At 46.4% G+C, this 111,046-nt stretch overlaps 3 protein-coding genes across 3 annotated transcripts; 1 reads left to right on the forward strand and 2 right to left on the reverse strand.

Moving 5' to 3' along the window:
* The first annotated feature begins 26,589 nt into the window (after positions 1–26,589).
* On the forward strand, positions 26,590–55,438 carry LOC131088574 (ligand of Numb protein X 2-like). Its single transcript, XM_058032739.1, has 10 exons — positions 26,590–26,659; positions 39,364–39,800; positions 42,234–42,460; positions 43,724–43,920; positions 45,101–45,466; positions 47,335–47,517; positions 48,521–48,695; positions 48,855–49,065; positions 53,977–54,135; positions 55,301–55,438. The coding sequence occupies exons 2-10, from the start codon at positions 39,412–39,414 to the stop codon at positions 55,434–55,436; spliced, it is 2,043 nt and encodes a 680-aa protein (XP_057888722.1). The 5' UTR covers positions 26,590–26,659; positions 39,364–39,411; the 3' UTR covers positions 55,437–55,438.
* Positions 55,439–59,198: 3,760 nt separating this feature from the next.
* LOC131088654 (pre-mRNA 3'-end-processing factor FIP1-like) lies at positions 59,199–83,685 on the reverse strand. Its single transcript, XM_058032893.1, has 16 exons — positions 83,588–83,685; positions 82,779–82,818; positions 79,901–79,985; positions 78,669–78,775; positions 77,922–77,980; positions 76,751–76,861; positions 74,092–74,222; positions 73,276–73,400; positions 72,217–72,322; positions 70,291–70,489; positions 69,440–69,466; positions 68,846–68,903; positions 68,312–68,367; positions 67,115–67,319; positions 64,426–64,584; positions 59,199–60,295 (listed from the first exon to the last, which is right to left on the reverse strand). The coding sequence occupies exons 1-16, from the start codon at positions 83,679–83,681 to the stop codon at positions 60,163–60,165; spliced, it is 1,695 nt and encodes a 564-aa protein (XP_057888876.1). The 5' UTR covers positions 83,682–83,685; the 3' UTR covers positions 59,199–60,162.
* Positions 83,686–88,584: 4,899 nt separating this feature from the next.
* On the reverse strand, positions 88,585–106,574 carry LOC131088645 (cysteine-rich hydrophobic domain-containing protein 2-like). Its single transcript, XM_058032875.1, has 6 exons — positions 106,405–106,574; positions 100,084–100,138; positions 93,562–93,717; positions 91,957–92,013; positions 91,680–91,739; positions 88,585–90,982 (listed from the first exon to the last, which is right to left on the reverse strand). The coding sequence occupies exons 1-6, from the start codon at positions 106,572–106,574 to the stop codon at positions 90,932–90,934; spliced, it is 549 nt and encodes a 182-aa protein (XP_057888858.1). The 3' UTR covers positions 88,585–90,931.
* Between the last annotated feature and the right edge of the window lie 4,472 nt (positions 106,575–111,046).

Consider the following 111,046-nt stretch of genomic DNA (forward strand, 5'->3'; position numbering starts at 1 on the left):
CTGCTCACAGTGGATTTTGAGTGGTGAATGATACAGCCAGAAAAGCTGGACAACAAGCATTTCTGTGGGCTGAGAGGTACAAATCCTGTTTTTAAGATACACACAGGTTCTAATGCTTTCAGGATAAAGATGCAGTAGGATTCTAGAACTCTTTTTAGGAGTGATTTAGGAAAAGGTCAAACTCCTGCCCACAGCTCCAAACATTCTATTTCTAAAATGGGCCACATAAAAATTCCCTAGGCCAGACCTGCCAGTTTTCAGCATCCAGCTTCAGCCTTCAAACAGAACTGGAAGATCCTAATTTAAATCTCTTTTTTAGTGCTTCTCTGTGTATTTTGGAATGTCCTTTATGGGACACTAGGAGTTTCTCTGATCCCATGTCTTCACATTCCGTGTGTTGGGCATGTTTTCCAAGGGGCCAGGAGCACTGCAGAGTGCTTGTCCCAGCCCTGTGCTGCAGTTCCAGTGAAATTAAAATGATTTTTTACTTCCTTTGCAAAGTGTTTTGAGATCTATTGATCAAAACCCCTGTGTGCAAGCCAGGTGTCAGAGTGTTTTTAATATTCAATTGCTGCTCCCTTGTGCAGGAGAAGAGCTGATGGTTTGTTATTAATAGGGCAGGAAGTGGGGATTAAACTTTGCTCTCTAATTACAAACAAAAGCTGTAAGAGCTCTGTAGCTTCTGGATAAACCTAGGAATGAGCAACTGTTTCTAAGGCAAGTGAATCCCAGAAGTAGAAACCCAGATTGATGTCTCACAGGGAGCTGAATTAAAACAAGGTCGGGTTGGCAGGCTGCCTCCTCTTCACCTTGTGCATATTCTCCAAGGGAGGGATCTGGAATAGAACTGCTCTGATGCAGGGTTTCCTGTTGCAAATGCTCTCTGCAGCCTGGGATTTTTGTTAATATGTGCCTGAGCCACGTTTTTGAGTGCTGTAAATTGCCATAGCACCACGAGAGTTTTGGGGATCAAAAGAAATCCTGGCTTTTGTTAGCTGAGGGTTTAACCCAGACTGAAATCTGAAAATCATGCCTAGCAAAAGGCATCTCTGAGGCTGGGGAGGCAGTTCCACCCTGCAGGTGAAGCAGGGCACTCATCTCCCCAAGGCCAGGGTACAGCTGCAGTTTCAGGGAGAGCTGTGCAGGGCAGCCTTGGAATCTTCTGTGTCTCCATGAAATCACATGGAAAAAGTTTCAGAGCTGTATAAACAAAACTCTGCCTGTTCAGTGGCCTTGCTGATTTGCTTTAAACTCCTTGTGCATATTTTGCATTCACTTTCCAGGAATAGCCCAGTGAGATTCACCCTGGCCCAAGAATTCCTGGATTGGTGTCTTTGGGATATCCAATTCCCTTTTGTGCAGTGCCAGATGGCTCCAAGGGCTGTGGGAGCCCTGATCCACCTGTGGGCCACGGGACTATCACATAACAAATGTGATCCTGCAGCAACAGCCAAATGGATTATTTATAGGTGCATATAGCTTCTATATGGTACAGAAGGTCGTGGGGTCCTGCTGGTACATCCAGGGAGTGCAGCCACGCCAGGCCCAGCCCTGCAAGCTGCATTCTGATTAACAATTCTGGCTGCAAAATGCAGCCCTGTGCTAACACAGCCCTGCTGCTCCCAGTCTGGGAGCTGGTTTGGTCAGAATTCCCTGGGACTGGCTGCCCCACACTCCATTGTGTGATGTGGCCATGCCCTTGGAGCTGCACAGCTGGGAATTGGTTCTGGAGAGGCTGCACACTCACCCACCCAGCAGCAACAATGCAAGGGGATTTTTCTCTAAGTGCTCCTAATTAACAAAGCACAACCCATGTAATCATCCAGCCCTGCTCAACATCAATGGAAAAATACACAGACAAAGAATTACCTCCCCACTGCTTTTGAATGGCACAATAAAGTAAATAATCTGACCACAAGAATTCAGGGAGCAAAACAAAGCCTGAACCCAGCAGCAGCAGCAGCAGCAGCAGCATCTCCCTGCCTTTAAAGCTCAAGCAGTGTTTAAAAGATGCTCTCTGCCATGAGCAGCTCTCCAAGTGCTGCACACTTGCTGTGCCACGAGCTGGGGATGTGGCAGTGGCCTGAGGACATCCCAGCTCACCAAACATCTTCATTTATTACAACATCAGTGATGGCAGGAGCTCTGCCTGCCCAGAAATCCAGGTCTCAGAAGAGCTCGCACATAAAAATAAACAGGACTCTCTTGGGCTGTTACTTAGCAGGGCATAAAAGCAACTGAGGAGATACTGATTAAAATGGTCATGGAAAATTTGGGTCATACTATTTAAATTCAGTTTTCTGGTTATGTTCCTTCTTTGGTGTGTCTCCCTCCCTCTGCTGTTTCTGATGCTGAAGGCAGCTACATAAGCACCAGGATCTCTGAGTGCTCTTCTGACTCTTCACACCAAATTTACCTCTCAGTGTTGCAGGGAGTCCAGGTACTCCAAAAAGAGATCATCCCTACCTGCGAAGAAAAGAGCAGGAAATAAAATTAACTATAAGGAGCCTCTTGGCCCAGTTCATTATGTGAGTTTTGTGGCAGCCAAAATTTTAAAAACATAAATTCAGTACCATCATTTTTCAAGCAATAATACAGGAAAAAAGGAAAGGAAAGGAAAAGGAAAGGAAAAGGAAAAGGAAAAGGAAAAGGAAAAGGAAAAGGAAAGGAAAGGAAAGGAAAGGAAAGGAAAGGAAAGGAAAGGAAAGGAAAGGAAAGGAAAGGAAAGGAAAGGAAAGGAAAGGAAAGGAAAGGAAAGGAAAGGAAAGGAAAGGAAAGGAAAGGAAAGGAAAGGAAAGGAAAGGAAAGGAAAGGAAAGGAAAGGAAAGGAAAGGAAAGGAAAGGAAAGGAAAGGAAAGGAAAGGAAAGGAAAGGAAAGGAAAGGAAAGGAAAGGAAAGGAACTTGCCATTGTCAACCTGTTTTTCTATTAGTACTTCCGTGTGCATGAGATTTCTTGAATAAATGTTTGCCTTGAAATTCCACCCTCTTTTAATAAAAATAATTTAACCTGAATTCTAAATAGAAAAAAGGAGCTTGAACATTGTCTGGTGCTACAGCTATGCCTCCCAGATCACTGATATCTTACAAGGCCACGAGAAAAGACCTGCAGCTGCCCTGCAGAACCACACTCATTTTCAATCTTTCAGCTGAAAATGCTATGCAGATGCATGCAGTCCTTTCTTCCTGGCTAAAAGCACTCTATAGACCCCACAAATCTGAGAATTGGGAGTCTAGGATAATTAGGCTTTAAAGGAAGGGTAACAGCAAGTTAGTTTGGCATTATATTAAGTCAGTTATAAGTGGTTATTCTTGGTTCTTCATTTGTCCCTCATTTCTGTGACATCCTCTCTACATTTTCCATGGAGGATTTTCTGTGTCACTTTTCAGGTTTTTGTTGTGCCACTTGTGAGGGACAGAAGGGCTGTGTGAAGGATAGTTCTTTATACCAGACTGTAGGGCCAACATTTTCCACTAGCAAAGTCCCAAAGGATGTGCTTTGACTGCTCCCACTCAGGCATCCACACAAGCATCTGGGGATGGGATGGGATGGGATGGGATGGGATGGGATGGGATGGGATGGGATGGGATGGGATGGGATGGGATGGGATGGGATGGGATGGGATGGGAGGGAATGGCAGTTCACCAGATGTCCATGGGTGTGTAATTGATCCATGGGGACATCAGGGCAGAATTTGGCAAAATATCAGCTGGGATATCAGAGTTAAACCACAGAAAGCAAGCCTTGCTGTAAGAATTTTGCTGTAGATAGAAAACTATTAAAAAATTAATGGTAACAGAGTGGACCAAAAAGGACTGGACTGGTGTTGGCCAATTATTCAAATTGCTGAAGGGTCAGACTTACAGACTTACAACCAATCTTGTAAAATATTTTTCTGCAGGACCCTGGCAGGGATTGTCAGAACAGGTGAGGGAAACTTGCTGATGCTGTAAAGCCATTACCATGCAGTGCCCTACAGGAAGAATGGCATTCCTCTGGAGAGCTGGATCATGGTAATGGGAAGCAAGAACAAATGCCTTGGGACTGAGAACAAGAATTTCTCCTCTAATCAGTCAGGAGCAGCACAGGAAGAGAAAGGCCAGAGTATATTATACACATGTATAGATGTCATTGTGCTACAGCTCTGAAAAAGGAAATGGAATCTGAGAGTGAAATAATTGCAGCAGAGCTGGGGCTGGGAGTAGCACTCAGAGAGTGCCAGAGACCTTCCCTGCTCCTGCCCCAGCCCTGGCCACCCATGCTTGGTGTAGGACAGGAGTTACTGGGGCAGGAATGCTGTCCCAACACAGGAGGCTAAAACTGTGATTATATTTTTTATCCAAAGAGCCTGGAGTGGGTACAGATGTGGGTTTATGTCCATGTGAGATAGCACATGGAGGTAGGAGCTCAGGTGGGATTTAGGGACCTCCACCTGCTTGTTGTGCCTCACAGGCTGCTCACCTCCCTCCTGCTGACACAAACGTGCTGCAGCCACCTGGCAAGGGAGGCAGAAAATGATCCATCCAAAGAACAATACAGCAGTAATGCAAAGGTTCTTTTTCTAGATCCAGTCTCCAGACAGTCAAGCAGCCTGGGCTCCTTTGAAATCTGAGATGGCTCAGTTGATGGTGATTTGGAACTCTTGGCCAAGTCACATTTCCATTGTAGAGAGAGGGTCCCAAAGGTGCCCTCTGTGTGGAATGTATGCCCAGAAGAAACAAAGCTGCCTGCTCCACACCCTTCAAGTGCTGGGGACAGATTTGTTAGCTAAGGAACAAGACTGAGCAGGAAATCCTGAGGAAAGTGGCCATGGATTCCCCGTGGTGTGGGAATTATAAACTGGCTCCATCCGTGGCAGCAGGTGAAGTTCCAAGAAGCAGGGTCGTGGTTTGGGTGCTTGTCACAATGCTGGGCCCCAGTGACTGCAAACCTGCAATGACACCTACTGGTAACCAAAGATGTTCCTGCGTGCAACCCGAGCCTTCCTCCCAAACCCAAGGGACTGATTCCACATCCCTGAGGTTCCCCACAGTGCTGTTGTACATCCTGCCACAGGAAGCTGCACTCTGCTAAGCCACACTTTCAAACCACTCATTTTCAATTTCTGTCTCCTGGTCTGAGCTGAAAAATCCATGTTGGCATCATCAGTGAGTGCCCAGTGTGGGCACTGGGAGCCCAGTGCTCCTCTCCATCAGCCCAGCCAGGTGTGGGTGCATGGACATCTCCTGCACCACTCCTGAGTCTCCATACCAATGGTTCTGTTATCCTACAGAACAGGAGTTACCCACAAACTTCCTCCTCAGCACACCTGCTCCCTGAAAGCCTTGGAAGGTGACTCCTTTATCTGCAGCTGCCACAGATAACACCCAGAGCACCCCTGAACTGCTGACATGAAGCAAGCAGCTCTTCCAGTAAAACAGTCCTAATGCAGAGAGTAGTGGGAAACAAGGGTGCTGATCTTACACTGGAAAAGTCTCAGAGCCAGTGATAATGTTTCCCTCAAAAATCTTTTTTTCCCACCTTAAGATGAAGATTTTGACCAGATCTCTGGAGGACTGCTGGTGCACTGAGCACTTCAGCAGGCAGGAGAAGGCAGGAGATGGGGCCAGACTCTGCAAAGATTTGCACTGGACTTGCTCATTTTGAAGACATATTGTGGAAAGAAAGGGAGTGGGAAGGGAGGAACCATCTCTTTGGAAGCTGGATGGGTTTTAACCTGTATCCTGTCAGTCTGCTGGAACACTGCCAGAATGGTTTCTGCTTGGACAGGCTGCCATAAATTACAGGAGAAATCCAAGCAGAGTAATTACACTCAGGAATCCCAGCTGAGTGTTCCTTACTGAATTCCTCAGATTTGTCCCATATTTTAAATTATCTCCCTTGTATATTTCTAACATATTTCTGGGTGACACTACACCATCACAAATAATGAAGGTTCCCTAAATTATTTCTAAGACTGCAACACTTGAAATTATTCATTTGCATTAAAGAAAATCCAGGGTGAGAATGTTCTGTATTTGCTAATAGGTAAAGAGCTGGCCAGAGGGATCATCTGCTGGCACCCCTGGAGAGCACGCAGCCCAGATTAATGGCAGTACCTCTGGATCTCTCCAGAGCACACATAAATATATCTGAGGGCCAGTTTCCCAACTTCTCTCTACAACTGGGAGAAGTAAGCACTTGAAGGACACACTTTGTCTTATCCTGGACATCTGGAAATATCTCTGCCAGGGTGAGATGAATTGTCCCTCACAGAGGCACCTATTTTTCCCTTATTTGGGCACACCATATATATCAACCTTACACAATAGATATAAAACCTTGTCTAAAAGATCCTATAAGGAGAGTCTGGACAACTCTCTGGTGTGGCAAATATTTAGTGTGGAGAGATGAGCTCTGCCCTCATGCTGCAAGAGAGATTTTCTTGCCTCAGCCTTTGCTGTACATTGCATGAACTTCTACTGCAAAGACCCCAAGAGAGGCCCTGCTAGTTCCTTTTATGAAGACATTACAAATTTTTAAGTTAAATTTTCAGCAGAAATAGGTTTGATACAATCTCATTAGCCCACATATTTTACTATTTATTTTACCATTTATACTTACCATTACATCTTTGAAAAATTCAAGTGGGACAAATGACACCCACAAGGACTGGGCTCTCCCTGTGGCACAAAACCTCTGAGCAAAGGCTGGACCAAGGAGCTGTCACACATGAGGGTACAACTGCATCAGATTTCTCTTGTTTTTCTATCAAATCTCCCCATGGTTCAGAGTCTCTCTTGTTTGAGACACCAGAAGCAAAATGAGCCTGAGGTGAAATTTCCTAGAGCAGTTCCCAGGAGTTTTCCCTCACATTAAATGTTTCTGGGAGCTCTGTTACTACAGAAACTGAGGGGCAATTCCTGCCCAGCACAGAAAACCACCACAGCCTGCACAGCAGTGTTTGGGCTCTTAATTTGGGCATAAGGAGTGTTTTACTCATCCCAAACTTTCTGTGCTAAAATAACATGTAGAACACACACTCTTCTTATGTGCCTCCAGGAAACAATTCAGTTTCCAAATGGGCTGGTTTGCCATGGCTGTAACAGACAGAGCTAATACAGTATTTACTTAATCTGGCAATTTTTGAAATCTTCCTTTAATTAGAGCTAGATACAGTCTGTTCCTGAAATTCATTTATTTATACTACTCGGCGTCCCCACTGATAGAATCAAATGAAACTCTGCCTGCAAATATGTTTTTGCTCCTGCATTTAGAGCTCATGGCATTCCACAACACTTTGAGGCCAAAGTCTGCGACTTAAGAGAACCAATTCTTTGGCAGGAGTCACTTCTTGTGAAACTATTTTTGGCCCAGAACAACAAGGCTTATGTAGCTCCCCACAGTTCCCTATCACTAAAATACCACAGGCTCTTGTGGGATGAAAAGGAGTCATGGGGCTGAGCCAATGTCCTTTGGATCATTGGAAATCCAAGAGGCTGATCCTATTTAAGATTGTGTTGTATGAAAAGATGGATTTCCTTTTTCCCTCCAAATCACATCATCATTAATACTTGTCCAGCCAGGTGTTTCTCTGTGGATCAGCTCCTGGAGCACACAAGTGGAGGTGCCAGCTCCCATTTTGTGGAAGTCTGGATAACCAGAAGGTGGGAATCTCCTGAATTTATCTCATGAGTCTGTCACAAAATCTGCAGGGGAAATGAGGGAGGTTTTCATTGCATAATTCCCTGGAACGTGGCAGACACCTCCAAAGGAGCTCTCTGACAAGTTTGCTCAGAGGCAGCACTCAGAGCATCCTGAGCCACACTGTGACAGCAAACCAGGAAAGGTGGGAATGGGTTCTGGAGAACCTGAGGCTGCTTGGCAAAGGCCAGTGCCTCACATAGTGAGGGATTTTCCCCCCTCAAGCCCCAATCCTGAGCATTATCCTCGTGCTGTGGGCAGAGGGGTGCTGTCCCTGCATGCTGCCATATACAAAAATATAGTTCCTGGACTCTCCAGGGTACAAGGCTTGACACAGAAAAGCTAACATGCAAAAATCTCTTTTCCTCCCCTTTTGGAATTACTTCTACCTCTGCAAATGAAATTTCACCCACAGAGCATTGTAACATTTTACAGCCTTCTAGCAATGAAAGTAGCAACATAAAATTTGGAAAAACAGAATCAAAGCTGCTGGATGCCAGTGTGCAATTAATCCCTTTTCATTTGCTACTTCAGATTTTATTAATATTACAGAAGGGAAAAGAATGGATCAGGGCTGAATCAAATACTTCACATCAAGAAGAGTCAGGATTTCTTTTCTAAAATCTTATTATGTTCTAGCATACAATAGAAACCAAATGTCTCCATCAGGATTAGGCCATAAGCCACCCACAAAACCCAAGCAGTGCCAAATATAAACTGTCCCAATTTTGGGGGTTTTTTTCCTGTCATCAAACAAAACACCATCAGCTTGTTTACACAGAGCTTTGCAATTAAGTAAGACAAAAATTCAACAGCTGATTTGCATGACTTTCCATGCAAATGGAGCATTTATCAAGAAAGTGGGAATGGCCAGTTCTCTCACCAGGTTAAATTGCAGGGTTTGAGATGTGTAAAGAGGAACCAGAATAAAAGAGCAAGGCAGGGTGAAAGGCCAAGCATTGCCATTTTCCATGAATTAGGAACCATCAGTCACTGCAGAGTGTGGTTGCAGCACACAGGCCATGATGAACATCACTTTCAGGGAGAGCTTTTCTAAATCTATAAAGACATTTATTAAAAAGTTGACTCCTTCCCCAGCATGGAACTCCATGGAATTGATCCTGCTGCAGCCCTGGGCAAGGCCCAGTGCTTCTCTTTTTAATGTGCTGAAGGATTGGCTTGGTCCTGCCTCAGAAAGCATCAAACACAGGGGTGCTGCTCATGTAAGAAGGAATGGTGGTTAAATCCTGCAAAACTGCCATAAAAACCCATTTGACATCCAGAAACTGGATACTCCATCAAAGGTAGATCAGCCAACAGGAGAAATCACAGCTCAGGGCTGGAGTCTCTTTTTGAACATTTCCAAACATGAGGCTTTAGGATTTAGTTTATCATGGGTTTAAACTGCAGGCTGAGATCTGAGCACATTTTTCAATTACATTTGCACTTTCACAGAGTTTTGCATTCAGACCAAATGCTGGATTAGAAGTGTTTCAATGGTTTCCAGCCATCTTGTCAGACAGCCTCAGTTCTGGGTATTTGTTCTGTGCATTTTTATTTAAAACCATGACACAGAGCAAGGCTTTGTGGATCAGCCTATTAAGGGCTTATTGCTATTGTTTGGAGAGATGCTTGTTCACCCAATTAAAAAAAATCTGACATTCAGTAAATCAACATGATGTGAAGAACATTTTAGTTTCAAAAGATGAGATCATGCAACCTTAACTTTTCTGTCTGTTATTTACAGTGGGTAGGCAGAACTCTCACAGTTGTGCTTTTCAACAACCTTCATATATTTAGTCAGAAATCTCTGTTTCTGGAAGCTTTCTGTGTTGTCATGGAAATTATCATCACGTCCCTAAGACTGGGAGAGCAATTTTATGACAAATTACAGGAGATAGAGAAAGAGAAGATTTTGGCATAAGACAATACTTAGAAGGAAAAGAAATCACACAATGTTTTTGGACCCTAAAAAGGCATCCAATTAAAGATGACTCTTTAATCTCTGCCCATGCTTTATAACCACTCAAGTACAAAGTTTACCAATCTGCAGGAGGTATTTTTTACATGATTCAATGCAAACCCTCTGTATCATCCAGGGAAGATTGGCCAGGACATCTCAGGCTGCTTCCAACCTTTTTTCCTAAACATCACACCCCAAAATCTAAGAACAAACCACACCAGAACATAAGGTTCTCAGGAAGATTTCTGATAATTTTAATCTGAATCTTGCAGACTTTTTCTGCTATAGACACCCTGTGCAATCACCAGGTCTCCAAACCTTTGCAAATTGCTCCTACATAAAAATCACCCAACAGTGATTTTCAACAGCAGAGGAAACTCTTCCCAGGTAAGGAAAGGGATGTGAAAAACAATTTTAGCAGAAGAGAAAATATACTTTACCACTGTTGCTGCACTCTAAGCTCTGCAAAGTTGTCCAGGAATCTGGGAAGCAAAGAGGGAGGATCCTGAAAAACCCAACTTTGCCTTCGCCAGGCCTAGAGAGGTGAGAAAAAAAGGCTGATCACAAAAAGATTATAGCCCAGTGAATAAAGAATCCAGCTTGTGCTAAAACTTCAACCCTGCTCCCTTTCCTGGTTACCTGGACTCACTTAGAACACTAAAGAATTAAAAATTCCTGCTGCTTTCCATTTAGGGCACAACTAATTATCTATAAATAGAAATAGCAGTTAAGCAGCTGCCTAAAACCCAAAAATAACTAAAATTATTCATATAAATAGAATTGATACTTCTCATATTTTTAAAGTGAAAACAAATGGAAAAATTAAACTTGAAAAAGAGTCAAGAAAGATTTTCATGTTTTTGGCTTTTTTTCAGAGACATTGTTGATAAATTTGGTTTTCAAAAAATTTCTAAAATGAATTTAAACTCTTTTTTAATGCAACTAGCACAACACAGGAGTACATGGGATCAAAGAAAGGATATTTCAACCTGTTGCTGGCTGCATATTCTGGCACAAATTTGTGCCAGAAGGAGGGAACAGGCTGGATAGGGAAGTCCCCATCCCTAGAGGGATTTAAAAGATGTGTAAATGTGGCACTTGGGGACACAAGTTAGTGGTGGCCTTGGCACTGCTGGACTCGATGGTCTTAAGGGTCTTTTCCAACCTCAATTATTCTGAGATTCTACATCTGAGCTGCTTTTAGTCCAGTTCCTGGAAAAAAAATCTATAAAAAGACTCGATGAATCAGAGCCTGCATTTAAAAAAAGCTCTTAGTAATGAATTGAAAATATTTTCATTGTTTGTTTTTTTTTTTAGTATTGATATTCAAAACAGTAACTCACTTCAAGAATTTGGAGTTTCAAAATTTTACCTGCCTCGCGACTTTCTAATCGATAAAAGCACCCTTTTCCACCTATTTCTCACAGGAAAGGAGATTTGGCAAAGTGGGGCGGGACTGAAATAAACCCCAGCAAACCCCAGGTGCTCTGAGTTTCACTTTCAACACGATTTGAGTGCTCAAGCAGCAATTCCAGCCACCGACCAGGAGAGAGCAGGCACAGACAAAGGTTTGAGGATGCAGCCCAAAGTCGCGGCGATCTCTTGGTTTAAATGCTGAAGCTGAGAGAGGGAGTAGGGTGATTTTAAGGCCATTATTTAATGGTGTGTGTGTATGATTGAAGGTCTCCAAATGGCAAACACTGCAGCTGACATTAAAGGAGGAAGTGCTCTGCTAAGGGACAAAACCTCCTCCTTAAAAACAGATCTAATCCCTGACCTTCTTCCTGGCAGAAAATAATTTACTTCAGTCCAAACATTTATTTCAAAAGAATAAAGAAACTTCCATGTCTGAAAACCACACAGAGGAGTGTTTCAACACAGCCCACCCCAGCCATGGAGGCAGGGCTGCTGCACTGGGATTGGGATGGCTCTGGAAGTTGGAATGGTTAAAGCTCCTTTGGGATTGGGATGGAGACTGGAATGGTTAAAGGCCTGCACACAAGGGGCAGGGAAAGACAAACAAGCCTCAAAGGCACAACACACCCCCCGGACCTGATAGCATCCTCCAGCCACTTCAAAAGAGCCCAGGTCTGTTTGATATTCCCTTTTCCTCCCTGAATTTGGAAACATGTAAACAGGGAGAGCTGGGCCAGCAGCTTTGAGCTGCAGAGGGAAGTGGGAGGGGAGCAGGGCCCAGCTGGCCTGGCCTGGCTGCTGTCAGACGGGAAGGGCTCTGTGCTGCTGCCTCCTGGAGATCAAACAGCAGATACAGCCCAGCAGAATATATGGCTTTGTACCTCTGGGAGCTTCCTGGCCTGGCACGTGCTTACCCTGGAGGGTTCTGTGCCAGCTTGCTTCTCCTTTGCTTGCTGTCAGGGTTTTGTTGCAATTCCTGAGAGCTGTCCAGCTTCTCTGGGTGACCTCACTCCTGGAACTTGCTGTGCACATGGAGTCCTCAGCCTTTGGAACAAGGAGGACACTTTAAACAGCCACAGGAGAAAACCAAAAACCTGTAACCCTAAAGGATGCAAATCCAGGAAGAAAGCAAAAATAACCCAGTGTTTATTATTTTTAGGCTACTGAGAATTTTATGAAGCATCTCATAGCTGGATGTCTGACTCATGATACTTAAAAGCTTGAGGATGTCAAACCTATAATTATTTACTACTGGAAAATCAAAGAGAAATAGCAATTTTCATAAACCTCAAGCTTCAGAACAGAAGCCAATCTCTGCTTGCACCAAGAGCCTCTTTTTGAAGCAGGTTATTTTAGAAAGGCTCTTTATGGAAATTCCTCTAAAACATCCTGTCCTGACGTCTGCTGGAGAGAGCAAATGAATAAATGAGCCACTGGTCAGATGGGTCAGCACTTCCCCAAGCAGTGAGGTGCCTGCTGACCAAAAGCTGTGCTCAGCAAAATGTGAATAATTCCTCAAGGCTCACTGAAGCCACCCTGAGACTTCACCACTTTTGTTGCTACTCTGTTAGAAAATAGGAGGGAAAAAACCCACTTTGCCTGAGCTTCTGTGAGATGGTATTTCCCCTCAGAGCCCTTCACCCAGAGGAATTTCTCATCATCTCTTTCCACAGCCCTCACTGAGATTCCCAACCTGCCTACAAAGTACCATTCCCACAGAATTTTCCCAACTGTTCTTTACAAAACAAATTCCTGCTGTCCTTCCACCTTTGCCCATCAGAGCCCACCTTCTTCCTTCTTGTTTAAAACTGAGGTCACTGTGCCTATTTCCTGATGCTGACATTGCAGACTTGGGTTTTTAATTCCCACCACTGCTATCAAAACTACTCCAGGAGCCAAAAAGCTACAGAAGAAGCATCTTTGGATAGTGAAGATTTTCCCTTCCCCAAATTATTGAAATTCAGGTGGGATGAGCATCCAGCAGCGCTTGTGCAAACAGGGCTGTGCTGCAAAGCAAAGCAGGACGGAATCAAGAGATTGAAAGGTGCTGTCTGCGTGCTCTTGGAAAGGTCGTGTGAGGCTGCAGCTGGCTCTGAAAGGCTCCCCAGGACAACCCTTCCCAGCCTGGGTGGGGATGGCTTTTGTTCCGCGTTTGTCTGAACGCCTTTGGAAGCCTCTTCCATGGAGAGCCGAGCTTTCCTCCTGCTCAGCTCCTTCCTTCTCCCGCTTTCATGTTTTGTAGTTCAGAGCTGGGCTGTTCTGCTGGCCAGGGTCAGCACAAGGTCATGACTTGTGACAGGAGGTTAATGTAGTTGTTAAGTAACAACGTGAGTCTTTTCCATGGCATGAATATTCCACCCCACCCTCTCGCAGACACACACACACGCTCGCTGTCTCTCGGCTGAATACTCGGAATGGCAGGGCGGTCTTGGACACCGTGCCGAGCACTTGCACCTATTTCAATTATCACTTACCCAGTTACAGGAGGTATCTCATATGTAGACTTAATTCGTTGAAGGATTTCTGGTCTTTTCAAGAAGTCTGGCAAATGTTGTGACTGTTTTCTGATAGCTGAAAATGATAAATATTGGGTATGCTGTTGACACTACATTGTGGGCAAGGACAGGACCCAAATCTCTAAATTTGCTGCAAGTTTGCCAGATTCATTTACTTTAAAGGGGTATGCAGAGGTCACAGAAACTGAGAACAAACCCATGACTCAAGTCACTTCAAAAAATTTTTAAAATTGTATCATTTTCAACCCATATACTCAGGAAATAGCTTAGGTGATCTGGGTGAGACTTCTGGGGATGGAGATGTGAAAATCATGGAACTGTATTTCAAGATTGAGGTTTTGAAGCCAAAGCACTTTGATGTGAGGGTTGTTTTTGAGAGGATGAGGAGGAAAAGGGAGATTAAAGAAATATTTAGGAAGTGTCAAGACAAGAAACACTAAACCTTTTCCCAGCCTCATCTGACAAGCCCCTAATGAATGTATTATTGGACAATACCTTAACAGGTATTTCCCATTTCTGTTTTATGTCCTGCAGATGAACACAATTATCCAACATAACTCAGAGTAGGATACTGGATAAGCTATTAATATCCTAAGGTGGTACAAGGTTTGATAACCTCATAGGAGCATGAGAGGGCCAATGGTTATGGCTGGAGAAGAGAAATCCCTCTGTCTGCTTTGCTAATGACAGCTCTGTCTGTGTCTCTGAGTTCTGAAAGGGGTCTCATTTACCTCCCTCCCTTAATCTGGTGGGAACCTTTTGATCTCAGCTGGATCTGGCCCCTCAGTTTACAAAGCACTGTTAAAGACAGATAAGGCTCCTGAAAACAAATCATTCAAATCAGAAGACCCTAGAAAAGAAGCCAAGTGATCTCAAGTCAAAAATCTGCAGCCTTGCTAAGATTTTGAATCCAAGAAAGAAGGGGCTGAAGTGAGCTCTACTTATGTCTGACTTCAAATATGAACCAGAGCAGCAAAGCAAAGCCAACTGCTCAACTTCCCTCCTGGAAAGAGAAAATCTGAATCTATTCATTTAACAGACTCTCAGTCTGTGGTAATCACGCAGCTTCAGACTTGCACACTCTTACAGCTGTGCTGGATTTGTAAATCACCAGGTATTTCTCAGCTACCTTTCACAGTGTGACAGAGCTATCAGGGAAAGGAAGCAGATCCATTTCTCCAGAAAAGCAGATGTCAAAGCATTTTGAAATGGTTATTTCTGTCAGAATTGAGAATACAATGGGATTTGGGGCTGCAGTGTGAACTGCAAAGCTGTGATTAATAATTCATAGCCAATACCAACCAGCACAAACACCGACATTCCGAAGCGAATTCCTCTTTGATGCAACGCCTCTGGAAGGTGCTGTCCCAAGTAGTGCTGTCTCACAAGGTGACACATCCAAGCAGGGCCGTGCCAGCCACCAGAGATGCCCAGGTGTCAAGGGCAGGAAAGGAAACCCAGCTGCGTTGTTTTCCTCCCCGGCTCAGCTGTTACCCAATTGATGGGTGCGGTGCTGGAGCTGTGGAATCAGTCTCAAAGCACTGACACCTACCGAGCACTGCCTTGGTTTTGTTTCAGACCTCCAAAGGGTTATTTGAGGTCTAATACAATCATTTACTATTTTATGTGCAGCCTACTGTGTGATTTTGTCCTGTCTTCTGTGTTGCTTGCTCAGTGACAGCTTTGATGTTCTGGATGGGTCTGATGCTGTTACAGAGCCAGAGGCAGCATGTTTTACTTTAGACACTTGTCCCTGAAGAGGCAGAAAGAACAACTGCTGTGGTGTTCTGTTGGTTTCCATCAGTGCACGGCAGCTGCCCCGTTATAAAGCAGCCTACAAACATCTGTGAGGGGCCCCAGAGCAGGCAGGTGGTTCCTCTGTGCCAGAGATGGGCAGACAGCAGGGTTAAACAGGCAGGACAATGAGGGCCCCGAGGGAACAGGGGCTTTCCTTTCCTAAAAATCTGCTGAGGCTTTGGGAGATGGAGTGCTCAGAACCAGCCCTGGGGCAAACCACAGGCAGCACAATTTGTTCCCTCTCACTCACCCCAAGGGGATCTCTAATCTTGGTTTGCAGCTACTCCACTCTCCCAGCTATGCTCCATGTCCATTGTATCCAGACTCACCAAAGGGCTCAGATCCCAGCATTTCCTCTCTGAATTCCTGCTAAGAGTGGCTAAACAGGGCCTGGATTCACCTCTAGCCCAAGACAGTTTTTATTTCCCAGTCCCAGAAGAGTGATTCTTCTCTGCTATTTACTTTTGTGATTGAAAAGAAACCAAAATTCTCCTCCCCCTTAGATTTCTGTTGTAGAAATTTCCTCAAGACTCTTACTGTTTATCTGTGATCCCTGGAGTGTGATCTGGAATCCCATCAGCATTCCATGTTTAACATATGGTATCAAGTGTATCAGCACTTAAAAACAAATTATAGTATGTTTTGTCCAAGTGCTGATTGTTGGAAAAAATATTTAACTCAAGGACCTGAAAGCCAAGCAGGGAAAGAAATTATTTACAATGACAACATCACACTATGATGAAAAATATAAAATTTGGGTAGAATAGTAAAAGTTACTAAAGTATAAAAATGCCTCTGAAGGGAAGTCTGTCCATGAGCATATGGAGGTAAGAAAAACTGGGAAATGTGCTCTGGACTGACAGAAACAGGCTGGAGAGCTGTGGGACAGAGCCCAGCACAAAACGTGCCAGCAGAGGGTACTCCTACCTCACCTCTGCAGTGCTCCCAGGGGAGGGACAGCCCCGGGGACAGCAGGGGACCTTCAGGGACAAGGAAGTGACTGAAAGGATGCTCACGGCTCTCCTGACGCTAAGGAGCTTCGTTAATAATGGAGCAAGGGAAAGAACATAAATCAAACTTTGAAATTGTTGCCAAACACAATGGATGTTAACAAAAAGCTGCTCTTTAACCCTCAGGCTTCCAGGACAAGCAGAAGGTCACAGCTGTTACAAAACAGCTGGATTGATGGAATTATCCTCACAGAATTCTTATGCTTTGTAGCTAAAGTGTTACAGGCAAAGGAATAAAAGTCCAAATGCAAGTAATATTATCAGTGTATGTGCTCATAGCAATGCAAATTGGAAAAAATGGAATATAAGCTCTTTGCCTCCTATGCTTGTAGGCATTAATTGATTTGAAATAAATATGAAAGTAATGCAGGCATTAATTAATTTGAAAATAAATCCACAAATCTCTTTGCTGAAGCAGTGAAACCACTACAAAACCTGTGGTTTGAGCAGGGCTCACTCTCCATCAGATCCTGCTTCCACCACAGGGTTGAGCTGGGAGTAGCCAGGATATCCAGCAGAGAGCCCAAACCTAACCATTCCTCGGGGAAAACGGAAATTAGACAGTGAGATTTTTGGATTATAAAGGCAGCCTGAGAGCAGAGAGCAGCAAGGAAGCTCATGCCTCAGCTAGAGCATGATCTATTCCTTTAAGAGCAGCTCAAAGTTTAGCTGCAGTGCTCAGAGCAAGCTCTGATTGCTGTCCTGTGACCACACATGGCAAGGGCTCCAGGACTCTTTTTCCCTGGTGTCATCCAGGGACAGGTTTCTGACCTGCTCCTTTCCTCACACCCACACCTGCAGTGCTGTTGTAGTCAGGCAGAGACCACCCCTGTTTGCAGAGGTTCTGCTGAACTGAAAAGTCTCTGTTGGTGTCAGCATTTTTGTTTGTGCACAGACAACTAACTCTAATGAACACAGATTATTCCCCTTACTTCATTTTTTTATTATCTTATTTGAACCAAACTTTGCTTTGGATTGCAACAATGTGATAGATTCACACTGCTCTGTGCCAAGATCCATAGAAGCAACATCTCCATGCCAAGAAAAAGGAATTTTCTTGTGATGTACTTACAAAATAGCCTTTTCAGAAGTAACATTTCATAACCAATGTTTAGTAACACAAAATTATGGAGTATCAAGTTGCCTTTTACCTTGCTTTGAACCCTAAATTAACTGCTACTGTAACATCACTACTGCAGCTCAGTCATATCAGGGATAAAAATAGCATGCCTGGCTTGGACTTGGGGCCTTATCTGGCAAATTCTTCCCAAAATTCCACACATGAGCTTTCCTCCCCACTGCAGCAAATGAAGCCACTCAGGAAGCTTCCTTCTTCTAGAAAGCAAGAGAAGTGCTGAGCTAATTTCCATAATTAGCAAAAGAATAAAGGCAAAGAGAAGCAGATGTAAAGAAGAATAAAAGCAGCTCCTTGAGTTCTATTAAACACGGTTTTTTTTTGTTGTCCTGTAGTGTCTAAATACAGTTCCTAAATCAGTAACCTGAACTGGAAACTGGGAGTCTGCCAGCAGGCAAATCTGCACATTAATATCTGCAAAGTGCTTTTTGATGATTGGGAAAAGGAGATTAGGAAAGACCAAGGGTTATGAGTAAAGACAAATTTGCCAGTGGACTCCTCAGCAGAGGGGAGCTGCCATGGCTGGTGAGGAATGCAGCTGGGCCAGAAATCAAAAATGTCCTGTGACAAAAGATGTCCTGTGAGCTGCACAACCAAAAAACCAGCATCTTCAGCCACAGGAGGGAATTGCTGGATCTATGAGATGGAGTAGGCAGTTGATAATATTGAATATTGTTTGGGTGATGCATTTTTGGGGATATATTTCAGTTCCACAGCTGAAGAAATTCTTAACCAGCTAAATCCTGGTATGCAGATTAATAGTTTGGATATCCCTCACTTAAGCAGGGATGTAGAATTTGTGGATTTGGCCTTTTTTCTTGGTTGGTTGTTTTTTATTTGTTTGTGGGTTGGTTTTTTTTTTTTCAGTTTCTAGTGTATAATGAACATTACTTTGACTATTGAATCTTCTGAAAAATGTAGAAAGGGTAACACCAGAAGTGAGCAGTGATTTCTGATCTTGAATAGATTTAATGACAAATCACTTCCTGTCAGCAAACACACTGGGATAGAGCAGATGATATTCCCAGAGCAGCTGATTCCTAACACCCTTTCTCTGAGGAGGACAAACAGTGGAGCTGTTGCATCTCTTCTGAATTCAGAGCTGGGCTCCACATTTCAACCAAAAGGGGAATTTAAAGGGGGTAATGACCAAAAGAGCTGATTTAATTTATGTACTTCAGTGACTATTATATGACAGATCTGTGTTCCATTTTTATTAAATTATTAAATTTTTATTAAAATTATTATTAATTTCTTGAGTACATTTCTCATTTTACTGTGCAATAATGAGGAGGAGAGAATTGGTGTGGAGCAGGCTCTTTCCAGGTCCATCATAGGAACACCTTGGTCTAAACACAAATGAAGGCTCTGCTGGTGAAGATCTATTTAAAATATCTGCAGTCACAGACATGTTCCATTGCTGAAAGTAACTCTTTCATACCAGATCCCTTCATTTTTCCTGTAAAACTATTTTTACTTCTTTCAGTATTTTGATGATCTTACAAGTGTGGATGACTGGGCTGGAGGCAGATGTGCCTCATCCCAACCTCTTTTATTATGTTCAGACAGCAGAATCTTAACTTGGAGCCAAGCAAATTATTCCCAGGCCAACCCCACCTGACTTAGCAGCACATTTGCTAGGCTGCACGGAAGAGGTGTGTTTTTTTCTTATGCTAAGTCACCTCTGGAATGTATTTAACGAGCTCGTTCTTCCTAAGTCATGCATAGCTTGAATTCAGGGCAGGCCGCTAAAACTGGTCAGAACAGTCTCTGAAGGCTGCTCTCAGCCTTTGACAAGATGGGCCTATAAAATGCCCTCAAACAGCCCCGTGGACAAAAGCACACAACCCTGGGTTTCCGCAGATGGTCACTTGGGGGTTCAGGAGGAGAAGGGGCAGGCTGAGAATCATTGCTGGAATGTCCTGTGTCACACGCAGCACCTTTGATTGTCACCGGACTTAACACCGGCCCTTGCATCTCAATTCAGCTTAATGGGAAGCACAGAAGACTTTAATTACTGCAACCATCCATAATTATGGCCAGCAAACTCGTGTAATGCATCCTTGAAAACCATCAAAAAACCTGAGGCATCTGGTCCAGAATTTCAGGTGGCAGCTCTGCAGAATTACATTTCTCCAGAAAAGAGCCCAAAGTACAGGTTACAGGAGCAATAGGGTTTAATGACTGGGTCTGCCAGAACCCAGCTCCAAGCTGGGACAGAACTGAGCTGAAGTATTCCTATGAAAGGTTTATTCTATTTTTACAGCTGTATTATTGCTGTGACTCTTCAGATTTCTATTTTAGAGGTCACCTAGAAAAGCAGAAGTGATGTACAAGTGCAAAGATTATGTAAAGTCCTACAGCTGGGGTTGCAGTGTCTTTTCCAAGGAATCTGGGACAGCAGCACCAAAGTGGTGGCTCCTTCTCACATCAACTCCAGTGGCACTGCAGCAAGCAGAGGAAAACCAGAGCTGCAGGGATGGGATGGTGCAGTTCCTGACTGACAGCTAACAGAATGTAACCTCTGGATTTGGAAATGAAGCAGCTTGGTCAGGAATGTGAGAAATAACTCCTAGCAGAGGCCACAGTGGCATTTTCAGAGAAGTTCAATTAATTATATAACTGTACTTGAAGCAGCTGTATTGCTTCTTCCTCTGTTCTCCTCTCAGTGCAGAGTGAATTCTTGTGGATCAGCTTGTTAATAGACAATCCTATTTAGTGGTATCTGTGCTGCAAGGCAGCCTTGGCTTCCCACCCATCCAGTCTGGAATGTTTATATTTAGCCATTTTCTGGAAACAGAGCTCCAGCTGCAGCACATAGCAATTATTTGGATGGATCTTGTTTTTCCTCAGGATATGTCTATTTTTTTGGTGTAGACTGAACAGTCTTGCTGGAAATATGTCACTTTGCCTGAGCAGAGTTTTGAAGAAAAGTGTGTTTAACTAGTATGGCTCCAGATCTGTGTTACAGCTTGATGAGACTTGCAGCCATCCCACATTCCTTTGGGATGTATATTACTGCTATTAAAAATTGATTTGAAAATACCTGAGCTATTCCAGGGCAACGTTAGTAACTGGAAACTCCAGGGAGAAAAGAAATATCAAATTATTTCAATACATTTTGCCTCTCTAACAAACATCTAAACATTTCCTGATGTTGAGATGCTTCTTGACTCTATTGGAGGATGGTGTTAAACAGTGAAATAAATGGACACTGAGCCTCTCTTCTGTTCTAGAAGTCAGTGAAAATCAAGCACCAAAGGAGCAATCCCTATGGAGATATTTCCTACATGCACATTTAAATTCCTCTGGCACCTGCTGTGCTGAAGGGCTTGCAGCAAGCTGTGGATGAAGAAGTGATGAGAGGAACCTGTCAGTTTTTATGAGTTTTTTGGATCATTATCCTTTACCATTCTTTGCACAGCTGTCACAGCTCCTGGTCCCACTGCTCATGGCTGGTTTGACACTCAGGACTTGCTGCAGTCATTTCTTGAACTGTAAATGTATGGCTGGGTGAAATACCACAACAAAGAGACACCTTGAGAGATTCTGCTTTTGGAAATGGTTTGAAAGATGTTGTGGTGGCATAAACCAAGGGGATCTCTGGTTTAGTTTTCCAAATGGAGGTGTCTTCAACACATTGTATGGCCAAGCAGAAAAGTGGGACAAGCCTGGGCCAAGCATTATCCTGTGGCAGACAAGTCCAGATGAAAGGTGATCAAACCCCCAGACTCACATGTACTGAGCACTTTGCATTTATGCTGGAGAAATAAATCTTCTCTATTACCTTGCAGCAGTGACAGAGAAATCCCTGCAGGAATGCCCCATGCTCAGTGTTCCACAGCCACTGCTGCTGCCCCCCCAGGAGCAGGGCTGCAGATTCCCTGGCTCCTGCCCCTGCAGGAAGATCAGAGCTGCACAGCCCCACTTGGGAGCCTGAGGGGAAGTGTTTCCTGCCAGGGACAGGATAACACCCCTGGACACACACAGCCCTTTCCTCTGGCCCAGCTGCCCAAGAAGCCCATAAACACAGAAAATCAAGTTTGCTTTTAACCAGTTAGCAGAACAAAAGTGGCTGGAGGTCAAATTCTAAACCCTGCAGGAACACATTATTTACTACAGACTGTATCAGAGGGCAGCAGTACCTCCCAGGCACAAAGCTGTATAGATAATATTCCTGAATTGGATCAAGACTCCTCAACATCTGATATCAGTTTGTATTGTAATTACAGGTTATAAAGTAAATTGAGTACCATACTTGCTATATAGAAATAATTGCTGGAAACTCAGTACCTTATCTCTTTTCTTCAAGAAATTAATAAGGAAGGGGAGTCAGGCTTTGGGCTAAACACCACAAAGATAAGTTCACACCTGAAAAATAATAAAGGAGAATTCAGTGGGACCTAAAATTGGCTTAATGAAATATTATTTTATTTATTGCTACAGTATCGTATTTTGGTAGGTGAAGTATTCCTGAACTCTCATTGAAAATACTGCAACAGAAGCATTGTGACAAAAAAGAAATCTGAGTTGGTTACAAAGAAGCTGCAGCATTTCAACAGTAACATTTCAAAATTAAGGGACAAGTGTCAATATTATTCACAACAGCAAACCCAGGAAGTGATTATTTTAATGTTTTTCTTTTTTGTCCTTATATTATCATATCTGTTCCACTGCAAAAAGCCAGATGGGTTTTTCCCCTCTAAGAAAAGCCAGATGCCCTCTTTATATCTACCAACAGGCACTTTTCTGGAAGCAGGGAATCAGTCTGTTTACATCTAATGAAAACATCCTACAGATCCATCAAATAAACTACTCCAACACTGTTAATAACTGCTCACTGTTAATAAAACACCACCAGGACAGATAATGTAAAATAGTCCTAAATCATTACTAACACATCCAAGATTCTTGTGTTTTATTTTTTAATAATCTGTTTGCTGCCATTTATAAATTCCAAACCCTGGGACTTCAGCTACTCCCTGTAAAACACAGTGTGCAATGCACAGGTAGCACTAATTGACAGCAAACACAACAAAATACTGTGAAAGCAACAAAAAAAAATTCTAGAATCTGGCAGAATGAATCCAAACAAAATGTTTGGGACCTTGGGTTCACCAGAATGCCCTTGGTCCTCATGCACACGTGCTTCCATCACTCTGCTTTCCACAAAAGGGAGATTCCAGGGCATTTGATCATAAATTCCTGGGATGACTCTCTCTCCTTGTTTGTGGGATTTGTTTTTTAATTGTGTTTACATTCTTGTGTGTGGGTTGGGAATTTTGTTTTGTTTGTGATGAAACATCAAAGTTGAGTCCCAAATTAATGCTGTGCAGTTGGACATTTCTTGCACCTCCCCACAAGAGGACAGCCACACACACAGCTACTAAGTTTTATGCAAATTTAATGGGATTAAACTAATCTGTAAATCTTTGTGTAATATGTTTTTGCTTTCTCATCCAATTTTCCTGCTGTTATTTTTCTATTTATTTTCCTTATTGAACACCATTTTTCAGATTAAAAAAAAAAAGCTGTCTGAATCTTCTGAAATAAAAGAATTCATAATCCATAAACACACAAATTTATTCAGTTGATATTTAAATTCTCTTTGCCAGAGAGCTGCATTTTAATCCTGACACTTGCACTGCACAGGAGTGTGGACATTAATCTTTCCCACACAGAGGTTACTGTACAAATCACACACAGGAAATTATCAGCAGTGAAAGCAGATTAAACTCAACCTGAGATTGCTGGATTTTGTGATAGAGAGTCTTTGCAGCTCTCAAAAGCTACACAAGTAATTCAGCAGAAGTGCTAGTAAATAAAAACTCCTGGAGTTGTGCAGAACTTTGGCATTTCAAAATCAATAGACCAGAGTTTGTGAGAGGTGCCAGAGAAGGCACAGCTGACTGAGATTCTCACCAACACCAATTTAACCAAAGTCAACATTTGTGTGTTATCCCAGAAACTATTTCTCTCCCAGATATTGAGATGGTTTCCATGCAGAACACATCTGAGCCTCCTCTTCAGGTTTACACAACACATGAACTGCCAGCACAACAATCCAGTGGAGCAATTAATTTACACTTTGCAAACTGAATATTCAGCTGTGGCTTGGGATCCTTCTTTGCCAGGATCAGCTTCATATTTAGCCACTTTGCCCTTCTGAAATGCTTCTTTAGCATTTCTAGGGAAGAATCTCATCCATCCATTCCCCCTCTGAATTATAAAGTAGATTGGGGAACTCCATCTGGCTTTAGAAATATATCCATCTGTTTTAAATGTGTTTATATATTTAACATAAAATATATTTATAGAGATTTTCACCTGGTTTGTTTTTCAGCTGGGTCAGTTCACAGTGCAGAGCTAAGGGCTGGTGTGCCTTGCTGCCAGGGCAGGAACAGGAGCAGGTAGGAACCAGTAATACAGCAAAGTCTTTGTGTCATCAAGGCAAGCCTTATTTAAGATGTGGCTGCTTTTGCCTGGGCTAAAAAACAAATTAATTTGTGTTAGCTCTGCAGAAGAGACCTGTGTCCTCTGTGAGTCCATTTAGTAGCCATGACTCAGTGGGATTCCTTTATTACAAAACCAAAGCAGAATTCCAGCACGCTTATACAATAAACTTTCACCAGATCTTAATTATGTATGGTCACACTGTCCACCCAGAAACACCTGATAAAAATCTCCAGCGAGTGCTAACTTGACAGAATTCCTCTTTCTGAAGATTTGCATCCATTTCAGATTTCCCTGGGGTTTGTCTCCCCAATACTCATTTCCTGTCCTCACCCCTGCACAGAACAGGGAATGGTTCTGTGCTCGGGTTTAAACCTCTTCCCTTGGGAGTTCTCCAGCCCCACAGAGCTCAGCTTAAGCTTTGCCTGTTTACAGGCCAGGCTGCTCAGTGTAAATGAGCTCTGGATTAATGAGTTCAGGCTCAGGTTGGGGTGCACACCCAGCCTGTCTCTGCACCAGGTTCTGGTGCTCATGTCTGAGCTGGCAATGCACTTCCAGGTTTATTCCTGAAATCTGATGGATGTTACCCAGCCTCCAAAGCTTTGGTGCTTCAGAGGAAATCCTATCTGACATTTAAGTTCTCCTAACCAAAATCAATAGATGTGCAAAGCTGGATCATAATTCTCAGCTGAGCCCTACAAAATCACCTTACACTTCTTGTCCTGTGGAAACATGGATTTCATGTGGGTAAAGAGGGATTGTTGGTGTACCTCAATTCCATTAGATTCCCAAAAATAATGTAAATAAAATAATGAAAGCACCTTGCTGCTCTTTCAGAACATGGTGTACCTCCTACAGCCTCACCTGTGCAGTACAAAGATCCCTCACTCACTCCCAAGCACAGCTCACAGTCCCTCGTTGTCAACTTCAACAGACAAAAACAGGGAACAGAATGAATTAATGAGGTAGCAATGAACCAGAAAGATTCCATAGAAAATTTGACACAAAAGGGACAAATTGAATTTAAAAACTGATATAAAATTATAGAATGGCTTGGACTGGAAAGGACCTTAGATATCATTTAGTTCCAGTCACCAAATAAAAGATGGTCTCTCACTTATTGAAAATGAATGAATAACACAGATCCCCAGCCCTATTAAAGCAGAAAAGGTGTTTTCAGGACATGGAAAGGATTTTCTCCTCCCTCCATTTAGGTCTGTATCAGCAACTCTGTGACATCCGAAATGATCAAATGCAGACAGGCGTGTGCTAGTTCCATCTAGACTACATTACCTCAGTGTACAAAAGTTCCCTTCCTAATAAATCCTCCTCTAAACCGCTGGTTCAAAGTTCTACTTTCTTCTCTTTATTGTCACAAACGTAATCTACTTTATTACTTCATGACCCTCTTGTCTGCAGAAAGAGCAATTCCAAGGCTGTGTGTTGAACAAGAGAAAGAAATTATAATCCAGAGACTGTGATATGTTCAGTCTTGTGGGGTTGGTCTCTTTCTTTGGGAGGAATTCCAAGCTTGGATGTAGTGTTAACACAGCTTGGAAACTTTTAAACCCCATGTGTGTGGTTTGTCATTTTTCTGGTTTGAAGCAGGAAGTTGCCTTAATAGGAGCACTGGAACTGCTTGGAGTTTATAGAAATGACAGGTAAATCAGCACTCCCTGGTATCCAGGGCCATATTTTCCTCTGAGGGGAGCAGGAATGCCCTGAGAGGAGCGGGAATTGTCCCTGAGGGGAACGGGAACTGTCCCGAGGGCTGTGGGAATTGCTGGAAGGGAAGGGAAATTGACCTGAGGGAAGCAGGGATGCCCCCAGGGGATGGGGATTGCCCTGAGGGCAGCAGAGATGTCCCGAAGGGAGCTGGGATGCCCTGAGGGAAGGAGGAATGCTCTGAGGGGAGTGGGAATGCCTCGAGGGGGAATTGCGCTGAAGGCAGCGGGGGGATGCCCTGGGGGCAGCGGGCGGTTGAGGCCCGGGAGCTGCCCCAAGGGCAGCAGGACTACCTCGAGGGGAAACTGTGCTAAGGGCACTGGAAGCCAAGGCCCGGGACGTGCCCGAGGGCAGCGGGGATGCCCTGAAGGGAGTGGGCGGTCCAAGCCGGGGAGGTGCCTCGAGGGCTGCGAGGATCCCTTGAGGACGGCGGGGATGCCCTGAGGGCAACGGGCGGTCGAGGCCCGGGCCGTGCCCTGAGGGCAGCGGGGATCCCCTGAGGGCAGCGGCGGTCGAAGCCCGGGACATGCCCCGAGGGCAATAAGGATCCCCTGAGGGCAGCGGGCGGTCAAGGCCCGGGACGTGCCCGAGGGCAGAGGCGATGCCCTGAGGGCAGCGGCGATCGAGGCCCGGACTCGCCCCAGCCGCCGCGGCTGCTGTGGCGGGGCGGGCCGAGGCCGCCGGGTGTGCGCGGCCCGGGGAGGCGGCGGCGGAGGAGGCGGAGGCGGTGAGGGGAGGGCAGGGCTGGGCTGAGCCGTGCCGGGCGGGCGAGTGACACCTGGGCGGCTGCGCTGCCTCCTCCTCCTCCTCTCACGTAGGTTTCGACTTTCTTCCCCGCCCGGAAACTTGGTGGAGGCGCCGCGCTCGCCGCCGTCGCAGGCCGGCTCGGCGCTGGGCTTGCAGCGCCTCTTCCCTCCCCATCCCGGGCCTGAGCGAGCCCTTTCCTGCCCCGGCTGCCCCAGGTGAGCGGGGACGGTGTGGGGGGCGTGAGGGGGTCCCGCCGGGACTGAGGGACGTGGGAGTCCCTGAGGAGGTGCGGGGCTCCCTCCGGGCTGAGCTTCCCTGAGGGACTCGGGGGGTCCCGGCCGGCTGAGCGCTGGACTCCCTTGAGGGGTTTGAGGGGGTCCCACCGGGGCTGAAGGGATACGGAGTCCCTTAAGGGGCTCGGGGAAGTCCCACCGGAGCTGAGTGGATGCGGGGTTCCCTGAGGGTCCCTCCGGGCTGAGGTTGGGGTCGCGGAGCCCCGAAGCTCCCGTTGTCCCAGCGGAGGGCTCGGCCGTGACCGCGGCCAATGTCCCTTATCAGTGACACGGGCTCGCAGGTGAAGGCTGCCGGCCCCAGGGTTAACTCTTCACTGCTGCTGCCTGGGCAGGACACACCAAACCCCGCGGTTTTCTGCTCCTGGGGCTCGCAGGGAGGCAGCGGGGCAAAAATGTCTTTGCTAGGAGACGGAGAGCGGCAAAGTCGGCGAGTTTGCTGGTAATTAATGCAGAGGGAAAAATAAGCCTATAAATAGGAGTTGAGATAAACAAGCAAAGCACAGCAAGGTGAGATGCGGACCTTTTGGAAATACCTTAAAGGTGAGAAGTACAGGTGACGATAAAGCTTAGTTTAACCCAAAGACCAACCATCTATCTGTAAAGATTTTTATTTAAGAAGGGTTTTTTTATGAGGGGTGTAAAGCGGAGTGAGGCTGTGTGCTGCTGAAGGGCTGGTTCTGCTCTGCTCGGCTGGGTGCACTTGTTATCTCGAGGGTAATGTCAGAAGGAGAGAGATCTGATGGAGAAGGAGCAGAGCAGGCAGCAGCCAGCTGATGCCAGCGCAGGAGGTGGCAGGGACAGCGGGACTGCCCCTTTCGGTGGCACTGCAGGCTTAGTTTGCTTTAAGCCCCGCTTGAAACGGCGCTTTCAACTCCTTGAGCGGTTTTTGGGACCTACTTTACCTCAGGAGAGTAAGAAATGCAGAATGAGTGCTTCCCTGCTGCTTACCAAGCCGAAAAAGTGTCACATTTAAACTTCTGCTCCAGTTTTTTAACCAAGGCGAAAGGACCAGAACATAAAGTTTCCGTAGGAAAAGCGATTCCAGCTCAAGTGCAGATGTAAGTGGCAGGGCAGCTCTCTGCTGTGCAGTGTGTCGCAGCAGGGACACAGTGAAGATAATTGGCGGCCCAGAGAAGTTTCTGTCACTGTCACAGATGCCCGGAGTCGTCCTGTGTAATCCTTAAGGCCCTGGGGGCTCAAGCAGCCCGGGGTTTGGGTGGTGTGGAGGGCTGGAGCTCTCCCGCAGCCGCGCCAGTTGTGTGCTGTGCCTTTGAGGGACGGCGCTGACGTTTGTCCTTGATGCCGGAGCTCTTCTGGCAGCTCTCCAGCCGAGGGAGAGCAGATTGCACACATGGCTCCTTCAAAACAAAACTTCTTTCTCTGAAGTTGCACACTCCAAGTCGTCTTTCACCATTTCCCCGAGCAGATGTAGTGTGTCTGCTGCTGAAAGGGCCTAAGGCAGTGGGAATATTTATTCCCTCCCCCAAAGGGATTTGCTCCCTGGACCAGCTTGTGAAGTCAGAGCAGCCCCAGTGCTTGTGCAGGGCAAAACAAAGGGGTCATATGGCCGGGGATGGAGCAGGGAAATGATAAACAGGAGGCCAACCTTCTCTGGGGACTCCCCAGCTGGAAAAGTCAGCCCTGCTGGAAATCCACACCTTCACTCTCCCTGAGTGTTATCATGGGATTCATTTAAATAACGGGGATTCACTGGCATAAACCCCATGGGATGAACAGGAGAGGAGGAGCTGGGTGTGCAGCAAAAAGCACCATCTGTTGAATGACAAATTTCACCTTTTTAACCAAATCATTAAAAAAGAAAGAGTTAAGAAACCAACCCAACCATATGGCCTGGGGAATGAGGGCTCAGAGAGGTGGAAGGAGCAGCTCCAGAAGGGACCTGGCAGCTACGTGACCTCTGAAAAACCCCCTGAGGTTTGAAGATAGCTGATGAAACAGCTTGAGATTGATTCTGGATGAACTTAGTGCTCCCTGAATGGCAATTCCAGTAACTCTTAGAAATTTTAATTAATGGGTTTCTAAACTACAGTAGTGCAGTACTTCCCCAAATGTGGTTAATAAAAGAATTTACTCATTTATGGGATTGTAGAGTCTTAGACTTCCATACCTAAAAGAATAAATATCACTGCATAATAAACTACCTGTAGCTCACTAAACACCCCTGCTGTATTTTCTCTTCTCCTTGCACTGCCATATATCTCTTATTTTCTGCATTAAAATAAAAACTTCCTGCTGCAACAGCTCTATTGATTTCACTTTGAAAATGAAGCTGCATCATTTCATTCCGCTCGTGTGGATCTCCCCAGAGGAGTTGCAGCTGTTGCCTTACTCACAGGCCTGAATATGTTTTGCTGGTTTGATACAAAACCCTCTTGTTTGGCTTTTCCTTCTCAGTTTACTTTAGTGGTGCTGCTCGTACAGTTGTTAGGAATTGCATTTGACAGTCCCTCATCAGTTTATGCTCCCTGATTTATAGCACATAAAACGTTGCTCTTGGCTTAGACATTTCTTGACACCAATGGAGTTTGAAAATATGGAAATATCTGGCAGTTTTTCTGATATTTCAGATAAGAAATTGCCCATGAGTCAGTATGTCACAAGCCATCTAAAGGGTTAGAGGGGATTTAGATGAATGAGCAGTAAGAGTTACTGTGCTGGTCCAGGAAAAAGCACTTAAGGGTGGAAGGAGGGAAATGGAATAAAGCTGGGTTAATTTAGAGAGACAATCAGCAGCTTACAGGCAAAGGCTTTTAAATTTTTTTTAATATATATATTTATATATATTAAAACCCTAAGTTTAGAGGTTCCCTGTGCAAATTTTGTTTGGAGTCTGCAGTGTTCTTTATTTGGAATATTCTCCAAGGGTAGCACTAGAAGGGATCATGTGTTTTTTAAAAGTGTTGTCTAACTTTGCCTATTCTTTATATGTACCTTAAATCATGCAAGTTTTGTAAACAGCTGCAGCAGAGTCTCTTTAAAGCTGATTTTCTGACAGTTAAAAAGGAGTTGAGATAAAATTGCCCTGTTCCCCTGAGGGTTCCAGGGACTCACCTGTGACATCCCTGTGGCCGTTGCTAAAAGCCCAGTAAATCATAAGCAGCCCTATCTGTAAAGTTCCCAGACTTATCTAGGAGTGGGGGGTTGATAACAGAGAAATTCTTCTCACCTAATAAATGCTCTTGCAGATCCCTACACAGCAAATAAATAACAGCCAGCAGTGCCTGCCCTGGGAACTGAGAGCTGAGGATTTCCTCTTGAGCACGGTCACAACTGAGCGGGAACAAAAATTGCCGCGTGATTATTTCGAGGAGGATACATAAAAATAAACATAATGGCTCTCCTGGGCCTTTTAGTCCTTAGGCTAAAACCCAATTAATTTAATTCCCTGTGAGAGCAGCACCTGGGGCTGCTTTAGCCCAATCTCTGGGGTGAAAAGCGAGCAGAGAAAGGAGATTCCTCCCCTTCCCTCCCCACAGCTCAGGTCCCTCACAGCCGGCCCAGCAGGAATGTGGCTGCTGCGCTGATTTGGGAACAGCTCAAGGACTTTGCTTTGTTGCTTCAGCTCCCTTAGCTGATGAGGCAGCCACTCCCATTTGAAATTTATTTTTAGAACAAGGGAAAATATAATTATCAATTAATGCATATTGCAAATATGTGCCCCATACGGCAAGATAACAACGGGTTTTAAAGTACTGCTGCTGGGGCCAGGATAAGATTGAACAGAAAGAAACATCCCAAAATGCCTCTTGCAGTTCTGCTTCCCCCAGCTGTGAGGGTTGTTTGAAGTCAGTAAGAGACACCCAGAGAACCTGCATGAAATTGGATGAAAAGGCACCTTCAATTCCATGTGCGACTGTGTAAGCTCATTAGCCATTAACACAGAGGTGTTAAACAGCAGAATGTGTCTCAAGACTTCTGAAAATGAGATCTAAGACTGTTCTGTCTGTCTCTAGGGAAAGGTAATCATGATCCAGAGACCTTTATTTTTTACTTTTTTGACTTCTGCTGTTTCATTATTTACTTAGGAGCTGTCACCTGTGGTGAAGGGCATTACACTGCTGGTTGCAGCAGCTCTGCCTACCCAGAGGCACTGGCAGAGTTTAAGTTCACTTCAAACTCAGCTGCAGCTGCCCTGGGGAGCCACAGTTTGAGAAGGTTTCGTTTTGTTTAAATGAAGGTAACTTGTTTTCTTTCTTTCTTTCCCCTTTACCACGATCTGAGGGTGAGATGGAATGTAAAGGGGAATTACAGACTTAATTACCTCTTAATTCAGCTTTTTTAGTTAGTGTGAACAAGCTTGGGCTGGAAAGTGCTTTGCATAAAAAGCCCTCTCACCCCGTGAAAGGAAGTCTGAGCAGGGTGATGTGTCCTGCTGTCACCCTGCTGTCACCCCTGGCATCGGGCACAGGAGCTGTTGGGAAAGAAGAGCCAGCCAGGGGAAATGTGCTGGACCCTCAGCAATGACTCTCAGCCATCCTGCCTTGGGTTTATTTTGTGGAGCTGAGATTCCAAGTGCCAAACTCTTTAAACAGAACATCATTTAAAAAAATAGTGCTACTGAAACTGGGACTTGGACCAGGTAATGAGGAGTTCTGTGCTTCTTTATCCTGCAGCAAAGCCCTAATCTGGTGCTTGTGATGTTTAAAAACTGTGACTGTTGATAGGAAATATTTCATCTCCAGGTGCAAAACTGCTTTCATGCTGCTGGATTGCTTGTGGTAAAGTTTTGTAGAAAACAAGAGTTCCTTGTTTGTGTTTTAACCAACTTAGAAAATGAGTTATTTTGTGCTTAAGGCTGAGAGTAGCCAAGATGAATTTCTTTTAACTGAAATTAATTTTAAAGTAGCACTTTGATAGAATGTGATAAAGATTAAAGCTCTGTAGGAGTTTCTCACAAGACAGCAAGGCTTAGAGCTACAGAAATACCTTTTGTCTCCCAAAAGCAAGAGTCTCTCTCTTCCCACCTCCTCCCTTCTCACATTACATTTAAATATCTCTGATGTGACCACCCTGGTGAGATTATTCAAACAGGGGCTCTAAAAACATCCAGTTAAATAAAATACAGTGCACAGTCTGCTTCTTCCCCTGTGTCCTTTGGAAGTTCTGTGCTGAAATAGAGATCACAGATGGACAGTGGTGTGCAGTTTGCTTTCATCTCTCTGTAAAGAGGGAATTTGGAGGTACACACACAGGCAGGGATGAGCTAACAGCATCTGATACTCATTTGTAGCCATTAGACACTGGATTTTTACCTCATGCTCCCAGGAGCAAGCACAGCTCTTTAAGAAAAGTCACTGTGCTCCCAGATATTCAGATGAACCTAAATCTTAACATCACATCTCCTAATCCCTCTTTGTTTGGTTTTGAGCTGTTTGTTTGAGTTGCAGGAGAAACTTTGATTATTAATTACTGATTAAATTCTTAAATAATAGCACTGGGTTCTTTCTTTCTTTGTAGAAAGCTTCTCCCACGAACATCAAACTGATTTTTAGGGATGGAGTTGCAGATAGCTGCCAAATTGAAAATGTAGGTGAGGGTGGAGGTGGGAGTATTTAATTTCCTGGAGAGAGAAGATTACAGATACAATAGAAAAAAAATAAAGGCAATCCACCCCTGTGGCGATAAAACTTCCATAGGAATATTTGAGTCAAATTCTGCAAAGAAACAAATTGATTTAAGTGACTGAAGGATTCCTGTGAGCACAAGATGAGCAACATGCATGTTTGTGTGCAATATGCTGTAGAAAGGAGGGTGGATGTAGTGGAAGCATCTTGCAAGGGTGAGAAAGCAGGGAGAAATACATCAATAAACCAGCTTTTTCTGCAGCTCTTGTCTTCAATTTGATGGCATTTAATGTATCCGTTTTTTTCTGAGCACTATATTAAAATAGTCACTGTTGGATCCCCTTTGGAAGAAGAGTGTAGGTGGAAAGCATAATTCCTAAAGAAGGGAGGAGAGAGGAAATTTATTGGCTCTTGTTACCCAGATAATATTAACAGAATGATAACTCCAGAACCTCCTGCTCTGCAGAAAGAACTGGGATTAATTTTTGAGATTACATTTGTTTAGTTCTGCTGCTTTACCACTCTGGGTCCTGTGAGAGAGTTACTGCTCTGTGCAATCATTAACTGAGAGAGAGGCAAATGTTCTGAGCATTTGGTAGTGAGAGAAATAAATTATGAGTACCAACTTTTTAAGTTTTCATGTCAGGTTTTTATTCTGCTCAAATTAAAAGTGCTCACAATTTAAACTGTTGATTGCTAACAAGATTTTTAAACTGAGTATTACAAATCTTTCCTTGTGTTAAACTTTCAGAGACACTAACCAGACAGGTTGTTTATAAAAGTCTGGAAGATTTTTATAAAATTTAGAATTTTTAAAATCTGTCTGGAAGTGAGTTATGTTAAAAATGGAAATCCATCAATGCTGCAGAGCTGATCCTGCACAAGTTGCTCAGCAGAAAACTCCTTGGGATTGTCCTGCTCTCCTCAAGCCTTTCAGCTCATCTCTCAGGATAAGGTTTCCTGGGATGGGTTGTTATCCTGGTCTAACAGGATAAGGGTTCTGATTATAATTAATGGAAATACAATTGGCTTTCTGTTTTCTGGTGGAGAAAAGAGATACTTGCCCAGAAGCTGGGGCAGATAAAATACCAAATTGTTTAATGAGCACAGAAACACCAGGGAGTTTAAATACAACTTATTTTCACATTGATGATTAAAGAATGGGTATAAAAATGATGGGGTCAATGGAAATTTAAACTTCCATTTTTCTTGATATTGATTACAGTAAAGCAGCTTTGATTTAGAGTTCCTGAGTCAAAATGTTCACACAAGTGCTGAGCAGTCACTCTTGGGGGTGTGAAATCCTCACTCATTAGAAATCCTGTGGCTTCAAGGCAAGCTCAGTCACTGAAAGGGTTGCTTATTTAGCTGCATAAATGCAGCATTTCCAGAAGATTTTTACATTCCGTGGCTGATCTTCAGCCATATCAGAAAATAATAAAGATAGTATCAACACCTGAAACCATTCTTGGGTTTGGTGTTTTGGTTTTTTTTTTTTTTGTAAAATTGACCTCCAATATTGTTTATAAAAATCCTCTGCTATTTCAACACTTTGCTGTGCCACTGTTGTAAACTAAGGGGTTGTGAAATGCTGTGGTAACCCACTGGAAGTGTTCAGTCAGGATGGAGTGTCTGTCCTATAAACCTGTCTCATTTCATGAACCCTTCTTCACAGCAGTGATAAAATTCAGCCAAAGCCCCCCTGTTACAGAGCACATTTTCAATGCACATTTCTATCTCTGGAATGGAAAAAAATGCCATTCTGTGAAACACAAAACTTCTTAACTGAGTGAAAACTGTTTAAAGAAAGTTGAGGAAAATCTCTGCCCCTTTTTCTCGTGTTTTATTTCTAGAGGATTGGGTTTGCTCCATCAGAATCCACCTGGATCTTGCTTTTAGGTTTGTCAGTGCCCTGCTGGTGTGTGCCCTCAGCCATCTTCATCCAGATTGTGCTGGCTTGTTTTGTCCAGCCCCAAAAAAATTAATTAATTGTTTAGCCTTTAGTTGGAATGTTGCAATTCCAGTCTCCCAGGGAAATGTTGTTATAAATATAATAACTGGCATAATTATTGCAGTGAAGTGTTACATAGCAGGAGATGTGGGGCACGTGCCCCACAGTCCCCAAACCAGCTTTTATTTGGGTTTTCAGCCCAATATTTCTTTATCACCATATCAGTGCTAACCTCCAGCTGCCCCAAAGCATAAACCATGGCATTTCTAAAATATTTCCCATGACACACCTCTCTTTTTAATATTGAGAACCAATTATTTAATGATTTTTTTTGAAAATTTTTTCTTAACTTCAGCTGTTTGAGACATTCTCTAGTCACCCATATCCTTCAGGAAGAATTATTCAGGAATTCTTCAGGAAATCCAATTCTTCAGGAAGAATTTTACATATCTGTTTTGTGTCCTTGCTGCAGACTGGTTGCGTGGTTCTGTGTTTTGCAATTTGGAATGTGATCTGCTTACTCACCATATTTGTGGTTTTAGAAATCAGTTAGTTAATAGAAACAGGCTTGACTTTTTTCTCTTTTGTTTGGGTTGTTCTTTTTCCCCTGGAGTTTCCCATGTGGCCTTAGGTAGGTCCCTTGAGATCCACTTCAGAGCTATAACGAAGTGTTAAATTCCCAGGAGCTGCTGCCTCTGTGGGTCTGTCAGCCTCTGGTGATGGAATTTCTCACTTTTTAAATGGGAATAGCAGCACTGTTACCCCTCAAAGAAATGAAATTCAGGTGGATACATTATGGCCAAAATTCACTTGTACCAAATGCTGGAATTATGTCAGCAGACAGGCTTGGCTTGAACAGAACTTTAATTTGTGCTCCACACCAAGAGTGGCACAGTGAAATGTCCTGAAAGCAGAGCCAGAGCAGTGTTGGGAATGCTGGTGATAAGCTGGGAGCTGGAATGCTGCTCTTGTGGAGCCAGGTACCACAGGCACAGCTCCTGCTCACTCAGTCACAGCACAAGTGGAGGCACGGGGCTGGGAAGATTTCTTAGATAATCACCCTTTTTTTAAAAAGGCTTTTAATTTTTTTCTCCAAGCTGTGAGTCATCAGTTCTATTGCCAAGTCTGGGCTGCTGGGCAGGGAATGAGCAGTTTGCCCACCAGGAATGGTGCCTGGTGTGGTTCTTGGCAGACCCCTCCCAGAGCTATTAACAGATGTGCAGGGGGGCAGAGCTGAGGCTCTGGGCCCTGGCAGAGCTAAAACAAGAATAGGCAATGTGCTAATATTGTCAGGAATAGTCTTGCTTTGGCAGGAATACAGATTAGACTACCTGATAAGTCATCATTTGAAAAAAAAAAAAAAGTCTAGTCTTTGAGTCAGTGTTACAGTACCAGGAATCCTACTAAAAAAAAGGCAACACTGGTTGGCTTGAAAAACAATTCTTTTTTTTTTTTTTTTTTTTTTAATACAATAAAGATAAAGGTGATCCCAAAGAAGTCCTTATGGGATAAGAAATTAGGAAATATAAAGAGATTTCTAGGAAATATAAAGAGATTTCTGTTGGACTGTTTCCTTCAATTCTTTGTTAGGCATAGAGGTGGGGTGTGTTACTCTCCAAATAATTCTGACTGCAGAGGCATTTCTTGTGTTACCCTTTTAGAGCAGCAGAGTCCCTTAGAGCAGCACATGTCTGTGTCAGGCTTTAACAATTCCATGCAGTCAGTGTGGAGCAACTGGGGACCAAGCTGGATCCTGATGTGACTCCCTCATGATGCGGGTGAAAAGCCACAGGGAGATTGCAGAACTTTGGGAAAGGCAGCAGCAGGGAAGGTGCCACCCTTTGCTGAGAGTGGGGAATGATGGAACAAAAAAAGCAGAACGAGGTTGTAGGGGTTGATTGGGTTGGTCTGGCCTTTGGAGGTTAGAATGAGGAGCTGAGACTGGATTGCAAAGGATTGAATTTATATCAGACTCCCCTCCAAAGCTGGATCCTGTGGGCTCTCTGGGCCGACTTCTGAGGGTGGCTCATTGAAGCTGAGGGGAGCCAGGCCTGTTATGATGAAACACTGATTTTCTCCACACTTCAACTCTGCCTTGTTGGGCTGCAGCAATGTCTGTGCTGGATGAGATTTTAGCAATTCTTCCCCTGCAGAAGCTGTGCTGAGTGCCTGAGTCCCTGAGCAAGGGAGGCTTGTTTGAGCCTGTGCCCTCCCCGTGCTGCTCACTCAGCCCTGCCTTGCCCAAGGCTCTGGGCTGGGTTTCATCACAGAGGTTTGGGTTCCCTGCTGTCTGCAGCAGTGTCCTCATTGAAGGGACAGTGGTGGAAAAGTAAAATTCACCTGGGCACCTTGAAATGAAATCTTCACCCCTTGGTTTCAAGGATCTGGAAGTGAGACAGCAGATCAGCTTGGAGCAGCAAAATTTTGGCGACACTTTTATATTCCACAAGTTATTACTCAGAAATTACTCATCAATGGGATTCATCTTGGGTAACCTTTAAACACAGAGCAGAGAATTAATTTGATAAATAATCAGAAAAAAACCAAATAAAAGTAGTTTATCAGCACAATTACTGTGAGGTTTGTTTTTGCTAAGAAAGTGGATTTGTTTCATCACCTGCCAAAGTTTTATGCAAATAGTCCAATCCAAAGCACAAGTATTTCTGATTGGTACTGTTTGCCTTGGAAGCTCCTTGTTTCATTACCTGGTGGTGCTGAGCTGATTGATTTCAACTGAGGAGATGTTAAGTGATGGTCTGATGTTGAAATCTTCCTTTTGCACCTGTAAGGTCATTCAAGATCAGCTGAAGGCTGGCAAAAAGGCCAGGAAGGCAAACAGAAGGGCTGCCTGTTTCAGGTGGGGGCAAGCACCAAGAGCAGGCAGATTTCTGAGAGAGGAGAGCATGGGACAGCAGCTTTCATTTCCATGGTTCTGTGTGAGAGGATCCCATGGACACAGCAGCTTTCATTCCCATGGGTGCTGTGTGAGAGGATCCCATGGACACAGCAGCTTTCATTTCCATGGGTGCTGTGTGAGAGGATCCCATGGACACAGCAGCTTTCATTCCCATGGGTGCTGTGTGAGAGAAGAGCCCATGGACACAGCAGCTTTCATTTCATAGGTGCTGTGTGAGAGGATCCCATGGACACAGCAGCTTTCATTTCCACGGTGCTGTCTGAGAGAGGAGCCCATGGACACAGCAGCTTTCATTTCCATGGGTGCTGTCTGAGAGGAGCCCATGGACACAGCAGCTTTCATTTCCATGGGTGCTGTCTGAGAGGATCCCATGGACACAGCAGCTTTCATTCCCATGGGTGCTGTCTGAGCTGTGCCTTTTTTGGGAGTCAGCCATGCAGGGGTTAAGGAGGGAATGCAAACAGAGGAGTCAGGGATGTTCACCCAGCCTGAGTGCTTCCCTCAAGGGGAAGATGTTTTCTTGGCACTGCAGCAGGGGAGAGAGGAGCAAATAACTCCTGTTGTACCCACCTGGAACTGTGACAGTGATGTTTTAATCTTTTGAAGTGAACATGTTCCTGTGGCTGGGTAAAGAATTCGCCTGTGAAATGGCTGATTCTGTTGGTGATACATTCTTCCTTTAATTAAGTAGCTGACTTACCTTGACAATTAATTGGAGTGATGTATGGTTTTTATTAGAAACCCATGACTAATTTTTTCTTGCCGTTCCTGCTATCTTATTGTTCTGGTCTCCCCTCCTCCCGAGTTCTGCTTTGTGCCAGCTGTGTCCTCCAGGCACTGGTGCAGACCAGTGTTCCCTCTTGCTTACCTGTTCCAGATAAAGTCATTGTTTTCAGGTATTTTCCACATCATCTTTCAGAAATTTTCCATTTCATCACAGTTTTGTAATTTTTTTGTTTTCAGAGTCTGGGATTCTTTACTTAAAAAAACCCCACCAATCACAAACTCCTCAAAACATCACCACAACACCCCCCACCGTGTAATGTAGTTTGCTTCCTTTAATACCACACTTCCTACTTCATTAAAATAACTGCCAGGCTAAAAAAATCCTCCCTGCAGTCATCCCTGTGCCTGTAATCTGCTAGGAAACTCAAGTGAATTTTATATTTAATTACAACAGGCAAGATTCAAAATGGATGTGACTGAAGATATTTCTGTTAAAATCAGAGCAGCAGCTACAGGGACTCAGTTTGTCCCTTATCCTGCTCTCCCTGGCTGAAAGGAGCAGAGGCTCAATCCTCTCTCTAACCTTGCAACAAATGATGTGGACTATTCTTTACGTTTTTTCCATTTAGGAAGCTTTAGTCTTTTTATAGGAAATTTGTTTCCATGGGGGAACTTAGGCATGGATGAGTGGGGAACAATGCATTGTTTGTTAAAACAATTTTTTTTAAGGGAGTGGGCTTGAAAGGAAGGAAATGTGGTTTAGATTTAAGTTTCTTTTGAAATTTATTCCTCTTCTTTTGCCTCATCTCCCCACCCCCCAAAATACAGAACAATAATCCTAACAACCAGACCTGCTTTTAACCCCTTGTGTTCTCAGAGGTGTATCCATGTCCTCAGTGGCCACAGCAGGTGCCAATATTCAAATCTGAGCACCTATTGGTTTGACCACAGCATCCCAAAAACTCACTTCCTTTTCAAACCAGGACATCCCCAAACTGGCTTTTCACCACACGTCTTTAAAAGATTTGGTATAATCTGGAAAGCCAGAGGAAGTTTAAAAATCACTGTCTTGTGTATCCTTCCTTTCCCTTCCCTGTCTGGGTTGTTCTCCATCAAGAACATGCAGTTTTTGTCTCAGCTTTTCTAGTCTCTGTGTTTATTTAGTCTGCCTCTGGTGTGTGTGTGTGTGTGTGTGTGTGTGTGTGTGTGTATAAAGTTTAAGTCTGTTTATCCACGTGCTTAAACCTTGTGCTGAGTGAGGTCCTTGCATCCTGTGCTCCCTGGGCTGTTCATTCACAGGGTGGTTCTGGAAGGAAGAGCCCTGTGGGGTCAGGTTGGGGCGCAGGTTCTGGGGGAGGAAGCTCAAGGCAGGAATACAGTTTAATTTGTAATGGGCTGCATTTGAAGCAGGCAGTTGGCTGGAAATGTCTCTCTCTTTCCCCTGCAGGTCTGTGGCAGAGCTGCTGTGTGACAATCTCCTGCTGCTGCTGCTGCCATGGCTGACCCTGTCACCGAGGACGGCGTGTCCCAGGTCCCCGAGCTGTGCTGTGAGTGTGGCCAGGCCCACCCCTTGCTGGACAATCACCTGTACAACTTCCAGGACGAGGTGGACGATGAGCTCATCTGCCACATCTGCCTGCAGCCCCTGCTGCAGCCCATGGACACGCCCTGTGGGCACACCTACTGCTTCAAGTGCCTGGAGAACTTCATGCAGGAGTACAGCTTCTGCCCCATGGACCGCAAGAAGCTCTCCTTCCAGCAGTGCCACAAGTCCAGCCTGCTGGTGAGGAACCTGCTGGACAAGCTGCTTGTGCTGTGTCCTTTCAAGGCTGAGTGCCAGCAGACCATGCAGCGCTGTGAGCTGGAAGCTCACCTGCAGAACAGGTGCATTCCCCTTTCCATGCTGTTATTGCCAGGGTGCAGTGCTGCTTAGCAGAACCCTCTGTTCCCAGAGCAGCTCCCTAAACTGGGGCAAGGTGGGACACTAGAGGAGCCAGGGTGAGGCTGCAGAGGTGGGTGGGTGAGGACAGTGTAATTGTGTGTGTGCTCTGAGCTGCTCACCTTCAGCCTGTCTGCAGATGCTAAACCTGTCAAACACCCAGACATCTGTGGGTCCTGAACTGGGCTGCCAGCTCTGGAGTTGTTACAAACAAACAAGCTTATTCTTGTTTCCCTTGTGCAGAGAAGAAAGGCACAAAGTCAAGGCTCTGAAAGCAAGGGATTGTGCTGTGCTGCCAGTTTAATTGGTCCAATTAAGATGTGCAATACGTAAGGCTTTGATTCAAATAGTGCAAGTCCCTCCAAGCTGCACATTATGCACTTGCTGAAACACCTACTTATAATTCCATTATCTTCTCTCATTCTTTTACTGAGAAAGAGAAGCAAATGAAAATTACTAATTTTTTTTTCTGTTCCTCTTGTGTAGAGGAAGGGAGACTTTTTGGTGCTTCCCTGCTGGCTGGGCTGTTGGCAGGCAGGACATTGTCACTTTAAAGGGAGTGCAGGTGACAGAGCTCTTGCCATGGTGTGTGGAGAACCCTTGTTCCTACCTGGTTAATGATTGCAGGGAGGGGAGCTAAGGGCAAGCCCTGCTGCAGGTGGAACAGAGCTTCCTTGGCAAGGTGCATTTGTCAGCAATGGGAAATGCCACAGGCTTGTTTCATTCAGCTCTGTTGTAGTTTGTTGTGGCAATGACATATTTAAAAAAAGCCAACCAGGGAACAGGTACACTTAGGATACCCTTGCAGCTCCAGCCAAGGATGGACCCTTGTGATTTTCATTGTCTTCAGTCCCCATGAGCTGAGAGCTCATGTTACAGCCAGGGGAAGGGATGGAAGGTGCTTGGGTGCCCCTTTCCCTTCAGTGAAAGTTTATAATCTCCTTTTTCTTGAGCAGCCCTTTGTCCTGGCTGCTCAGGCTGGGGCCGTGGCTCACACCAGGGCTGGGCCTCCCTCTGCTCTGCAAATCTGCCCTGCTATCAGTAAACTCCTGTCACTCTGTAATCCCTCTGGCACGGCAGTTACACACAGGGGAGGGCGAGAGGCACCTCAAATGTTTACATCAGAGACCTGCCTGGAAACTGTAGCATTCTCCCATATATTCCACAGTTGTTTGTATCTTTCTTGAGGACAGAGTATTCTAAGACTCCAGGCTATTTCACCTGGGCTGTGGGTGCAAGTGGATCATCAGACTGAAAAAAAAAAAAAACCAAAAAAAAAAAAACAGATAAGAAAATTGCACTGGGATTTGGGTGTTCTCTTGTTTTAAGTGAGATTAACTGATAGGAGAAGATTTAAGGAAATAAGAAGCACATAGTAACTTATTTTCTTGGGGGATTTTCTTGCCTTTGCAAATTGAATTTGTGTTTTGATATCTTAAGAGAGGGACATGTGCACAAGAGGATCATTCAGCTTTTGTCATTAAGTTCAGGGATATTTTACTGCTTGGAGAATAAATGAGCAGGAATAAACCAGAGGAAGTAATACTGGCATGAGATTTCTTTAGCCAGAGTGTAAATAGTTCAGTTTAATTTGAAAAGTGACTCTGGTAAAAACCCAATACTACTCATGTCTCTGAAAGTTTTTGCATTTATCACCTCCTCACCTTTTTTATAAATATTTGTGATAAAAGAGCTGTTTTTCCTCACCCATTAGTGCTGAGACAGGCTGCTGATGTATCTGCATCCAATTACATCCCAGTTGTGGGACCTCTGCCCTCTGGGGAGCAGCCAGTGGGATGAGGAATTCAGCTACTCCCATTCAGGTAGAGCCATCCCCTGCATGGCCTGGGAGTGCACCAGGTCCTGGGTCAGGTCTCATTTCTCATTCCACAACAGAAAATGCCCAGTCCTCCCTTGCTGCTCTTGTGTGTAGCTGGTGTGTTAAAACAAAGCCTAATTCAAAGCTGAGCTTGAAACTTGAGCCACTTGCTTTGTATCAAGGTACAGTTCACAGTGATCTCTGCAACGTCAGAGCTCAGTATTTGCTTATATTTAAGAGGGATTGTTTTCTTTATGGATTGTTTGCCAGGTAAATATTTAGCAAAGGAGACTCCTGTTTCTATTACATTCTTATTTTTCAAATAATTTGCTTAATAATTTTAAAAGTGGTGAAATAACAAGCCACTGCACTTAAGCTGATACTTGTACAAGTAGAAACTGAAGGTCAAGGTTTCTCAGTTTTGTCATCTGAGAAACCAGGAGTGCACTGGTGAGATCTGGAAGCAGCTTCTTCCCACAGGTTTGTCAGAGCTCTCATGTGCTGGGTCACCTGCCCAGACAGAGACAGTCACTGACAGTCCCTGCCAATCTCTCTGCAGGTGTCCTGGCTTTAAGAAATACAAATCTGAGCTGCAGCGGAAAAGGAACCCCGTTTCCAAAGGGAAGGAAGAGCCCCCTGCCAAGGGGGACACAAACTCACCCAAGGATCCAGAGCTCCCAAGTGGAGGCTCCTCACTTGTGGCAGAAAGCTCTGGAGCTGCTGTGGTGTCACTGGGGACTGCAGAGCCTGGACTGGTCAATCCAGCTTTTGAGGAGACTGAAGAAGGTGAGAGTTTGGTACAGAAGTGGAACTATGTATTTACCTTTCATGATACACCAATGAGGCAATTATCTCAGGAAATTCAATTTGTAAGTGCCCCCAGCACTGTCAGACATCATCAATGCTACTCAGCCATTAGTAGTCATGTCTTCACCAGAAGAGAGATTCATTCATGTGCATCAGGGGTGGCAGAGTCTGCTCACAGGCACAGAACTGTACAAAACCATTTGGAGAAACTCTGTGAGATTGCAGGGAGTACTTGCAGTGTTCTGTGAAGAAACAAAGGCAGTCCCTGTCAATGTGAACGTGGAGCACTTAAAGCCCTTGCAGAAGCCAGATAATTAGTAACTAGGAAGTGCTCCAGGTTCTTGTTAATCTTGTTAGGAAAGTTAAATATACAGTCAGTTTCCTGGAGTGGTCAGTACCTCCCTCCTGGTGTTTTTGTAGCATAAGTTAGGTTTTGATTAACAGGCAGCTCTGGAAGCCTTGCAGATCAAATCAGCATCTCCACTTCAGTGTAGCAGCCTTGTCTCAGCTTGGTAGGAGGCAGCAGCGTGGATACCTCAGTGCCTGGTCTCAGAGTTAGGCTCAGCTTCAGCCCCTGTGCCTGGGACAGAGGTAACTCACAGGTCAGTTCAGTTCCCTGTTGGCTTTCTCCCCAGGCACACCTGGAGCAGGTTTTGCATCCCTGGTGTGACACCTGCCCTTCACCCTGTGCTGGGCCTGCCTCAGTGTCCCCGTGTTGGGGATCTCAGCCCACTTGCTAACAGCAACTTTCATCTTCAAAGTGCAGCATTGCTTCATCTCCATGCTGTGAAACACCAAACATTCCTCCTGCTCTACAGGGAGGATGGGAAAAGGGGAGCAAAGGAAATTAGAGGAAGGAAGTTGCAGAGCAGTAATTACAGCTGGGTAGTCCCTTTCCCTCATGGGCATCATGGAAACTGGAATTTATTATGTATATGCTCCTAGCAGGCCAGATATCACAGGAGAAAAACAAATCTCTAAATATAGCCAAACCATACTGAATGCCTTTTAAGAAATCCCCAGCAACAACAATAAAGAGTTAGAATTCATGAAAAGCTAGGAGAAAATAGGAAAAATTCTGGAGAAACTCTAAAGAAACAGAGGGGTTTTAAGCTTTTTATCTGACCTTAGGTCTCCTGATAGCAGCTTTCCCTCACATTGAGCACAACCTGAATCTTGGGGTGCTGTGAAAAGGAAGGTTCTGTTAATGTGTTGTTTTTTCTCTTCAATTTCCACAACCAGACCTTCCTCATAGAACCAGTCTTGTGGCTGAAACTACCACCATCGAAATCCACCGGGAGGATCCAGAGGAAGAGCTGGGGATGAGGATAGTTGGGGGTAAGGACACCCCCCTGGGGAACATCGTTGTTCAGGAGGTGCTGAGGGACTCTGTGATTGCTGCTGATGGAAGAATTGCTCCTGGAGACCACATCCTTGAGGTACAGAAACCCCCATTGCTTCCCTTGGCTGGGGGAGGAGAGTGCCTGGAGAAACTGGGAAATCTCTGCAGCTGAGGCTTTTAGAGCACTGCTCAGACCTCTGTGTCAGCAGCATTGTGTGTCTGCTGGGGCTCAGGAGCACTGCTGGCATTCCTTCCACTCAGACTCATATTTCTCTTGCATATTTGACAGCTTTTTGAAATGTAGGCCGTTTTGGACAAAGTAAAAGATTCCTACCTGATAAATTTCACACAGCAGCCCCATTTCTCTGCTCTAGTTAGGAAGTCTCATAATTGCCTGCTCCACTGTGTTGCTTAAGCTGCATATTCTCCGTGGGCAGGTCCAGGGTGAGAGCTGCTGACTGGCAGTGAGTGTCAGCTCCAAAATGAGTAAATGCAGAGCTCCGGCCCCACCTGACCCACAGCCAGGGCACTGCCCACACTGGCAGGGCTCTGCGGCCCTGGGTGACCAAGGTGACACCTTGTACACATGGTGACAACTGTTAGCACCTCCAGCCATGGCTGCCCAGTCATCTGCCAAGCCATAAATCCTCCTTGTCCCATGGGATTGGGCACCAGGAGACCTGGCAGCCCCCACACAAGTGGCTGATGAGATCTCTGAGTTGGTTTCTCAGGCAGACCAATGGAGTGACTCCTGCTGTATCCAGTTGGATTGTCCATGTCTCAGGCTCAGCAAATAGGGCAGGACCCACACTTAGGAGCCCTATTAACATCCTCAAAGACTGCACAGAATCTTATGTGAAACAGGAAAGGTAAAACGTTGCCTTCTCAGAGTTACCCTGGTAATTGCATAAAAATGGATTATTCCAGAAACCTGTAGACTATGGACCACTCAGAAGTGGAGATTTGGGTCTGCTCCATGCTGGAAATTAAGGAAAAGCAGATCTGCATTTACATGGCATGGAAGGAATGACTGAACATTTTTAGGTTTGTTAGCTGTGTGGGTTGTCCTGTCTTGTCCCTGTCCTCAGTCATTCACCAATTACAGTCTAATTCCCTCAGCTTTCCTCATTCTTTTTTAGAAGACTTTGCTCCCTAATCAGAGTCAGAGATTGCACAGGGACTTTTCCATCCTGCCCCAGCCTGGCTGTGCCCCACACTGTGGACAGTGCCTAATTATTGTGGGCTCTGATTAGTGAGTGCTTTGTTTGTCTTTGTAGGTGAATGGCGTCAACATCAGCAGCGTGACTCACTGCCAGGCTGTCTCCTTCCTGCGCCACCCAGGGCCTGTTCTGCACCTCCTGGTGCTGCAGGAGAAGGGCTTTTCCAGCAGAACTGCCCAGCAGGATCCCAGTGCCACCAGCAGGGAGGTGATCCACGTCACCCTGGTGAAGAGAGACCGATCGGAGCCCCTGGGAATCAAACTGATCAGGAAGACTGACGAGGCAGGGATCTTTATTCTGGATCTCTTAGAGGGGGGCTTGGCAGCCAAGAATGGGAAGCTGAGTCGGAATGACAGAGTCCTTTCAATAAATGGTCAGGATTTGAGGCAAGGAACTCCTGAGGCTGCTGCCCAGATCATCCAGGTGAGTTCAGACATGGAAATGGCTGTGAGTGGCTGGAGCAGGGCTCCTGTTCTGAGCCAGGGCTAGCAAGCTGCATTCCCCCAAATCTCTGTCATGGAAAGTGACTCCCCTCTGGATGTGTGGGAAGCACCACTTCCAAATGAAGATAAACACCAGGAGTGGGAATCCGTGGTGAGTCAGCCCTGACAGGTCTGAGGGGAAGCAGTGGCTCATGGCACTGGGGTTCACCTGAGGAGATTGCAGCTCCTGTGTGCTGCTTGCAGCCTCTCAGCCTTGCACAGGAAATGCTGGCATGCACTGGGTGGATTCATGCAGCAGACAGGGAGGGATCAGGGCAGCCTCTTGTGCTTCCAACAATCACACTGAAGGTGCTGGCTGGGGATGGGATGGGCTGGCAGCACAGACAGATCCCTTAGGGCTTCAAATCAGACCATTCTCCCCATTTTGCCTGTATTTGTGAAGGGAGACTGGAAATCATGGGGCACCTCAGGGTAAAAGCATTCCAGGTACCGAATGGGTAGAAGAGGGGTGGTCTTTCCCTGTGGAATGTGCTCCTGTTGCAGCATGCCAGAGGTTTTGGTGGAAGGAGTGGGCAAGGAATTCTAGTTAAAGGATTAAGGACTGCTGCATGTGCAGCAGATATCACACAGATCAGTTTAAATTCTTTATCTCCCCAGGCGAGTGCCTCCAGTTTGTTTTTATCTCCAGATCCTGACACAATGCTCCTCATCCCATTCTGTTTATATCCCAGAAAGGATGTGAGGTCAGCAGGAGGGAGAGGCAGCTCTCCTCACAGTTATCAGAGCAGTGCAGTGCCATGGGAGAAAGAGCAGAGTTCCAGCACTGAGCTCCTTTTTCATGTTTGCTTCTGTTCTGTGGCCTCTTAGAATTTGTTTGCATCCCACAAGTGCTGCTGCATTCCTGTTGCAGTGTGCACACACAACTCCCATATGAGGAACTCTTTTGATCCCACTGGAACCAGCAAGCAAAGTCCAGAACTGGCTTCATGAGGTTTGGGATTGAATCTCTTTGGAAGTGACATTTGTGTTAAACTGTGACAGCGTTCCAAACATGATCTGTTCCTCTGAGGGCTAATTGAAATCCTTGCTTGAATGTAACTTTGAAAATCCCTCTTCCAAGGCCAGGGAATTCACTCTGGCACCAGGGGAGCAGGGTGCTGTGGCAAGGAGTGAGAGCAGCAGCTGCATTTCTGCCATGCAGGGCAGGAAACAGCCGAGTGAGCACTGGGCCCTTCCCCAGTGAGTCCCTGACAATGAGGTTCTGTCAGGTGATCTGAAGGGACAAACCCAGAGAGGGCAGCAGGAACAATGGGAGCACTTCCCCTGCAGCCCTGCCAAGGCCAGACCAGCAGCTGGTGAAGTGTTTAACCAGAGGTACCCTGGGGAAAAAATGGATGGGAGATGGTGAACAATAGATGAACAAAGCTGGGAGGGAAAGAGCTTTAACAACTTCCTGTGCAAGAAAAGCATCCAGTGCTTGTGTGGTGCAGCCAGGGTTCCAGCTCTGGTCACTCTGGGGCACTACACAAGATGCTATTTTGGTTGTTTGTAGCAAAGTGCAGGAATTAATCATCCACCTTTGGCATTTGTGGGTGAGGGAGGCACGAGTGAAGCCTGCCTCTACTGTTCCTTCTGACTCATGTTTGCTAATTCCCTTTTTCTTTTTCCAATCACATTCCCTGGCTCATCACAAAAGACTTTGCATCACATTGAGGAGCTGGTGGAGGAACAGAGAACCTCAGTAGGAACTGATGCCAGCCCTTCTCTCTCCCCAAGGCAACGAGGGCTGTCCCTCATTTCTAACCCATTTCTCTCTGTTTATTTTCCACTCCTTGTTTCTCTGGGCAGACCACGGAATCCAGAGTGAACTTTGTGATCCTGAGGCAGTCTGGGCTGCAGCTGGGGGAGCCAGGGGAGGATGGCAGCACCTCCAACAGCAGCAGCAGCAGCAGCAGCAATGGGGGCAGCCCTGTGCACCACCGGAGGCGACCAGAGCAGAGCCACTACAGGAGGAAATCCACCTACCAGAAGGTGGGGCTGGGAAATGAGGCCAGGGTGCTGCTTGTTCCTGGTTTAACCAATGCATTGTGCTGTTCTGGGATGGTGTTTTATCACAGGAGGCTGATCAGCACCTCCATTTCTGCTTGGGCAGGTTTGGTACTGAAAAACCACTTTGTCACCTATAGGGAAACATAATTGGAAGGGAAAAAGGTGACAAAATTTCTTCAGTGTTGATGCAGAGCTGGTGTTTAATCATTTGGAAAGGGCAGTAAGAAATTTGCCATCCATGAGATATTTTGGGATTGGCTTCTTGACATCCCTCAAGCTCTGCACACTGAGGGTGTTGCAGTGACACCCAGCTGAGCTGGTGTGGGGCCAGAGCCCTTTATGGTCAGGAGAAGAATCCCCAGGTGCCCCCATGGTGCTGCTGAGGCTGCAGAGTGGCTCTGCCACCCCTCTGGGGGCACAGCAAACAGCAGGAGCAAGAGGACAATCAATCCCCAGTGTGCTGAACCCAGAGAGAATTCTGTGTGCAGCACTTCCAGCTGAGTGACAGACCTGCTGCAGCTGCTCAGAGTGCTGTATTTCAGTGGCCCTGGAGCTCAGGGAGTTCCTGTCCTGTGGGGCTGGAGTGTTGTTCCTGCATTTAAATCCCTGAGTAGCATTTACACCCTGTTGTACAGCCTGTGCTCTAATGTGTGCCTTCACTGCAGCCTCAACATTCAATCAGGGAGAGCTTCCCTGCTTGGCATGAGCAGCCCTGAGATGAGCTCAGAGCTTCTTCCTCAGTGCAGAATTCCCCTCCTCAGAGGGAGCATCTCCCTGCAGCAAATGGATTTGGGATCATCAGGACAGCACCGAGGCTTCACCTTAGAAATGCTGCTCTGTATTCCCACCCTGCAAGGACATGGGAAGCTGACTTTGCCCTCCAGCAACATTGCTGGAATGCTCTGAATGAAGGAGACAAATGGTGCTGGGCTTCTTCTGTTAAATGCATTAATGAAGTGCATTTTGTGCTGTCATTGCTTTGTAGGATTTGCCTCAGGGATATGTAAGTCATGAGAAGACAGTTGCAATAAAAAAGGAGCCAAAGGAATCTTTGGGAATCACAATTGGAGGTGGAAGGGATAACAAAAACAAGCTCCCTATCTATGTGACAAGTGTGCAGCCCATTGGATGCCTCTTCAGGGATGGCAGAATCAAGAGAGGTAAGGGAGGCTCTCAGACCTTTTATCCTGTGGGGTATTTTCAATGGAAGCTGGCCTTGGATGCTGAGAGAGGCTGGAAAAGGGCTCCCATGACCCCTTGAGGCTGAAATGGGCTCCAGAGCCCAGGTCTGTAACAATCCCAATTTATTTCATCAACAGGGGATGTCCTTCTGAGCATAAATGGCATCGATTTGACTCATCTGAACTACTATGAAGCTGTCTCAGCTCTGAAATCCAATGCAGCCTCCCACTCAGTCACACTGAAAGCCTTGGAAATCCTGTCCCTGAGCTGCCCAGAGCCAGCCCTGGACATCAGGGAGCAGGGGTTCAGCTGGTCTCCCCTCTGGATCACGTGGCTGGGATTGCCCAGGTATGTGTGTCAGGGACTGGATGCAGAGCTGTTAATTACAGGGTTGACTTTCACTCAAACACTAGAAATTAATTACTTTGCTGATGAACTTGGAAGCATTCCTGGTATTCCCTTTTAGCTGAAAGGCAGTGGAAAGCCTCATTTGCCAATGAGATCATAGAATAATGAGTACATAAGGAAATTCCACTGTTTTTCTGGAGTGACATCATTCCCACACTCCTGTTGGACAGTAACCATGCTTTAGAGGCCCTGAAACCCCTTTTTTAAAGAGAAATAGTCAATGTTAGATACAGTCCTTGCTAAATTACTGACTGAAATCCCTCTGGGGCTCTTTCTGCATCCCCTAACACAAGCCAAGAGACACCTGGGCTGTCTGGGAGTTTCTAATCTGATCATCTCACTTAGGGGCAGACATTCTTTCAGTCTAACTCTTCTTGGCTGTTGTAACTGTGTCATCTTCAGCATGAGGCAGAAATGATTCTGCACAGTTGAGTTTTCCTGCTGCCAAGCTTTACAGGACAGGTTTTAACCTGGTAATTTCCAGGAGAAGCTTGAATTTCCCTCTCCTTCCTGGAGGGGTGAACCTCTGGCTGCCTCCCTTTAGCAGTTACATCAAAACTGTGTGAAAAGCAGAGTCAGTTGTCATCCCAGCTGACTGCAGGAGCATCTGCAGGTGGATCAGAAAGCCAAACCTGCTGTGGGAAGCTTGGATCATTTACAGCCTTGTTCTTTGAGACACTTAAAGAAGAACCACTCACAAAGCCTCTGTTGTGTTACTTAGCAGCCTGGAAAGAAATGCTCAACAACCCAGCCCAAGGCAAGGCAGCTTTTGTGTCTCCTGTAGCTGGCCTGTGCTCAGCAGCTCCTCCATCTCCTGGCTGCTCCAGGCAGGTCTGGTGTGAGCTGGCCCTGAGCTGCACCTGAGAGCCCAGAGCAGGGCACAAACCCTCAGCTGCTGCTGCAGTGAGCTCCAGCAAGGCAGAGCCTGTCTGGGCTTCTTTCCTTCCTTGCCCAGTTTTTCTGGCTGTCAGGTGCCTTGCAGGCTCCCCATGCTCTGTGCAGGGACTGGAATCTTCTCTGCTCCTGGATCTGCTGCCTTCACTTCAGGAGTGTCCTGACATCCCCTGCATTTAATCACAGAATCACAGAATCACAGAAATTCAAGGCTGGAAGAGACCTATAAGATCATCAAGTCCAGCCCATGTTCTAACTGTTCAACTAGATCATGGCACCAAGTGCCACATCCAGTCTTTTTTTGAACTCCTCGAGGGATGATGACTCCACCACCTCCCTGGGTAGATGATTCCAGTATTTGACCACTCTTTCTGTAAAATACTTCCTCCTTAATTCTAGCCTGTATCTCCCTTGGTGCAGCTTGAGACTGTGTCCTCTTGTTCTGTCTGTTGTTGCCCGGAGAAAGAGCCCGACCCCCAGCTCACCACAGCCACCCTTCAGGAAGCTGCAGAGAGTGATGAGGTCACCCCTGAGTCTCCTTTTCTCCAGGCTGAACAACCCCAGCTCCCTCAGTCGTTCCTCACACAGCTTGTGCTCCAAGCCCCTCACCAGCCTCGTTGCTCTCCTCTGGACACGCTCAAGCATCTCAATGTCCCTCCTAAAGTGAGGGGCCCAGAACTGGATGCAATACTCCAGGTGAGGCCTCACCAGTGCCGAGTACAGGGGCAGAATGACCTCCCTGCTCCTGCTGGCCACACTGTTCCTGATCCCAGGCCAGGATGCCATTGGCCTTCTTGGCCCCCTGGGCACACTGCTGGCTCATGTTCAGCCGACTGTCACCAGCCCCCCCAGGTCCCTTTCCACCTGGGCACTGTCCAGCCACACCGGCCCCAGCTTGTATGGGTGCAGGGGTTATTGTGGCTGAGGTGCAGGACTCAGCACTTGGACTTATTGCTGCTGGGGACGGTGTGGGGACGGTAGAAAACGGATTCCTAGCAAGCAGCCCTTTCCAGCTCCTGGAGAAACGTGCCTGGTGTTTTTATTTATGTTCTGTGCTGACGCAGCCACTGCTGCTCTCGGGCTATTCATTTGCAGAAGCTGCCACAGCCATGGCTCAGAGCTGGGTTTTTGCACTTGTGTGGTACCGGTGGAAGGAAAGCATGGAGGAATCAGCGAGCTCCAGCTGGGGCTCCTGGTGTTTATGTGTGAAAAACTCCTACAAAATATGTTCTCCCTTCTTTTGACTCCTGAAGCAAGAAATTATTCCAGATTCCTTTGACTCCAGCCTGGATTCTGGCCTTGGAATGTGTCTGCAGTTCTGGCTGTGAGGGTTGGTAGGAGCACTCAGCAAGGTTATTTCACTTTGGGATCTGACAGAACCTTCCTCCTGTTTCCAGCACTAAGAAGGGCTGGAATTCCTGTGCTTCCTCCCTGCTTCTCCCACCTGCTCCCATTGAGACCTGGTGGCCTCTGGTTGGTCACCCACAGGGTTTTTGTCACCTGGGCATGTTCAGGGTGCTCTGGCACTCAGGGAGGTGCAGCTGCAGTGAGATCCCAGTGCCACCCCTGCTGTGGGGTGGTTCCATTGCAGAGCCCCTGTCCACCTAAACTGCTTTCCTTTGGACAGGAGCAAACCCCCAGAGCTGCAGGGGAATGGCCATTGCCCTGTGGCCCTGACAGACCCTGTGTGCACCACACTGGCACAGAAAACCCCAGAAATGTGCCCAGACTGGAGCCAGCACCAGCTGTTTCCCTGGGATCTGCTCCTGGTGGCTGCCCTGGCCCCAGTGTTGGTGTGTCCTGCAGGGTGAAAGCTCAAAGCTAATGGCATGTGCAATTTTGGGTTTGTTCAGCTTTTTATTCCTCAGTTATTCCTCTGCTCCAGCAGAAATATCCCTTTCCTTTTAGAGGAACCTATTTCTTTCTAGTTTGAACCCAGACTTGCTGCTGAAAGGAGTGAGTTGAAATGAGTGCTCAGGGCTAGGGAAGTGAATTTGATCCTTGCAACACTTGAGCCCCCAGTGTTTCATTCAGGCCTTGATTCTTGTACCTGTGATTTCTGTTTCTGTCAAATAGAAACCTTGGTTTCTTCCTAGCATTGTGTTAAATCCACACCACTGACAGTATAAAATACCATCTCAAAAGCTGGTTTGGACTGGGCCCATCTATCCAACACACCCTGGATCCCAAAGGTACCAGAAACAAAAGTTTAGATTGATTATCTTTTCTCTCTGAAAGAAAGCACAGTGCACTGTGTGGCTGGTGGAGAAGCATTTTCCTGCCTCCCTCTTCCCTGGGGTTCATGTGATTCCAGTCTGCCTCTTCCCACAAGAACCATGTGGAGCTCCCAGTCCCACCCCTGCAGCTGAGCAGGGCCCAGGAACTGCCAGCTCAGCAGCGTGCTTGGCACCAGAAACCCTGCACCTCAACCTTCCCTAAACTCCCCATTCTTTTCCCACAGTCATTTTTGATTGTGGTAAATTAAAAGTTTTTCCTCTAGAACCACTTTTTAATATGGAAAATGGATTCCTAGCAAGCAGCCCTTTCCAGCTCCTGGAGAAACGTGCCTGGTGTTTTTATTTATGTTCTGTGCTGACGCAGCCACTGCTGCTCTCGGGCTATTCATTTGCAGAAGCTGCCACAGCCATGGCTCAGAGCTGGGTTTTTGCACTTGTGTGGTTCCGGTGGAAGGAAAGCATGGAGGAATCAGCGAGCTCCAGCTGGGGCTCCTGGTGTTTATGTGTGAAAAACTCCTACAAAAGTCAATTACAGTTTGAAAGTACATAATTGGATCTTTCTCCTGGTGAGAAGTTAACTGGGAAGGCTTTTGAAATCTGAAACTCCTCGGCAAAGTGCTCAAGCAAAGCCCTTGAGGCAAAAACGTTTTATTAGGAAAAGTTTAGCTGCTGGAATAGCTCAGCGGGTGATGATGAGCAGCAGTTTCACAGCTCCGGTGCCAGGACACAGGAGAGCTCCTGCCACACCCTCAGTGTCACCTCGGGGCTCTGTGCCACCAGCCCGGGCAGCACTGCCACCTCACAGAGCCCCGGCTGCCCGAGGACACAAACCTCACTGGGAATCCAGAACCAGGGGCTCTCCCCAAGGAGCCCAGCACGGAATGGACATCCTGGATCTGCAGGAAAGCCCTCCCTGCTCTGGCCTGGCAGCTGCTGCACCTCACAATTGCTGCCAGTGGTGCTGAAAGCCTCCCTGTGCCAGTGCAGGGCACAGGGGGGGTAAAATCCCTCCCTTGTGCCAGTGCAGGGCACACAGGGGATAAAACCCTTCCATGTGCCAGTGCAGGGCACAGAGAGGATAAAACCCCTCCCTCATGCCAGTGCAGGGCACACAGGGGATAAAACCCCTCCCTTGTGCCAGTGCAGGGCACAGGGGGGATAAAACCCTTCCCTGTGCCAGTGCAGGGCACAGGGGGGATAAAACCCTTCCATGTGCCAGTGCAGGGCACACAGGGGATAAAACCCCTCCCTGTGCCAGTGCAGGGCACAGAGAGGATAAAACCCCTCCCTGTGCCAGTGCAGGGCACAGAGGGGATAAAACCCCTCCCTGTGCCAGTGCAGGGCACACAGGGGATAAAACCCCTCCACTCTCATCATTGCATGGGTGCAGCTGCTGCTCACTGTAATTAGGGTTTGTCTCTGGTGCTGAGTGTGTTCATTAGCAGAATTCATGAAGTTATCCAGGAGTCTTGCAGATCCCAAACCCCTTTAGAGCTGGGTGATTTCCTCCTAGCTCTTAAACCAATACTCTGCAAAGATTTCTAAAGGCCTGGCATCATCCCATTTGAGAATTAACCCTCAGACACGCCTTGCAAAGGAGTGTCCTAAATCCTAAAACTCAGGAAAATGAGGCTGTTCATAGCTGGGCTTTCTTTCCATAGAGAAAACATAAATTCCTGCTCAGGCAATTTTCCTCATAACCTCTCTGTTTTTGACACAGCTACCTTCACTTCTGTCAAGATATTGTCCTTAGTAAAGGAAACCTGGAAAGTTGGGGCTTCAGCATTGTGGGAGGCTTTGAGGAGAGTAAAGGAAACCAACCCTTCTTCATCAAAACCATCGTGCCCGGCACTCCCGCCTTCAGGGACAGGAAACTCAAGTAGGTGTGAGGTACCCGGGGACATCACCACCCCAGGGCTGCGGGTTCCACACTCTGAGCCTTCCTTGGAAGAGCTCAGCTCCAGGTTAAGGACTCTTGCAGAGTTTGGAAGTTTATATTGGTGCTAAGCTTGCAACAAACTAAGGCCTGCCTTAAGCAGGGTTTTGGTTTCTCCACAAAGGTGCAAGGAAAAGAAATTTACAGCCCTTTAAAACCTAACTGTGAAGGGTTTAATTTAGTAATTAGGTAAAGGTAAAAAAGGGGATGTTTGAGATGAATCTTGGAGGTTCCAGACTGTAAAACCTCATGGATTAGGAGAAGTATCCCAACAGAAGCAGCAAAAGCTCCCCTGTGCAGGAACCTTAACTGGGGCTTTGCTGAGGGGGTTGTGGTGAGAGATCCCAGGGGAGGAGCAGGGGGGGCTGCAGGAACCCACAGGCACCAGGGGCTGCAGGGACAGAGGGAGGGGACACGGCTGGGAGGGGACACGGCTGGGTGAGGGAGGGGACACAGCTGGGTGAGGGAGGGGACACAGCTGGGAGGGGACACGGCTGGGTGAGGGAGGGGACACGGCTGGGTGGGGACACGGCTGGGTGAGGGAGGGGACACAGCTGGGTGAGGGAGGGGACACGGCTGGGTGAGGGAGGGGACACGGCTGGGTGGGGACACGGCTGGGTGAGGGAGGGGACACGGCTGGCTGAGGGAGGGGACACAGCTGGGTGAGGGAGGGGACACAGCTGGGAGGGGACACGGCTGGGTGAGGGAGGGGACACAGCTGGGTGGGGACACAGCTGGGTGAGGGAGGGGACACAGCTGGGTGCAGGGAGCTGGGCTTTGCTCCCAGAGCTGAGGGGGAGCCCTGGGCCCAGCTGGGCTCCTGCTGGAGTGTGGGACAGGGTGTGGGGGCTCAGCCCCGTGCACCCATCAGAGGGGCTGGGTGTGCCAGCTCTGGTGGTGGCATTCAGGAGCTGCAGGACTGACCTGGGCCAGCAGGGTTTGACCAGCACAGCCTGACCCTCACTGCTGTCACCCAAACACCAGCACTGTTCCCTTTTCTCTGCCCTCTGGCTTAAGGGAAATGCTCTTTTTCAAGGAGGAGTGGATGGTGTGGGGTGGGTGCAGGGTTGGTAATGCCCCCAGTCCTGACTGGATTTGCCTTTGGCAGGTGTGGAGATGAAATCGTGGCAGTGAACGGAGTGCCAGCAATAGGAATGAGCAACTCAGAACTGATCCCAATGCTGAAGGAGCAGAGGAACAAAGTCACCCTGACCGTGGTGTCCTGGCCAGGGAGCCTGGTGTGACAGCCCCAGGCCACCCCCAACACCTGCAGGTATCCACCAGCAGCTGGCACCACCCAGGCCACACTGCCAGGGAACAGGGACTGCTCCACTCCTGCTCCTGCTGCATTGCCAGGGAAGACTCCTTGCTTCCTTTCTATGGAAAACATTTTACCAACAAATCTGGATGCTGAATTCAAAGTAAGGGTTAATCCAACAGTTGTTGAGCTTCCCAGGCTCATCAAAGCTCCTCAGGATTGGTGGAGCACAGAAAGCTCTTCCCAGCTTTCTCCACAACCTGCCCTGGAGGCTGCTGAGGCTTGCCTTGATTCCAGGGCTCTGCTTTCCACTGAGTATTTGAACAGGTTAAAACAGAGGCTTTAAAAGCAGCTACTGGATCTGGAAGGATGGGGACTCAATTGAGGCATTTCTGTCTATCAGGATTTCCAGGAGCATTTTTAGGTGTCAGTAACCCAAGGGATGATTTAACACCTGAAAACCCCACAGTGACTCAGAGCTGGTGAGCTGTGGTACCTGCTTGGGGTCCTGGCACAAATCCCAGTTCAGGACCTGCCAACTCCACTGTTTTACTGCAAAGGGACAATTTCAACAGCTTCAAGAACCACTCTCAAAGGCAGCAGCAAGAGGGGTTTCATTGGAATATGATGTTGCAAAATGTGACTTTATCAAAGGTCAAGGGTAAGATTCACTTATTGCACACAGGTTTCCCTGGTTTTAGGATTGATAAGAGCAGCTTTTCCCCAGCAGGGAATGGGCTGGTGTCAGACAGCCCTGGCCCAGCCTGATGCTGCTCTGTCTTATTTTTCTGTTCCCAGTGATGAGGGGCAGAGTTCAGGCAGGGGCAGAAGCACCTGTACTGGCAGGTGAGATTTCTCCTGCAGTTCCCTTCATGTCCCTCTTGCAGCTGGAGCAAAATATCAATTTATGGGATCAGGGGAAGCTCAAAGGATCCTTGGCTGCAGGAAAAGTCACCTCCTGAAGGAGACTGTGCCCAGCCTGGCTTCAGTTCAAACCCACTGTGCAGTTAAAATTTACAATGAAAGAACTGAAGCCCAGGCAGGGTGCTTTGACCTCTGACACTGTGAAAGTTCCTACTTGCAAACTCCACCTGAAGCAATCCCCTTTTTTAGCAGTTTAATGAGCAGCAGAGATGATGGGTTCTTCTCAAACCAGGTTGCACTGAGTGATCTTTGCTCCTGTGCTGCCTCTGCTGCACCTTTTGCAGGAGCAGCTTTGTGAGAATCCAAGGAGTCTGTCCCCTGTCCAAATGCTGCCTGGAATGAATGTTTAATTCAACTGAATGAATGTTTAATTCCTTCTAGCAGCCCTGGGCTGGCACTTTGTCATTTGCTGTCCCTGGGCCTTGTTCACACACAGTGACTTCACCTCCTGTGCTGGGAGCTGCAGGCAGGGACAGCAGGGCCTGTCCCAGAGCCCTGGGCCCTGCAGGAGCCTCAGCTCCATCTCCCAGAGCCCTGGGCCCTGCAGGAGCCTCAGCTCCATCTCCAGCAGCCCTGGGCCCTGCAGGAGCCTCAGCTCCATCTCCCAGAGCCCTGGGCCCTGCAGGAGCCCCAGCTCCATCTCCAGCAGCCCTGGGCCCTGCAGGAGCCTCAGCTCCATCTCCCAGAGCCCTGGGCCCTGCAGGAGCCTCAGCTCCATCTCCAGCAGCCCTGGGCACTGCAGGAGCCCCAGCTCCATCTCCCAGAGCCCTGGCTGGGCTGAGCACACCTCTGGGGACTCTGCCACCACAGCTGGGGCTACCTGGGCTCCAGGGCTGCTTTCCTGTTTTCTGCTGGGCAATGCTGAGAGCAAAATAATCCAAAAAGAAAACTCATCACTGACCTCGCTGGAACACAGAAACATGAAGCAATTTTTGATCTCTTTCCAATCAATGTGCAGAATCTGTGCCTGCAACAGTAAATACTGATGTGGACAGACAGAGGGTGGTTCCCAGTGCCTGCCCCACTTGTGGGGAAAGGGCAGCAGGGAAGGGCTGTGCAGCTGCTGGGCTGGCAGTGGAGGGAGGAGGAGGAGGCTGCAGAACCATTTTTACTCCATCTCCTTTCAAGGTGCCTTCAACTTCACCAAAATGTCCTCATAATTTAAATTTTGTTTCCAAAATCAGCTTGTTAATAGATGTTGAGTTTGTTTTGATGCCTTTATAATAAATTATTGTAATATTGCTGAAAAATATGCATTAAGTGTGGTTTTTACCCTTTCTTTCCATGTAGTAACTAATGCCCCCAGAACAGGTCACTCAGCAGGACTGCTGCAAAAAGTGACCCGTGGCAGGAAACTGTAATTGTCTTTGCTTCTCCCAGGACAGGAGCTGCACTATCCTGAAATGCACTGTGGGTGGGAAAAATCCCTCAAAAAACAGTAAAGCCCACATCCCAACACCACTAAACCTGCAGCAGCCCCCTACTGCCAAGTACAGATTATTTCCAACACCCCACCTTTACATTTCTCTGATAGTAAAGGCAAATATTTTATCTCCATTTAATGAAAAGAAACCAGTTTAAAACGACTTACCTCAAATTCACAGCTGCTCCTGGCCCCAAAGCCTGCCCCCTTTGTGAATATTCTGTGACCTGGGTCCAGCACATTCAAATAACCCAGGAGGAAGGGCAGCCCTGACTGAATCCATGCTGATTCCCCATGCCAGTGCCCCCAGCTCCACCCGGGGCAGGGATGCAGAGTCTGATCACCAATAACTGCAGGAGCTCTGGCAGAGGCTGTGAACAGCCCTGGAGAGGCACCAGTGACACCTGAGTGTGCAAAGAGGGACAAATGTCCTTGTGTGGGGCCACCATTCCAGTGGAGCAGCATTCCTGATCCAGGCAGGGAAAGGCAGCTCAGAGGGGCTGGGGGCACTGCCAGGCCCCTCCTGGGCTGGAAAATCCAGCAGGTCCCACCTCAGGCTGGGGCACTGCCAGGCTCCCCTGGCACTGCCCAGGGGTCAGGCTGCTGTGCTGGAAAAGCAGCAGGTCCCATCCTCACCTCATGCAGCTCCCAAGGGAGGCTGGGCAGGGCTCTGGGCCCCTCTGTGCTGAGCAGTGCCAGGGGACACAGAACCAGCACTCCTGAATCCTCCTCACCACTCTGGCCTGCATTTCTCCTCATCTCCTAAAAGCTTTTGGGCACTCCCAGCTGCAGCCCAGCCCTGAGCAGAGGCTGCCAGGAGGATTCCCTTGTTCCTGGCACAGCCAGTGCCAGGAGCTGGCAGTGCTGCAGTGGCAGAGCTGCCCAGGGGCAGTGAGAGATGTTCCCAAATCTGGGCTCACCGAGGCTGCAGAGGCAGGAGCAGCCTGACCCCAGCTGAGCCTGCCTCAGTGCACACACATTCCCAGGAGCTCAAGCACATTAAAAACTCCATGAAAACCAAACCCAGCAGAAGTCCCAGTTCTCCTCCTCCTCCCCTGGGCTCTGCAGTTCCAAACCATCACTGCACTGTTAAATGCTGAACCCAAACCCAAGGGCTCTCCTGGCACAGGTTGGGCACTTCCCAGCACACTCAAGATTTCCAAGATTACAATACCAAAAAATACAGAACATTATATTCAGAACCATATTATTTTAGGACAAATATTTCAGACAGTTTAAATAACAAGTCAAAGGAAAATGAGACATTTGTGGACTCACATGAACAGAAGGGCAGGAACCTAATGACCAGACAGACAAAAACCCCTGAAAATTATTTCCCCTGTTCTTCCCACCCAGAAACATTTCTGTTGCCCCTTCCCCAACCAATACTAAATCCAAAGAAACTTTGGAATTTGACTAAATTTATTTTGGGATTTAAGGGAAAGGAATGCATTGGACAGGAGTGTTGGTGATACCCAAATAGAAACACCAGTCCCACGAGGGCAAACTGCTAACTGGGACTTGGTGTTCTCTACTGTACTCTAGGTTATTCAGTCAACTCTTAGTAAAAAAAGGAAATAAAATAGTTAAGTCAAAAGGAATTAAAGAGAAATTCATGCTCTTGCTGTGGATCTTCATTGATTCCCCACGCAGGGGTGTAACATGACAGAACTACCTTTGCAATGGATAAAAAACCAGTTTTGGAGTCTCTGCACACGCTGTGTGAACGCCCTCAGCAGCTTCTGGAAGCTGCCACATCCAGGCAGGCCCCTGTGCCCACCTGGAGCAGATCCTGCAGCTCCTCCTGGCACACCCAGCTGGCCACGGAGAAATCAGAAGCTGATTTTGTAGCTATAAAGAAATTTATTCAGGGATGAGACTTTTCACTACTGGACACCAGGCTCTAAGCTGGCTCCTGGATCTAAGTCACGCTGTTCTTTGGACAATAAATTCAAGTTGCACTTACTGTCCTAGTTCTGAAAAAGGAATGATGATGCCAAGAAGAACCAAGAACTATGACCTAATTGCATTAGTTTCAGCTGAAGCCATCTTCCATCAGAAACCATAGGATCTGATACACCAAAGTTCTCCCTAGGGATGTGGATGAGTAGAGTAGCTCAGTGCTTTGTAACTAGTACTGCTGTATTGTCTTGTATCAAAAACAAACAAAAAAAGGAAGTTTAAGGGCACGTGCAGCCTCAGCTCCTGAAGCACTGCTGGCTGTGCCCCGGCTCGCCCAGTCAGCCTCTTCCCTTGGAAAAAAGTAAAAAATAATAATAAAAAAAAATCACCCCCCAAACAAAACATCACCAATTCCATGCTGGTTCCACAGGAGAGTTGCTGCCGAGGGCTGTGGGGGCCTGGCTCACTCCTTGGTGTCCTGCTCCTCTCCCTCCTGAGCCCCGTCCTCGCTGGCCTCCTTCTCCTCCTTGCTCCGCTTGTTCTTTTTGTGCTTGTGGCGCCGGTGGCTCTCGCCCTCCTCGCTCTCGTGCTGCTTCCTGAGAGGGAACAGGGGACAAAGTGACATCAGACACAGCCCTGCCACAGCAGGGACCAGTGCTGGGCACAGGGGCTTTGATCCCCACCCATGGGAGCCACCTCTGCAGTGCCGAGGGCACGGCGGGGATTTTCGGGATACAGCAGCACTGCCACACTGCCAGTCACACACACTGCCACTGTCACACTGCCACTGTCACACACACTGCCAGTCACAGACACTGCCACTGTCACACACTGCCACTGCCACACTGCCAGTCACAGACACTGCCACTGTCACACACTGCCACACTGCCACTGTCACACACACTGCCAGTCACAGACACTGCCACTGCCACTGTCACACACACTGCCACTGCCACACTGCCAGTCACAGACAGTGTCACACTGCCACACTGCCACACTGTCACACTGCCAGTCACAGACACTGCCACTGTCACACACACTGCCAGTCACAGACACTGCCACTGTCACACACTGCCACTGTCACACACACTGCCACTGTCACACACACTGCCACTGTCACACTGTCACACACACTGCCACTGTCACACTGCCACTGTCACACACACTGCCAGTCACAGACACTGCCACTGTCACTGTCACACACACTGCCACTGTCACACTGCCACTGTCACACACACTGCCAGTCACAGACACTGCCACTGTCACACTGCCAGTCACAGACACTGCCACTGTCACACTGCCACTGTCACAGACTGCCACTGTCACACACACTGCCACTGTCACACTGCCACTGTCACACTGCCAGTCACAGACACTGCCACTGTCACACTGCCACTGCCACACACACTGCCACTGTCACACTGCCACACACACTGCCACTGCCACACTGCCACTGTCACACACACTGCCAGTCACAGACACTGCCAGTCACAGACACTGCCACTGTCACACACACTGCCACACTGCCAGTCACAGACACTGCCACTGCCACACTGCCACTGCCAGTCACAGACACTGCCACTGTCACACTGCCACTGTCACACTGCCACTGTCACACTGCACAGCCACTCCTGGCAGTGTCCACAGGCAGCACTTTGCTATTCTTCTACTCCTGAGTGAGCCCCAGCAATTGTGACACAGCACAGAGGTGGAGTCCTAAACCCAAGATATGTTTAAGACTTTCACTCCTCTGAAGGTGTGTGGGAAATCCCTGGAGTAGAGGCAGCAAAGGGATCAGTGGAGTGAGAGAAATGTGGGTTCCCCATGGGAGGCAGATCCTGTTCCTGCTTCTGCTGACTCACAGCTGACCTGGCTCTTCACTGGCTCTTTGGAACTCCCTTATCTCTCCCAGTTTCCCAGATGTAGGTGATAGCTGGGGATGTTTACCCAGGGTTTCTGTGATGTGGGAGCAATCCCAGGCACAAGAGGCCTGAGCAGGCTGTGCATGCCCTGAGCCTGTGCCCTGCCAGCTGCTCCATGCAGCCAACACAGCCCCAGAGCAGCTCTGCTCCCACCAGGAAAAGGGCAGAGCTGGTCTGGCCCCCCCCAGGAGGAGATTTTCTGCTGCTTCTCTCACAGGTTCAAACCACAGGAGCTGACTGTGGTGTGAAGGTGGCAGAGTTAAAGCACAGCCCAGAGTACAGGAACAAGCAGATAAATTTATCCCAGGATAAACTGTGACTGTGCAGGCACAGCCCCACGAGCAGGGACAGCATCAGGTGTGCAGAGGAATTGTTAGCACAGCTGGAATTCCAGTTCAGCAGCAGACACTGAACTGGCTCAACCTGGCTGAAAAGCTCCTGGCTTCAAGTTACTTTCTGGCTGGTTTAATAAATGGTTTCACAGCCATTAAAGGCAAGAAAAATAGGGAAAAATAAAAGGCTGCTGCCTCTCCACAAAGCACCTTCAGCCACCTTGTGGCTGATGTGTCAGTGGTTTATGCTGGGACAGTGGCACTGTCCTTTGAAAGCAGCGTCAGTGATTTCCTGCAGACTGCTCAGTGTGCAGGAAGCTGGAAATGAATGAAACCCTTTCATCTGCAGTGCCTCAAACAGCCTCAAACCTCAGTGTGCCTCAAGCAGGGAATACCAGAAGGTTTGGGTTGGAGGGGACCATGGGCTGGGATTCCTACAGTGAGGTATCTACTGCAAGGTTTCAATTCTGAGGAGAGGAAGCTGAGAAATAATCCTAAAGTCAATGGCTTGTTTGTCTGATACCAGCTCAGCTTCCAGTTGCTCTGTATTAAGTTTTTATTATGGTCTTAGTCCTTCTTCCTATCATTTTGCTTCCAACCCTTTAGCAATAGGTCCTTCCTTGAAAACTTACTCATCTCCTTAAGGATAAAAACAGTCTTTTTCCTCCAGTCACTACATAGGAGTTTTTCTGATACCAGCTTCAAAATAAGGGTAATTACCTCCAGAGCTGACAGGAATTTCCCCTAAAAGCAGGGAGTTGACACATCAAGAAAATGGAACAAGAACAAGTCATTAATGAGATGTGGAGTGACACAGGACCTGAGCACAGGATCTGTCTCAGCCCAGAGGGCAGAGCTGCTGCTCTGCTGGGGACTGCTCTTCCAGGAAGATCATCTGTTGCAAATCCATTTTCTGCAGAAAAGCTGTGATTTCAGCACATGCTGCTGTGCCCCAGAACTTTCACCTTGGTGCAGACCATCACCCCCTCACTACCAGGCTCTGGGCAAGAGCTCTGCTCCTCCTGCTCCAGAAGCAATTTCTGATGGCAGGCAGAAGGAAGTTCTTCACAGAAGGAGTGAGTGGGCATTGGAATGGGCTGCCCAGGGAGGTGGTGGAGTCACTGGAGATGTTTAAGGAAAGGCTGGATGTGGCACTCAGTGCCATGGGCTGGGTGACAAGGCAGTGCTGGGTCACAGACTGGACTCGATCTTACTTTTCCAACCTGATTGATTCTGTGAGCTCTGCCCTGGTGTACAGGAGCAGGAGGACCAAAAGCTGATGCTGCTGTCATGGCCTTGCACCTCCTTTGTGTGTGCTTTCATTAACATGGCAGCTCTGCTGGGAAGCTGAGCCCACTGAGCACAAACTCGGCCCCAAGCTCTCCTTTCCCTGTCCCAGAGCTTCCTGCTGCCCACAGCTCTCAGACAGAGGGAGCAGGGATGAGCCAGGCTGCCATTCCAGCCCAGGACAGGGACTGCCCACTGACCTGTGGGAGGATTTGTGTTTGCTGCCATTTTCCCCAGAACAGGGATTGCCCACTGACCTGTGGGAGGATTTGTGTTTGCTGCCATTTTACCCAGAACTCACTCACTCACTTGTGTTTGCTGCCATTCCAGCCCAGGACAGGGACTGCCCACTGACCTGTGGGAGGATTTGTGTTTGCTGCCATTTTCCCCAGAACAGGGATTGCCCACTGACCTGTGGGAGGATTTGTGTTTGCTGCCATTTTACCCAGAACTCACTCACTCACTTGTGTTTGCTGCCATTCCAGCCCAGAACAGGGACTGTCCACTGACCTGCGGGAGGATTTGTGTTTGCTGCCATTTTCCCCAGAACAGGGACTGCCCACTGACCTGTGGGAGGATTTGTGTTTGTTGCCATTCCAGCCCAGAACAGGGACTGCCCACTGACCTGCAGGAGGATCTGTGTTTGCTGCCATTTTCCCCAGAACAGGTATTGCTCACTGACCTGCGGGAGGATTTGTGTTTGCTGCTGTTCCACCCTAGAACAGGGATTGCCCACTGACCTGTGGGAGGATTTGTGTTTGCTGCCATTCCAGCCCAGAACAGGGACTGCCCACTGACCTGCAGGAGGATCTGTGTTTGCTGCCATTTTCCCCAGAACAGGGACTGCCCACTGACCTGCAGGAGGATTTGTGTTTGCTGCCATTTTCCCCAGAACAGGGACTGCCCACTGACCTGCAGGTGCCGTTCCCCCCCAGAACAGGGACTGCCCACTGACCTGTGGGAGGATTTGTGTTTGTTGCCATTCCAGCCCAGAACAGGGACTGCCCACTGACCTGCAGCAGGATTTGTGTTTGCTGCCATTTCCACTGACCTGCGGGAGGATTTGTGTTTGCTGCCATTCCCCCCCAGAACAGGGACTGCCCACTGACCTGCGGGAGGATTTGTGTTTGCTGCCATTCCCACTGACCTGCAGGAGGATTTGTGTTTGCTGCCATTCCCACTGACCTGCGGGAGGATTTGTGTTTGCTGCCGTCGTCCTTGTCGCGGTGGCGGCGCTCGCGGTGCCGCTCCTCGCGCTCGCGGCTGCGGTCGCGGCTGCGCCGGTAATCGCGCTCGAAGTCGTAGCTGCGCTCGCGGCTGTAGTAGCGGTACCGCTCGTCGTCACTGGGGGGACAAGGGACACGTGGGCACAGGGACACGGACGAGGGACACGTGGGCACAGGGACACCGGGCAGGGATCGGGGGTGCTCCTGAACCACCGCAGCAGGAGCACACACGGGCACACGCTGCTCTCCTCCATCGCTGCCTCCCTGCTGCTGGGTCCCTCGGCACAGACATCCCCATAAGCTCCCATCCTTTGGTGTAACAATCACATGCACTCATTTTGTGAGTTGTAGTCGCTTTAGGTTTCAGAATGATAAACTTTGTCTGACTTCATACATTGCTATCTTTTGCTGCATGCTGAACAACATGTTTGATTTGCCTTCTCTTTGCTTTGGTTTTGATTTTTTCAAGATCTAGCACTAGTAGGTCAGAGGGAGCTCTGAGCCTGCAGTTACTCTGCTATTCTGGGTGATTTTTTAAAGCAAAAAGCACATCAGCATACAGGATTTTGTCTTATTTACCTTCTTATTTTAAAACAGCATTAACTGCAATAAGGTATTATAAATATTTTTATTTTCTGAGCTGCCCTTACTGGCAACCTTCTTTCAGTGAGCCCTTCCAAAGGGGCTGGCTCAGGATCTTCTTTACTCAGGTTAGTTCTCATTATTTCTTTCTCTTTATACTATCTTGTTTCTACTTAAGCTTCACAGTGTCTTTTCTCAGTTTTTCTTCACACACACATCTCTGGGTGGCAGGTATCAAATGTGACCTTCTACACATAAGCTTTAAGATCTCAGGTTCTGAACTGGCTTGATCAGGACTTTCCAATTTACACTTAAGGCACAGAACAGTAATACCTAGAGCTTCTCACAAACTTCCCCGCAAGCTCAAAACATCAAACTGTGAATGCAGCTTTGTCTGCACCCCTCTACCTGCTCAAAGCACCTCATTCAGTCCCCAGGAGTGGGCAGGGTGTACCCCAAACTGAGACACATCTAACCCAAACTGAGACACATCCCACACTCCCCTCTACATCCCCCTGGTCACCTTCTGAAAGCCAAAATCCAAAGGATTAACAGTGCCCCTGTAGGAACAATACTCAAGGCCTGGGAGAAAGGACATCACAGACATTGTTCTGACACTCCTGGAAACAGGCTGGACAAATAAATGTGCAGCATCAATCAGCTGGGAGTGCCCCAAAGGACTGCAGGGCCACTTGCCCTGCTTTGACCTGCACCAGGGTGCTACAAACCTGCCAGAAATGCCAGCAATGTGCTCTGGAGTGCTGATCCCAGGCCTTGGCTCCAGCATGGACCAGGATTTGGGGGAGTCTGAGCTCTTCCAATCTTAGCAAGTTTGTCTTCTGTTCTCTTCCTCCCCCCTCCCATCCACAGTGCCCAAAAGCTTATAAAGAAAAAAAAAAAAAAAATAGAAGCACACTGCCCTGTTTGCTCCCTCCCTGGGCTGGGAAGCTCCCCAGCAGGAAGTACCCAGTGCCAGGAATGCACATTCTGATCATGTTTTGAATGATTATTGGCATTTCTGAGCCTGGAGCCTGCAGAACACCGACACAGCTGCTGACTGAACACCAAAGGGATGGGTTTGGGAAGTGTCTGCAGCCCAGCCTCCACCTCAGATGAACACAGGGAGGCTCCAAGGCTCCTGCTCTCTCCCAAGTGCTCCCAGCACTGCTGTCAGCTGAGGCCACAGCAGCTCCCACCAAGGTGGTCTCTGCAGTCCTGCTCCCATTTCCTGGCTGACTCCCAGGGAATGGCACTCCCAGCCCCACAGGAGAGCAGAGCAGGCTGTTTCTCCTTTGATCTGACAGTGACATTTAGAAGACAAGAAGCAGCAGCTCCTGCAGCCAGTGCTTCACACTGAGCTGTGAAACACTGAGTAAACACAGAGGGGCTATTTCATTGACTGGCCTCGTGGGAGAGCAAGAGGAACTGGTTCTGCTGCATTTAAACAAAAAAACCCAGACCCAGAGACAGGAAATCAGCCAGTGGCACAGCTCCCTGTCTGTGCTGCAGTTATTGATCCAAAGGAGCTCTTCCCCAGGCATTACAGAGAATTCAGCTGGTGTCCTCTATACCTGCCCTGAGATGGCCCAAGGCTGCCAGGAGCACAGGAGGGCAGCACTAACTTGTATTCACTGGAGGTGGGGGCAGCACTCATTTGCTGTACTCAGTGGAGGTGGGGGCAGCACTCGCTGCATTCACTGCAGGTGGGGCAGCACTCACTGCAGGTGGGGCAGCACTCACTGCAGGGGGGGGCAGCACTCACTGCAGGTGGGGCAGCACTCACTGCAGGTGGGGCAGCACTCACTCACTTGTTGCACTCACTGCAGGTGGGGGCAGCACTCACTTGTACTCACTGGAGGTGCGGGCAGCACTCACTGCAGGGGGGGCAGCACTCACTCACTCACTCACTTGTTGCACTCACTGCAGGGGGGGCAGCACTCACTGCAGGGGGGGCAGCACTCACTCACTCACTCACTCACTCACTCACTCACTCACTCACTCACTCACTCACTCACTCACTCACTCACTCACTCACTCACTCACTCATCACTCACTCACTCACTCACTTGTTGTATTCACTGGTGGTTGGGGTGCGGTCCCGGTCCCGCTCTCGCTCCCTGTCCCGTTCCCGGTCTCGCTCCCGCTCCCGGTCCCGCCTGGAGCCCGAGTACTCCCAGTGGCTGCTGCTGGAGCTGCTCGTGCCCTTGTCCACCGTGGTCACCCAGGGCGTGTGGGACGTGGAGATGGGGGGGTAGCTGATGAAACCTGAATCTGCAGCCAGAGAGCAGAGCCCTCCATCACCCAGAGCACAGCCAGCACCTCCTCTGTCCCTCCCTTCCCAAAGACCCCCCTGGCAGCAGAGCTGGATCCCAGCGACCACTGCCCAGCTCCCTGCTGTCCTTCCCCTTCCTCTGCCAGCAGTTTGCTAAGAACAGGGAACTCCTCCCTGGGGAAGGCACCAGAGCAGGCATTTACAGGCAGCACTGCACAGCCTCTGTCAGCCCTGGGCTCTGGGCACCTGTACGAGGTCCCACCTCCCACCAGGTACCTTTTGCTCTAGAGTGGCACCTGGGGAGGGCCAGCAGTGAAGGATGTCACCAGAGCCACCAGCATTCTCCAGGCACAGGTGGCCAGCTGGACTGGTGAGGTCATATCCCAAAGCAGGGCCACATCTGGCAGCACTGCAGGCTCCTGTCCTTGGGAAGGGCTGGCACTGCCACTCCCCCAGCCCTGTCCTGCAGGGAGGCTCTGCAGGGCTGCTCAGCACAGCCAGGAGCCACTCCTGGGCACTGCAGGACTGGGAGAGACCTGGGGCTGCAGCAGGGAAGGGAATCTGCTGAAATCCTGGCACTGCCTCTCCCATTGCTAAAGCACAGGAGATGGTGCCTGTAGCAAGGAGAGGGTGAAGTGGGGGAGAGATTCAGAAACTCAGGGAGGAGATGCCAAGCTCAGTAGCTGTGGATGGTTGTGCTAATCCCTGAGGGTGGGGAAAAGGGAGAATATGAGTGAGGGTGAGCACATGTGTGTGCAAACAGGCAGGAGAACACACTGCTGAGGCTTCTCTGTGCTGGGGATCTGCCCTGGGTCACAAAAGTGCATCCCCACACCTGCCCAGCACTCAGAGCACACACCCAGCCTGTGCCTCTGGCTGGGACCCTCTGGGGCACAGCAAGGCCTGGAGCTGGAGCAGCCATGGTGAGGGTCAGCCCCAGGAAGGCCAGGGCAGAGAGAGCAGCAGTGGGTGTGTCCTGCCCCGTGCTCACCTGCAGAGTTGTAGCCAAAGGGAGGTGGCTGCCTGTTGTTGTAGCTGGCTGGCTGCCTTTGGGAGAGAAAAGGGGGTGAGTTACTGACATCAGGGACCCCACAGCTCTGCCTGTGCTGCAGCTTCACCCTGTTTTTCCTGGAGATCTGTGGAGCATTCTTATGGGAATCCAACTACCAGAAATGCTCAGGGGTTTTGCCACAGCTTCCAAACCTGCCATAATCCCACTGCTTGCCCTGGGAAAGCACCACTGCTCACAATCTACCTGCAGCACCTTCAGAGAAAGCATCTGCAGTAACAAATCATGCCATGAACTACTCTAGGCTTTACCTAGATTTTACTGGCTCCTTCCTGTGCCTTGAATATGCCAAATCCAGGTGAATGCACAGAGGATTCCTGGCAGACTCTGCTCTCCCCCACCCCAACTCAAGCCCAGACCATGCATCCCCAGCACTGATTTTGGACCTGTTCTCCTCCCCACCTCCATCCAGGGCAGCTGCTCCCATGCTGTGATCTTACCCAGGTGTGGTCTTACCCATCCAAGGTTGGGATGAGGAGAGCTGGTGGTGGTGCCAGAGGTGGTGGGAACAGCCCTAGACACACAAGGGTAAATCAGCACCAAGATCTTGCAGCTTCATGACTGCTGTTCACAGTTAAAAACCATTAAAGCATCTTTTTACCCTAAACAAGGCCCTATTTTAAATAGAATAATTTTCCTTCAGGATAGGATCTCCTCCCCAAATTCACACCTTAAAGCTCTCTTAGTTTTCTAGGGATATAGGAACAAAAATAAAGCAAAAACTACCTTCTATTTTGGCTTATAAATACTGAACATAAGATTCATCAAGGAGTAGCAATTAACTCTTACAGCCCTAGGGAGGAAAAGTGGTCCTTGGGATGCAGACATGTTCCATTCTGATCAGAATATAACAATCAAGTTATTCTGACCTCCAGATTTGTGTCAGAATAGAAGATAAGCAGCTCAGGTTCAATGCTCAGTTGGAGTTTATCAATCTTAAATTAGCTGAGCTCTAAACTGGTGCCATCCTATTTCATGTTACTTAGTCCAAATGCTCTGAACCTGTGTGATCAAAATTGTTGCTGTTAGTAAGAACAAGGTAACACCTACCTGGAATTGGACCTGGAGGAGGCAGGCCTGTGGAAGTAAGCAGGGAAAACAAGTGAGGACAACAAGGAAAGCCACTCTGTACTTCATGGACTCTCTGTACCTCAAGCTAAACCTCAAAGCTCAATTTTGAATAAATCTCACACAGGAGCAAACAGAGGAGGAGAAAAACTGGTGCTACTAAGCAGGAATTAGCCTATAAATGATATAATTTTCCCAAACAATCTCTTTACCTTTATAATTTAAAATGTTGCTGGGGAACTCCTTTTCTGAGTGTGAACACAAACAATTGATTTGGTTTTCAGAACAACTGAAGGAGCTGGAGAGGAGAACCTGCTGCAGGTCTCACTCCAGTGTGTCCAACTTGATTTTGCCAAGCAATTTTAACTGAGGCAGCAGGAAAAGCTACCATGGAAAAGTTACTAGGGAAAATAACCCTTGAGTGCTGCAGCAAATCCTCCTCAGGCAGGAGTCCCTGCATGGAGTGCTCCTGGTGCTGCTCCAGGAGCAGGAGAAGCCCAGAGTGTGGCCTCTCACTTCAGCCTGGTATATTTAAGCAAGAATAAAGAGAAACAGGAACCTGCTCCTTGACATTTATCACTAAAGCAAATGATCAGTAGCACTGGAAGGTTCCTTCAGGGAAACAAAGCTCAGTTTTTTCTTCAAGGACCAGCTGCCATTTTAAAGTATTCAGGGCAAATATTGAATAGGCTGATGGAGACTAAACAAAGGCTGGCCAGGGGTAGGGATCTGTTCCCTGAGTGCTCCCCCATCCCATGGCACTGAACCACTAAAGCTCTGCTTTGCCCCAAGCCTGGGACATCCCAAGTGAGGTTCCATGAGTGAGCACATACCTGGAGGATGCAGGGGAGGTGGAACAGAGGTCACTGGAGGAGGAGGGTGCAGGAAGTGAGGAGGAGGAGGCCCGGCCAGCGGGGGAGGCGGAGGCCCTGCTGGTGGAGCAAACGGCTGCTGCTGAGGAGGCTGCTGGGGCTGGGAGGGCTGCTGGGGCTGCTGGGGGGGCTGGGGCTTGCTGCCATGGTCTCCCAGCACCTTGGGGGCACAGGAACGACAAGAGAGTGTTTTAATCCCTCTGCTCCTGCAGCAGGGCCCTCACAGTGCTGGCAGCATCACCACAACAGGACTGAGGCTGTGCCTGAACAGTGACCAAAACACAGAGGCACCACAGTGACCTGAAGTGCAGCTGGCAGTGCTTGTGAGGGGAGGAACAACAAACAACCCTTTCCCAGCAAATTCTGTCTCTTAGGCAAACTCTTCTTGTTGGCAAAAGCAGGGAAACTGACTGCTAAAAAAATAAATGGACCACAAAACCATAGAAAAACCCAAGGAATTGAGCCTAGGAAGGGAAAGGTTCCATGTTTAGGTTTTTCTGGCAAGTTAGCAGAGTTGGCAGGAGGAAGGTGGTTAAGAGAAGGGGCTTGGCAGACGGTCCTCAGACCCTGCAGCTTCCTGCCTAGGAACCAAACAGAACATTATGGTCACACACTGGGCAGGCAAGCCCAGGACTGGGATTAGCTTTAAACCCAGGCTTTCATTTCTTAGAAGGGACAAGATCCAATAACACAGGCCCAGGCTCAGTCTGAGGTGTGGGCTGCACTAACTGATTTGAGACTAAATGTTACTTTAAAGTACAGAGAAACACCAGGCCCAGGTACAAACCCTTCACTGCATATTTGAAGATTCCAGCCCCAGAGTGGAAGGGAATAACCCACAGAAGATTCCCAGGTACAAACCCTTCACTGCATATTTGAAGATTCCAACCCCAGAGTGGAAGGGAATAACCCACAGAAGATTCCCAGGTACCCCTTCACTGCATATTTGAAGATTCCAGCCCCAGAGTGGAAGGGAATAACCCACAGAAGATTCCCAGGTACAAACCCTTCACTGCATATTTGAAGATTCCAGCCCCAGAGTGGAAGGGAATAACCCACAGAAGATTCCCAGGTACAAATCCTTCACTGCATATTTGAAGATTCCAACCCCAGAGTGGAAGGGAATAACCCACAGAAGATTCCCAGGTACAAACCCTTCACTGCATATTTGAAGATTCCAGCCCCAGAGTGGAAGGGAATAACCCACAGAAGATTCCCAGGTACCCCTTCACTGCATATTTGAAGATTCCAGCCCCAGAGTGGAAGGGAATAACCCACAGAAGATTCCCAGGTACAAACCCTTCACTGCATATTTGAAGATTCCAGCCCCAGAGTGGAAGGGAATAAGCCACAGAAGATTCCCAGGTACAAACCCTTCACTGCATATTTGAAGATTCCAGCGCCAGAGTGGAAGGGAATAACCCACAGAAGATTCCCAGGTACAAACCCTTCACTGCATATTTGAAGATTCCAGCCCCAGAGTGGAAGGGAATAACCCACAGAAGATTCCCAGGTACAAACCCTTCACTGCATATTTGAAGATTCCAACCCCACACTGGAAGGGAATAATCCACAGAAGAGATTCCCAGCTACACATTCCTAGGAATATTTTGGGAGGGCTGATGATGAAAGAACTCAGGCCTTACCATTCCAAAGGGAAGACTGGTCTTTAAAGGACAAATCTGACTATTGGCAAGACCAAGCTTTTAAGCCAGAAATTAACTGAGCCTGCAGAGGGAACGATCCATGCACACACCTCACGAGGGTCAATGCAGTACCTGCCACTCTGCAGGTATGAGCTGGGAGGTCAGGAGCACACAAATATCTGCCCAGGGTTCACCAGAAGTGCAGTACAATCAGCAATTTGCCAAGGCTTGCAGGTTTTACCTGGATGGGGTTCTCCTCCGAGGCGTGCTTGTCCCGGCGTCTCCCCTCCACCCTGCGGATTGTGCCTGCCTGGCCCCCGATCACATCAATGGTCCCCCCCAGCTTCCTGGGACAAAGCACAGGCACCTTGTCAGCCTCAGAGGCACCACAAGGAGCAATGTTCCCTGCTGTCAGCACATTTCTTTCATGCTTTCTTTCCCACCAGGGAAACATCTCTCAAATGGGGATGAGGAGCCAAGGAAGCCCGTTTGCATTCCTGAACAGTTTCCCTCTGAGCAGGGGTGGGTTTGGGCTCTCTGAGCATCCAGAAATGTCACCCAAAGAACCACCACAAACAGGTATAAAAACAGGGATTACACACCGGGACAGAAATGCTCCCAAAATGCTCAAATCCAACAGACTGAGCAGAGCTTTAATGCTCATCCTTGAGGCACAGAGCTGGTTCCCAGGCAAGGGGTAAAGGTGGGATGCAGGGCTGCTTTCTGCAAGGCAGGTGTGCAAAAGCTGTTTTGTGAATGAAGCAACAGAAACACCCTGAGCCCAAAGCTCTGGCTCGGCTGGTGTGTTCTTCTGAAGCTTCTGATAAAACCCCACTGATCTCCTAAGGGCCAAGTGGTTTCCCCAGCAGAGGCTGCCCCTCAGAATGACTCAGTTGTTTTACCACACATCCAGCAGCGTAGCACACAGGCTCAGGAACCAACAGCTCCTCTTATCCTCTGCCAAACTCGTAATCCACTTCCACTTGAGGAGGCAAAGATTAACATCGTGGGAGGAGGAATAAGCCAAGCAAGCACAAGCAATGTCAGCAGTGTGAGCCCTCAAAGCTGAGGAGTTTGCCTGGCTCCTTCCACTCCCAGAGATGTGTCCCATCAGCTGGGATCCAGTGCCAAGGAGGGGGGAAAAGGACAGGCAGGGGTTGCACTGCTGGAGGTGACACTGACTGAGTGACCACAGCAGCTTCCTGCCAAGCTTAAAAGCTTCTCTTTGAGGCTTGAGGAGACTCAGATGTGGCCCAGGTGGTTCTCAGGTGCCCCCATGAAACACAGGCTCCTCTCTTACCTGTTGGGAGGAGGCCCAGCTTTCATTCGTCCTCCCACCAGAGCCAAGAAGTCTGTTTTGAACTCTGTTTTGATGATGTTGCTTTCCACTTCTTTTTCAGCATTTCCTGTTCTTCCCTGCTGAACCTATGGAAGGAAATAGATAACATATGGTGTTATTCTTTCAACTGAATGGAGCACCAGAGATTAACCCTCAGCAAAAGAAAAGGAACAGTCACAGCAACCTATTCTTCAGTCAAGGCACAGCCATTTGTGTCAGTTAATGGCCATTCCAGCCTCAGCCTGCTGCCCACTGTCTCCCACCAGAAGCTCTGTTATAAGTTTATTAAACTCATATCATTGTCCATGGAGTCACTAAGTCCAAGCTGGAATGAGCAATACTTGTACTGACAATTTGGCTGAAGTTCTGATGGCCACCATGGACTCCTGCAAGGCTGATGGCCAAGGCAGTCTGCAAACACAAAATGCATCCACACCACTGCAGGAGGCTCCAGCAGTAAGCAAAACAACCCTGGGGGCTCAGTTCCCCTCCCTGCACTTCTCTCATCCAGAGGGCTTTCCAAGTCAACTGAAAATTCACTCCAGTCTTGCTGCTGTAGTGGTTCAAACTTGCCAAGCTGAAGGAACTACTCCTTCCTCACAGAAAAGATTTCCAACAGAAATTTACTCTTTAAAGATTCATTTTTGGATTTCTGCTTGCTGAAAGCTCACAGAACAGCTCAGAACTGAGGTATCTCCTGTTCTTACACCCTCATGTCTGTGACTACAAACACAATCCCAGTTTTCCTGGAGCCAGGACAGGAGTCACATCACCCACCGTGATCTTGTTCTCAGTGCTGATGGGAGGAGCAGGGTCCAGCCCCAGCTGAAGCCGCCGCTGCTTTTCACAATAAGCTTTCCATGTTTCTTCATTGAATCCATAATTAAAGTAATCAGAAAGATCAGCACCTGGCAGAGGGAGCAGGAGTTAGCACAGAGGTTCTGCACATTTGCACTCTCAAGCTGTCCTTTAACTGCTTTTATAAATGGTTAAGGCAACAAAAATTTTCCAGAGAGCCCCTGTGCCTTCCCCTGTCAGCTGTGGGTGCCCCAGAGGAGGAGACAGTGGCTGCACCTTGGGTGGGAGGGGAACGTGGCCTGAGCAGCAGGGGGACCCCCTGGGACACACAGGACAGCAGTGGGACAAACAGGACAGCAGTGGGACCCTCCTGGACACACAGGATAGCTGTGGGACACACAGGACAGCAGGGGGACCCCCTGGGACACACAGGACAGCTGTGGGATCCCCTGGGATACCCAGGACAGCAGTGGGACACACAGGACAGCAGGGGGACCCCCTGGGACACACAGGACAGCAATGGGACCCTCTTGGACACACAGGACAGCAATGGGACCCTCTTGGACACACAGGACAGCAGTGGAACCCCCTGGGATACCCAGGAGAGCAGTGGGACCCACTGGAACACACAGAACAGCAGAGGGATCCCCTGGAACACACAGGACAGCACCTCCACAGGCCATTGGGAGCTCCCTGCAATCACTTATTCACCATTTCTTCCAATTGTCCACATGAGCTGAGTGCTGGGCACAGCACAGGAATGACAGTTCCAGCCCCCACCACAAAAATGGGGTGGAGCCACAGAACCTTGTTCCTGGCAGAACTAAGCCCACACATTCCCCTCCTGACCATCACTGCCTTTGCTGTTTTGAGAGGAGATTCTGGGGCTCACCCATTTCGTGAGAGGCAGCTAAAGTGGAAGGTTTTTATTGATGCATCCCAGACTACACAAGTAATTACAGCTCAGTCACAACCCTAATTAACCATCCCAGAGTGTTATCTCCCACTGCCAGCCTCCTGTGCAATGTGCTAATTCAGCACGAGCACTTCTGAATAACAGAGGTGACCACAAACTGCTTGCCAAGAGACCTGAGGTGCAGAGGGGCAATCCCAGGTGCAGGAATTACAGGAGCACCCTCCCACCTCCCAGCACTACAAAGCACCTCCTGCCCTGCTGAGGTGTCCCTCAAACATCCCCCATGCAAAGATATTCCTACACAGAGCAACTCCAAAACAAAGAGCTGCTACAAGAGCGAGGCAAAACTCTGCCCAAGCTGAGCTTGGTTTAAGTGTGAGGTGTAAGCAGTGAGGCTTATCTCCTGGGCTGGCCACTCTTCCTGCTGTACCACCCAAACATGCAAACTGCATCCACACCGACTCAGCAACACAGCATTTACTTGTGGATTTTATCAGCTTCTAGTTCAGACCTCTATCAGCTCTTCCACACAGGATTGCTTCTTCCACTCCCTCACTCAAAGACATACCAAGCTGCTGAACAATTAACTGTAAAGGATATAAACTTGAAAGGCTGTTGAGTAATGAGCTACTTGCTATCTAAAATAAACTTACAGACCACACAGCTCTGCAGAAATCTTCCCTCTATTGCATTCCAACACTGTTTTAGGGCCAGCTGGCTCTACTCTGGTCCAGGGATGTCAGCATGGCCACAACCATGTCCACGCTTTAGCTTTGAACTTCACTGCATTCTTTCTAACTCATTTTCTTCCCATTCCCCTCTGTCTCACTTCGAATCAAGGAGAAATCCCTGCAGAAGAAAAGCTTCAGTTCCAGTCTGCCTGCACTATCTGCAGGGTGTTTCAGTGCTGGTTTGGTACCTGGCCATGCCCATGGAGCTTTCAGCACTGGAGTGCCCTTTATGTGGGCAGTAGGTACCCAGAGCACAGCACAGGCAACCTCAGGAAAGCTCTACTTACTCAGCACAGCAATATTGCTGAAAGATAAATAAAATACAGGGGCTGGCAGGGAGAATAATGATGGCTCAGAAAAGGCAAGTGGACTTTTTCTTTCAGTTGACATTTAAATCAGAGCACATTTTATGAGTAGCACAGCAAAAATCTGGATGTCTAGTTCCTTCAATTACTTCTGTATCAGAAGAAAAACAGCAGCTGATTTGTAGCATCCTACAGCTGTAAGAGGAGAAATCTCCCTCATATAAATAAGTGTGGGCAGCCCCAAATGAGGAGGGACCATAGGGACAACTCTGGGCCTGGCCTGGGGACACAGAGCAAGCTCCTGCACAGGAAAAGGAAAACAAATATCAACAGCCAAATCCTGACCCCACTCAGCTGCCTTTAAGGCCAAACATTATTGGATTGGTATCAGTGCAATGTTCTCAGGAAGCACGGAATTAATAAAATAGACCATTAAAAAAAATAGCTGTTCCCTTTAGGGAAGTTCAATTACTAGAATAAATGCAGCCCAATTTAACATAGCCATGGCTTGTTCAATCAGTAAATGCCATTGACTGTCTAGCCAGGCAGCAGAGACTGAGCAACACACATTGTTCCAGCTTCCCTGTTCCCTGGCAACAACAAATGGACAGAAATTACATGTGGAAATCAAGAGACACAACCAGAACTGCAGAAAATATTTACCACAAGGAACTGTGAGGCCTCACCTGGTTTCCTCCACGGTTTGTCTTCAAATGAATCCAAATCCACTTCTATCACAGGCAATCCATTTATATTCCCTGCGGCATCCAAGTCAATACCTTTGGGCTGCAACTTGGCTTTGGGGAGAGAGGGACTGTTACAACTTTTATTGCAATGCCTTTAATCCACTCATTTGCTCAGCAAATTATTGCAGCAAAAACAAAGCACTGCAGTGAATTAATCACCGGGTTTACAGCACGCAGGTAACCACAATCAGCTTTTTAATAAAAAGGACTCCAGTCACTCCATAAACAAACAGGGTGTGCAGCACCTGCAGCTGAACAGCAGAGAAGCAAATTCAACCCAGATTGGTACTACAGACAGAGTAAATCATTAGGACATGCATGAAATTTACCCCAAATGAAAATAAAATGAAATTCTTTTTCTCCCCAGGCAAAGTACCTATTTTCCCCTCCCAAGACAGACACAGACACATTTTCTCATAACAAGAGACTTTTTCAGGATTACTCTTTAGCAGACTAACAGGAGTTTGCAAAAATCTTTCAGGTACAGAACCTACAAAGGGAATTTGTTCTTATTTTCTCAATCAGAAGAGAATTCATTTGGATAAAGCAATTAGTCCAAGGGATAGATGAAGCCCATAAAAGGACAGTCTCACACATGTGGAAGGACAGAGTCCCAGACTCAATTTACAGTAGAAAATAAACTGAATTGGTTGTGGAAACTAAACTAAACTAGTGTGGAAAATTTCAGCAGCCAAGTAAGCACAGCTGTTACTCAAGGTCAGAGTTTGTTTCTTTTAGCATCTCACACTGCAAGTGACTCAAGACACTGAGTTCCAGTCCTTCTCCACAGCTGCAATGCTCAGCCCCAGTGCAACAATACATTTTAGAAATACTCTGGGGTTTTACTATAAAACTATCAATCAATACATTTTTTCCTAATTTAAATAGAATTATAATCACCTTGCTCAGTGATGGGTAATTAAATCACTCCATTGCCTCCTGTCCCCTCACACTATGCTAGAGGCACTGATATTTAGGAAATGCACTTCCTATTGCTGGTTTGTACTAATTCTATATTCTTTTAAACAGAGCAAAATTTGCAGCTGCTGCAGCTGTCAGTGCCAGGTAAGTGAAATACTGGGAAAGTGAAGGATAAAAATAACAGCAGTACCTGAAGCTGATGCTCCATAGCCTCTACCCGTTTTTAAGTTTAGATTCATAGGAGTTCCCCTATTGGAAAAGAATCACTACATTGGCATTTGAACAAATTACTTGGCTAAAGATTCTCATGCAGAATATATTCAAGCCCTGACACCCTTCAGGAGATGCTTTAGTTCACCTGGGTTTGCTATTCAGAGTCATCCATCAGAGTGAAACCACCTCTACAACAAGAGAAGGAAATTATCCATAAAGTGGAAAAATTAGAATATGCAGCAAAGCACAGGTAAGTCATTTGTGTAAGAGGAAGGCTGCTAGCAGCAAGCAAAATGCTCTCTCATTATTTTTATTCAATGCACATTAGGCAGAGTTGTAGAAAGTATAATTTCCTGCTTCTCAAATCCAGCCTTGTCATCTCTCAGCCATAAAAAATCAGACAGCTGGAAATTAGTAAATTCACAGTTTGTGCAAATTTTTAGCAGTACAGATTTGGTTCTGGAAGTTTTCACAGATGAGTTAAACAGAACTTCCCACTTTTGATTTTGCCCCAGGGAGCCCAGGAATTAGTAAGTTAATTTCCCAGCAGCAGCCCCATGGATTATCATTCCCTTTTTACAGATGGATTCTCCAACAAGCAATTGCAGGGCAGAGCTGTCCCTCAGCTCCTGAGCCCACTGTGGTGTTGTGGCTCTCAGCCCATCCCTTTCCATGCCCCATGCTGGGTCCCTCAGCCCCAAAGCCCATCCCCAGCAGTACCCACATGTAGGACGGCGCTCCCGTTTTGATGTTGCCGATTGTGACCTTCACATCATCGTCATCGCTGTCACTGTCACTGTCATCCTCATCATCCTCACCACTGGGGAGGGCCTGCAACAGCACAGCCACACAGCAGCTCATCAACACACACAACTTGAGAATTTTCCAGCACAGCCAAATCTCAGGAAGCTTCCTGAACAGCCTCCAACAATGGGCAACTCCCACAGAGAAACTCCCCTGTCCTTTGAAGATTTGGCCCTACATGAAATTTGGGGTGATATCTGTGAAGCCAAGGAAAGTTTAGCTCAAGGAAATTCTAAGAATTTCACCACGTCCCTCAGTTCTTTTTGAGAGTTGGGGCTTTTCTGACACACCTCCTTCACAAGGGCCAAGGTCAAAGTACACCACCACAAATGAAAACCACCAAAATACATTCACCAGGTTTCACCTAAGAACCTCAAGGCAAATATTCTCTCACCACAACTTCTGTGGTAGGGAGCTGCTGAGGAGTTTGGTTTGGCTGATTTAGCACAATCAGACCCCAAGACACTTCACTTTAGAGATTTGACCCCGGTGCAACCCCAGTGCTGGGCACAAAAGTAAAGGAATAGAAAAAGAAATCTTCCAGATATCCAGCAAGTGCAGTTTTGGGAGAAGCACAAGGTGAATTAGCACCTCACCCCACATGAGGAAGGCATCCCTCACCCTCCCTCCTTTTCCACAGCATGTGGGTCTGTCAGAACCCTGCATGAACCCTCTTGATGTGGCAGAAAACAAACCCATCAAAGAGTCCAGGAGAGGAGGGTGGGGAGAAGCAACCCTCCTCCTCCTCTTTCAGCACTGAGCCACCAGATTGTGTTGTCAGAGGTCTGAGCCTGAACCAAAACTGATTCCCAGCACCTTGGGCTTTCTATCCCAGTGTTTCCCATATTTTACAGGTCCTTGAGAAGTCACACTGAATACTGAGCTGGAACACATCGTGTTCTGCTTTTCCTACCAGACTGCAGCATCAGAGAGCCTGATCTGCCTCCTGAGAGGGTTTGAGCAGAGCCTGCACCAGGGTTCCCTCCCCACCACTGGAGGCAGGATGACAAGACAAGGCTGTTTCTGGAGCTGGCTTTGGGCACGGCTGGCAGCACAGCCCAGCAGTGCAGACACCAGGGATCTCTGCACTCCCTGCTTGTCCCCAGGAGTGCTGAGAAGCACAGACATCCCCAGGCACAGGGGGACACCTACGTGCTGGGCCATGTCTCTGTCCTCGCTGTTGACGGGCCGGCTCTCCTGGGGAGCGTCCTGCAGAGGGTGAGCAGACTCTGGGTGCCTGCAGAGGGGACAGAGGAAACAAAGTGACCATGACACACCAGAGAAAGTGAACAAGCACAGCCTAGAGAGTCACTACAATGAGCTCTAAAGCCTTTGCCCAGGTGACTTTCACACAGTGCTTTATTCTCCTTGTGTGCTTGTTCTGCTGGCATTGGCTCAACTACCTGACAAAAAAAAAAAGCATCCTCCTGGCTTGGCTTTGCTTTTGCTGGGAAGAATCAGTGTCACACATCCAGAGAGCACCTGACAGCACTCAACAGCTCAGTGGCAGCTGGCTCAGCTTGGATTTGGCACAACCACAACTGATAAGAATAAGACCATAATAAGCAAAATTTCACCTCCTCCTTAAGGATGCTAATAATTACACATGCATTTAGTCAGTAGCAAAGGCATCTGTCCCAGAGAAATTAAAGAAAGAGTGATTTTAATGTTTCTACAAATAGTTTACAGTAAGTAGTTAAAATTCCAAAAGGAAAAGTTATGGGAAAAATTATGCACCTGTTCTTCTCACTCCTTGGATTTAACTCCAGTTTAGGAGTTTGTACAAATTGTTTAAACATTGTTTACTGCACTGGCCAAGCAAGAAAGTGGAATTGATGTACACATACTAGAAAAGAGTGTGCCAGGTGTTACAGAACTGAAATACAGAGAGCTCATCTGTCTCTAATGTCACAGGTAGAGCTCAGCAGAACTTCAAAATAATTTTTGAGTTTTTTTCAAGAGAGACAATCAGATCAGCCCAAGCCAAAGAAACCCAATTCTCCACCAGTGCTTTGTGGAGCTGCTATTAATTTAAAATGCCACACTGGACAACAAACATCCACAGGATTGTTTTCAAAAATGAACAGGCAACATCTCACAGAATCCAAACACTGGTCACATTAAAGCCACTTCAGTGACATGAGACACCACACAAGAAAGGCAAAATGACACAACTCAGCTGTTACTGAGTGTAAAACAAAGAACAAACACTCTGAGCACAACTTAAGCCCCATTTTGGGGAAGTCCCATACACAAAGAAATTCATCAGGTATCAAAAAGAGGGCTGAAGGTTGGGCAGCTGACCAAGCACAGGTGCCAGGGGTGCCAAGTTCCTGATGTGACACCTGCACACACTGGCAGGTATAAAGGGCAGCCAGGATGTCAGAGGGAAAATCAGCCCCCAGGTATTTCCATGCTGCAGACACAGGCTGGGACATGAGGACCAAAGCAGGGACTGGAGAAAATATCTCTGATGGATTCAAAAACTTTTTGCCCAATCCAAGGAACTCAGCATTGACCTCCAGCCTGAATCTCCTTAAAACTCTGAGATTCTGTGTTCAGGAGGAGTGACAGGTGTTACCTTCAGCTTCAAGTCACAAGAAGCATCTGTGGGTGTGCATTAAAATGTATGAACTGGAGTTCAGAGAGACACCTGGGAATCAGGAGCCTTTCCTAACCTCTCTCCTTCCCAGGAATGAAGCAGCTGACAGGTCCCCAGCATTGGCTGGGCACAGAAAAACGTGGCAGAGATTTCACCTGCCCAGAATGCCAACAGAATGCTGGGCACTGCTGGCAGCACAGCATCCTGCTGGCCTCTGCCACATCCCTTAGGCTGGGGAGTGTCAGTGATGCTGCATCCCAAACTCTGCAGATTTCTGCTCCCTGCCTGGGACAAACACTCCAGACAATCAGCAGAGCATCCCTGGAGCTGCAGCTGCTGACAGCGGGGCTAACAAAGAGTAATTTTTCTTAAAACACCCCACAGCTCTTCTTTTAGGTAGATTCTCATTGTGCAATGAAGAAATATGGGGAAAAAAGTAAAAAGAGGGAAAAAAAAGGACATCCAGCATGGCCACTAATATTCCTTCTCCCTACATTTTGCAGTTATTGGGGACAGTTGCTAGAAATTCAGATTTTTAGTCCTGCTTGTAAAATAAAATTACATTCAGATGAACGTGACAAGGAACAGCAGATTTATGTAAAGCAGCTGTACATTTCTGTCTAAAAGTTGTTCCTCCTCACAAAACTCATTTGATGTTTTTAGGTAACAATTTACCATGTCTTTCACCACTTGCTTATTTGAACAAGCTTTCAGATTCCTTAAGCACAGAAGTAGGACAGTACCTGTAACAACCTCAGCAATCCAAACACAACCTACAATGACAACAAACCCCAAACTGAACTTTGGAAGGGGCTGAACACACACAAGCCCAGTGAAAACCAAACCTTCTGAAAAATGTTACATTTAAAATGGCAAACAGGTAAAACTGTGCTGAGACCAAGCTCTGCTGGTGCAGATGGAGAGAGAATACAACCCAGGACAGACACAGAAAGCCAAACTGATGCTTGGTTTTATCTCCAACCCACACCATTTGACAGATCTCACAGAATGTGCTGGTTTGAGCAGCTCAAGATTTTAACCCCAGCTTAAGGTTTTGACCATTCCCAGACTAAAGAACAGGCCAGTTTTACCAAGGCCAGCCTAGCACAAAGCCAGTCCTCAGGGCATCATTCTTCCCAGGCAATTGAACTGGAAAAGAGATCTGGTTTGAAACAAATTGCTGAGAGAAAAAAAGGGCTAAAAGTTAGTTCTAAATCAAACCAGTCCCCTCATCCAGTTCAGCTTCCACATCCATAAATGCCTGCCACCCCCATGGGGGCAGCTGGGGATGATCCCATGGGATGGGGAAAGGACAGGCTGCTGTTCCTGGCAACAGCACTGCTCCAAAGCCCTCACCAAGCTCTGCTCAACAAGGCTCAATCTTTACACCATGTATTGTTATAGTGAATAAACAGCCTCAGGACTCACCCAGAAATTGGTCCATCTTCTTGCTTACCAGTGGTGTCATCTGCAAAAACAACAGTAAGAACAAAGGAATTATTCAAGTGAAAGGAAAAAAGCTAAATTCAAGCACAAAAGGCATCACAGGTACAGAAATACCCAGCAGTGCCAAGGCACTGTAACCCCAACACTCTCTTTTCAACAAAGTTCAACCAGAAATGGAACAACTAAAAATCAACCCAACCCAACAAACACCATCCATCTGCAGAGGTGATGGCTCACACCAAACCAAATTCAAAATGTGTATCCTAATTCTCAGAGAACAGAGACAACTACCAGAGAGGAACTGAAGTCACCTATCAAGGTCTTTATATAGAATTTTAACGTTAAGGGAACAAGAAACATAAAAGCTTTCATGTGCAAAGCCTATGGGGAGGACAAAGACGTTTCAATAAAGTCCTGTGGTTTATACCGGCCACATCCCAGCCCCGTTAGCCATGGGTTTCACAAGGTTTGGGTGATTAGCAAACTCAAACTCTTAACAAAGCATCTCGTTAACCTCCCTGCACCAGTGTTATTGATAAAAGGACAATAACACACCGCCACCCGCCCACAAGAGCCGCTCAAGCGCTCCTGAGGGGAGGCCGGGGGCGGACGCGGGTCCCTCTCCGGGCCCGGGGGCAGAGGCCGGTCCGTCTGAGGGGGCCCAGGGAGAGATGCCCGTCCCTCCCTCCGCGGGGCCGCCCCCGGTCCCGCACGGCCCCGCAGCCGGGGGCGGCCCTGAGGCGGGGCCGGGCCCGCTGCCGGCCGGGCCCCGCGCTGCCCGCGGTACCTACCCCCGTACAGCCAGTGCTCCTCGTCCTCCTCCGCCTCCAGCGGCGCCGCGCCCGACACGGCGCTGGCGGCCGGCGGCTCCAGCTCGGTGGCCATGGCGGCCGCGGGGCTGCGGGGAGCGGCGGCGGGAGGAGGAGGAGGAGGAGCGGCGGCCCCGCTCGGCTCCCGCCGGGCCCGGGCGCGGCGCTCGGGCGGGGGTTCGGCGGCCGCGCTACGGCGCCGCCATTGCTCCTTCTATGGCGGGAGGGGGGGAAGAGACCCCCGGCGTGGGCGCGCAGGGCCCCTGAGCCGCCCGCCCCGCGCTGCCGGGCCCTAGAGTCGCCCGCGGTGTTCCGCCGGGCCCTAGAGCCGCCCAAGCGCCTGGCAGGGCCCTAGTGCCGCCGGCCGCACGGAGCCGCGCTGCCGGCCCCGCCGGGCCCTACCGCCGCCCTCAGAGCCCCGCCGGGCCCCGGCGCCGCTCGCCCGCCAAGCCCGCCCCGCCAACCCTGCGCGCGCATGCGCGGTGGGAGAGCGCGGCCCTGCCCGGGGAACGCTCCGCTGAGGGGATTGGGGGTCTCGGCCCTCGCCGCGGGTCCCGCCGCGCTGAGGCGGCGCGGAAAGGAACGCAGAGCCCGAACGGCCGCTGTGGCCCCTCCCGCTCGGAGCTGCCCGGGAAGGACGTGAGGAGTCCCGCAGGATTGCCGAGGAGGCGCCGGGAAGCACAGAACGTCTCTCCGTGTCACGGCTGTCAGCGCCGCGCTGCTCCCGAGCGGCTGCGGACACATTCGGGTCCGTCTGGGTGCGGTTTGCACCTTCCAGGTCCGGCTGTGCAGCTCCTCGGTGAATGCTGAACTTCAGGGCCTGGAGATGCAGCGCCTGAGGCTCCTTCTGCAGCTCCACCGGGGAGCTGCTGTCTGAGCATCCCCCTCCCCTCTCCCGGAGTCCTTACCTCCATCAGCATCACAGGGAAACTTAGAGCAAGCTGATTTTCAGCAGTAATTCTTACAAAAACCATGCAGAATCCTGAAGCGCAAGTTACCTTTTCCATGCACTAAACAGCTCCAGAGAAATTCCGGATTGAAGTGCTCCCCTGCAGTTCCGGTGGGGCTGAGGTGCATTCCTGCTCCTTGTGCCCTGCTGGACCCTACAGTGGGAATGCTGAATGAATACTCACCGTGGGAACTGGAACTGGACATCCAAAAATCACCGTGGGTTGATGAGACCCCTGGTTATAGTGATGAGAACCCCTGGTTGTACCAGTGAGATCTCTGGTTACACCGATGGAGCCAGGTTAACTCTGCAGAGGTGGGAAAGTGCTGCTCACCTCCAGGCCTCAGCAGTGCCTTTCCATTTTCCACTCTTTTCCATTTACAGCAAAACCCAAAATTCCTTTTGCTGCTCTGTTCAGGCACTTCACGGTCAAAAATGTCCAAGGAGGTCACTGTGGAAACTCTGGAGAACCAGTAGTTTTCAGTTACCCCTCCAGGCTTGCACACCATATAATTTACAGTAAATACACATCAGTCATCACCTTTTGATTAATATTTGCCTTTTAATTTTAAATTCTTATTTATCTGAGAGCTACTGTAATTCCTCTTTCCAATTTTATTACCTATCCCATGGGACCAGCGCTGTTGTGAAGAAGTGTTTCTTTTCTAGCCAAAATCTCAGGTTATGTTTATCACTGAATACAAAAATACAAACCTAGTTCCTGTAGAAATTTTAATTTACTGCTCAAGAAAGGCTACTATAGATAATAAGGTTTACATAAAGACTGTGAAATAAAATGTGAATATATTGGAAGGATCATTACCTAAACACATTCAGTGATTAGGGAAAATGTAGAATTCAGCAGGTTAGCCCAGACCCAAATCTGCTGTTTGCATGTTTATCAAATAACCAGATGTAAATCAACCAAGTCCAGGTAGATTCCATCTCCCAGATAAACCACAACAAGGAAATTACTGATTCAGTCAGATGTAGAAACAACAGAAATATTTAAAGCAGGTCAGGGACTAAGTAAGTAAAAGGGCATTTAGAAAATCATAAGCAAAATTCAGGCATCTATCTGGGAACTAATCTATTTAGTAAACTCATTCGTGTTAATTTTGCAGACTGAATCAGCCTGTGACAAACACTTCTCACAGGAAGACTGGGAGCACAAATACAAGGAGAATTGGAGGACTGGGAGGACACAGTAATGGAAATATTGAGAGATTCACCAGTACAAAGTGTCAGATGCTGAGTCTGGACTGATGAGTGTCTGCAGGGAACTTGTATAAACTACAAGTGGCTGAAGAGAAATAGCCCCAGATTTATCACAGAACAGCCATGGATCAGAAATGCAATACAGCCACTAAGGAGACAAATGTGACCCTTTAAATTTAATGGATCACATTCTTTTCACACAAGAGAGGGAACTATCAACACTGAAATAAATACCTGGTGCCTTCTTGGCCATGAGCCACTTACTGGAATATTGTTCCTGGTCACTCCTATTTAAGGAAAATTAATTCAAATAAATGCAAACAGGATGAACAGAAACAGAACTCTGCTTTTGAGAGGAGGCTAACATTTAATTTGGTCTTAGAAATGAAGGGTTGAAGTCTCTCCAAGCTTCACTAAAAAAATAAACTCAGCTAGAACAGTTCAAGTGATGACAGACACAGCATTATAAATACACTGGCACAGACAGCACAGCAAGCTGCTCCACCAACAGGTCTGAGACTGCCTTCCACAGAGCCAGGGCCAAATCCCAAATATCCTCAGCACAGGCCTTTGCTGCTCAGTCTGGGCAATTCCATCTCCTAAAGCTCCCAGGGGAGTAACTCCTGACTCAGCCCCTCATCCTCCTTTTGGCTGAACACCCCAGAAACATTCCCTGCTTTCTCAGCCAACATCCAGGATCAGCTCCATGCTCCAGCAGCCCTGGCTTTGCCCAGAACCACTTCCAACACAAACACTGCACGTGCCCCATTCAGGAATGTGTGCTTTCCCCTCAGGGATGAGCCAAAGGCTTTAGTTTGCAGTCCTGCTGTCACAGCTCCAAAGGCAGGCTGCTCACACACACAAAGGGCTGCTGTGCTGGGCACAAACCCCTCTGGGAGCCAGGAACTGTTCACCCTCACTCCCCATCCCTGCTCAGGCTGGCTCCCTAGCAGGTGGGAGAAAACCTTTCTGCTTTTGGAGGGGAATGCTGCAGGGATTCCTTCCTCCCTTACCAGGGAGGGTCTGTCAGCCCAGCAGAAAATAATGGAATTGTTAAAGCTGGCAAAGACTTTGGAGATCACCAAGTGCAACACCCTGATCACCACTAAACCACGTCCTCCAGGGCCACATCCACATTTTCCAACACTTCCAGGGATGGGAACTCCACCACTGACCTGGCAGGGAGGTGGAGCACCAGGAAAATCAGATTGATGATCATGCTTCACTTCTCATCTTTGGAAATCCCTCCTGTGCTTTCCAAGCCTTGTTTGAATGAGCCAAGGTCCTGGCCTGGCTGTGTCAGGTGTGTCTCATTTAGACACACCCCAGCACTGCTGCCATCCCACTAAAACACCTCTACAGAGAAAGACAGAGAATTTCAGAGGTTTTTTTCCATAAACACATTGCACTACTCAAGGTTTTCATCTTTGAATTTAATTAAAGAAAAATGTCTCAAAGTGATGAAGCATGTCTGACTTCCAGCTTCTTTCAATGGCACAAGCCAGTGCAGTAAATTATAGAAAGCAAGCTCAGTTAGAATTTTATTTTCATTTAAAATAAAAAATAGAGAGAAAACTCTCCAGACGTGAGGTCCTGTTAAAAAAGTGGCTGTTCACTTGTAAACAGAATAAAAGTGTTAAGAACACAGTTTCATACAGCTTAAACAAAACCACTTTTCAGAAGCAATACAAGTATGTTACAACACTGTAAGAACACCAAAAGCAGAAAACAAAAGAATGGCAGAAGAATCACATAACATTGCTTACTAAAGTGATAAATAATTGATGGTGAATGGTAATAGCTGGACATTTTTATTGCTCCAATGGTAGTGTGTTGACAAGAAAATGTAGTAAACTGTCAGTGGGACAATAATAAACATTAATTTATGGTTTTGCATATGGAGTTTTGTACCTATAAGAAAAGCATAGGAACTTTTTTTTTTGTATTTATCAAAACCACACCAGATTTAATAAATTTTTTTCTCTGTTTAAAAGTCACCCATTTACAACTGAACCCACACTCCCTAAAGTTGGGTGTGCATGTTTGAACACTTGTGTGTTCCACCTCTGGGAAAACACCTTTGGGCAGGTGGGGAATCACTGAGGAGGAGCTTTGATGCTCTGCCAGAGTTCTGCACTCCAGTACTCTCCAGATACTAAACTTTCTACATACAAACCCAAAGATTTCCTGGATAAAATCTAGAAACAAAATTAGTGTCAACATGTTGATGTGAAGAAATAAACACTGATTTGGTAGACAGTAGCTGCTTTTAGAAATCTACTGCAAACTCCCACTCCTGAGAGGGACCAGTGAATTCCCTTTTCTCCTTCTCTGCACAATGGTTGGAACCAGCCAAGGCACTTTCTTTACCACTTCCACTCACTCTGCTGACTTTCATCTGTTACATGGCTACAAATTCTGACAGATACCCTCCATGAACACTTCACCAACTCATGCTGATCATTTACTGTCAAAAATGAGATTTCCAGTCCTGGGAGACAGAATTACCTGTGATGTTTTGGTATTACAGGCCAGGCCAAGCAAAAAGAACCTGGGTAGAGTTCACAGCAGTACTGCCAGCTGCCCTCACCTTCCAGTGAGCTGTGAATCCTGTGTCTTTCACATGCAAATATAATACTGCTGCTGGTTTTGCATTTTAATGCAAATTTATCTACTCATTAAAACATGGAGCTTACTGTAAATGACAGGTTTGGCTCTGGTTCTTTATGTTATGGCCACATAATTAAATGTCAATTAAAACACAAAGACAAGACCCATTCATGGTTTGAAGACTGCACAAGTAATAATTAAGGACAAATTAAAATGTATAGGATTTATGTAATTAAAATGTAAACTTTACAAATTAATATCATGTGCTTAAGTGTTCAAGGCCAGTTTGGATGGAGGTCTGAGCAACCTGGGCTGGTGGAAGGAGGGGTGGAATGAGAGGAGCTTTGGGGTCCCTTCCACCCAACCCATTCTGTGGTTCCATGGGAAGTGCCTGTTCTCCCCTTTGGGCAAGTACAGGGAGAAAACAGAGTTGCATGAAGAAGAAAATCAGAACCTGCTGAGATTTCTTGAGTATTTTGCACAACAAAGTTCTGACAGAACTTTCCATTGTTCTGTTAATTACTCCAGAAACTCATTTGTCAGTAAAACCCGAAGAAAGAACTGAGTGTGCCATTTCAGTTTTGGTTTACTCTGCCTTTTCTGCCATTATTTTCTCTGCTTCCAGTTAACACTCATCCCCAAAAAACAGAAATAAATTGGAGACAACGCTTTGCTTGGTTCTGCAATGGAAATCTCAGTTGCAAGGTGTAGCTAATGATAATTCAAACAACACAGGAGGTTTTTATTCATGTTACAAATGCAATTACACATTTCGTTGTCACCAATCTACCAGTCAAACAAAGTTTCTGCATGAAATGTGCAGATTTCAAACTGAACCATCAGTCTGGGACAGGAAACAGCACAAACTTCCCTTTGAGTAACAACTTGCATAAAACTGGCCTTCTGTAAACACTGTGTACAAGAAATCTGACCTACTACAGGTATTAGGATGCAATGGTCTGACAAATACTGTATTTTAATAGCATATTGCAAACTGGAGAGATGCAAATACATTCAGAGGAAACCCCAAGTCACCCTGAAACTAAAAAGCAACTTGGGATGATGTTGCAGGGAGTCAAGATGCTGCAAAGAAATGCCTGGACACTGGTAATGAAATCCACCACAACTTGCAGATGCTCAGTTATCTGCTGGGCTTTGTTATTTCTAGTTAGGAAAGGCAAGGGACTTGCAACAATTTCCATTTGCTTTCTTTTATCAAGTGCTCTTGCTTAGATCAGCCATTAGAGGAAGTTTTTCTACAGTGACTTCCCTTCCTGAGATCAGGCAAACAGGGAAGAATCCAAAATAATACTGAATTCCACAAGGCTCTCCTGGCTCCCCAGACAGTGCCTGACTGCCCAAACATATTCAGGAGCCCTTTCAACTGCTGCACTTGCTCCCCTCGGCATGTTTGGAATCTCCACTTTGACTGAGATAAAACCTCTTTCCACTGGAAGGGACTTCATGTCACTAAACTGTGAAAATGCTGAAGTGCAACCACCCCAGTAACAAAGGTGCTGCTTCAGCTTGGATTTGGCTGTTTCTGATTTTTCTCTTCTGGAACGAAGATCTCCGATTTGAAGCTAATTTCTCCTGACTTCAAAACAAAATAGAACTTAACATCCATATATTCCTCACTTCAAAAGAGACTTTAGGGTATTTTGTTAACAACAGCTGCCATCTACCCCACAAATGCAGCTTCTGCAGAGGTGAAGATTTCAGCTTTGTATTTCAGGTGCTGCAAACACCAGCTGAAATACTTTTCAAAATAAAGACAGAAATGCTATGCATTTTTCATCCATTTACTAAACAAAGTGCAACTGAGCCCTACACATCTGACATATGTACAAACTCTTTATGGCTTTCCCATAAAACCAGTGTGGGTGGGGCTGTACAATCCCAGGGGAACGAGCACATGGAACAGATGCTGGGGATGTTGGCAATAGAATAAGAGCTATAATACATTCTGTAAACCTTGGCATACCACACTTTACATTATGCAAAGAGTCAATATTTACAAATCCATAGTGGGTAAACTAAAGAACCCCCTAAATGTAAATGATGATTTTGCAAAGTGCAGGACAAAACCAGTGCTGTTGATTGCAAGTCCTATGCAAGCAGGTTCTACTAAAATCATTACTACTGGAGTTTACCTGGACATTCCTACTGAGGGTTTCTAGGATTGCAACACTTAGGATGAAATATAGGATGACACAGCTTTAGGATGCACATTGGAGGACAGCAAAGAGAGAAATTAATAAGGCAGCATGCTCAGAACAAGTTTAAGCAGCACTGATGTTAAGATCCCTAGTGGCAACTCTATCAGTTATTGGTAATGTTAAAAATTCAGAGTGCAACATAGAAGCCTCGTTTAACATAAAAAAATGTGCAAATTGTTCTCTTCTTAACAAAAGAAAGTAACAGCAAGGAAGATTTCTACTGAAGAACATTTTTAAGTCACAGCAAAGTAGACCATCTTCTTTCCAAAATCATCTACAAGGCACTAAGGGTAGAAAATGACAGGTAACATGAAAGACCAATGTTGTTCCTCAGTCAGGTCGAAATATGGGGTATTTTGGTAAGAACTCTATTAATATTACCTGTTGAAGAAGGGAAAAAGACAAGAACAGAAGACAGTAACCAAAAAGTTCAAAGCTTCAGCACAATTTGCATGAACATTTGCTAATTCATAAGACTAAATATATCTGAGATAGTCAGTGAGGAGGGAATGTTCCCCAGGGTAACAAAGCAGAGACTGCAGTCATTCTGAAATAGAGGGATTCTGGTGCTTGGCTTTTTTTGGGGTGGATCCCTTTCCCTAAAGCTTACACAATCTTCAATGTTAAAGGGGATAGGGGATAGGGGAGTGGTAGAACCACAGAAATATTTGAAATTCTGCTTTCCTACAAGGTCTGTCTTGTTTAAAACCATGTGAAATTTAAAGCTGGCAGAAAAAAACCCCACCAAAACAAACCAAAAACAAAAACACAAAAGAAAAGGTCCAACCAAAAAAACCACATTGCTGTAAAGATGTAATATTTCTGCAAAATTATTTGAATTAAAGGGGATATGAACAGCACTGGAAAAGGAGGATAGGTGTTAAGGAGCTATGGACTGGTGCTGGTGTGGGAATCACCCCAATGCAGAAAGTCCCAGTGGGTCTCCCTCATTCCAAATTACAGACAAACTGCACATTTGGCTGGGAGAGCTTTTTGCACAGGGTCACCACTAAGTGAAGGGTTTTCTCTATTAAATCATAGTTCTGTTGAATAGCAATAAATAACAAGCAATACTCACATATTCCATCATATTGCTAGTTTCACATTTCCTTTTACTCAGCTTCCAGTGCAAACCAAGCTAAGGAAATAATTAACAAAGGATTAGCACAGCCTTGTTTGGATGGGTAATGCAACAAGCATTAGCAATACTGAATTATTAGCATCTATTATCTATCTATTTATTATTGATTAGGATTTATATATTTACAGTATAAAGTAAGGAATTAGGACAAGATTGTAACATCCTTCATTGCCCATACTCTTAAAGCTGAAAAAACCAAGCACTCTTTTCTTACCTTATGATATAGTCTGTTATTTTCCCATTCTAATAACTTCTGAATTGATCTTCTAGTCTAGAAAGGAAGTCAGAAGTGGATCAGAAATGGTTCAGCAGCTGCTCTCATCCAGCAGGATCTCACTGCTGCATTTCTGGCTAAGGTGAATTTATAATAAGTTAAGTTTTATAAAAGTAGAACAAGCCAAAGAAGAAATACATGGAAGTCTTATCACTTCACTCCCACTCCCCTTTTTTCAAAAAAGGAAAACACTCATGGGTTTTTTGTTAACTTGGAATCACTGGAAAAATTTCTAAGATCAAGTGCAACTTAGGCCTGTGGCTTTTCCAGAGTTCATTTACTTAGTAAGAATCCTTTTGAATTTGGTGTTTTTACCTCCCACAGGCAACAGAACAAAGTCTCCTGGCCAAATCCTGCACTCACTGCAGGTGTTCTGCTGAAAACACACATTTCCATACATTTGATTTCCAGATTTTGCTAAGGGAATTGTGATGTGGATCTTGGAAGAAACTCTCACCACAAAACTCCAGCTCAAAACAAATTATTTTCAACTCTTGGCTACCAAATGTGTCCTTCATGTCCTGCTCTTTCCACGAGTGTGGAGAGGAGATAATTTCTCAAGTTCCAGTGATTTTGAAGGTCACACAAAGACAGCTGGGATGATCCTGCATGGTATACATTTAATTTTAATCACTGCATGGTTGTTATCACCCTCACACCCCTATGCAAGTGCCATCATTTCCCCTACCTGGTGCATATTCTCTGCAGACTTGAGAATTTCATATAATTAATGGGCATTTATTTAGATTTTCACTGGTACAGGGATATTAAAAATGGCTTTAAAACTGCAAATACTCCTTTTGTATCTCTCAGGCATAAACCTCTGCAATAATTTAGTTAAAATGAACTAAAACAAGTCCTGTAACTTTTTAGTGATGCAGCTTCAGTGATGAGCACTTCAGTAAGTTACCACATTAATGCATTTCCAATATTTACTGCTGTGATAAATCAATTCTAAACATAAACCACAGAGGCAATTGACTAAAGTGCTTTCCAAAATTGTTACTTTAGGACTGATTACAGGAGTGGTCAACTCTGTTAGGGGGGAAGTCTAGAAAATAAATTTGTTCTTGTTCCTAACAGAAACACCACAGTAAAATACAGCAAATAAAGCACAACTCTGAAATGCTATGGTGCCTATTGCATACAAAAAAGTGATTTTTAAATTTGAAAAATATTTATTTGGGAGGTGGAGGGAGTGGGGATGGAGGTGTGAAGAGGAGAAGTGATTTTTCAGTCTCATTCTGCCACTCTTTGAAGGTCATGAAAGTTCAGTTCTACACTCAATTCTCAGACCTTGAAAAATCCTGGAAATTTAGAGTATCATATATTCCATTCTGTTTGAACTGAGAGGAGATCAGCTATTCTTAAAACTGGTAATTTGGTGTAATTTCATTTTTTTTCTATTTTCTAAGATGGAAACCAGAATAACCTTTTGAATGTGAGACCAAACCAGGGTTTTAAAATGGGGAAGACATTATGAAAAGTTACTTAACCCTACCAATAATTTAAAAATCCATAAGATGTGATGAAAGATGGACTCACTCTTTTGTTAAGACAGACCACAGGCCAGAGGCTGCAGCCCAGGGTGCAGCAGCAGCACAGGCAGCCACAGAGCAGCCACTTCACATTGACAGGGAGGTTCTTCCTCAGGCAGGCGTTCACTCGGCTGATGCTGGTCTTGAATTCCTCAGGGGCCACCTGCAACAGAGGGCTCAGCTTCAGGGAGAGCAGCACAGGTGAATTTTCTCACTAATTGCCTCTACAGGTTCAAATGAAAAGGAAATGACACAATCTTCTAAAGCACTGGTCACCCAGTGAGCATGAAAAGTCATTTTCCTGCCACAAGTTCATTTCTGGTGTGTGCACTGCACAGACCTGAGTTCAAAAGCCAAACATCTTTTAGATGAGCAGCTCATCTGTATTTATTGCACCAGAAATTAATAAATGGGCCTGAAAACACAATGGGCCCAGACAAAATCAGAAGTGGGACACAGCTGGGCAGTACATGCACTGGCTGCACTGAGCAAAACCATGGAACAATGATAGATGTCTGCTTTCCAAGGGAGTGTGGGAGCACTGGAGCAAAACCAGGTACCACAGAAAGGGAGAAGATTGTCCAAATTAGTGTCACACCAACCTAAGCCTACACTGGGCCTGGGTGAAGGCTCTGTCCACAAATCACTTCCTGAAGGGGCCCATAATGAAGCCACAACTTCCCTCATGGCTGGTTCCTAAAATAGGGAAGCCTGGGAAGGAATCCACTGGATTGTATTGGAGGCAGAGCAATGCACCTTGTACAGGGTTAGGAATAAAACCTGCTTACTGAAAGCTAGGTATAAAATACTAATACCTAATACTAGGTACACTTATACCTAATACTAGGTATAAAATACTAATTTTATACCAATACAGGTATAAAATTCTAATTCCTGAATTTCAAAAAGTTTTTGAAATTCAGGAATAAGTATTTTACACCTGTATTGCCACTGCAGAGTCACAGTGGAATCACACATTTTGTATCAGAAAGAAGCTCTTTTCTCCAATAACTGCATTTCTCACCTACTCTTTTCTCCAATAACTCACATTTCTCACCCCAAATCCCTCACCTCCCTACAGAACCCAAGTCACTCCATCTGACAAGCCAAACATGGATTTGAGGCAGTGACTCCAAGATGACACCCTTGACTCTAATGCTGTCCAGCATCAAATACACAAAGCAGAATAACCCAGGACCAATGAGACCTGACCAGGCAGGCACAACTCAGAACAATTAAAACCCCATTTTTCCTACCTCCCTGCCATGTGCATGCAAATCCCCAGTGTGAGCCTGCACACAAAGCTGTGCCCCACAACCCCCAGCCAGGGCAGCCCAGCTCTGCTCATCTGGCTCTGCAAACAAGGGCAGCAACACCAACAAAAGTTCATTTAATGACAAAGATCCTTTTCAGCAGGGGCAAAGCCACGGGGCAGGAAATGGAGAGGACCTGATGCTGCTGCTCTGCCTTTTGAGATGAATTCTTTAAAGCATTGGGAGTAAATAAATACAACATCTGTTTCCTGGCCATTCAGGTCACCAGGCACTACAGAGTCAGGGGGCAGCTGGCCTTGCACAGCAGCCAGGCCTACAGTTAAAAACATGAGAACTTCATTTGTGATTATTTTACAGCAGGAATTAATAAATACATAGAAAGTAATTATTTTGTCCCCCTCCCACATTAAATAGACTGTTTTGTTTTACATCTACAAATGGAGCAACTTAAAAAAAAATGTCTGTTTTACAAGAGGCAGTTTAGGGGGAAAAAAAATAAAAGAAAATGGTCAAAGAAATCCCCTGAGATCCTTTGTACTGAGACATCTGCAATGAAAAAAATCCCATTTTAATGTGGCAAACTATCCTGTACTTGCATGTCTCTGGAACAAAGTTTTATGGATTTCTTTGCCAGTGCCAGATCTTGTACTGGGATATAACAAATACCAGATGCACATGAGCAAAACCATTTCATCTTCAACGTGGGAGAGTGTTTTGTGGGAAAGAACATCTGGGCTGGTGGTTGGCAGTAACCTCAGGCAGCTGCTGCAGTCACTGCCTCAAAGTGAACTGAGATTCCTCCATTAATTGGCATTCTCTCCTCCTAAGGAAGTTTCCATGGGCCTCATATTTAGGTATCTACAAATGGCACTTCCTTTGGTAGATCTTTTAGAATTTTATATTCTGTTGATGTGAAATATAAAAATAAGTAGTTTTTTTTTTTTTTCCTAGAACCCATTCATACTTTTGTAATGAGACTTCCTAATGAAAGAGAATGTTTCCTTTTCCTTCAGACACAAAGTTGACTGGACTTTGACAACAACACAGCCCAGCCTCCAAAGGCAGTTGAACAAACTTGCCCAAGACAATGGAATGGCACAGCCCAGAATTTAGTTTAACAAGAACAACCCTTATCAGTGATAACATCCAACATGAAGAGAACTCAACCAGATTCTCAGATCACAGATGGCAGAAAAATTTGGGACCTGAGAAGAAAGCCCAGGGAGATTCCCTATTCCTGTGATAATTTTTAGGGACTCACTGTTCACATTTTCAGATGAAAGTTGAAGTACTCTCATTCCTGCAGAGCAAATGGCTAAACTAGAAACCAACTTTGGATGCCACTAAGCACCAGAAAATTCCCATTTCAGGAGTTTTGGTCTGATTTTACCTTAATATAGCATTATGAAAGCAGCACTACCTGCTAACTCACCAAATGTTTTCATGTAAAGCTGAATCACTTGGCTACAATATAAAATGAAATTATTTAAGATGCCTTTGACTAACCCCAACTATTGGATTGTTTCTGCCTTTAGGAAATGGAATCACAACAAATATTTCTGTCACCAATGTCACATCTGAAACTAAAGGAACTGGACAGCAAGATAAGCCTCATGTTGTGATAAACAGAAGAAATCACATTTCTGTTGCTCAGTTTACAGCTCAGTGACAGTTAAGCATTGTTACACAGTGATTAAGAACAAAATACCTGCAAATAACTGTTCTAATCTAATAATGAAATGGAATCCAAATGAAAGTCAGCACAGAACTGTTGATTTTCTGACACAATTTGAACTCCTGCCTTCTTGCAGGTACAGCTTTTGAAAGGTGTCTGTGAAGGGGCTGATGTATTTCAAACAAACAGAATTAACAGCTCCTCCTGCACAAAGAGCTCCCTAAGAAAGCTCAGTTTTGAGGAATTCTGGAAATCTCTTGGAGAGTTTGTGTCTGGCTCTTGAAAGAATGAGATAAGCACTTTGCTCCTGGCTGTGCTGTACACCTTGGGAAGGGACATCAGCTCCTTTGAGGAGGGAAAAAACAAAAAAAAAAACATAAAAGGAAAGGAGGGGGTGTCATAATATTTTACAACAGGATGCAGAGAATCTCCAAACACAGGAAGGGAGGCAGCAAGGCCCAGCAGGCCTGATCTTCCTCCTTCAATCATCATCAGCAGCAGCCCTATCAATCACACAGCACAATGCCCAGCCCTCAGTTTATGGCTCCCCCTGCCCTGCACTGCACACTCCTCTCTGGGCAGGACCCTTTTGTTTCAAAATCAGAGCAGGAAATTCCACTTTTCCCCTTCAGGATCACTGCCTCCATCACTTTCTGGTCACCTGGAGCAGTGTGGGTGCTATTGTGCTCCATTTCACAGAGAACATTTTGGTAAAAGCTTTTTAAGAGAATTAATAATCCTGCAAACCCGCAGCACACAGAATTTAAATTTAACCAGCATTCCAATTTAGGCCAAGGTCCAATTACATTATTAGAAGTTAAATATTGCCTCTGTATTAAATGTAGTCAAATCTTTTCTTATAATGCTCCTCTGAAAAGCAGCCTGGCTTGGGATTTACAAACCAGGTGAGTTTGTGTCTCATCCTGCAAGACAAATATTAATCCAGCTGAATGAGCCACACCAAACATCTGATGCACCTGGGATTTTCCTTTCCTTTATTATTTTATTGTCTGTGCTTTACCCTCAAATGTACACATCCACCTCTCCCAAGGAAAGCAACAAATGAAGTCTCAATTAAACACTGAGGATGTAATTACAGGCATGTAGCTCCAGGCTAACCTACAGCAGCTATGCAGGCTCTGGAAAAACTGGGAGATGGGAAAATGGGGGAATGAGGGGGATTCCAGATTGCAGAAAAAGAAAATCAGAAGGTTTGCTGCCTTCATGAGGTGGAGGGGCTGAGGGCAGGAAGCTTAGGGAAATTACTGACACAAGAATGTGGCATAAACCCCAAAAGTTTGTGCTTCTGGGAGAAAGGTGTAGCTGCAGTTTTCTCTAATTAGGATTTTCATCCTGCTTTACCAACCTTCATCTTTTACATCTGTATTTATTCCAAAGAAAACCAGCACCACTGAGAACTCCATCAAGCCCATCTAAAGGCTTCATCTCTTACACTCCATTAGCAGATGGGATTTATTATTAATATCAATTCACAAAGCCATTCAATCTAATGTTACACAGGCAATATGAATAAACTATGGCATTGTCTTAGAGGAGCTGAGGACCAATGCAAGTTCAGAGTAAACATTTTAATCCCAATTTGTAAATATTAACAGTTACTGTTATTCATAAATTTTGATTTCATAAAAAGCAAAAAAATTACATTTTAACCACAAAGAATGTTAATGTAGGGTCTCAGTTGAGTATGACACTGATTGTCATTATTGTAATTATTTAACAGGGTATTTGAAGAAAAACTTACTGAAAAAATGACTGAATTTTCATTTCCAATAGAGATTAAGATGATTGACTGCCTCAAGCAGAGGAAGAAGCAGATTCTTTATTTCTTGCAATATTACAAACTGAAAGACCCACAACTGTGGTTTTTAATGTCTTTCATGGCAGTGGTGGCAGGCAGGAAGAAAAATGTGTTTACTATCTTGTTAGATTGGTGCTCCCCCCTGACAAAAGGGAATTCATTTCCTTGCTCAGAAAGCCCCTCAAATCCACAAGACAAGAGAATATCCAGATTGTCAGCAGAGGAGCATCCCCACATACAGCAAATCCCTGCCCATGCCACTCCTGCAGCACTGATTACACCCAGGACAAGAAGGGTAAATGCCAACAGAAGAATTTCCTCTTTTCTGGCTTTGCTAAATTAAGTCCAAGCACTCAAGTGAACTTTAAATTAAGCTTTTGTTCACTGTCTGTTTAACAGGAGGACAGTCAAGTGGAAAATGTGACAGCCACTGATGCTGGTATTAAAAAGTATAGACAATATATTTCAGAGAGACAGAAAGAGATGAAATTATATCATTAAATTTAGTTTTAATGTTTCTTGCCTGGCATTTTCCACAGGCTTATTTATAATAAACTACAACTTGAGCAAAAGAACATCAAAATTGCTTTTTCCAAAATGTATTGTGGCTGTTCAGTGATCAGAAAAGAGTAAGCCTCAGACAAGGTGGTGAAATGTAAGTGCTGTCAGCAGCCCTCACTGGAATCAGCAGGATTTGTCTTTCTGAGCTCAGTGAGATCCTACAAGTCCCAGGCTGAATTTCAGCACCCAAAACTCCAGGCAGAACCTGCTGTTCAGGGTGCTGTTGGCAGAGCAGCTGGGCAGCCTCAGCACAAGGGTTTGATTCCCTGGGCTCTGGGGTGAAAATGCAGGAGGAGAAAGCCCAGCTGGATCTGGCAGGAGCAGGAGCAGCCACTCAGCTGCATTTGGTGATTGTTGGGATGACTCAACCTCTGCAAGGGGCTGCAGAGGGAGTGCAGCTCTATGGGATGACATGAGACAAAGTAGAAAGAGCCAAATAAAGTTTTTTTCTTCCCAAATTCTGGAAAAGATACATGAGGGGGATATAAATCAAAGCAAAAACAAAGCACTAGAGAGTGAAACAGCAGGAAGGAAAAAAATCAAGAGAAAAAGAATTAAGCAATTAAAAGATTAAAAAATATAATTACAAAAATAATTTAAAATTAACTAAGAATTTAGCTAAGATTGAATTAATAGCTACAAATTACTGTTTCTTACACTTGCATTAAGTAAGATGACAGGACTCCAGAGAAAGCAAGAGACTTGTCACCACTAATTTTCAGAACTAAATGGTAATTGTGAAAATGTACTAAAATCCTCCTTAATTTGTAGATTTAACACTATGTTTTGTTCTGTACAGCTTCAGCTAAAACAGATTCACTTCCAGAGCTTTGTCTAAACAAACTCAAGGCTTGTCAGGCATATTCAAAAGAGAGGTCTAGTGTTTGTAGAGATTTAATTCAGCCAGGAGGGAGCACAAACTCCAGGTATTTCAAAAGCAAGGTGAAGTGAGTGCTGCTTTCATGTCTGCATGGAAAACAGTGGGATCCATGGTGAGCTCTGCTGTGTTTGGAATGTCAATAATGATAACAATCACTGCAAATCCTTCTTGTTTCCAGCTGCACTGAGGGTGGGCAGTGAGCAGCTGGGTCACACAGGCCACAGGGAACAGTTTTGAGTTCATGCTCAGGGATCCAACACCGAAACCACCGGATGCACTGGCTCCTCCCATTGAAAAGAACAGTTTAATCTCACACTTACCTTCCCTGTCAGAACAGAAGGAAATTCTGTATCAAACTTGTTGCTCAAGCCAAACCTTGAAAACAAAAGAGACAAACAAAATATATTCCACCTAACTTACTTTGTTTCCCTTAATAAAAAAAATGTAATAGGAGTTTTTACTTTAAAAAGAAGCCACTGTTAATGTTTTTTGCCCTTACATTTGCATTATTTCATGGGCTTTGATCTCAGTTAACAAAGGTCTCTGTGCATTCAGCCATTTCAGACACAAACACAGCTCTCCTTACTTCAGTACCTCCAGAATGCAAAACTCCTGTTCCAATTGGATGGCAGCAAGTTTCAATCTTAGATTTCTGTAAGAAAAAACCCTCCAGCTGTGAGATCCCAGGTTCAACAACCCTTTTACTTTCTTACACATGCAGTTGTTCCACATGCAACAGATGAAGTTTGTTTTAAGGAACCCATTCATCATCATCTTAGAAATTTATAACTATGTGGTTTTAAAAACTTCCTTTGGGCTGAGTTAAGGTACCTCATAAGAGCCTACACAAAGGAGACTTTTACAACAACTGTGAAATTCAAGAAAATTAAGTTTTGGGTACCACTGTGACTACTTTTCATTGAAGTGTTTTGGGGTTTGAGCAAAAGGTTTTCCTTATAACCAGTGAAAGCTCCAGGGAGCTGGATTTGGCTTGTAAACCTGTTACCACTTATTCAAAACTCCAGAACCTTTAAAATTCAGTAATTTAACAAAATACAGCAGCAGCTGGCCCTCAGCTACAACTTGCATGTCTGATGAAAGTTAAATATATTGTACATCAAATCAGCTCTGCTAAACTATCTCCTGAGTATATGTGTTGAAAAAAACCAAAATACCTGAAAGAATCACTGCCAAAAAGAGCACAAATACTTTAGGGTTACTGAAGAAACAAACTTTGCTTTGAGTCAAACTGACACCTGCCATACTCCAAACTGGTCCCAAACAATACCAGAATTGCTGAAATATCACAGACTTGTGGGATGGTTTGGGTTGGAAGGACCTTAAAGGTCCCAAACCTCCCTGGACATCAGTGCCCATCACCAGATCTCACACACACTCCTGTGCACTCTGTAATACCCCAGATACACAAAACTGAGAACTGAAATTGCTCCCAGGTAACAAAAAATCAAATCAACCTTAATGAAGAGAGAGGCAGAGCAGAAGAACTTGTGCTGGCTCTAGAAACCCAGTAACTGAAATGTTTGCCAACAACACTGGTGGAGTTCAATCCAGTCCTTTGATGAATAATTTAAATTAGAGCCTCTTGCAAAGAGCAATATTTGTGCAAAACATTACAAAAATCCCCAAACAGTAAAGCCAGTAAGATTTTAGGCAAGCACAAAGGTTACTAACATAGCACATTTCCATTCTCTGTACTTTGGTAAGTCAGCCTCCACATTTTGTACCTTTTCAAGCTGAAATCTTCCAGGTTTTGTAATGTTATATATTTAGTTTTAAGGAAGCTTGGAGAGCAATGAAGTAGTCTTCCCAGTCTTAAAAAAAAAGACTAAAATTATAAAGCACATTCCCAAGCTTGCTTTGAGGAACCCAGACTTTTCTGTGCATCAGCAATGGAACAACCTGGAATGACCACAAAGCAGGAGCAATCAGACAACACAATAAAAGAACTACTGGAAAATTGAAGAATTATTTACTCTACCCATCTAACAGACCAATTCCACTAAATCAGCCAAGGGTCCATCTTGTCCTCAACACTGATTCTTACAGTGGCCAGGAGGAGTTTAGGATACAGCAAAAGAAATGAAAAAAAAAGAGCAAAGATGTCCCAGCTGCTCCTCAGAACCCTCCTCTGACCTTCAACAATCCAGAGTTCAAACACTTCCTAAGCCACAGGTTGTGGCTTTTATCTCACTGATCAAATATACTCATGAAAATTCCCATTGCACCCCAATTTCCATAAAGAACAAGTTAAATTAGTGCTTTCTGATTAATCTGATTAGGAATGCAAGATCACAATGTGCTTTGGGTTAAATTTCAAAGCTGATGTTGGGACACACATATTAAAACCCCCAAATAATTCATTTTTATTAGTTGCCAAAACACTCCCTTCAGCTGCAGCACATCCAGGAAACCTGAGTTACAGAATGGCATCACTCCCACTGACACCTGTGAGTGCCTAAAGAATATAACTTTATGTTTTAATTATACTTTAAACACTTTATTTAGTCAGAATCACTGATGGCCTTCAGCACAGTTTTCTGAAAGATCTCTGGAAGTTTTACAGACTATTCTGTGATTATTTACTACAGGGCTTAGAAACATTAAACTCCTCTTAGATGGAGCAAGGGGGTGACCCAACAACCAAATAAAATAAAAAGATTGAAGCAGGATGTTATACAGTTATACAGCTTTACACCTGTATAACTGTTGTGAAAGTACTGAAGTGTATAACTGTATAACTGTTGTGAAAGGCAACTTTGTGAAAGTACTGAAGTGTTATTAGAACCTTCCATGTAAAGAAGTTAAAATCTAAAGTATTGATCAAGAGGTAATTAACTTAATTAGACTTCCTACAACAGACTGGTGATCTAGCATGAGCAGGAAATGAAATCTTTGAAATTTATGAAATCTTCTAAAATTCAGTATATTTAAAAATGACAATAATGAATTCCAGTAGCTGTTCCTTAAGTCATTCAGAGCAGCAGCTGGTGGTGATTTATTTCTGGGCCAGTTCTGTGACTCCTCAGTGCAAGCTGCCCAAAGTGTAACATTTAGCAATTCAGATCAGTCACCCACGTTCTCTGTTGCACTTTCCTCACTGCATGACAAGCACCTCCCAGAGCCAGGCACTGTTTCCTGGAGGCAGAACCAGGATGACCTCACTTGCCACTTGTGGCCCTCCTTCCCTGTTTTCATGGATGGCACCAGGCAAATCCCATCACCTCATTTCCCCCATCTGCAGAGAGGTGAGAACACAACTTGTCCCAGGGAGCTATAATAAGAGAAATGCATCAATCCCTCAGTAAAGGCTGAAATGAACATCTTGAACCACCAGTTGCAAACCCCACCTGCAACAGGTACACAAGATAATGTTTATCAGTTTACAAAGCAGGAGCTCAGGCTTTCTGTCCCCAGAACTGAAACAGGAAGAGTTTGGAAATACTTTCTTACATTTACAAGAGAAATATTTCAAGGTGCTTTGCCTTTTTATTTTATTTGACTTAAACCTCACCTCATTCCCAGCTCTCCCACTCCTGTATTTATAGATAGCAATCAGCCTTACTAGACTGCACAAGTTAAACCTGTTCAGTGAAGCTCTCCAACCCCCTGTGAGCAGAGCTCCCTTCCCCACACCTCATCCAGGTCATGTTTAACCTCTCTGCAGAGTGGAGCTCACACACTGCTCTTTGTGAGGTCTCAGCTGAGCCTTGGCCAACCTTAGAGGGTAAAGATGACATTCCTCAAGAGCCCTGAGCTGAAATCTCCTTGGACATTTAACATTCCCCAGTTCAGAACATTCTCCTGTGGAGCCAACAGAACTACCCAAGAATCCTTACCCATGGATGATGTTTTGGAAAATGAAATTTTTGGTAATGAATGGAAGGCTGAGGTCATTTGCTGTTTTAAATACATGGAAGGTGGAACAATACCAGATAATACTCAAATGTTATCTCAACTGGCTCTTCCCTCTCTTCCCCAGCTGATGAAAATAAACTTTTCATCAGCACCTGTGGGTCCCTGGGGCACTCCTACAGAAAACAGGATACAACACCAAAAGTTAACTTCCACCCAGACTAGGAGGTTTGCAGACTTCAGCAGCAAGCTGGATACTAATGGCAAAAATATGTTTAATTGCTATTTCATTACCTCATTACCATCCATCCAAATGGACTTAATGATATGGAAAAAATATAGCAGATAAATAGAACCCTACAGGCAAGTTACAGTTTGCTTACTGCTCTGTTTTTGGAAGTTATTGCCTTTGCTTTGCTAGGCATGACTCAGTCCTCACTACAAATGTCTGTGCAGATCCTTGGATACACCAAGCAGCCACACTGACTGTGGCAGAAACAGCAGACAAGGGGTTCAAAACTCATCAAAAGGGAATTGCAGAAGAAAAGGACCTAGTAATTTATCTGTGCTAAAATTCAAAAGCTTTCAAAAACAATAAATATGACAGAATTTTTTCAAAGAATCCTGGACAAGATGAACATTGATTTTTGCCAACCATTTTTACACACATCCTCTCTAACTAAAATAAAACAAATACACATTACATGGTCATTCTTACCACACACAGGGGTAGAATGGCTAGCAAAAGTAAAGTGGGAAAAGCAAGATCCTGCCAAATACCCTCAGAAAACTCCTGAAATTTATATTTAGTACTGTTGGATACTGCAGAATAGTTACTCTGTCAGAGCAAGCAGCTCACTGACAAGGTCATAAGAATAAAAAGTCTCTTGCAGGAAACTGAGTGTTTGAATCTACCAACTTGGGAGTTTTGTAAGAGAACTGGACATGAAAAGCTGCAGCAGATGACCCTGGAATTTGAGAACTATCCCTTCTCTATACACCAAAAGTATCCAAGAAGGCCAGTGTCAGCTGAGGAACAGGAGACAATTGAAACAAAAATCCAAGGGAAACAATGGCTTTATAAAGATAACTGGTTTTCTTTTTTTTAATAAAGTCTGACCTGCCAGGACAGATATTTTCATTAGCAAACAACCCCAGGTTTTCCTGGATGACGTCTCTCCCTTCAGTAACTGGAGCAGGCTGATTTCAAAAGCAGCAGCCTCTGTGTGATCAAAAAGTGACAGAGTTCCAACACACAAACTCCTTGGGAAGCAAACCAGTTCCCATTTAACAGGAGGTTGGGATTATGTACTCCAGTGCCCAGGGTTTACTTGCATTGTATTGGTAACATCCAAGAACTGTTTTTATCAGTATAAGGAGATTTTAAAATACAGCATGAGCTGATAAAAGCTGCCTCCTACCATGCAGGTAGGTCTTGTTACAGGAAGAAAACTGAGAGGGGTGGGAGAAAGGGAAAATAAGTTGGATGGGAACAAGGGCACATAGCTAAGGATTTCCACTTCACTGACAAGAGTGCTTTTTGTGATGTAGACATCCCTAGTTCTTGGAGATGCTCCTGCCCATCCCAAAAAGATGCTGGAGCCAAGCAGGACCTGTAAGTAACATCACTAACACACAAAAAGCATCTCAGAAAGCAAAGCAGATGAGTGTGTAATGCTTTTTTCCAGTTCAGCACTTCAAATCAGGTAGCTCCTAAGATGGGTACTTGGTATTCTGAGCATCTTTGCCTGTGTTCCACCTGTCCTTTAGTCAGGCCAGCAGCTCTTTGGGGTGAGGACACAAAGAAATTCCATCTGCACGAGCAAATGCACTGCGGTGCAGCAGAGCAACTCCCCACTGGCACCAGCTCAAGGCAGCCCTGAGGACACAGATCCAGCCCCACTCCCCCAGCATGGCAGAGCCTTTCCCAGCCAGAGGGCTGCAGGGCCTTACAGCACACTGCACCTACTTACAGAGAGAAATGGCAATTTTATGCAGTCCAAACACAAGCTCGGTGGGTCTCTGCACAATACATAAATTTCCATACCTCCCTCCCTGCCGTGAAAATTAACATGACAACCAACAACTTGTTAAGGATGCACTTGCTTCTATTTAATTCTTCAGCTTGCTGGAGCAGGAATACTAAGAAAATCCCTACGAGTAAACATTACATATAAGGAAACACAGCTTGCTCGTCTTCTGTTCAACTGTTTAAATGAGCAGCAAACATTCTGGCTCACGCTGTGTTCCAGTGATAAAAACACTCAATCTAAACCAAACTCTCAACTAAGTTCGGGGCAGATAAAGTAGAGCACGGGCAGGAGCCTCCTCTGCAGTGCAGTGTGGGGGCTCCCTGGCTCAGCTGTGGCACACAAGGGTCACAGCGAGATGGTCTGAACAGGCTGTTCGTCCTCGCATCGCCTGGACTTTGCTTTTTATCTAACAAATTGTTTGGATAAAGAGGAGCAAGCAGGGAGGGCTGCCAGGGCTGCGCTGCAGCCTCTGCACCGACAGCCAACTCCGGCTGCTCATTCACGGCTGCCTGGGGGTTCCCTCGAGCTACCGGAAAATGCCCACGTTCACCAGGTTCCCCTCACAGACAGGGGACAGGGGCGCAGGGCTGCGGCTCTCGGCCCCGCGGGGCGGGAGCCTGGGGCCGACAGGGCCGGGGCACGGAGCTGCCGCTGCCCTCACCCCTCCCGGCGCTCCCGCCCGGCTCCGCCGCCCCGCCACACCGGCCCCTCACGCTGCCCCCGCTCCTTCCTTACACGGTGATGTGCCCGGCGCCCCGTACCGCTACGGGATCGGGCGCGTCGCGGGGCCGGGGCAGCTCCTGGCTCCGCACCACGGGCTCGGGCTCATCCTGCTCCTCCTCGTCCTCCTCCTCCAGCTCGTAGATCGTGTCGAAGTCCGCCATATTGGGCAGCAGGACGCTCATCGCCGGCCCTCCCGCCGCGCCTGCGCAGCGCGCGCGGGGGGCGGGGCCGCGCTCGGCCACGGCGGCGGGAGGGCGGCGCGCAGGCGCAGCGCGGCCCCGCGGGAGCGCTGAGGGGAGCGTGCCGCGTACCGTGCCGGGCTGCACGGTGCCGCGGTCGGGGCCAGGCTCCCCGCGTCACCCCCTGCGCGAGCTCCCCGGAGGCGGTGGGGAGCAGCCTGCGGCCGGTGTTGGCCGCTCAGGTGCGCGCCCCTCGCCGCTCCGGGGCGGCGGGTAACGAGCCGGCACGGGGAGCTGCTGAGAGGAGTTAGCGTTGGTGGTTACAGCGAAGGCGGAATAACCTCGTTGAACTCTTAACTTGTGTTCATAGACTCGCTCTAAGCCTTTCGCGCACACGGAAGCGGAATACCTCTATTATCGTTAGTAGAGTTTATAACTGCCCCGACCTCCCTTCCCTTCCTAGCGCCCCCGCCTCAGGTGCGCGCGCGCCCCTTCCCGCCCCTCAGGTGCGCGAGCGGCTCCTCAGGGGAGTTTTAATTTGCTGCTTATGAGGAAGCCGGGAAAAAACCTCACTGGATTTTCATTTTTTCCCCGAAAAACCCCTCAAAATACCCTCACATCACCCCTGAACTTCGGCGTACAAGGTGCCTGAATATCTGTACTGTTATTACTGCATTTATAACTCGTTCGCGCGCCTCCCTCAGGTGCGCTCGCGCCCTTTCCCGCCCCTCAGGTGCGTGAGGGGCGGCTCCTGAGGGAAGGCGGGGGCAGCTGCTGATCCTCCTTTATTTTAACCTCTTTTCCAGGTGTGTTTCTGTGACGGTTTTAATAAAAACAGCCAGGTAGCGCTTTCCACTCTTCCCCTCCTGTTTTTGCCCGCTGTGTCGCTCCCCGGGACGCCTGAGGTGAAGATGACGGAGGGCGGGGGTTGTGGAGTTTTTCCGGAGTTTTGGGGTTTGTTGGTGGGTTTGGAAAGTGAGTTATGTGCACAGTAATGGGGTGGTGAGAGAGAAGAAAATCCACATAGGAACAGCAGAACTTGGGGAAAAAAATCTCTTAGAATACTTCAGGGGAATGCCCCTATCAGCGCACAGGTGTAAGCTATTATTGAGGTAATAAACACTTAATTACTCACCTACTGCAAATGGAAAATAATCCAAAAACTATTGGTGTTTCTAATTGCAATAGAAGAGTGAAAAATTATATGAGGGGGGTTGATCCTTCTTAGTATTAGTGTAGCTCCTATGAAGTGTTGGCTCTGGTGTGTGTACAAATCAGAATTCCTGACCTGCAGGTACTCTAAGGAATGAGCTCACCTCCTCCTGCATGAGGTAAAAATGGGTCTGTATCCCTGTCTGTCGTTTCCAGGAAACTACTTCCCTCATGAATCATCTTTATTGTTTTTCAGGAGTTTCTAGACTGCAGAAAAAATGCAGATGACTCGACAGTGAAAATTTTTGTTGCCTCCAAAAGTAACATTTTATGAGCTACAGTTTTATCACTGCTGCGTGCTCTTACTTCAGCACATTATCCATCTTATGTGGAGCTGCAGGTAAATCATATTCTAAGCTAGAGAAAAAAAATAAGAGACAAATTGTTATAAAACAAAATTTTGTTCTCCTATTTTTGTCAAAATACTTTTTTCTTATTTAGTCTTGAACATTGCAGTAAATTGCAGGGAAGGTAAGTAATTGATTAAATACTGAAAATGCATCTGTTTAGAAACATGATAGAAAAAGAGAAAATTGTTCTGTACTTAAGGATCTGATATTTTTTTCTGCTGATCTTCGTCTTTATACAGATTCATACCAATGAAAAGAAAGTGTTGAAACAACTGAAATAAAGTTATATATAGGGGTATTAATAAGATACTGGTCTTTATTATTTTACTGTCAGCTAAATTCTGGATGTTTGCCTTAAGTGGTGTGAAAACCAAAAAGGTGAGTGTTGTAACTGAGAGCACTGGAGGAAATGATAGTTCTGATGCTGTGCATTTACATTGTGGGCTTTAATTTCCACTTGAGGTTGTTTTGGTAGATGGCTGCTCTGGTGACCTGTCTGTGGGAAAGGCCATCCAACCACACAATGGGCTGGATTGAAAGGGGACTGACTTAAAGCCATGGGCAGGGACACCTCCCACTCTCCAGGCTGCTCCAAGCCCTGTCCAGCCTGGCTTTGGACACTTCAGGGCTTGCATGTGTTCAGTGTTTTTCCAATAAAAATGTCTTGAAAATTTCTCAAGGATGAAAGAGCAAAGGACAAGCAGAATGTGTGCTGGAAAGTGAAATCAATCCCATTGACTTGTCTGCAAGGATGTCAGCTGTCACCTTCAACATGACAGTGGTGACACTCAGCTGTTAGGGCAAGGTGTAGCAAACAGGAACACATTCAGCACAGTCTTGTGTTTAATTGAAAAACCTCCATTTACTGCAAGCTGGGTTTTGATTTAATAAACAAACCAAAGTTACAGACATTTCAATGGACCTTGTGCCAGAAGGACACATGTGATGTGGCATTAAGCTCCAAAGCAGGTGGTACAATAACTTGCTGAATTGAGTGTAAAATGAAGCATCACTTCCTGTGTGACCTCTTTATAATGAGGCTCTGAGGTGTTAACAAACCAAGAAAATAAGTGTTTTTAATTGGAAAAGGTACTTTGCTGTAGCAGCTTCATATATAACAACTTGTGCTTTTAAATAATAGATTGAAGTCAAAGTTCAGCTGAAGTTGCAGTAATTTTTTTTTTTTATGTGTCTTCTCTCCCCTAGGAACAATGACCATAGACTATTTTAGAAAAACCTCCTTTTGTGTCCCATGTCTGTATTTAAAGAATGTCTGTTTAGTATTGGGTTTGAGAAGTAAATACTACAGGGAATTTTTTCACCATGACTTACAAACTTTATGGCTTCAAAGGAAGAAATAGAAGCTTCATTTTCAGTGCTTCCTTAGGATGCTGTTTATTTGATGAAACTACTATGCCATAAAACCAGAAAGATTTGTGAAGGATGATGGTCTCTGGCAATGTTTATCCACACAAATCATTTCTTTTCTTGGAATCAGAAGTGTTCTTACATAGAGCATGAAGCACAAAGAGCAGAAATCCAGGAGTTAAACCAAAGCACAGTGTTAAATAAAGGCACTGTTGGGAGCACATGGAGAAGGAATATTAATGTGGGCCTGAGAGATTCTGAGTCTTCTTCCAGTGTCCTTTCCCCTGTTTGTTCCACACAAATCAGCCCCACACAGGCATTCTTCAGGAGGAGGAACATACAACAAGTGATGTCAGGTTGGCTCTCAGAATCCCCTCATTTCAGACAGGAAGAGGTTGTTGGATAGTGGGAATTACTCTTGGAGCATATGTTGTAAGTCTGGTGGACAAACCCTCATTAACAAATGCAAACTAACCCTGATTAACTAATGCAAACTCTATCCCAAGGTGATTTGCATCTCACTGCAAGTTCCCATTATTTTGTTCAGAAGTAGAAATGTGGAATTTAGGCAAATGTGGACATATTCTTTTCTTGAAGAAAGGCAAGCCAAGAGTTGTGTGTGAGATTCAGTAAAACTGATTTTGAGCTACAAATATGTTCTAATGTCTGGAAAGGTTTTGGCTTTGTGCAGGGGTCTGCAGCTCTGTGCTGCCTATACTGAAAATGCCTGATGTAGATAAATTTTCAAAAATCATCTCAATTTCAAGAGGTTGTCAAGTTTTTGGTTGGTTTTTTTTTTTTTTTTTGGGGGCCAGGATGACCCCTCCAAACAGCCAATTAGGGGTTTTGATTATTCGGTCTTTGCAAACTGATTTTGTAAATATCTTATAACGAGCTACTTTTCCATTTCTAGTCTAAGCTATCTGTAACTAAGGGCACATCTGTATTTTTCTTTATTTTCTCCCACTGATCAATATTTAGAAGCTAATTACTAAAGCAAATTTCCTGTGGTGCTACACTGAGTGTCAGCAGGAGCAGTTTGTGATGAAGCATTTCTGGACAGTGGGATGAGGAGGGCAGTTCTGCCAAGGCTTTGGCACCTCTCAGGATTCTCATAAGAATCCAAATGATTCAGATAAATGTCAGAAGGGATTTGCTGCCTGCTGGAATGAGACAGTTGTGTGATGGCAGGGTTTTCTTTTGATATCAGCATGGTGTTAAAGGGGCTCACTACCTTGCAGAGCTGAATTCAAACACTGATGGTTTTCTATTTACCTACACTGAAAAACAGGAAACTTGGAGAGCTTGGAGAAGAGACCCACTGGGTGCAAAGGATGGCATTTGATTTATTATTATTTTAATTGCCTAACAGTGCTAAGGGAGAGTATAACTAAAGTCCTTGGAGCAGTCTTCAAAGGAAGAAAGACAAATATTGAAAAATGTTATTTACATCCTTTAGTGTTTCATCCATGTAAATACAGGGTCTGATCACATCTGCTGAGGTTTCTCCTTCACAGGAGCAATGCTGAAGAGTCAAACACAGCT

Source organism: Melospiza georgiana, chromosome 12, assembly GCF_028018845.1.
Source record: "Melospiza georgiana isolate bMelGeo1 chromosome 12, bMelGeo1.pri, whole genome shotgun sequence".
NCBI lineage: Eukaryota > Metazoa > Chordata > Aves > Passeriformes > Passerellidae > Melospiza > Melospiza georgiana.

Coding starts and splice junctions, on each gene's coding strand:
- LOC131088574 (XM_058032739.1), top strand. CDS start 39,412: ATGGCTGACCCTGTCACCGAGGACGGCGTGTCCCAGGTCCCCGAGCTG. Junction 39,801..42,233: donor GAAGCTCACCTGCAGAACAG/GTGCATTCCCCT, acceptor ATCTCTCTGCAG/GTGTCCTGGCTTTAAGAAAT. Junction 48,696..48,854: donor GGATGGCAGAATCAAGAGAG/GTAAGGGAGGCT, acceptor TTTCATCAACAG/GGGATGTCCTTCTGAGCATA.
- LOC131088654 (XM_058032893.1), bottom strand. CDS start 83,681: ATGGCCACCGAGCTGGAGCCGCCGGCCGCCAGCGCCGTGTCGGGCGCG. Junction 74,223..76,750: donor CAAACCGTGGAGGAAACCAG/GTGAGGCCTCAC, acceptor TCCCTCTGCCAG/GTGCTGATCTTTCTGATTAC. Junction 73,401..74,091: donor GCACTGAGAACAAGATCACG/GTGGGTGATGTG, acceptor TTCCTTCCATAG/GTTCAGCAGGGAAGAACAGG.
- LOC131088645 (XM_058032875.1), bottom strand. CDS start 106,574: ATGAGCGTCCTGCTGCCCAATATGGCGGACTTCGACACGATCTACGAG. Junction 100,139..106,404: donor GGCGCCGGGCACATCACCGT/GTAAGGAAGGAG, acceptor TTTGTTTTCAAG/GTTTGGCTTGAGCAACAAGT. Junction 91,740..91,956: donor ATAACAGACTATATCATAAG/GTAAGAAAAGAG, acceptor TTATTTCCTTAG/CTTGGTTTGCACTGGAAGCT.